Here is a 144,179-nt window from a genome sequence, read left to right as displayed (position 1 = left end):
CTGGCCTTCTCGGGTGACACTCAGTCTTCTCATTAAACATTTATTTTGGTATATTATAGATCAAATAGAATTTTCTTTGCTGGCTTGGGCACATAAATATTACCTAATAGATCATTTCTACAGTAATATGTACTCCCAATTCAAAAAAGAAAATTTAAAAACTTGTTAGAATGCAGCCTTTTACAATTCCTGAAATCTAAGTATAAAGAGATTCTCCCATAGCTTCTTAGGCAAAAGAAAAAAACTTTCTAACAAAGGAATTTGCATTAAACTTTTATGTTTTTCCCCCAACACTGAGAGCTAAATGAGAATAGAGTGGCATGTACCACCTAATGAGAGAAATGGTTAGAAATCTAAAATCCTATAACCGGTCAAGATAATATTTACCTATCATTGTAAAAGTAGCCTATTAGAGTTATGCAAGAACTCAGAATATATTTTATTTTTGCATCTTATCTAAGGAGAATACTTGGGAAAAGATCTTATCCTGATGCAAATTCTTCCTGAAACTGCAGATGAAGGAAAACAAAGTTGTAAATAATAAAACTTTATCTCATATATGCAATATATAATATACACACACACACATATATGTATATGCAAATTCAAATTCTACGTCTCTATGGAATGTACAATATAAGCATTATAAGGAATCTTAAAATAGAAGTGACACACTGGAAAAAATATATATACTATTACTAAAATATTCTGAATAAAGCAGATTTTTCCAGAGATTTCAACCACGATTACACAACCAAATTCCCTTTGGTGTTTTTAAAAATTATAACTGTCCTACTAGATCTACTAAAACCGAATCTTCTAGGGTGGAGCCAGGCATGTATAATTTATCACCTTAATTACTCCACTCTAGCACCAACCTGCTTTTTTCACAGACTTTCTCACCTCTGTAAATGGACACAAAACCACACTTAGAAACCACAGCTCTAGATGGTTTTCTGTGCTCTTACTGGTGCTAACTCGTTAGCTTGTCTTTCCAAGTTGCTTCCTGGTGATGAGCTGTGTTTTAACTCCTCTCCAGCTGTGTGCTGTGTCTGATGGTCCTTGTCTCTCTTGTTCTTCAACCACTTGTATAACTTGAGTCCACTTGCTTACCCACAGCTCAGCATGTCCGTGGTTGAGATTCAGAAGTATTTTTGACATTGTCCAGGGCTATCATTCTCTGATCTTGGATTTAAGTAGATGAAAGCTTTTGCCTTAGATTTCAAAGGTTCTATTTTAAGATTTAAGTTCTAAGATTAAAGTGACTTTTGACCATATTCTAAATTATGTATGCTAAGTAGAACTAGTGTGGCAAGGATAATCCAACTATCTTGGCAAACTAGAAAGCACTCATTCAGCAGCTTTATCTCTACTCTCACACGTTGTCACCTTGAGACTAGAAGTAGTTAACAGTTATTCTGTTCTTTCTCTGTACCAAGCTAGGGTGTAATAGATGCATTTCAGACACATAACAAATATAGATTTTTTAATATAAATATTCCCAAATATTTTATGGAACATAACTAAAATATTATTTGTTGTTTATCTGACAGGCAAACTTAATTGGGTGTTCTATATTTATATTTGCTAAATCTGGTAACCCTGTCAAGCTCTGTTCCAAAGCAATGCAAGAAAGCAGTGAGAAAACAGAACTAAGTTCTATTCTAGAAGATTTTTATGGTCAGTGAAATCAATCTGTATGTCTATTGAGATTGTAATGGCGATAGGATTTTCAGATGTGTCTCTGGGTTAATGGGAGGCAGATGGCTATGGTTAAAATTATTTTAATAATAAGGATTTGGAAGGTTAAAATAAAGAAAGGAATTAAATAAATCATAGAAAATTTTATAATTCCGTTCTGGAGAGTCAAAATTAAACTAAGGCAAAATGCACCTAAGCCTTTAAAATTTTTTCTGTATCTATTAGAATAAGTCTGTGTCACAGTATATGAGGCAAGTGATTGGCTAAACATTTGAAAGTTTAAAACTAAGACTAAAACACTCTATGTTGGGAAAGAGTTTTGTGAAACTATTCCTGAATTCATATAGTTCAAGACATCTAATAAAGTGTTTGCAAAGTTTTTCCATTTTCAATTCTCCAACTTATATCCCTTTTAAAGTAAAATGATGGACATAAAGGCAGAGATGATTGTAGCCAATGATCTCGAAGTCCCATTTCAGGTGCCCCTATACAGGGATCATGCTTTCACCTCCTTATGGTGTTATGTGCTTATCAATACATAAATAGTTAAAGGATTTCTTTTAAAAATGAAATATGTTGGCTCACAAAAGATTAATATTTACAAAGGAGAGTCTGAAGGCTATCAGAGCTCAGAAAATTAGGTTTAAATTTTTAAAAAACATAGTCAAACATCAATTCAGCAGAATTCCTTGTGTATATCCCAATAAAGCATTCAAAGAATGGTGCTGGTTTAAAAATACCTTTTCTTGTCCCAGAATAAAAACATGAGGGAATTTTTTTTTTCCTGATGCTAAAACTCTAAAGCTTCAGGAAATTTCTTTATTACCTAGTACTGTATGTTCTAATCAAGCATAAAGAAGGAAAGTGACTACTATCAAAGGACCCATAAAAAGAGTTTATGATGTTTCAGAATCAGACAACATAAAAAAGGACATATTCAAATTAGAAACACTATTATAAAGTGTGATTCTATAAGGAATCTCCATAACAGTCTTAATAATGTGATTAAAGAGACAAAGTAATAGCAATATACACAAGTACTAATTAGAACATTGAAACTATTACGCCTCATGTGGGAGACAAGTCATAAAATTCAAAGAATATTTGTAAGAAACACTATCAGACTGGCTTTTAAATTTTTTAGTGCCTGAGGCTGATTTTGTGAACTTGTGGTATGAGTTGAAAATGTTTAAGAGAATTCAATTGGCCTAGTAATGCATGCTTGTTTCAGAATCTTATTATAATATAAAAAATAATTTAGAGAGAAATACTTTTTCTCCACTAGGCTCAATGGTACAGTGTATGCAAAATCTAAAAATTGAACAAAATTCCACAATATTCCAGACAATAAAAATGCACTTTAAATAAAGCCACATATACCATTACTGTGCTGTCATGAGTTCTAGGTGTCTAGAGATGATAATAAATAGAAATAGTTCCATAATTAGAACAGGGTTATCCGTTCAACATTTATTGTATTATCAATTATTTTTATTTGAAAAAATGTATTGAAAGTATTTAGTACGTAACAAAAGTAAATTGCAGTTGCAAGTATTATTGGAGAAATTCAGAGCAAAGGAACAATGAAAATAGGAAGCCAGGATTACTGTGTAGTCTTATACATTTCCTAATATGGAGCCATAACTTAGGCTATCTACTTTCTAGCAATTAGGGTAAAGAAAAATATGTCAATGAAATCAGTTTCACTAATATTGGTTGATGCACTGAGAAAAAAAGACAATTACTTAATCAGGTAAACTTTTATTTTCAATACACATTATACTCTTCTCTAGGAGGTTCAAATTTCACATACCAAAGGTTTGAAAAACCTGGAGAAAAAGTAAACTATATTAACTTGACTTCTTGGTTACGCCAACATACTTATTAGGGAACGGAATTTTTTTGTAACCCTAAGACACCTATTAACAATACCCAGAACAGACTTTCCTCAAAAGGCATTTGGAAGGCCTGAATTAAATTATTCACAATTACCAGAGAGAGAAATAACTAGTTACTCAAAAAACGACAAAACATCTACCATGAGAAGCAGAAATTCCTCTTGTATGTTTATGCAAAGATGATAAAATAACATTTAACAACAGTCTCGACAGCATTTGTAATTATAGCAAAGAGCTTTTAATAAGAGCTTTCAAAATAGGTCAATAATATAAATGCTGAGTGTAATTCATCAAAAGCAATATTAAGAGAAACAAAATAATGAACGTTAGGTTGTAGGGCTTCTGCCAGACTTGAACAAGGTGGAGAAAAATGACTATACAGCACACATAGATTTAAAGAGTGGATGCCTATCAGGCTCACCTCTATATACTTTGTTTCTCTAAACCACAGAGATAAATAAAAGTGATATACGCCCTCATCAGCTAGTTTATGTGGCTGGTTAATAACAGAGCTATATGCTTTAAAGTTAGTTCATCTGGAGATTGGGCTAATACTGCATAAAAGTTGTGGAGTCTGATAAAAATATTTTTCTGTAAAGAAAGACCACACATTGGTATTCAGGCTTCATGACTTACTTAATATCTCTCATCTATAGACTGGGAATATTAAAAATACCAACCACTTAGGGTGTTTATATGCATTTCTGGAAGGTAAGGAACGCTATAAAGATTTTTGTAAAGATGATAATGGTGATGATGATGATGATGATGACAATGGTGGTAGTGGTGATGGCAATGGAGATAAAACAACCTGAAACGCACAGAAGATTTCAACCAAAAATAATATTCTAAAGATATTGTCAATTTCATACAAAAAGAGAAAAGATTGTTCATATAGGTGAATGGTCTGCCATGGCATGGTGGTGAGCTTGTGTGTCTCCATATAGGCCAAATAGCCAAAGCTCAATTGCAGCCTCACCCAAGACTTGGTAGATGCCCCCTGACTCTCCCAGAAACATGTTAAGATAGGCAGTCTCGTGAGAAGCTATCACAGGGCCTTTTCTCATCCACCTCTCTATCTTGTGGGATAAGATCTCTCTTTTCCAGGAGACTGCCATGAGGTAGTTTCTCATCCACCTCTCTAGTGCTAGTGAGGTGTGGGAATTTCAGTCTTGCCTCCCTTAGAAAACCACTTTGCTATATCTAGAATTGGCTTCTTGGTGACAGAGCAAACCACTGGCTCATGACACCAACAATCTAGTCCCTTTGGTTCAGAGTTGCCCCCTGGTGACATAGGTGACAGACACCATGCTGATCTTGCTTATACTGTCTGTGTAAGTAATAAACTACCTAAGGCCATGTAGTCAGGTTGTCTCCTTACAGGCTGAATACATGGAAGATTGGTAAACCCAGCTAGCAGCTGCAGTGGTCACTGCTGCTTAGGGAATACTTGATCTTTTGGCAAGCCAAGGATTTCACCCCAACATAGGACAGCCTTCTAATAAGATGAAAAGTCTGTAGTATATTGAACAAAATGAAAATATATTGTCTATATAAATGATAAAACATGTATTTGTAACAACTACCTGAAAAACAGCTACCATCATTACGTTGATGGAATAACGATAGAATAGTTGATAGAATTATGACAGTAACAATAAGGATAATCAAATAATTATTTAATATTTTCAAAATGTGCTCTGTTAAATCTTTAACATGCATTATTTTATTTAATCACCAACATAATCCCAGGAGTTATTATTAAACGGTATTCTAAAATATAACACAGAATCAAACAGCTTGCAAGTCACTGGCACAGTCTATGAAGCCAACCTATCTGACTTTATTGTCCTTGAGATTAAATATATTTCATCATCTCTCAGAATGTATAAAACAGTTTTATTAGAAATTAATTGAAGAGACCAATTACTAAAATAACTTCATAATTATGAAAAGACAAAAAAATAGAATACTATAACACATTGCTAAGTTTGGGATTAATTGAAGCATTTAAACAGTTATTAAACTCTTGGACTTCATTAAAAATGGAGAGATATATACCATATGTCTTTATTTATCATTCACTTCATCATTTACTCTGATCTTCCATCAGAAAAAGCATATGCCATAGAAAACAGAAAAGGATCAGACTAAGATTTTCAGAGACTTTATTTAAATTACAAATTTGGCGTACTGCCAAATAACCATCTGCTTTGTATAGTAATTAGACCTGTACCATTTAAAATATACAACTTAAAGACATTAAGGATTTATAGTTTGAAATTTCAAGATCATATTACATTTTCTAATTTGATGAAATATTCTATTATATTAATAAATTTATTTTAAATCTTCGCTATAGAAAATGTTGGGATAGAAAAGAAATTGATATGTAAAAAGAATATTTGTATTAAATGTAGTTTTATTTTTCAAGTATGAATTTCAGTTCAAACAAACTAAATGGACAGACATATCTGGGGATAGGGATCTGTGTGGAAAACTTTCTACTACAAAGAGTTTCAATTACGGTTATGCACCGCATAATGATGTTTCAGTAAATGGCAGACCACATACAAGACAGTGGTCCCATAAGATTAGTACCATTTAGCCTAGGTGTGTAGCAGGCTATACCACCCAGGTTTGTGTAAATACACTCTAGGATGTTGGCACAACGATGAAATAGCCCAACAATGCATTTCTCAGAACATATCCCCATCATTAAGTGATGCAAGACTATATTTCCAGTCCACTGTGAGTACATAGGGGTCTACCATTAGAAGCAAATATTGTGACAAAATTTGAAGAAGGGAGTATCACCATCTAAATGTAGAGATATTTAGATTATCTATTTCTTCATGAGTAAGTTTTGGTAGTTTATTTCTTGCAAGGCATTTAAACCTGTCCAACATATTGATTTGTCAAATGTATGATGTGATTTTATAATCATAATATTTCCTTATTTTTTTAATATCAGTAGGATGTGTATCCCCCCTCCTTTTCTCTCTCTTTTTGTGTGTTTCCTTCCATATGGCTACAGGTTTATCAGTTTTATTTATTTTTTTTTAAGAACCGGCTCTGATAGCATTAATTTTCTCTATTTATTGTCTATTTTACTGATTTTTATTCAATTTTTGTTATCTACTTCATTCTGCTTATTATATTGGATTTAATATGCTTTTCTTTTTGTTCTAGTTTCTTAAGGTGGATGCTTAGACCATTAAGTTTAATACTTATTTTATAACATAGACACTTAAAATCTATAGATTTTATAGACGTTTGTGTGTCACTTTAAAATTCCAACTTTGTGAAAATAAACTCACTTTAATAAGCAAAATGGCATCATTTCATATTATACCATGCCTTTTTGAAGGTTCACATGAAGTTATATTTGGATTCAGAATCATTGGCTCTATGCCTGTGGCAGCCAGTAGAGGAAATATTCTGTCACCCCTATAGAGTCACCAAGGCACTACATAACTTGCCAAGAGATCAATTTCTCTGATGAAAAATGTGTAAGCTCTTCATAAAAAAACATAATCATGGAATATCCTTTAACTTCTGAGTTTTATACAAAAAAGAAAATCCTTATATAAAATAAATCCATTTTGTCATATAGTGAAATTTGTCTATGTTTTCATATGCATCTAATTTGTTACATTCAATTATCATAATAAACCTCGATAAATTATGAAGTTATCCAGTAACTCAGATGACAATCAAAGGAATAAAGAAAATCCTTAAAAGATTCAAAGCCAACCTAACATTTCTGCAAATTTTCACAAAATTTAACATTATATCTATATTTTCTGACTGTATTCTGTACCATGAAGATACATAGAAATGGGCTCCCTTCTTTAAATTCTCCCAACAATGAATACCATCAAAATAATTTACTAGTGCAACAGAATTTTTAAAAGATTTCTCGAAGAGAAAAAGAACAGGTTTAAATCTCAGGAAAATAAAATAACCATTTGAACATTAAACATTGGTCAATTCCATTGTTAGAATGTATTTTGCCACCCCAATTTTAAGCATTTCCACTAGACATTTTCCCCACTTTCCCTAGGTCTCTTGCTACCTCCTTTATTCCTTCTCTGCATCTTTCTTGTTTAGAGTAGTCATTCATTCATTCATTGAAGAAGTTCTTATGGGGAGCCTAGCACGTTCCAGGACTATAGTAAGACAGGACGACCGTATGAATACAATCTAGTGTTTGACTTCAAGAATTTCATAAAGCCAGCCCAAGGGAGGACACAGCCTTAGTGTAAATAAAATTCCTAATGCATTATGGATGCACTCAGTGATGATCGGCACTTAATAGATCATTTTAGAAATGTTGCTTGATATAATGGAACGTGCCTTAATTTTCAAGTCAGTCAGACATAAGTTCAAATCTTAGGTCTTCTTTTTCCCAGCCATGAAATACGAGACACGTAAAAACATTTCTGCTTCATCAGATAAGCACTGGGCATAATTACCTCCTTTTCATAATTGTTTTTTTTTTTTTGCATGAAATGAAACTATTTAACTGGAACATAGCATGTACCTAATAACTTTGATTGCTAGATTGCTAAATATTAAATATTTCAGTGTTTTAAATTATGTTTTGTGAAATAATAGTCCAGTGATGTACTCTATGACATAGGGGTTCCATGGAAGTATTTATTTTTAGGGCAATAAATTATAAGGTCACCCCCAAATTGTATATGTTTACCTGTTGTTACTAATGAAAATCAGAAAAGTAACTTGTCTAAAGTTACGAAGATTTAAGTAATTTGTCTAAGATTACAAAGGTGTGCCAAGGCAACAGTTTCATGTAACTTGCCACTTCCTAGATGATAACACTTGCTTGGGAATAAAGAAATATTGTATTTTATATTCCCCACTTGAGGATTCATAAAGATTAGACTGTTACGAACTTGGATAAGTCCTCAAGTTCTTAACACCTGTTTTACTTTGCTTAACTTTATGGTAACAAATTTGTTATTTTGTTTAATTTTTATACAAAATTATTTGACAATGAACCTCAGTCTTTTCATGACATCTATCAGATTATTTACTTGTGTAGGAGAAGTTCTTTTGAATATGCTACAGGAAAATCTGGTGTATTATTTATCTGTAATACATGAAACAAATAAAATATTAAGGTTCAAAATATTTATCTTACCAAACTGTAATAATAGCATAAAAGACTAATAGGATTTGCTATTTCTTACACTGATCTTGAGGAATTCAAAAAGAATAAAATATCCTGCAAAGGAGAGATCATTTATTATTTTTTTACCCCCTTCAACACCAGGTAAACTGCTAGGCTCTTAAATGGAGCTCAACAGTATTTTCCATTATGAATTAAAAATATAGCAAAATATGTGGAACTTAACTGCTTCTGTTTTTATTTCTATAATTATTTTAATACTATTAACCTTCTGATTTCTTTAGTGTTCATTACCTACCCCAATTACAGAAAGTTATATTTTCTACCACAAGATAAGATTTTGTCATATTTGGTGGTGTATTTCAATGTTAATCTCCAAGTTCAAGGGCTCTGCAGGCCGCCAGATGTAGATCTATATTTTTATCTGCATGTGCTTTCCACAGTGCAAGAAAATAAAATATAAATTAGTTTAGCCCTCCTGCTCCTCTACTACTTAAACAGCCTCCACTCAAGCAATACAATACTGAATAAAATGCCCTGGACCAGGGATCAGGAAGAGGGGATTCTATGTCTGATTCTGTCCCTATGTAACTATGTTATATAAATTAAGTTAAGCCACGTTCCAGAATCACTGTTTCCTCTTTTGTAGTTGGGGTTAATGATGCTCTGCTTAATTTACACTGTTGTAAGACAGCAAATGAGACAGTGCATTATGAAAAAAAAGTAATGTACTAATATCTTTACAAATGGAAACTGTTATTATTTGTTTGTATTCTCAGGATGCTTATTATTTGTGAATTGTGGGTATTTCTGTAAAAATTATTTTTTAAAATATTTCTAAGATAAAATTTTATCTCTCTTACCAATCAGTACCTATTCCCTTGCTCTGACTGTATATTGAAGCATGTTTTCTTGACTGTCCACTTATAAGACTTACCGTCAGGTTTGTCTTTCCAAAAGGAGGAAAATTTGTGAGATGAAACCAGGATAAGCAAAAAGTAAAACCTATTAATTCTAATTTTTCTATAAAAAGTAAAAAGAAAAGTTTTAAAAAGTAAAAAAAAGGAAGAAATTCTCCTTAAATCCTTTTGTATCCTCCCATTAGTTTTTTATTCATCCTCTGACCCTCCCAAGGTCTCTTTGGATCCTGTGTCCCAAAAAGAACCAATGCTTTTTGACATTTGTTCTTTAATTTTCTTCCCCCACGTCTGCTTTAAAGAATAACATCAACATCCTCAGAAGCTGGGACAGTTTTGAACTCATAAGCAGAACTACCTGTTTGTAAAGGACCCAAGAGCTGTCTTAAAGTCTACTCCATAATGATGTGTCAGTGTGTTATTTACATGACTCACATGGGGTTGGACGGTTGTTATTGAGGATTTCACACTGGCAGCCTAGAGTAGGGAAACTCACTGTAGGTAAGTTACTGCCAACATGTCTAAAATATGAATTTCTTATTCATTTTGGCAGAGAAAAACACACAGGATGTGTAAGCACAAAATAAATTAGGTTGTTAGAAAACTCAGAGAGGAAATTGGCTAATTTTAAATGCCGTTGATACGCATATGGTAATTCTTACTTGGCACAGGTCTTCAGAAATTAATAGGTTACCAGCTTCCTTAAGAGATTAATATATTACAAATCCTATTGCTTTTAAGAACATTTCAATGGTTCTTATTTTCTATTAGAAGGGAAGACTTCAATAAAACAAGATGCAAACTCTCTACTGTTGCTCTGAGCCAAGTAAAATAACATTAGCACTGTCAAGCTTTTTTCTAGACACTTCCTACTTGTTTTGGGGAGAGGGATTAATTTATATAGTTCCATTTATTGCTTTCACTCTGTTTCCCTTGCTTTTCCTATGGCCCATTTTAGGATTTGGTTCACTGTTTGTCTCCAGATATATTATGTGAAGAGCAAGTGTCTGTAACTATAAGTAATCAAATTCCATTCTTTATGTGTAAAGATCATTAAAGACATTTCCCTGTCCCCTTGAGTAATATACAAAGCATTTTTTTCTTCCATCTTGGGAAACATGGTGCAAATACAAGTGTTAGAATCAATAATGAATTTGATGAGAAATGATAAAATGATAACAATGATGAGTTTGTTTTTACCATCTGTTACAGACATGCCTGAGTTCATTTTCTGCTTTGCCAGTCAATTTATAATGTTATTTTTCTTCAATTATTAAAACATTAAGAATTAAGTGAAGAAACTCTATAATGGCAGGATTTACTCATTATTTAGATTGTTTAATCATATTAAAATTGTAAGTAAGAATATCAAATTATTCTATCAGTTTTAAGGTTTATGAATAAAAATTTTCTCATTCGATTTTAGGGGCTTCTATTTAACAAGATGGTAAGTCAGTCAGTTAATAAATATTTATTTACTGTGTGTCAGACCCTTCTCTATATATTGGGAATTGGAAGTTGAGCAACATAGAGCTTATAATTTCATTGTAATGATGAAGAGAGAAAACGGACCAAAGGTATGGACTGTGTATACATTACCTTATAGAATTACAACTTTCTTTTGGGTGCCTCTTCTACCTTCTGTGTAGACTGGGGAAAATTAAACACAGATGTCCTTCTGTGAGATTGAAAGTACTCTATGTGCAGCCTGCCCTATCAAATCCCAATAAAGGCAAGGTGGGGATGTGACCTGAGCTTGGCCAGTTGGGTCCATATCTCTCAAAACTCGAATCTTGGGCCGGCCCCATGGCTTAGCGGTTAAGTGCACGTGCTCCGCTACTGGCGGCCCGGGTTCGGATCCCGGGCGTGCTTCGACGCACCACTTCTCCGGCCATGCTGAGGCCACATCCCACATACAGCAACTAGAAGGATGTGCAGCTGTGACCTACAACTATCTACTGGGGCTTTGGGGAAAAAAGATAAATAAATAAAATTATAAAAAAAAAAAAAAAAAAAAAAACCTCGAATCTTGAGTAAATAACAAAGGGAAAGACAAGGCAGCTGTGATTCATTCAGCCAGCGCCTGCACCTTGATGGTAAGCTGTTTCTCACTTTCTCTCTCCGAGCACTCCGGAGACTCTCTGGACCCTGGTCATCTTCAGGCCTGCTTTAGCCACCCTTTCCATCTATTCCATGTGTTTCTAATTTCTCTCCAATAAATTCCTTTTTGCTTAAGTTAACTCAACTTGTCTTCTTATTTCTTATAATTAAGACAAAAATTTATACAAAATTTTCACTTTTTTTTCCTAACAAAAAACACAAAATACGTAGAGGTAGATGAGAAATTAGAATATTCCAGACTCGCTTATTACCAATGAGTGAAGATATTAAAACTCCTCCCTCTCTATTTCTTACCAACAATTGCGTTAGAAATATCATACTTATCACTATGTTCTTATCATACAATTTTGAGCAAAACATTTCTACTCAGTTTACAATCATATCTGGGTGCTTTGAGCTTCCATGGTATGGAATGGAAACAATTTTATTCAACGTAGTACGTCTCAAATAAGTTTTATCAATTTAGAAGAAAATAAAGAGCTATCCCCGAGGAATGCAAATATCTAAAAAACAAAAACTATTTGAAAGTACCAGAAAGTGTTTAAGCAGACGGCAGAGCATTTCCTCTTAAATGAATGAGACTAAGACACATAAGAATTGTGAGTTTGTGGCTTTTTGTACCTAAAGGTGCTGCCACTTCTTTCAGACCTTGCATTGAAAACACACAATATTTCTAGACCTAGGTGGCAGAGAACAGGGTTCTAATTTAGCAGAACTGCTGGAAATTTAGGAAGAAAACCTGGGAGTGGGATCAAAATCCTGACTACAAACTCTGCCCAATTCCCTGACTGACCTCAAAGCTGCGCGTGTGTGGGAATCTCCAAGAAAACAGCAGTCAGACAGGAAAGAGGAGTCTATATTTGAAAAATCTAACTGCCTCAGGGAGACTTGTGAGTTTGCTGCTATTTTTGCTGTGATTCCCACCTCTTGTGTAGCTCAGCCAGGAGAGATATAGAGTTTAGCAAAGACATCGAGGCGTATATTACAAATATCTTCAAAGAAATATTAGAAATTATGTTTAAACTGTGAAAAGAAATATGTTTTTAACAGCTTTTACAAACCATAAAATTCTCCTATTGTAAGTGGATATTTCAATGATCTCTAGTAAATTTATAGTTACACAACCATCACCGCAATCTAGTTCATTTCCATCACACCAAAAAGTTCACTCTGCCATTTGCAGCCGATCGCCCTGCCCACTCCTTGTTCCAGACAAATAATCTGCTTTCATTTTCTGGAGATTTGCCTTGTGTAGAATTTTCATATAAATGGAATTGTTCATTATGTAGTTTTGATGTCTAACTATTGTCAAACTAAAAAATAATATAGTCAGTTATTTTACTAGCGAAGTGAATTTATTCAGGAATAGACGAGAATTAAAATTTGGGAGAAGTAAGCTATGGCAGCCATAGGCAAGTCTGAAAAACAAAGGAAAGGAGCTTGCCTTTATAGAGGAAAAGAAGGAGTTGGGAGGGGTGATTTTGAACGAAAGTCCATTGGAGGAGAGTGAGAGTTCAGAGTGGTGATGACTTCTCATTGGCTGGGCTGTGACATTTCTTATTGGCTGGGCTGTTGCTAGGCAGGGAGGAAATCTCCCTTCCTCTTTGCTGGTATGTAAAGGTATGTGAAGAAGGTCCTTCTTGTACAGTCTGCAAACCATGGTGAGTGACAGTGCATGAGCGCTCCCCCTTCTGGCCCTCCAGGCTCTGTTTTAAATGAGGTTTCTTTTATTTGCTTTTACATTTTCCACATTTTATCAAGATCTTTCTCTGAAACCATCACTCATCAAGAGTCAGACTTTTCATGTTTAGTGGTTTTGTCCCTCGGTGCCAGGAAGAACCTTTCCTGGTTGTCATGTCCCACATCAGAGGGAAAGTATACAGATTGGAAACCATTGAGGCTACAGTTAAACAACCAGAAAGCGTAAGAGGGAGAATGCTCAGTTCTCCCTAAAACCTAAAGTTTATATCTCATCAAAGTCATAAGCCTTAGAGATCATGTCAAAGTGCTGAGCTAGCATCACCTTATTAGGCACGTTGTTTCTACAAAGATTTGACAGGCAAGAGGTACAAAGTTTAAAAGTAATTATACATATCAGAATTAAAAGTAATTTGACAAATCCAATTTGTATGATGGTTCTAAACAAAGAGCCCAAACTTGGTAACTAGCTAAACAGATCAAAAGACCAGTGGTCATTAGGTGAAATTTGTTGTAACCAGTGCCCTTGTTCCCTGATCTTGTGCAACTGAATTTCCACTTCTCCAGAGGTATTTATCCATGTGCAACAGGGGGTATTTGCTCCCCTGTTGCAAACACCTCCTTGTTCAGCAAATAGATAATCAAGTGGTATACAATTGTCCAAGACTGCTTTAGCCAACCAGTCAAGTGATTGTTGTTAGGCTGCTATTGCTTTGGCTGTGGAACTGGCTAACTCTCCTAAGGTTAGAAAAAGATTTCTAATCACATTTTCAATGGCACTTACTCTAACCCATGGAAGAAAGGCTCTCTCTATGGAGGTGAACTAGGAGTCATGCACACCTTCTGGATGTTCTTGCATAAGATGACCATGGAAGGCCAATGGGGTGGGCCAATGGGAGGTTTCACATTGTTATGGATATTAACAGGGACAGTTAAATCTCCCAATAAGCATTGACCTCCAAATTGCCAACTATCTAAATATTCATATGTTCCTGCAAAATGCTATCCACTACAAACAAAAATAAAACCAGATGGAGTACAGTGGACTCCAGCTAAGTTCTAGTTATTGCTAGCTTTATTAGCTAGAATTTCTCAATCGACCTTTTCAATCCATGGGTGAAAGGAGTTGGGATGACATTCTATGAGAGGCCATCGCTTCCCAAAGGGATCTTTTCTAAAAACCTTGCAAAAAGGTGTAAAGTTGTTTGTATCTCCCTTGAGTGCAGGGACACTGATCACACTTAGATAACAAAAAGAACGTGGGGGAAAAAAATTGTACAATTGGCAAAGATGGAAGTCGTCAACCGAACCAGTATGATTACGACCAGGGAAAGGTTAAAACACAGTGTAGGAACACCTAGTTGTAGTAGCCTAACCCCCCATAGGTAACATTCATAGGCTCACCGGTGTAATCAGCAGTAGCATTTGGGACTAAAGAGAAATTGGTAAAACCAAGGGGTCTCCAATATCGTGAATAGATTGGAGTTTCTGGTGACAGATCCAAAAATCAGACAGGTTTCTCCCTTTTGCAAGGGATTGGGAAATGCAGATAAGAGCATTGTCTTTCCAAGAAGGAGAAGATAAAGAAAGAGTGAAAATGAGCAAGGGAAAGAAGGTATACAGGCCTGGTCCCGTCATCGTGGGAAACGTGTCTCCTTCAGCTGCCGTCTGCTTCAATTTCCGGAAATCTTTATTTTTAGGTCATTGGTTGGTATGCAGGTCCAGTCAGGGTTTGATGCTTTCTTTAGATGTGACACATGAATCCAAGAGTCTACCCCTTTGAGCTTGGCGGCACTAAGGGTTAGTTAACAGTGCCTCATAGGGGCCTTTGCAGCAAGGATGAAGACAGTCCTTCTGGAGATGTCTTTTCTAGTAGAGGAAATCTCTGGGTTATAAAGTGTGATGTTTAAGGTCTTCGTCTCCTGTCCTGGGAGTGTGCTGTAAAAAGATTGCTCTTCCAAGATATAGTTCTTTTCAATAGAAGCAATAAGGCCTTTATAATGCTGAAGTATATCCCCTTTATTAGCTGTGGATCGAAAGAAGCAGGAGCCAGGTGCACTGGGCATCCTCTGATTATCTCGAAGGGTGAGAGTTTATGGGTTCCAAAAGGGGTAGCCCTGAGATTTAAAAGGACTAAGGGCAGTGCTTTTGGCCAGCATATTTCTAGGGTTTCAACAAATTTTGCCAGTCGAGTCTTAATGATACCATTAGTGTACTTGACTCACCTTGAGGATTGAGAGTGGTAAGCACAGTGACAGTGTTGTAAAACCAGCCAATCAGCACAAATCTGTGGAAGCACCCAGCAGGTGAATTGGGTTCCCGGCTCGCTATGTAGTTGGTAGGGATGATCTTCTCTAACAGAATTGCGCCACAGAAGAGGTAGTAGCCTGTTTATAAGTGAAAGCTTCAGTCCAGCGAGAAAACATAAAAACTGTAACTAAAACATATTTATATGCATGAGATGGGGGAAACTGAATAAAATCTGTTTACCAAACCTCAAATGGTCCGTTGGGTAATTTAAAGTGTCCAGGAGCGGTACGGACAGCTTTCCCAGGATTGTATTTTGGGCAGGTGGGGCAAGTAAAGTAGGCACTTTTTATAGCCTTACACCAGTATTGATTGATAAACGTTATCATTTTATCAGCAGACCAAGGATTTAATGCACTACAGTGGTCAATAATGAGAATTTTGGAGTCTCTGGCAGGACTGACTGGTTTTTTGTTTGGTCCAAACCAGAATTCTTTCCTTTTATCAAACCAACATTTATTAGATTTCCAGTCTTGTTTTTCCTTCTCTGGGGCCAGTTGTTGGGTATCTTTAGCCAATTTTCTAGATCATGAGTTGGGGAAATTTCCCTCTGGACCATGACAGAGGTTTGGCCACTGGTTACTTTAAGAGCAGAATTCTTGGTAGAAATATCTGCAACGTGGTTTCCTTTAGCTTCCAGGAATTTGGAATGCTCAGTAACCTTGATAATAACCAAAGTGGCTGGTAAGAGTACAGCATCTAATAAATTTTGGACATAAGAGCCATTTATAATTTTATCCCTGCTGGAAGTAAAGAAGCCACGTTATTTCCATAACATTCCAAAATTGTGAGCCACTCCACAGGCTTGTCTAGTGTCAGTGTGAATGCTGGCAGTTTTGCTCTTGGCTAGGATACAGGCCCATATGAATATGTATGGCTCAGCCTGTTGGGCCGAAGTAGCCAAAGGCAAAGGTGCTGCTTCGATTACTTCAAAAGGAGTTGCAATTCATATCCAGTACAATATTTGCTATTTTCATCTCAAATAAGAACCGTCAATGAACCATGAGAAGTCAACGTTATCCCAAGGAGTTCCCGTGGGATAAATCATCACAAGAGGGTCAAAAGGTATCTGTCAGATTCAGTTAAGAGGAGTCTCTGTAGAGGAGGAAAGAAGTATGGTTAAAATTGTTACAGTGAGAAAGAATTATTTGAGGAGCAGTTAGCAAAAGAATCTCGTAGGAGGTGTGGTGACTGGTCAAAATGTGTTGAGTAGGATGAGAATTCAGGAAGGCTTCTACTACATGGGGTACAAAGATGGTTAGATGGAATTCCATGACTATTTCTTCAGTGGCCTTAACTAAAAGGACTGTCAAGAATGGCTCTGAGGCAAGGGGGTACCTTCATGCCACAGGGTCTAGCTATTGCCTACAACAGCCTATGGATTGATCGATGGTGTTCCCTATGTTTTTGGGTGAGCACCCCAAGAGCAATTCCTTCCTTTTCATATACAATAAGGAAAAAGGGAAGTTGATAATTGGAGTGTCCAAGGGCAGGGAGATTTATTAAACTTTCCTTTAAGGCTTTAAAGGCTGAGTCATCCTGATCTCCCCAAAGAATAGGGTCAAGTTTGTCATTTTGTAGTAAGACATATAAGGGTTGGACCATAAGAGAGAAGTATGGAATCCCCCAAGTTCGACAGTAGCCTACCAGCCTGAGAAAAATCTCATAATTAGTGCTTAGTTTTGGGTTTTGGGAAGTTCATGATGCTTTGAAGCCTATCTGTATCTAGGTGTGGCCCTTGTTACGAGATCAGGTGCCCTAATTAGTAAAACTGAGTTTAAACAAACTGCAATTTCTCCTTGGAGACCTTGTATCCCTTTAAGACTAAAAGCTTCAACTGGTGGATGCTGTCCTCCTGTGAAGAGGTTTGGGAAAGGGAGCAGAGACTCAGGTCATCTACATGTTGCAACAAGGTGGAGCCTCCAAGAAACACCTTGGATATTGTTTTGTCCCAAATGAAGGCAAAAAGATATTGACTGGCCTTATCCATACTATTTTACTTAAAATATCTTTGAGGTTCATCCATGTTTTAGCATTTCTGATTATATACCACATTTTGTTTATCCATTTACCAGTTGATGGACATTTAGATTGTTTACTGGTTTTGACTATTGCGAATAATGTTGCAATAAGCGTTTATGTTCAAGAATTCGTGTGGCCAAATGTTTTCTTTTCTCTTGAAGAGATACCTAAGAGAGAAATTCTTGGATTGTATGTTGCTATACAATATGTTTAATATTTTTTAGAAAAGGCCAAAAGTTTTCCAGAGTGGCTGCATTATTTTACATTCCCATTTATTTCTCCACATCTTAGCCAACACCTGGTACCATCAGTTCTCAATTATAGCCAATTTATTAGGTGTGTAATAGTATCTCACTGTGGTTGTAATTTGCATTTCCCTGATGACTTAATGATACTGAGCATTCTTCATGTGCTTATTAGCTACTCACTTATCTGTAGATGAAATATCTAAATATTAGTGACTAATACTCAACATAAAATTAAGAAAACATTAATTTGACAACAGCATCAAAAAATAAAATACTTGAGAATAAATGTAACAAAAAAAAGTGTAAGATATGTATCTTGAAAACAACAAAACATTGTTGAGAGAAGGTAAAGAAGATATAAAGAAATGGAGAGACATGCCATGTTTATGAGTTGGAAGACTCTATATTGTTAAGATGACAGTCTCCCAAATTGACCTATAAATTTAATGTATATCCATCAAATTTCCAGCAGGACTTATGTAGAACTTTACAAGCTGATCCTAAAATTGGTATGGAAAAAGTGCAAAGGACCAAGGATAGCCAATACTATTTTTTAAAAGATGAATAACGTTAGAGTACTTATAATATTCTGTTTCAAAACTTACTATAAAACTACAGTCATCAAGACATCGATGTGTTAGCATAATGATACAAATATATTCTGGACACAAATCTTCTGTTAGATATATGATTTGCAATTGTTCCTCAAAGTCTGTGGCTTGTTATTTCTTGTCATTTTCATAGGTAGGTAGATAGATAATTGATTTTTGCATATTAATCATATATCCTCACTCTTGAAGAGAACAGATGTCACAGTTTTTTCCTAACCTTAGAGGGAAATCATCATTTCCACGATTAAGCATGATTTAGATGTAAGTTTTTCATAGGTATCATTTGTTAGAGTGAAGAAGTTCCTTTCCATTCCTAGTTTATTGAGAGTTTTTAATCACGAATGGTATTTAATTTTATCAAAACTTTTTCTGTGTGTCTATTGGGAAGGTCAGGTGTTTTTTTCTCCCTATATTGTATCAATGTATTTTATTATATTAATTAATTTTTGGATTTTAAAACAAACATGTTTTTAGGATATATGCTAATTTTTATTAAAATTTGCTAATTTTTTTTAGTGTTTTAGTGTTCATGAGGAATATTGCTCTGTAGTTTCATTGTAGTTTTCATTGTGATGTCTTCGCCTGGCTTTGGTATCAGGATAATATTGGTCTCATAGGATAAGTTGGCAAACAGTCTGTTAACATATATTCTGGAAGATTTTTTTAAGCATTGGTATTATTTCTTATTAAATATTTGATAGAATTCACTAGTGAAGTCATTTGAGTTTGGGGTCTTTATTTAATATCTTTAATGTTTTTAAGTTTATTCACATTTTTCTATTTCTTGAGTCAGTTTTGGTCATTTGTATCTTTCTAAAATTTTGCCATTTATCTAATTTGTTGGCATAAAGTAGTTCTTAATAATCTTTTGATCTTTTTAATTTCCATCAGGTTGGTAGTGATGTATGTTCTCTCACTCCATATATTGATAATTTCTATCTTTTCTCTATTTTTTTTCATCAGTCTAACTGAAGATTTGTCAGTTTTGTTGACCTTTTCAATCAACTAACTTTTGGGTTTATTGATTAACTCTATTGTTTTTGTTTTCTCTTTTATTGGTTTATGACATATAGTAGTAATCTTCTATGTGATAGCTTCATTAAATATTTTCTCCACATTGTAGATACCATCTACAAGATTATCTTCAAACAGAAATCAGAGAACCCAATTAAAATGTAAACTTCATCTTTTCAATTCAATATTTGAATTTCAATGATTCTTTGGATAAAGTTTTTGTTAAGATAAAATTCAAAAACTTACCCTGATCAACATTGACTGACAGCATAACTGCCTTCCTCTCTCTTCAACCAAGCATTTTCAGCATTCTTTGACCCCTAATAACACTAAATTTACTTCTGGTTAAATAATTATACATGAACTTCTTTGCTTAATATTGTTTCTCCTTCTATATTATACACACCAATAAATCATGAAGTATTTATGTATTGCCCCCTGCTTTAGTAAATATGATTTTTAAAGTGCTTTGCACAGAGTAGGCATACAATGATATTTTATTAATCAATAAATGAATGAATTGAAACGGGAAGATAAGAAAATTATGTCAATCACATCAAAGGAAAAATTAATAGAATATTGGAAATTAGAAAAAATTTAAAAATTTAGAGTAATTTTTATAAACAGAAAATAAAGTGTCAAGTTGCCACACCGTCAATTCAGTCATGTCCAAATGTTCTTTATCTGCTGTTCCTGATACCACATATTATTCACGTTGACACCAAAATCCAGCACTGGAGTTATAACGACTCTGGATTCAACCAAAGTCCTTTTGTTAGGATTTGCAAAGTTGGAATAAGACAATGAGACTGCGATCAGTTAAATGGCATCTCTCTATATGCCAAGAGTTGTGGGACTTAGCATGTAAATCTTAATTACAAAAAAAATCATTGCCAGATATTAAAGCTCTACGGGGAAATTGAATGAATCCCAGTCTTAGAGATGTGCTTCACATAAATTTAATTGACTCATATAATACAAATAGTCCAGATACATTAGAAAATCAGTATCTGTAAGAGATTTCTGCCATTTATGTGAAAGAAAAGGACTCTTCTACTAAAAAGGAAATATATTATAGACTGCGGTGGGAGGGGAAGCGATCAATGAATAATAAAATACCTTGACTAAGAAGCTGAATTAAGCAAAACAGTAGTTGTTTAGAACTTCAGTGTTGTGAATGTTTAAGACATATGGCCAACTCTGAATTCCTCCACAAAACAAGATTGTCTCAAATTTACAAGTCACACATATTTTGTAAGAGAAAACAAATAGTAAATGGAAGAATTCGTTAGCTAAAGAAGTTGAAGAAGATATTAGCAAGTGAGACGTTGATGATATTATTCCCTTCAGGAGCTCGTCTGCCTGTCTCTCCATGATAGACATCATGGCTGTGGTGAGCAGGAATGTGAAAGAGAAGCCAATTTACAGGGAAGCATTTCCTAGTTAAATAGACGCCAATTTCAGATTTGGGAGAACAATAAAATAGGTCTGTGACACATGAATTAGAACATAACAAGCAGTGACAGTTTTCCTTTGATACTTGCAACTGTTCCAGCTGTACAGTGCATGACTGATCTGCTGTAGATAATGAATATCAGTAAAAGTGGTCAGAGACAAAAAAGGAAAATAGAAATATTTTGAACCCCCTGCATAAGTGAGTCTGTTGAACTGTGAGTCTGTTGAATGCTCACATGACCAGTGGGAAAAAATCATATATTATCTTAGAATATATGTGTGTGTTTGTGTGTATATATTCACAAACCTTGCCCCACACAATCCCCCAGGAGAAAAATAATCTATTTTATTTCATTTATCCCAAAGGTAACTGATTCCGTGGACACAATGATGAACAACTTGAGTTTTCTTGTTTTGTTTCTTTGTTGACAAAGACTTGCGACTCTAATAAATCCAAGTCAATAATATGTGTCAAGATGTTTTATACAACTTACACATATGTAATCAGAGGGTATGCTACCTGAATATCACAAAGGTTTTTCCTGCTTTGTGCTATCACCCTTCCCTTTACTAGCTAAATTAAATTGCTCATTCTATACATAAGAGGGTCATGTCCCTTTCCCACCAATCCCTCTACTACCCTGGTCGGTGGTCCACCTGTGATATTGGAAACTGGTTGGCTTAATGTTTACTTCTGAGTTACCTCTCTCTGCAGTTGACTTATCCCCAACTGCTGAAGTCATAACTGTGCCCCAGCTCTGCCTCAGGCCTTGGCTCCCTTACCCCAGGCCGCTGCCTGAAACACCAGGATGTTCACCCTTTTTCCTTCATTTATTGAATGACTAGGTACATAAAGTTAATGTATAGTAGACTTTTACTGACTTCTTATGTGTAAAAGAGAGAGTTTATCAGTCAAATAAGAAATAATTTTGAATCTAATCCAACACATCATTGTTCCCAGAAATATATAAGCTGTCCTCTCCATATGGACTTCCTCACCATTTCTACTTGCAGTCCTAAGCCTCCTACACCTTGTCTGCTTCTTATGAAATCCATAAGAAACAAATGCCATAAAACAAAGCAATACCCCTGTTGATGCCATCAAGAGGCTAAATACTTGTCACTTTATTATGTAGCAGTTTAAATCTATGCCTAAAATATCTCCAATTTATGTTATACTCAGAGGCCTTATCTTTTATAACTTTATAATCTATCGCAGTTTTTTCTCCCTCTAACAAAATACTAGTTTTGTTTCAAAAGGAAATTCAGCTTTCCTTCCAGACCCACAAGTTCATACAGCAGCAGTTTTTAATATATCATTTCTCCCCAAATAGATGTAAAATATAGAGGATAATGGAGATTGTTGAAAGGAAATTTTAGACTACATTAAAATTATAATAAAATATAATAATGCTAAAGCTAGAAAAATAAAAAAAGTAATCCAGAAAAAGAATTGTGTTTGACGGCTGTAGTAATTCAGTGTTTATCAAATAACTGTCTTGAGATTCCCAGTGGAAGAATGTCATAAACAAGGTCAAAGGAGAAATTTTGGATCATTCTTGGTTTTTTCTCAACATTAATTTTTTAAGGAATACCTTGAAATGTGTTCCCTTGATCTTCATAGATCAGGCATAGTTCCTCCTTTCTTGAAACAAAGTCACTGCTAGAATAATTTACATTCTTGTGGACAATCATGACCAAGAAACAAATAAGTAATTAAATATCTGTAGATAATAAATTTCAGATTTTTCCAAGGTTTTATTGGAATATATTAAATATATTGACTTATAAATGTTTATATGTACTTATGTATATGTATATGGTTGGAAAATGCATGGTTGGAATGTGTGTTTTTGATATGCTTAGCTACTACATGAATTCATTTTCCATCCATTCTCAAGAGGATATCATTCCCTACGGAGACAGAGAGGAATAAATTTTTTATGTTATCTTTTGTTTTGTAATATTCTGTAAGGTAAGGTCTACATTCTGTTATAAGGTTGAATGATTTTTCTTCTATACCCTATAATTTGTACAAATTACCAGTTTCAATACATTACTACAAATCTATAGATTTATACACAGTAGACTTCCATGACTAGAAGTGTTCTCTGGCAGCTGGATTTCACTCTGTCAACACACATGCATGCTGAAGGGCCAGAGAATTATCACTACCATTCCCCTTCCCAGCTTGACCCAGAATAGCCCTCATGCAATGACTAATGGGCATTGCTCTATAAATACACAGCTACCTTGCCCCTGAGGCAGGATAACTCTCAAATATGTATTCTACACTGACTCCCAGAGTTCACCAGTATGATTTTTCTTTAGCTTACCACAGTAGTAGTTGGCTTGATAATGCACGGTATTCTAAGCTAAGATTCCCCTTACAGACCAAAGGACTTATTCCTCCCGTTGCTGAGAACATTGTCAGCTGAAAATCCTCAGCTGTCAGCCATCTGGAGAAATTGTCCTTGGCTGGAGATAGGTGTGTCTCCCAATGTCCCATCCCTTCTCTGGGGCAACCTGCATTCAATGATAGAAAATACAGACATATGAAGACTCAGCCCCTTTGCCTCCAACTCAGGACAAATCTGAAAGGTGCTAATATTAATTGTCTCTAAAATTTCCTGCATATCAATCTCCATCCAGGATATCCTTTCCAAGAAGTCAGTCTGTAAATGTGGAGCCAAGAGTAGTCTGAGAGACCAGGTGCTGAGATAGGATTCTGCAGCTGATTAGCTGCCAACTAGATGGCAGTGAGGACTTCATTCCTTGTTATAGGAGTGGGGTAGATATGACCTACAACAATTTGGAAATGCACTGTAAAACTTTCACTAGTGGTGAAGTAGAATAGTAAACCGGTAGAAAGAAATGTGCTAATGAGGGCAATGCATCAGGCCTTTGAAAAACAAAGCAAGGATTGTATTTATAAGGACAACGAAATTGGATAGCTATTGCCATTGATGCTTTGGAAGAAGATAACAAAAGGCTGTAAGTGATTAATTAGCAGTTAAAAGTTAAGTGTGATAGGAGTGACGTCAGCATCATGGCGGAGTGAGCTTTCCCGTGAACTCTTCCCCCGACAAGATACAACAAAAGCAACAGTCACAGACCAACAACGGAATCCCAGACAGTGAAAACCTAGAGCGGAGGGATCCACACTGCCGCACATCTGACAGCGGAACGTGCTGGGCCCCCGGAGGAAGTGGGGAGAGGTAAGGAGAACTCCGCTCCCTCCCCATCAGATCAGCGATCCCGGTCCACACGGCTCCCAGAGAGGGGGGAGGGGCTGCCCTCGGTGGGGAAACCGTGGCTCTTCGGACTCTCTCAGCCCGTGGGAAACTCCTGCACAGAGGACTCAGAGGAGCCACAGGGCTACCATCAACATCTGAGCACCCCAGAGAGCGGATAAAGAGGGGCAAACGAGAAGCCTCCCACGTCAGGGACCCAGAAGGCAAAAGAGAGAGCTCCCCCCTCCCCGCAACCCGGACTCTGCAGCTCGACCAGACCAGACCTAGCAATCCGAGGCAGACCTGATCAAATGACTGGACCCGTGGATCGCAGCGGGGAAAAAAAAAAACAAAACTGCAGATCGCAGCAGAAAAACCGGGGCAGAGCGCAGGGGGCTTAGACTACACAGCCCTTTACCACCAGACAGTGGCAGCAGGTGGAAATTGCACCCAGAGACTTCCAGGATGAGGAAAAACAAAACCAACACAGGAACCACAATGCAAAAATATATGAAATCACCAGACCAGAAACAAAATGACAAGCACCTAGAAATCAACCCCGAAGACACAGAAATCCATAAACTAAATGACAGAGATTTCAAAATAGCTATCATAAAAACACTCAACAAAATACGAGACAACACAGACAAACAATTCAATGAGATTAGGAGTTTCTTCACAAAAGAGATTGAAATCATAAAGAAAACCCAATCAGTGCTGATGGAGATGAAGAACACAATGGAGGAGATAAAGGAGAATCTGGAATCTTTAAAGAACAGAGCTGACAATATGGAGGAAAGAATTAGTACTTTAGAGGATAGGAATACAGATATACTCCAGATGGAAGAGGAGAGAGAACTAAGACTAAAAAGAAATGAAGAAAGACTCCGAGAAATATCTGACTCTATTAGAAAATGTAACATAAGAATTATAGGTATTCCTGAGGGAGAGGAGAGGGAAAGAGGAACAGAGAGCCTATTCAAGGAAATAATAGCTGAAAATTTCCCAAATCTGGGGAAGGAGCAGGAAATACCAGTAAGCGAAGCCAACAGGACACCTATATATATTAACAGACAAAGGCCTTCACCACGACACCTAGTGGTAAGGCTAGCCAGGGTCAACGACAAAGAAACAATATTAAGGGCAGCTAGACAAAAACAAAAAATAATGTACAAAGGAACTCCCATCAGGCTCTCAGCGGATTTCTCAACAGAAACTTTTCAGGCTAGAAGAGACTGGAATGATATATTCAAAATACTGAAAGACAAAAACTTTCAGCCAAGAATACTCTATCCAGCAAAAATATCCTTCAAATATGATGGAGAAATAGTAACTCTCCCAGATAAACAAAAGCTAAGGGAGTTCATGGCCACGAGACCCCCACTACAAGAAATACTCAAGAAGGCCCTCAGGCCTGAAAAAAAAGAAGAAAGGGAACACAAAGCTTGGAGGAAGAAGAAAAGTAGGTAGACAAAATCAGAGAAATAGTAGATCTTTACCGGAATAGGTTAGCAACCACTTAAATACTAAACTCAAAGATCAAAGGAAGAAATTCACCAAAAATAAATTTAACCTCATCACTGTAAACACACAGCCACAACACAAGATAGAATAAGGTATAACAAGAAAAACTTAGAAGGGGAAGAGGAAAGTGACTGAATTGACTTAGTATAAGGAAATAGGAGGCCATCAGATAATGGACTATCTCATACACAAGATTTTTTGCCCAAACCTCAAGGTAACCACTAAACAAATAATCAAAACAAAACCACATATGATAAACAAAGAGAAAACTAGAAGAGTCATAAGACAGAACAACCAAACTGAATTGGCAGTCCAAAACAAATGGGACAAGAAACAAAGGAAATGCAAAAGAACCAGAAAATAAGTGACAAAACAGCAACATTAAGCCCACATGTATCAATAATTACCCTAAATGTAAATGGATTGAACTCTCCAATCAAAAGATACAGAGTGGCAGGATGGATTAAAAAGCAAGACCCAACAATACGCTGCCTTCAGGAAACACATCTTAGCACTAAAGACAAGCACAGGCTCAGAGTGAAAGGATGGAAGACAATACTCCAAGCTAATGGCAAACAAAAGAAAGCAGGTGTTGCCATACTCATATCAGACAAAGTAGACTTCAAGATAAAACAGGTTAAGAAAGACAAAGAAGGGAAATATATAATGATAAAAGGGACACTCCATCAAGAAGACATACCACTTATAAATATATATGCACCCAACATAGGAGCACCAATGTACATAAAGCAACTATTAACAAACCTAAAAGGAGAAATCAACAACAACACAATAATAGTAGGGGATCTTAACACCCCACTTACAGCAATGGATAGATCATCCAGACAAAAAGTCAATAAAGAAATAGTAGACTTAAATGAAAAACTGAACGAGATGGACCTAGTAGACATATACAGAGCACTCCACCCAAAAACAGCTGACTACACATTCTTCTCAAGCGCGCATGGAACATTCTCTAGGATAGACCATATGTTGGGAAACAAAGCAAGCCTCAATAAATTTAAGAAGATTGAAATCATAACAAGCATCTTTTCAGACCATAAGGCTATGAAACTGGAAATGAACCAGGAAAAAAAAAACTGGGAAAGTGACAAAAATGTGGAGATTAAACAACATGCTACTGAACAACCAATGGATCATTGATGAAATTAAAGGAGAAATCAAAAACTATCTGGAAACAAACGAAAATGATAACATGCCATATCAAACCATAAGGGATGCAGCAAAAGCGGTCCTGAGAGGGAAATTCATAGCGATACAAGCCCACCTTAACAAACAAGAAAAAGCCCTAATAGGCAATCTTAAATTACACCTAACAGAACTAGAAAAAGAAGAACAAACAAAGCCCAAAGCCAGCAGAAGGAGAGAAATAATAAAAATCAGAGCAGAAATAAATGATATTGAGACCAAAAAAACAGTAGAAAGGATTAATGAAACAAAGAGTTGGTTCTTCGAGAAGATAGACAAAATAGACAAACCTTTAGCCAGGCTTACTAAGAAAAAAAGAGAAAAGGCTCAAGTAAATAAAATTAGAAATGAAAGAGGAGAAATTACAACGGATACCGTGGAAATACAGAGGATTATAAGAGAATACTATGAGAAATTATATGCCAACAAATTGGACAATCTAGAAGAAATGGATAAATTCTTAGACTTATACAACCTCCCAAAATTGAACCAAGAAGAAATGGAGAATCTGAATAGACCAATAACAAGTAAAGAGATTGAAATAGTAATCAAAAACCTCCCAAAAAATAAAAGTCCAGGACCAGATGGCTTCTCCGGTGAATTTTACCAAACATTCAAAGAAGATTTAATACCCATCCTCCTCAAACTATTCCAAAAAATAGAGGAAGATGGAACACTTCCTAAATCATTCTATGAGGCCAACATCACCCTGATACCAAAACCAGACAAAGACAATACAAAGAAAGAAAATTACAGGCCAATATCGCTGATGAACATTGATGCAAAAATCCTCAACAAAATATTGGCAAACCGAATACAACAATACATTAAAAAGATCATACACCATGATCAAGTGGGATTTATACCAGGGACACAGGGATGGTTCAACATCCGCAAATCAATCAACGTGATACATCACATCAACAAAACAAAGAATAAAAACCACATGATCATCTCAATAGACGCAGAGAAGGCATTTGACAAGATACAACATCCATTTATGATAAAAACTCTCAATAAAATGGGACTAGAAGGAAAGTACCTCAACATAATAAAGGCCATATATGACAAACCCACAGCTAACATCATACTCAACGGGGAAAGACTGAAAGCCATTCCTCTGAGAACAGGAACGAGGCAGGGCTACACACTCTCACCACTCCTGTTCAACATAGTACTGGAGGTTTTGGCCAGAGCAATTAGGCAAGAAAAAGGAATAAAAGGAATCCAAATAGGTAATGAAGAAGTGAAACTCTCACTATTTGCAGATGACATGATTGTATATATAGAAAACCCTAAAGAATCTGTTGGAAAACTATTAGAAACAATCAACAACTACAGCAAAGTTGCAGGGTACAAAATCAATCTACAAAAATCAGTTGCATTTCTATATGCTAATAATGAACTAACAGAAAGAGAGCTCAAAAAGATAATACTATTTACAATTGCACCAAAAAGAATAAAATACCTAGGAATAAATCTTACCAAGGAGGTGAAGGACCTATACAATGAAAACTACAACACATTATTGAAAGAAATCAATGATGACATAAAGAAATGGAAAGACATCCCATGCACCTGGATTGGAAGAATAAAAACATAGTTAAAATGTTAATATATTACCTAAAGCAATCTACAGATTCAATGCAATCCCAATCAGAATCCCAATGACATTCTTCACGGAAATAGAAAAAAGAATACTAAAATTCATATGGGGCAACAAAAGCCCCCGAATAGCTAAAGCAATCCTAAGAAAAAAGAACAAAGCAGGAGGCATCACAATCCCTGACTTCAAAACATACTACAAAGCAATATAATAAAAACAGCATGGTACCGGTACAAAAACAGACACACAGATCAATGGAACAGAATTGAAAGCCCAGAAATAAGACCACACATATACGGACAGCTAATTTTCGACAAAGGAGCTAAGAACATACAATGGAGAAAGGAAAGTCTCCTCAATAAATGGTGTTGGGAAAACTGGACAGCCACATGCAAAAGAATGAAAGTGGGCTATCTGCTATCGCCATTCACAAAAATTAACTCAGAATGAATCAAAGACCTGAAAGTGAGACCTGAAACTATAAAACTCATAGAAGAAAATATAGGCAACACATTATTTGACATTGGTCATAAAGGAATCTTTTCGGATGACATGCCTACCCAGACTAGGGAAACTAAAGAAAAAATAAACAAGTGGGACTTTATCAGATTAAAGAGCTTTTATAAGACAAATGAAACCAGAATCAAGATGAACAAACAACCAACCAGCTGGGAGAGAATATTTGCAAGACATACATCTGACAAGGGGTTGATCTCCATAATATATAAAGAACTCACACAATTGAACAACAAAAAAACAAACAACCCGATCAAAAAATGGGCAGAGGAAATGAACAGACACTTCTCCAAGGAAGATATACAGATGGCCAATAGGCACATGAAAAGATGCTCAACATCACTAATCGTCAGGGAAATGCAAATCAAAACAACACTAAGATACCACCTCACGCCTGTCAGAATGGCTATAATCACCAAGACAAAAAACAACAAATGTTGGAGAGGATGTGGAGAAACAGGAACCCTCATACACAGCTGGTGGGAATGCAAATTGGTGCAGCCTCTATGGAAAACGGTATGGAGATTCCTCAAAGAATTAAAAATAGAGATGCCCTATGATCCAGCCATCCCACTACTGGGAATCTATCCAACGCACCTGAAATCAACAATCCAAAGAGGCTTATGCACCCCTATGTTCATTGCAGCATTATTCACCATAGCCAAGAAGTGGAAGCAACCTAAGCGTCCCTCGACTGATGATTGGATTAAGAAAATGTGGTATATATATACAATGGAATACTACTCAGCCATAAAAAAAGACAAAATCGTCCCATTTGCAACAACATGGATGGGCCTGGAGCGTATTATGTTAAGTGAAATGAGCCAGAAAGAGAAAGACAAACACTGTATGATCTCACTCATATGTGGAATATAAACCAACACATGGACAGAGAAAACTGGACTGTGGTTACCAGGGCAGTGGGGGTGGGCAAAAGGGGTGAAGGGAGTCATATATGTGGTGATGGACAAACAAAAATGTACAAGCCAAAATTTCACAATGTTAGAAACCATTAAAACATCAATTAAAAAAAAAAAAAGTTGTGTGATAATCAGAGAGCATCACTGGTAGCAAACAAAGGGATGCTAGTTGTCTGGAGCCAAGGGAAGAGAAAGCTGAGGCCCAAGCCCCGGACTTAATCATTGGTCTAGAAGAGCTCAAAAGAAAGCTAAAATCTCAATCTAGACAGTTCTGCTATGCCAAGGTCAGGTCCTGCTTAGGAAGAATGGGGCTAAGTAATGGGATGAGGACATCTAGGTTGATACATCCCAATATCTTGAATTTCCACATTTTCCTGAATCCTCTGAGCCTGTAGATGTGGCTCACTCCTCCCTAATAGTGAGGCACACCCCCTTTGCTTGAATACAATACAGATGCCTCTCCCCTGTAAAAGAACATATGACTCTGGGGTCTGACCACACCTCCCCTTCTTGTCACAAAGCCAATAAATAGAATTAAACCACACTAGAATCCACCTGGGGTAGTGCTGAGCCTGCTAAGGAAGGAAAGGGACAACAGCCATGTGTCACTTAATGATATGGATACATTGTATGAAATTTGTTGTTAGGCGATTCTACCATCGTGCAATCATCATAGAGTGCACTGAAAGGGAACAAAATTTGCCACTCCAAAATGTGTCTCTTTAACATAAAGATTATTTTAGGCTGATTATTTTTAAGAAACAAAAGACTCAGAAAGTTTTTCTTTTTACCTTCCCCTTCATTGCCTAAAAATATTCAGATCAAAAAAACCTATATCAGGAAGAAAGCTATCACCTTAACATAACACGAACTAGGTGGTAGACAGGGAGGAACCTAGTACAGCCTGTTTGTTGGGGTCCCCTGTGTGTTCTTCTGTTTCTGTGTGGCAAAACAAACACTTGTTTTCCAAATGTTTGCTCCTTTTCACCTACCTGTGAGTTGCCTTCCTTCCCTTTAATTCCCTGACTCTCCCCACACCCAATGTCTTCTTTTGTCTTCAGCTGAGGATGGTGCTTAAGGTGAGGGCTTTGCCCATTTTGGTGAGATACTCAGTTTTCCTGGGTTTCTCCCATGCATACATGTTATTAAACTTTTGTTTGTTTTTTTCCTGTTAATCTATCTCATGACAATCTAATTCTTAGATCATCCAGAAGAACCTAGAAGGGTAGAGGACAAGTTCTTTCTCCCCTACAGTACTGACACAAACCTTGATGGTATAGCTTGCTACCCACTTAGGCTATATGGTACTAATCTCACGGGAGTGCTGTTGTATTTGCGATCTGTCTTTGACTGAAACGTTGTTATGTGGTGAATGACTGTATATCCAGAAGAAGCTGCAGGACAGAGCCAACATGTACCAGAAGCTGGGAGAGGGACTATTCATGGGGTTGATTCCTGAGGATGCCGGATAAAGGGATGTTATATAAAGGAGCATTTATCAGTATAGGAGCATTCTTTTAGAATACAGATGTAAACACCCTGTCAAGGACCCATGAAAAGAGTGCTAATGTGCTGGTAGATGGATCTTAAAAGCATGGAGACAGCAATAGTCCACATTGAGCAAGGTAGAAATTCCACTGTGGTAGACAGTGGGAGAAGGTATTAAAAGGTTGAGAGAAGTGATCATATTAGAGTGGATTTCATGTCAGACTGGAAAACTCACCAGATGACCTTGTTCCATGAGCATGCCTGGAAGATATACTGTTTACTGAAGCGAAAGCAATATACTGGTGAGAAGGACACCACCATCATTAAGGAGCTCAGTAAAGGATTCCCTCTGCAGGCTGTGGTTGACAAGAGGAGATGCTGACACAGACCAAGGTTCATTGATAGCAATAGGGAATAATAGGACCCAAAACAAGAGAAATCAAGTTTTGGCACTTGAAGATCAGAAGTCATGCCATTTCCCCATCCACTCTTGATCCCACTTTATTGTAAATATAGAGCAATGCCCTTTCCAGCTGCCTATATTAACCTAGGCATCTATCTTAACCCTAGGAACTTCATTCACTATTAGCGATCATCACAAATTCTTGCAAGTCAGCCTTCCTCCATTCCATCCACGTCCTTGCCCATTAAAACCATTGTGGTGATTAGCTCCACCTTACTCTGAAGATGGAAGTGCTGCCACCCAGCCTCTGCTATTCCAGAATTCTATGATAACACTAGGAAACACAGTTCTATAGGAGCATCTCTTGCTCTCAGCCTCTTCTTACAGAGCACAACCACTACTGAGCTCATCGATAATGCTAGAGCCCTCTCACTAGTACATTTTTTAACACTTTAGTGAGAGGAGTATCCTCTGGCATCTTCCAGAGGACAGTGACATCTGTCATTTTCTCGAGTCTTATAGATCCATTCTAAAACAAGCACACCTCTCAGAGCCTTTTGTTCCCTTCCTCAACACATCTCCATTTCATTTAATGTGGGCCAAAATATTTTTCCAAACTTTCAGGAGGAAACCCAAGGACATATTAGGACCAGCTCCAGGCGCACTTTCCACGGCATTAAATCCTGAGCCATGGGAGCATGCTCTCATATCCACAAACTCACCTTTTCTCAGCCTTAAATTCCATCCCCCCCAGACGAGCAGTCTTCTATTTGAAAACATACTCTCCGAGGTCCTGCCAGTACACATTATCCAGATTCCTGCAGCTCCTCTGTGAATATTCTTTTTCTTAGTAGGACCATGCTGAGACTTGACCAAATAAATATATAAAACTATGCTCATTATTTCTAGAAATTAGAGAAATATGCATTATGTATCAAATGATATATCTTTTACCTGAGGAATTCACAAAATGAAAGAAAATGGAGACATCCAGTGTTGAGAAGAGTGTGGAAAAACATGCACATGTACATTGCATGCACACATCTTAGTGGCTGCACGGGTTTTTACAGAGCAAATCTGCAGTTTCCATCAAATTTTAAAATGCATGTAATTTATTGATTTATTATCTCTAGGTGTATGTTTCTCAGAAGTTGAACATATGTCCAAAGACATACACACCGATCTTCATTGCTGGGTTGACAGTGAAGTCCAACGGATAAAAACAATCCTAATGTTCATTAATAGGTAAAAAGTTAACCAGAAAGAATGAAAGAGAAAAAAAGGAAGAAAGGAAAGAAGAAAGAGAGGGAGAGAAAAAGGTAAATATCTTTCTCCTCCCTAAATTTTCTTTTCCTTTAGAATATATGTCTCAAGTTTTCTTTTACTGTGCCATGATTTTCAGGATTTGCTATCAAAGCTATTGCTGTTTCATAAAACAATATGGAAGTTTTCCTTCTTTTTCTATACTCTGAAATAGTTAAGTAGCAATGGAATTACCTGATCTGTTACAGATCATTAAAATGCCCTGTGAAACCTCTTGTTTTGTGGCTTTTCGGTTTTTGGTTTTGTTTTTGCCTGATAATATTTTATATCTTTCCAGTTCTTCCCTGGAAGTTGTTCTGTTGAGATATTCTAACATTACTGAAGTAATATGTTGGTAAAATATATTTTCTTGGATGTTTTCAAGTCTTCCAAATGTATATGCATAGAGTTGTCTAATGTTGTCGTTTTTTACATGATTATCTCTTGATGGCTATTTCTCCTTTGTCATAAAATTTTTTGTTTTGCTGTCTTCACTTCCCATCCTCCCTTGAATTTTTCAACTAAGTTGACTAGGGTTTTGACTGCTTATTAAATATTTTTCCAAGAAAAGTTTTATAGTTGTTTTAATTAGCCCTGTTTTTCAAACAATTAGTTTTGATTTTTAAATTAATTTATACTTTCTTTTATTTTCCTTTGTTGGTCTTTTATAATTTTAACTTTTTATTTAATCATTTTTTTCTCATTTTTAATTATAGAAGTATTGATTGCTGTGAATTATTTCTAGGAATTGATTTAGCAATGTCCCATAAAATCTTATATATATATAGCATTTTTATTATTCTTTCTAGATATTTTTCAATTTCATTTTTGTACCAATAGTTCTGACTAGCATTTTTTTTTGGATTTCCAATTCAAAGGAGCTTTCTTTTGTTTTGTTATTGTTAATTGGTAGCTTTAGAAATGAATTTTAATTTTTATTACATTGTGCTTAGATAATGCTGATTGTATCACATAAATTTAGGGGATTAGTTTCTTTTTCACTTAATATATGGCCAACTTTTGTGAATGTTCTGTGTGCAATTGAAAAGACATACACTAGAGCTGGATTCAGAGTTAGATAAATGTCACCATTGATATCTACCATATTGATTGTGCTGTTTGGGTCTTCATATGCTTATTAATTTGTTGCCAACTTAATCCATCTTGGTCTGAGAGGTATGCTAACATATTATGTTTTATGTATGGTGTTGGTGTGTTTCCATTACGAATTGTAGCCCTTAGCACTATAAAGTGTCTTTGTCTCATTTATTTTTTTGAGAGAGTTGTATCTTGTCCCGTGTCAAGATCATTAGCCTTGTTTTATTTTAATTTTCATTTCCTGGTGTATCCTTAAATATTTTTTTATTTTTTTACTCTTATGGATTTTTTGTGGGTTTTTTTCATTTTATGTATGACATTATATAATATAAAGTATAAAATAGAGTTGGATTTTGCTTTGTTAGCAACCCATAAGTATTTTTTCTTTTAATTGGCAAGATAAGGTCATTTACTTTTATTACTAGGACAAATTTGTTGGCTTGGATTAGTTGCTCCTTTTTTGTTGCTGTTGTATCTATTTCTATTTACAATTTTCTCAAAATTATAATTTTACTAATTAGTTCTTATAGATACTGCTTTTAAAATTTTCTGTATCTCTGCTATATGCAATAATTAAACTTGCTAATAACTTCTTCACCATTCACTCCCTCTCTTCACATTTATTTTAAAGTAATATTTTACTTTCAAGCTAATACCTATGAGACGATCAGTAATTTTATTTTTCAGCTTTATTGGGGTATAACTGACAAACTAAAATTTTATTTAAAAGTTTCAACCTATTTTTAAAAGTAGTGTGTTCTACTTATATTGTTAGACCACATAAGATTGTTATTTTTATCCTTGTAGTTTAGTTTACATATAATTTAACAATCCCACCAGATATTTTGCTGAAGTTTGTTCTAGTTTTTTTTTTTGGTTGTCTGAAGTTAATTCCTAGGAGATTGCTCAAGAAGCACTCATGAAAACAATCTTTTAGTTCTGACATGGTAATAACTTAATACCTATTGGTCTCTGGGCTTTATACTTAAAGTCAGTTTGGCTGAAATAAAAATCTTAATTTTTATTTCCATTCCTTGACTTACCTTAAATATGTTCCTTCAGTGAGTTTAGGGATGAAGGATTGCTGTAGGGATTTCTTCCCTTTATAAGTGACTTCAATGTTTGCCTGGGATGAAGTAGCTGAATCTCAGCAGTTTCAGTAGAATATATTCTGTTCTAAGACCGTTTCCATGTGCACAGTATGCTCTGTGAATGTGAACGTTCTATTATTATTATTATACTACTCTTACTTCTTCAGAAAAATATGCTAACATAGACACACACATGCATTTTTTTTGTTTTGCTTTTTTCTTCTTTATGTGCATTCTATACCTTTTCTTTCAAATTGTTTTTCTTAATTTATCCATTTATTTATTTTGTGGATTTTTTTATTCCTGTTCTCTGTGTTCTATTTCCTTTATTTGTCATGATGTCTATTCACTTTTGTATTCCCTCTAGCTTAATCTTTATGAAATAATTTTACTTTCATTTTCTTGTAAATCTGTCCTTTGCACATCCTACCTTTATGCATCCATACCATTTTTGAGGCTTACTCTTTAATTTATCAAAATTCTCCTGTGACTTCAATAATTTTCTTAATTTTGTTCAGCTTATTTTGAATTCATCTGCTTTATATTTGTATTTTTCTCTCATGTATTTGTTGACTTACATAGGACTCAGTCCATTTACGTATTTCTCCTTAAAATATCTTTGCATGAAGTCTAATCATAGTATTTTCAGTTGCTCATCTTAAAATAAGATGGATTTTCCTGTACATTTTTTTTTTTTTCCTTTGGTGAGGGAGATGAGCCCTGAGCTAACATCCATGCTAATCCTCCTCATTTTGCTGAGGAAGACCGGCTCTGAGCTAACATCTATTTCCAATCCTCCTCCTTTTTTTTTTTTTTTTTTCCTTCCTCAAAGCCCCAATAGATAGTTGTATGTCATAGTTGCACGTCCTTCTAGTTGCTGTATGTGGGACGTGGCCTTAGAATGGCCAGAGAAGCGGTGCGTCGGTGCACGCCCAGGATCCGAACCCGGGAAGCCAGTAGCGGAGCGCGTGCACTTAACCGCTAAGCCACGGGGCCAGCCCTTTCCTGTACTTTTAGAAGAAGATTTCTGCCTGGCTTTGGGGTTAGGCAACCGAAATCTTTCCAGTTTAACCTTCAAGCTCCCTCTCCTATGCAATTTACTGCTAATTATTTACACTGTAGAAAATATTGTTCAAAGATCTGCTTCTTATGGACACTTCTCTAGTATTTGAGTATCTTTATACTTAAGGTCCAATGTTGCTGCGTTGCTTCATTTGGATACTATGTCCAGCAGTTTTTACTTAAGTTAGGTCTCTCTCCTCCTGAAAGAAAGTTTTGATTGGGAATTACAGTAACTCTCAAAGTCTTAGTCCTGATCTGTCTATGGCTCCCTAATGGGTACCCATGATCTCTCCTACTCACCCACAATTTGTAAACTCTGATACTTTGGAGTTGATAGAGGTAGGTTTTCATTTCCTATTTTTATAAGAACAAGAATATCAATGTTATCCTGCGGCAGAATAAACAAGATTTTATAAACTTTGTAACTTTTAACATAGCAGCTGCATGTTTTTTCTAACCCTATGAGGATCTATATTTCTATAACTTAGCCTGTAATCCTCATCAGACTAGATTTAGGTATATAGGTCTTCTGTGTCTCCTTCCAGGTGTGTAACAGTAATATGAAGAGTTATTTCTGAGGGATTATTACTAGGATGTTCTCAGAAATCACCCTCAGAGTTAACTATAATGCGTATACGTTAGTATCTGCATCTTTGGCTTCAGTTCATCCAACAGCATGTCCACATAAGGAAATTATAATAATGTCCTCCCTTCTCCATGTTTGTTTAGTAAATTATAAGATAATTATATTCATTGTTATAAACAGCAATTACATAGAAAAGGCAATTATCTAGGCATGATGTTTTAAATATTGACGATAAAAGTTGTCTCAAAAGTATTTTCATTTTAATATATAAAATATTTTAATACAAATTCACACACAAACATATATATTTTTTTAACAAAAAGCCGAACTTTAAAGAGGCATAGTAAACACAACTACAAAAAAATGAAAAGCATGTAATTCCTCAGGGTTAATTTTCAACAAACTATGCACTCATAAAAGTGTGAAACAGAATGGAAGAAAAAAACCTTTTACATTGAAACCAATAGGTCATTTGAAACCAAGAAAGGTTATATTTAGTAAAATTCTCTTACTTTGGAATTAACAAAGCTAGAGTAATGAAAATTCTATTCTCATTATTTTAGACTATAGATTAAGATTATTTTAGATATATTATTTGTTGTTGCTTTTTTTAAATGGGTAACTTAGAACTGTTTTTTCCCTGGGATTCTGGCCAAATTGGCAAGGAAATTCATTAAAAATAAAAGCATTACTGTTCATAATACCATATCAAGAAGATTGATTTGCACAACATTTATTATAGGTTAAACAAATGTTAAAGGTGCATAGTCCACACAACTGCCTCAGGTAAAACACTACCAGAATCATTCATCCAACCGACAATAAATCCAGCCAGCATATTTAAAAAAAAAAATTATATTGTTAATTTGCTGTGATTCTGTAAATAAATCTGAGTTAAAATAATTTTAACTAAAAAATACAATAATGTCTTTTGGGAATTTGATACAATTTAAACATACAATCAGTTTTGTTTTAGAAAATAAAAAATTAAAAGTAAAATAACATATATTCTTAAATTTTTTAATCGTGGTAAAAGGTACATAACATGAAATTTACCATCTTAACCATGTTTAAGTATACAATTCAGAGGCATTAGGTAGATTCGCAGTATTGTGCAACCATCAACATCATCCATCTCTAGAACGTTTTCTACATCCCAAACTGAAACTCTGTTCCCACTGAACACTAACTCCCCATTATCTCCTCCCCTCAGCCCCTGATAACCACTATTGCACTTTCTGTCTCTATGAATTTGCCTATTGTATGTACCCCATATAAGGGGAATTACATAATATTTGTCCTTTTGTGTCTGGTTTATTTCATTTAGCATAATGGTTTCAAAGTTATCTATGATGTAGCATATATCAGAATTTCATTTCTTCTTAAGGCTGAATAATATTCCATTGTATGCATATACTGCATTTTGTTTATTAATCTTTTGATAGACATTTGGTTGTTTCCACCTTTCAACAATTGTGAATACGCTGCTATAAACACTGGTGTACAAGTATCTGTTCAATTCCCTGCTTTCAATTACTTTGGATATATACCTAGAAATGGAATTGCTGGATTATATGGGAAGTCTATGTTTAACTTTCTCAGGAACAACTACACTGTTTTTCATATATATTTTTAAAATATAATTATGACATTATATATATAATTTTTTACTTTAATTGTTAGGATATATCATCAGTAAGCTAATGAAATGAAAATAACATGGAGAATTTTAGAATTATGTTTTTGTATAGAAAAGCAATTAATTGAGTATTTAAATGTTCAATCATATTGTTTTCCCTAATCTTGCATGGCAAACTTGCTTCTAAAGTCTTAGAAAACAGGCACAATTTCATGTACAAATCGTTATAAACAAAAAGGAAGATCTGCTACTTCACCCAAAATATATACAGTTATCAATTTTTGCAGACTGTGTTTCCAGACCATTTTCTAGGTATGCACAAGTTTTTTATCAACACAAAATGGGATATTATTATATATGCTGATCTACATATTTATTTTACAACATATCTCTGTATCTTTTCATATAAACTCATTATTATAAATCATTTTGTGGATAGACCATAATTTATATAACAGAATTTCTAATGGCAACCCAAGTCATTTTTAGGATTTTGTTATTACAAATAATGCTGCATTTAACATTCTTACAGATATGAATTTGTCAAGTTGTGTGATTATATTTGTAGAGAAAAAAGGATTAGAAGAATTCATAGGTAAAGGGTCATATACATAGCAAATTTTGTTAGATTTTATAAAGTTATGTTTTACCACTAGAAAATCTTTTTTTTACATAGCATCATGCTAAGAAAAGCCTTTAATAATCCAAGATTATAAAAATATTCTGTATCATTTCTCATAATATTCTAAAGTTATAGATTTTAATATATCTGAAATTTATTTTTTCATGGTGATAGGTAGGAATCAAAATTAATTTATATTTTCCCAAAAGCTTTGAAATGTGTTTAAGAATAATTTAAACTATAGGGTACTAGAAGTATTTCTTTACTAGCTTTACTTGATCTAAATTGATATGCAGCAAAACAATGAAAATCTATTATGTGAGTTTTGATTTCTTGTTTTGAAGACAGGAGAAGTCTATGATTGTTCCTTATTGCCTGAATACAGTAAAGTAAATTGAGTTTAAATAAGTGTAAGTAAGACAAGCATGATAAAGATTGATTTGTTTGGAATTATTGAAAGTTATGGAATCAGAACATAAGTCTTACTGTGAAAATGCAAAATGAGTGAAATTCATTTACAGAAAAGGTTTTAAATTCAACCTAGCAAGGCCAGGTTGAATTATGTTATTAATTCCTGACCTCAAACAGGCTATAATATATTTGAAATTATATTATCCTACACCCAAGAAAAAAGGGTAAACTATATTTGTAAAATTAATGTACATTAACTTTTGTCGATGTATACCAAAAGCTATAATAAAGAAAATGTTACTTAGTGAAATACATACAGTTGAAAAGTTCCTGATAGAAGTGTAGATATAGACTGACTATTGAAGTTGTGTATTGATCTTGCACACTATATTTTAGTCCATGTATTTTTTCATTCTTTCATTCTTTCTTTCCTTTTTTCATTCATTTCTATATATATATATATATAGGGGTCATATAATGGGATATAAAATGAATATTAACTAATAATATTTTTAAGAAGATTATAATCTTTTTAAAATAGCTTATCACATTTCCATACTTTAATACTAATCAAAGAACATCTACTAAATTTACGTAGAAGACGAGGTCATGCTCCTCAAAGTGTTTTATACTTACTTACAATATGAAGAATTGGGGGAATATAAGTAATTGTTTTCAAATTTTCTCTTTCAGAAAGATTTCCTAAAATCATATAATAGTTTCTGCATTTTAGAGACCATAATGTAGGAAACTTTACAATTTTTGTCTCCTATCTATGAAACTTTATTTCTTGGATGATTAACCACATTTAAAATGAAGCTATGTTTGCAAGGCTGTATGCCTTCATATGCAGAAACAAAACCAAGCCTTGGATATCCATTACTTAACTAAGTTTTATCTTCTCTTTGTCTTGTCCCTTTCTTAATGTTGAAAAAATGATGATATAAGGGAGTTCATCATCAGACTAAATCAACTTATGGATGGAAGTTAACGACAGAAAAATAATGTATCACAGAGTTCTTTGTGTGGTATTACTTTAATGCAAAAAATAAACTGCATTGTACTTTTCAGTTTCAATGATGTTGGTTATGATTTCTCCGAGTAAGCATTACTTTATTTAGTAACCTCAGTTCATAGCAGAAGCCAGACAATTGCTGTAAACTTAACGCAGCCATTGAATCTTTCTATTTGCTACTAATATCCCAACCATCCTTAAGTTGATTCTTATATCTCAGCTTTCAGAAAATGAGTGATTACATCCTCATACCCTTTCTCTTTGGCTTCATAGAATGGACTGAATTAATTAATAGGTCTCGTTCTGCCCTTTGAATTCCAGGTCTGAATTCTCTGCTGAACTATCTAAGAGTCTTAAAAATAAATTTTCAATGAAGTCATAGCCCACATTTCTCTTTGAACTTTTGTACAAATGTCACAATGCTCTATTATATAAAATGAATTCAAAACATAATGTAACATATACTCTTACCCTTTCGTTAGCTTTCAACTTCAGTGATTCCTCATTGCCATTGTTATGAATTTCAGAGACATTGGCAAATGGACATAAGGGATTTACTAATAGAAAAAACAATATTCAATTTCATATAGTTCTTTCTGAATCATGAGCAATATATCATTTTTGAAAAAAAAGAATAGGTTTTGATTACGGTTTTATCCTTCCAATAGTACTATTTCAAAAATAATTAGTCTAGCTTTGTGATAGAAAGCACATAATCAAGTAATAAAGTAAAATCTGACACCAGGTAATGGAGTTCTGGAAATAAAACTGTGGTAAGATGAAATCCATAATATTTAACTGCATTACCAAATTATATGTTTAAGCCATATTTGTATTTCTTAAGTGCAAGTTATATATCTTTGATATAATGTAGACAAAATATTATCCCAATGACCTGAAAGAAATAATGATAAAAACAGATTGTGTTATAAAGTAAAAAGCATAAAAAAATAGAGGGATCATAGACCCTTAGTTGTGGATGTAATCTTAGAATTAATCTTAGCCAATTGCATTGTTTTAAAATGGGGAAAATATACCCCAGCAAAAGAAATTAAATTGTGTTGTCATACTGCCATAAGAACTAGATCTAAGAACTCATGTTCCTTAGTCAGGAACTAAGTCAGGAACTACTGATTGATTTTCAGTAATCACAAAATTACTAAGCCAATTTCATTCATGAGAAAAGATCATTTAGTTTTGGTTTCTCAAAGCCCTTATTTAATAAAAATATATACATTCACTAACAATTTCTTCAATTCCTTTTAATTGTTCTCCTTTGCTATAATTAAATAATGCATAAAGCATGACTATAATATGAAAACAAATTTTCACCTGTAAGTTTTGAAGCTAATTTCCTGTGGTTTATATCCTATGAATAGTATTGAGATTAAGTTCAGATTTAATTAGGGCACTTATATGAAAGTTGCCAATGCACAAGTAAAATTTAAAGGAAAGAGAAGGAAAATTAGAATTGAGAATAAAAGTTAGTAGTGACAAAAAGACAGAAAATTAATATGAAAGGGTAGAAGGATAAAACAGGATATATTCAGTGTATACAAAAGAGAGATGAATGATTGTACTTACAAATGAAAATACGATTTTTAAATACAATATGTACACAACTAAATGCTTTCAAATCTCAAAGTGCTTTCAGGCGAAAACATCTTTGTGAATGAGATATTTGGCACACATACCCACTCTTAAAGCCAATAGTATGGAATTCTGTTATTAACGTCCAGCTGGTTGGAATACCAGTGCAAAGCTCATTTTCATGAGTGGTCTCTCCCACTGTGAAGCTGTATTATTCTCGTTTAATCTGCAACTTCTCTAAACAGATTGAAGAAAAGATGTGTTCTATTCTAGAGGAAGATAGTAAAAGCAACCTCTCATTTTCTAACTTTCTCTACAACGGCAAACTCTTGGCCTTATACATTTTTTACATGAAGAAAGATCTGGAAAAGCATCTTATTAAAAAAAATGAGCAGGGCCTTATTTCAACAGGAGAGATAACTGCACTACAACACTGAGAAAAAAAAAAAAAAAACAGTAAATTCTATTCTTTGTGGCCAACCCATTACGAGAAGAATCTGGAAAGTAATTCAGATGGCTAAACTGAAATAACAAATATTTATTATAAAGAAAAAAGAAATAGGAGGGATTAAGAGGACAGAGAGACTTGAGAGGATGTTAAAATAATAAAGAGTTTTTGTTATACTTTCTTGTCAGAGTGTGCATTATGTATCATTGAGTATTGTTAAATTAAATAATTGTTCAATATGTGTGCAGCTCTAAGCTGGATACCATGTCAAAGTCTAGGTTTTCAGGTCCTGTCCCCAATCCACTTGCATTTATGATCAAAAAACAAATTGCCCTAAAGTTGTTGACCTTGTTGATGCCTGAGCTACTACAAATAATGAATCCTATTTTAAAAGTATATTTTAAGGGCTCAAAATAAGTCAGCTTTATTAGCTTTCAAGAAAGAACAACATATGAAAAGTTAAATGTCTTTTATGGTTCTTTTAGCAAGTAATGCTTGTGTTGGATCTATTCACTATTGACAAGCAAGAAAAAATGATTAATCAATTTGAAGGAAGAAAAAAACACAGTCTACCTACTCTGGAGTTCTTCCTTTGCTACCTTAAAAACTGTTCGGGTAGAAGTTCACTAGCTTGAAGTTGGTCTTTGACACGCCTTCATGTTTGTCTGAAAGCTTTCATGCATAAGATCTTTGAAGATAATATAATTATATGAATATACAAATAGAAGATGTAGAATCTACATACTTTAGGGTTTTCAGATTTTCAGTGATCTGATTAAAGAGATGAAATAAAACAACTTTCATTTTTCCTAATGAATCCTCTAAGAAAGAAAATACTTTCATATGATTTTTCAATTATTATTAAAAAAAAAAAAGACACACAAGGCAAACTTTTGCTGGATCCAAATCTTGGGCTTCTATGGTTTTAGATGAGAATCATGTGCTTACCTTTGCTTTTACTTTTTGTTATCTTTCCATTTTCATATTTATTGATACAAAAAATTGGCTAAGTTTAAATCAAGTCTAGACTTATTGATTGCAACTTGCCATTTAGTTGTATATTCTGTTATATAGTAATAACAGGAAAGCATTCTGAGATGCTTGCGTGAAGGGTGTCATGCATAGCAAATATAAGTGATGGATGGATGATATACTAGGTTTTTAAAAGTATTAGCTAACCTCTTACTAAACCACTTAAAAATATTTTTTTTAAATCTTGGATCTGGGAAGACAAGGAAGATTGGAGGAGAACAAATGCTGTATTGATTATTTTTAAAAGTTAAAAAGAGTGATCTCAAATAACTTGAAAGAATGACATCAATACTTAATAAAATAATGGACCAGATATTCAGAGAGGAAATGTTAAGTCCAGAGGCAATAAAATCAGGAACAATAAAAAAGATGATTTTTCAGGTGAAAATTATGACAGGTTATCAATATTAATTCCCAATAGAATTGAGAAAAAACCTAGCAACTAGAAGAAAGAAAAACAGTGTGTATGTGCATGCAATCCTCAGTTAATAAATGAAGTCTGAAAAGCCCTAGGATTTTATTAAGTATTCTCAGAGTCATGTTCAAGTACACCTATTATTATGCTAACCGGCACTTTTTGTTTATACTCTTAGCTTTAATTCTTATGTACCCCATTGAACTTTAGAGATTCCAAGCAACCTAGAGAGCTTTTGAGAGAAAATATATAAAAAGGATATGTATAGTACAATATTAAATTTCACCATGGGTTTCTGAAAGCAATCTCCTGTCTATACTGAGGGGCACTAGGATACAATAGTATGAGTGTAGATATTGGAGCTAAGAGACCCTGGTTAAATTTTGGCCCTTCTGATATTCTAGATACATAACCGCAAGCAATCTGCTTAATTTTTATGAACTTCAGTGTCTCATCCATATAAAATGGGTTCTAATATATTCTCCGCAGTTTTTGTATCGTATGTAAAATGTCTATAAACACCATATCATTGCTAGGTTTTTAAAAATGAATGATTTAAGTTAATTGTAGATGTTTCCATCACCTTAAGTACTGTTGTTCAGTAGCAAGTTTTAGTGAAGAACCTGCTTAATTCCAGGGATTCTGCTGGGTAGTGGGAATGCGTGGTTAGGTAAAGAGATCAAGTCCTGAGCTAATAGGGATTTGGCCTAGTGGAAGCATCACACGTAAAATCACAACAACAAGGATAACAAGTCAGAACAATATAAATAAATATAATAAATTATGTATATGTAATTTCAAATTGCAATAAAGGCTATGAAAAGAAAGGACAGATGCTAATCTGAGTTTCTGTTGACACTGAAAATCTTTGTATGAGTTCTATTTTTAAACCCCTGCTCTTTTTTCCCTATCAGCTGCTTTCCTATGGGTTCTGGCTCTTTGACCTTCACAGGATGATCCGGTTTTATGCTAACTCACCCTCAATCTCCCACACAATCTTGTTTCCAACAAGGCTAGGACACTGGTGCATTGATGGGTAGATGAGCCATGTTCCCACTCCAAAGTATAACATGACATTGAGGTTTTCCCTAATCCCCTTATTTAAAATAGAAACCCAGTACTCACCAACTCACCATTCTCCCTTTTTGCCTTATTTATCATCTAACCTAAGTTACTATTTAATTTAATACGGCCCCCCTTCTAAAAAGAAAGTTCGACAAGGGTTTTCTCTCTCATTAATTTATTTTGCCGTTCTGTCCTGAGGACCAAAGCATACTAACAGCGTACTAGAACATACTAAGAGTTTAATAAATATTTTTTAATCAATGAATGAAGATTAGAGACATGGTTGTAAAACAAAACCAAAAATGACAACGAGCCTAAGAACAATAAAAGAAAAAGAAAATTTTATAACCTGCAAATGTTTTCCTCCTCCCTTTTTATCAGTTTTCTTCCCTCTTTATTTCCTATCCACTTTCTTTCTCTAATTTTTATCCCTTTTCTACTAAACATTCAGGTGAAAGTAGAAGATGGCCATCGGTATGAAGAGAACACGAAAGAAAGACATGAATAAACCCTGAGGAAAGTGGAAAAAGTGCAGTGGTTCCAGGGCACCTATGGAGTGACTGGAAGCTAGAAAGGGAAGGAGGGCTCAGCTTATTCAGGCCTTATAAACCCTGTCAGGGAGTTCGATTTTTTCCTAAGGATAATAGGAGCCAGAGCAGGGTTCTCCTGGGCAAACAACATGATCAGATTTGTGTCTGTATTGCTCTAAACTCTAAACTTCTGATATTCCTCCCTCTTTTGAACTCCCTATTTTTTCACTGTACTCAAAACAATTCCATTTTAATCTAAACAAACTGAACACAGCCAACCTTCACACAAGTTTGAGATTAGACATCAGTTCGTTCCTTAGACAAGGCTTCCTCGTGCGCCTTCTCTGGTGCAGGCTTTTCTGTCCCTTGCTACCTCTGTAGGGAGCAGGGATGATATTCTCCAACCTCCTCACTGCTGTTTCCAGATAAATACTCCTCTTCTTTCTGCTAAAAACCCTCTTCTCTTTTCCTTTGGGCCTCCTGCAAACTACCACCGTGCTTTTTATCTTCAAGCTGCTGTCTATTAACTTCAGGGCAACTTCTTTGATATCCTCCTTATTAATTGAGGATATGGCACCTGTTTCATAGTAAATCATCAAATCTAATTATCAATCTGAAGGAGTCCAATGTTTATGTGAACAGCTTCTCCAACTTCATTGTCAAAGTGATCTTTATAAAATGTAAATCAGAACATGTCACACTACTCCTTAGAATCTTCCACAGCCTCAATTTTCCCTCCTAGATTAAAAAATGCATATTCTTTAGCCGGTAACATAAGTTCTCAATCAAGGGTAATTTTGCTGCCAGAGAATATTTAGCAATACCTGGAGACATTTTTGATTGTTACAACTGGAAGAGTGCTACAGACATCCAGTGGGTAGAGGCCAGGGATTCTGCTAAACATCCTAAAATACACATGGCAGCACCTCACATCAAATAATTATCTAGTCCAACATGTCAATAGTGCTAAGGTTGAGAACCTCTGGCCTATAAAGTCTTCAGTGATTTGAAGCCTTCCAAAGCAATCCAATGGAATCTTTACTATTCTTCTCACTCCCTCACTCCACCTGAGCCCTGTCAGCCCCCTTTCTGGTTCTTTATGTTCCCAAGCTTTTTCCTACCTGAAGGTCCTTGGCCACTATTGCTGCCTAAAATGGTTTCTCCTGTCCCATCTCAGATGGAGAGAAGTGCACTGTGGTGCATACACAAATGGCGTGAAAGGGCCAGGGCTCAGATGTGAAACTAGAGAGCTAAGACGGCCTAGCAGAATTCAGGGCATTATTAGGTGTGTTAAAGAGTTGAGATTTTACCTAAGAATAATGGAAGCCAGGGATCAAATAAAGCAGGGGGACAGCATGAAGAAATTTCTGTTTTAATATAATAATAATATTTCTAAGACATAGTGCTTATTGATTATATTTCAAGATTCAGGATTTGGGTGTTTTCATAAAGCATTTATCTCATATAACCTCCCACTAGCTCCATGATAAAGTGAATATCACTGTTCACGTTTACAGATGAGAAAACAAAACAAAGTAGTTAAGCCTATCTCTGAGGGTCCGGTTCATAAGTAGGAGAGGTAGAATTCAATCCCAAGACTAGTCTGATTCCAGATTCAGTGCTCCTACCACTAAAGAGCAGAACTCAAGAAAGAATGAGACAGGCAAGACAACATAGTGATTCTGTGTCTTAGGGCTGGAGTAGATAGAGATGCATTGGAAATATGAATTTAAGGAATGGCTCTGGAGAGAGAGAAAATTAGATGGACTTAAGAGAAAATTAGAACAAGCAGTTGATAGGACTTGAAAACTGAGTGTGAGGATGAGAGAAAGGAAAAATTCATAACTGAATTGGTTTCAGACTCGGGTAACAGGGTATATGTTGTTATTGTTCTTTATTTTTTATTATTGTTGAACGTGAGAGTGAAAGAAGTGGTGAATGGTTAATTCAGATAATAATTTTAGTTTTCTTATTATGGAGAAGTTCAATAGCTATCTAGATGTGGTTCAGGAGAGAGGTAAGTCCCCTGAGTTAGAGGTCAGTCATCAGCATATAGAGAGTAATGGATACCAGGCCTTGGATGATGCCATCTGGAGGAATTTATAGAGTGAGAAGAAAAGTGCTCCTAGGTTATAATCCAGAGGAACCTCAACAATTGTGCAAGTGGAAGAGGCAGAGAACTCTGCAAAAAGGTGACTAAGAAGGAGAAAAAGGCAAATCTAATGTCTTAGACGTAAAAGAAAGAGAGATTTTCAAAAAGAGAAACAGGTGAACAATGTTTAGTGTTGTTAAAGCTCGAGCATGATCAGGACTGAAATGTTAAAATTCGATTAATGACATGTGGTCAGTGAGAATCTAGGTGAAAACGGTTTTTGTGGAGTAATGGGAACAAAAGAGAAAATGTAGAAGGTTGACATAAAAAAAATGAAGGTAAGTATATGCAGAATGAGGATAGGAAAGGAAGGGGTCGGGTCGATTTGTAATGAAAAATGTGTCTTAAGTGGTAAGGGTGAAAAAGCTTTATCAAAAGAGAAGGAGAGGTTGAAGATACGGCAGGATGGGAATAGAGTAATTTTCTCACTTGAAAGGTAGATGGAGACAGCATCTGGAGTCTAGCTAACAATATCAGGCTAAGAGGGTAGTACATACTTTTCTACTTCATCTGGAAAAAGAGAGGGAAGGGAGAATGCAAATGCAGGTGACTTTGAATTTATAAAATTGTTACAGGATCTTTAGGGTGTGCTTCTCTGAATGTCATTATTTTTGCAGTGCTGTGAGTGTTGAAATCATCCACTAAAAGCAAGAGTAAAGTGGTGAGCTAAGGCAGAGAGATTTAAAAAATAGAAAAAAATGTCTGAAATAGCTGTAGCATATAGGAGAGAGAGCGAACTGAAGACTAAAATAGTTGGACCTGTGGGATTGTTGAGCATGCCTTGCAGAAGATGCTGATGTGTGGAGTTGTTAAATTTTCTCTAGCAATGCTTGACCCCTTGAGCATAGGCCAAAACAGGGCAGAAATTTGAATTCCTTCAAAGTTGAGGAGCTGTGAGAAAGTTAGACTGAAAAAGCAATGGAACAAATTGTTGACTACATTTATAGGAGAGTCGAGTATAAGCTGGAGATGGAATAGAGATCTTGTTGTGGTCAAAGAGTAGTTAAATGAAAAATCTAGAAGGATCAGAGGAAATGATTAGATATTGAAATACCTGAAGGTAGTATTTTTGAGATAAGCTAATATGGCTGATGACTAGGACTCTGTATGGTAATGAGAAGGAAAGGGCTCTGGAGATAACAAGGTCAAATAAATGAAAGGCCAAGTGTAGAATGGCCGCCCATCCACAGGCCCTTGACTTCACTCTGGATGACAGGAGAACTTGTGCAGAAGAATATCAGCCAGATGCCTGTGCTGTTTAGATAATAGCTCTGCCTATGACTTCTACTTCTCTCCTTGCTATAGCAATCATTTCCTTTCTTTTGTATGTTAATCTTCTTTGTATACATAGTTTATTTTATTTAAATACATATATTCAACAAGAAATGCTCCCTCTTTTTTCACTGTATTGACTGAAAACACATTCATATCACAAACATTCTTCAAAATGGTGTCAATTTTTAGAGAAATATGACATAACTAAGGAAACATCATTAGTTTACTGCAACAGCATATATATATATACTTTAGATATACACTTTATATAAGCAATAGTTTATATATAAGTATATGAACAATATACATATAAGGTATATAGACAACAATTCACTTGGCACTATTGAAGATTACTGATGATAGGTTATGTGTACAGAAGGCTGTGTGACAGAAGACTGGTGTTTCAGGATCCTTTATAGTTTATCATGAATCCTGGTTTTACTGTAACTACAATAAAAAAATCACTTAGTATCTGCTTTCCTTCATCTATAAAATGAGCATTTAGTGTTTACACATTGGAGATAATATTTATTAAGTGAAAATCTGCATTAAAAAGTCTGTCCTCCTGAATAGAAAAGATGATATACATTAAATATTCATTATCAACAATTAATATTTTTTTGCAGATAAAAATGAACCAAAGAGAGATAAAGCGATCTTTAATAAACAGGTGAGCACAAAAAGATTCAAAAATCAATGAGGTAATATTGCCTTCCTCTTAAAATGAATTAAGTTAAAATCAATTTATTGCCAAACCATGGACTATAATTTATTTAACCGTTACTTTCAGGATTCAGAGGACCCAGGCATTAGCCCTGACAGATTACAGAACCCAGAGACTTTGGCAGATGTCACCAAGGACTTTGGTATACTTTATTGATGGGGAAGACATAAAATGAGGATGATCCTAGGCGTCGTTGTCAATGCAAATGTACTTTAGAAGGATTTCAGATGACAAACTCAATCCTAAATTGAAGGATAGGTTTTATCTTTTCTCTTTTTTTAAATAGTGTTATTGAGATATAAGCATGTACAATAAACTGCATGTATGAAAGTGTATAATTTTATGTTTTGACAAATGTATACATCTGTGAAACCATTTACACAATAAAGATAATGAACATATCCATTGCTCCCAAAAGTTTCTTTGTGTCCCTTCATAACCCTTCTCTTCTCCTCTTCCCTCGCCCCCACTTTAGCCCTTCATAACCACTGAACTACTTTCTGATACTGTAAATTAACTTGCATTTTCTAGAGTTTAATAAAAATGGAGTCATAAGGTATATACTCATTTTTTATGGCTTTTTTGTTTAAATCGGAATAAAAATCCATCAATGTAATTCACCATGTTAACAAACTAAGTAAAGCCAAAAACTGAAAACAACTCAAAAGTCCATCAACAGGTTAAAAATGAACAAAAATCCATACAATGGAATATGACTTGGCAAGAAAACAGAATGAACTATGATACTTGCTACAAAAAGAATGAATCTCAAAATGATTGTGCTGATTGAAAAAAAAAGACAAAATGATAATATACTGCATGATTTCTTTTTTATGAAACTCTAGAAATATTTGCAAATAATAAATCTGATAATCTACTATTCAGAATATACGTTTTGTGCTTTTGCATAGTACATATTAATGACATTTATTTTATATTATGTCAATAAAAATCACAATTATTCCTATTTCCCTCAGTGTTTTTAAGTTAGGCGTGTATTTTGAAATTTGTCAAATTTAATTTTATTATTATTATTTACCAATGAACTTTGCATCATTCATACATTTCTGGAATCTACTATGGTAAAGCTGTGTCATATTATTTTTTAAGGTACTGCTAAATTTTATTTCCTATTATTTTACTTAAGAACTTCGCATTTAGTTTTCCGGGCTTTTCTATTTCTGTTGAATCTTTGTCAATTATCTTTGTGATATTGTGATTTATAATAGGAAATATATATTTGGTCTTTATTCCATGTCTGGCACAGAGCTCCTAAAACCCATGTAATTTCCTAAATGGTAAGAGCTATGGGAGCATATTTTGTTATAATATTTGATCTTTTGTCCTCAGTTCCTGAAATAGGTACTTGTCAGTTTGAAAGTCACAGTTTATCTTTGTATAATTAGATTAGGAGAAAATGAAGAACCCACTGGTGGCAGGAAGAAGCAAGAGTTTGGCAGGGTCTGGCATTTGATGAGATAGATATTCAGTTACTGTGCATTTTCCGTTGTTTTTCCATGGCAGAACATTAGGCAGAGACTTGGGAATGCCCGTGCCTGAGGCAGGTTACTTTTATGTTCCATACTATGCTGCTTGCAGGGCTGTTGTTGATATAGTATTTGGCAGTGCTCCAGACAAATGCCCCATATATATATAATGGCTGCTATGACTCCAGTAACTAGTTGTAGTGGTTAATTACTTTGATTGTGTAGGACCCTCATCCGTCTACCCAACTGGCACTAGCATTCTTTGCCCAGATTCCATTCACTTGGTTACTGTTGAAATTGACATATTAAGAGCATAGTGGTGGGCAAATGACCCATGCTTAGCTACTGGGAAACATACAGATGAAATCATGAGCTGTCACAGTCTCTCTAGTTGACTTAAATTATATAAATTTTGAAGCTACGAGAGACCACATTTATTTAATGTAGTGCAGAAAAACAGAGGAAGTGGGCCTGTTGAGAGACAAACAAAAATTGAAAGAGACAAAAGAGAATGTCAGAACCAAAGATGGTCCTAAGAATATTTGAGACAATGAATCTAGTTTTATGAGTTCCTATAAAATACCTGACCCTGAATTACATAAAATCCCTCAATATCTTGGCTGAAATTATGTTTCTTTACTTGGAACCATCAGAACTTGGAACTGATCTACTACTAATTATCTGATTTTTTTTTTTAATTTTTTGTTTATTGCAGTAACATTGGTTTATAACATTGTAAAAATTTCAGGTGTACATCATTATACTTCTATTTCTGCATAGATTACATCATGTTCACCACCAAAATACTAATTATCTGATTTTTTTAAGCCAATATTCTTGTGGAAGGATGGTGATGTAGAAATAAAATCACAAAACAACACTCTATTTTAAAAAAATGGATACAGTAACAAGATATATGTAGAAAAAATATTTCAGCAACTCTAAAACTAAAGGAAACAGCTGTATATGCCAAAAATATAAGATTATAGGAAACAATTACTTCCTATACCACTCCTCAGAGATGGTAGTGGGAAGAAGGAGAGAGGGAGTGAAAAGAAAGTAAGTATGAAAAAAAATCCTTAACTTTCTCTTGGAGTGAAAACGAAATAATGTACTCAAAGGTACCGTTATTTCAACCTGGTTATTTTATCCAGTTTCTTGTGGTGTTAAGTGACCTTATTACATATGATACGAAACTTTTATGGAATGAAAATATGCTGCACAAAGTCACATTTAATGTATTTGATGGAAATAAAACAATTATCTTTTTTGGCAAGGCAAAGTGGTATATTCAAGACAATGCCTGGAGATGCCTGCTGGTCTGGAGATCATTATTATGCTGAATTGTTGATTTGTTGTAACAGAATAATGCTTTAAATAAGAGGACACCTTGAAATAAATACATACCATTCAATATCTTAAAGTAAAATGAGTTTTCTTCTTGAAATAAAGATAGATTATTTAATACATTAATAGACAAATAGTTTAATCAAGTAAAACAGGAGAAAAAGAAACATGACACATAGATTCAGGAGTGAATGTGTCAATATTTATATTTTCTCCCTTGCTGTACATTGTTTAATAAGTTTGCATCACATACAGTGTTATTTAGATGTAAGCAAAGGACCAATATGTCCGTTTGGCTGTTGACAATTTAGACAAATTTGGAGAATTTGTGAACTCTTTCAAACTACAAGAGAACTATGTATTAATGTACATAATTTGTATCTGATCATATATCTTTAAAAAGATAATTTTTTTCTAAGAAAATACTTATATCTAAGAAGTACCTCATTTAATTTGTAGCATCTGGTCAAATTAACTGTTTTAAATTTTAAGCATTATCCAATTAATAACCAGGGACATTGGCCTTTCAATCTTGTTTGGATGTCTTGTGGAATAATTCTGTCCAGTCAATTATGCAACATTTGGTCATGCAAGAAATAAGAGCCCTATAAAATAACAAGCCATGCAAGGGAAATACTGATGAGCTGCTTCTATATTGCTTTCCTCCGTTGATATTATTCTAGTAATTTTGTCCCTGTGTTTAAGATGGTTAACCTGGCACTTATTATGATAACAGCATATGCGAATAAAAGAATAAATTACGAAGTGCATGATTCCTATTGATGTAAGCATTTGTTCTCTATCAGGAATGTGCCTGGTAACAACAGTCAAACAATGCTCTTTACCTTCCAAATTGAACACTGCACACTGCCTGACTTTAGATATAATTACTTCACATAATTGTTTCTGTCAAGAATAAATGAAGCCTTAAAAGAACAATGCAATCATTACAAGCGGAGCATCTTAAGACATATATTATACTAGGCCTTTTAACCTTAGTCTTTCCTGGGTTGATATTAATGACTAAAGATTGTTAAAGTATGCATCTTCAGGCACCAAAAACAGATATCTGAGTGCCAGAGCTATTCATGGGTAATTTTAAATACACTCTTGTTGTTCAATGAAAACCTAGTAAAAGCAGTATTTGTTTGCAGTTAATTTGTTCAGCCCGAGTGAAAACATGTGGAAGAATAGGATGTGGAGTCAACATCCACTTTTAACATCAAATAATGCATATTTTGCATTGAAAAAGAAGTGGTTTCTTCAAGTCATTGAGCTTTATCTTAGAATTCCTGGTTTGCAAAGTGTATCTACATATCTTTCAGATTTAGATGCACTGAATGAAAAAATCATAAGGTAGCTTACATGCATATATAAACCTGAGAGAATAATAACCGTGTAATCTAGTAATGTATGGTACCTTCCCTACCATAGTGAAATTCAGACATCATCAAAATTCGTCGTGCTTGATGGCATTTTACAACTTTTTACTCTAAAACAAGAAAGAGACCAAACTTTAAAATTTTGAGGTCTCTAGGACAAGGCATTTCTATGCAACGAATTAAATATATTTTATTATATTTTTTCAAAAGAATCTTTGAATCACCTTTCATTAATTCATTAGCATATTCAATAGAGTACTGCTGGGAACCCTGGCCTCATGAAGTTGCCAATCTATGATATAAAATAAATATAGAAAAATATAAGTGTAAATTTAATTAAATTTCATGGAATAAAATAGAAGGTATTCTGAATGTTACATAACAAGGGGGACCTGAACTATTTTGGAGAAGGAGCTGCCAAGATTTCCCTAGGAAATTGTGTTGGAATTGAGATGGAAGGACAAGAAGGAGTTAACTTGGGCAGAGTGGTAAGGGTCATTTTTAGGGAGCAGCAAGAATTCATTCATTGACCAGGAAACAGGAGGTAATATGAAGATAAAGAAAGAGAGAGTCTGTGTGGCTGCAGCAAGGAAACAGATAGGTAGTGTGGCATTAGAGAATGTTGTACAGGTAGGTGGGGGTCAGATATATAGGGCTTAGTAGCTACCTTGAGATATCCTCCCCCCCCCTTTTTTAGGCAAAATAGAAAGAGCCTGAAGTACTTTAAATACAGAATTAACATATTTCTGTTAGAGCTTTAAAAAGATCCAATTGATTTCAATGTAGAGAAGCAATTGGAGAAGGGCGTGTATGTGCAAAAGTGATTATAAGAAAATAGCTAAGAGCTGTTGCAGTAATTCAGGTCAGAGATGACAGAGCTTAGACTAGGGGACAGAGAAAGAGAAAGAAAATATATATTTCCTTCAATATATATTTAGAAGAAAAGAAGTAAGACCTGGTGATGGATTAGACATGGGGAGGGTGAAATAGAAAGATGCACCCAAGACAGCTTCCAGGATTCTGGCTTGTGCAACTGAGTATATAATAGTTCAGCTCACTCAGAGAATACAGAGATTGATCAAGATTTGATAGAAGGACCATGCTGGTCTTTGGATGCATCGAAGGCAAGATCCCTTTGAGGCATTCACACAGAAGAGTTGAAAAAGCGGTTGGATAGATACGCTGTGGTGCTTAAAGGAGATTTCTGAGCAGGAATATAGTTTGAAGTCTTTGGAGAATAGAGGATAATTAAAGGCATGCACATGGATGTGCCTTTCTAAGCAGAGAGAATAGAGAAAGAAAAGAACCTACAGCAGTGCTTTGAGGACTTCCAGATAGACCTCATCCATGTGGCATGCTGAAAATACGTGACTTCTTAGGAAGCAGGAAGGTGAGAAAGTAGAAATAGCATCTTAAAAAGTTTAAAGGCTGGCCCTGAGTAAATTTTTGTTTGAAAATTTAATAATTGATGATTGTAATCTATATCAAGCCAAAGATTTAGACTGATAACACTGGAAAATCTATATGTCCCACAGCCAACTATTCTAATAGTCTCACTACCTTCTGTAAAAAATCCCCATCTAGGGCCTGGTCCCGTGGCTTAGCGGTTCGCTACTGGCAGCGTGGGGTTCGGATCCCGGGCGTGCACGGACGCGCCGCTTGTCCGGCCATGCTGAGGCGGCGTCCCACATACAGCAACTAAGAAGGATGTGCAACTATGACATACAACTATCTACTGTGGCTTTGGGGAGAAAAAGGGAAAAAAAAGGAGGAGGATTAGCAATAGATGTTAGCTCAGGGCCAGTCTTCCTCAGCAAAAAGAGGAGGATTGGCATGGATGTTAGCTCAGCGCTGATCTTCCTCACAAAAAAAAAAATCCCCATCTAACTTCCAAAAAATCTCACGCTAGAGTCAAAATTTCATCATCATCCCTCTCCTCACACCGCCCCCCCACAAAATAAATCTGAGCTGAAGACCTTGATCTCACCTGTTAGGCACATCTTTTCTCACACCCGCACAAATGCAACTGCCTAGAAATGTCTGCACTACCTATAGTTTATATTTTCTCAGAATTTATAGTCACAAATGATGCCTAAAGGGTGGATTTTTAATGCCTAGGAAGTACCAGTCTAAGGTAGCAGATAAATGCTTTCTGACTGAAAAAGGCATATTTTTCCAACCCCTTTTCATTATTTGATGCTGTTGATCGTTCCCTCTTTGAAAAATTCTATTCTACCTTTGCTTTTGTAACACTCTTTTCTCTTTTCTCTGTTTCTTACACTCTCCTTCACTGGATTCTGGATTCTCTGACTTGCTAAAAGTTATAAATTTTCAGTGATTTGACTGTAGCCCTCTTTTCCCTTAACACTCTCCTTTGGTAATCTCATTCATTCTAGTAGCTTCAACAGTTACCTATATATGAATGACAACATGTCGATGAGGAAACAGTGTTATAATGAAAGGCACGTGGAGTTGGCATACCTTATGGTTTAAATTCAGCACTACTACTGCCTGACTGAAGAAAAGCTTTTTAATGTTTCTGAGTATCAATTTTCTAATTAATAAAAAATACGTCGTATTATATTATGTGAATATAATGCAATCTTTTCATGGATTTTATGAACCTAAAATGGCACCTAGTAGACAGTCTACAAAGGATTCATCTTATAACTAAATCTAGCTCTTCAACCCAGAACTTATGGATTCCATATGTGTATATCCAGTTGCATTTTTGACATCTTCATCTGGGTGGACAGACAAATCATGATTCACAAGCTTTCCTCAAACTGACTCCCCTTTCTGAATCTGTGTCTCACCTAAGTGCACCTTTATCTCCCAATTCTCTTCAAGTTGCCCAAACTAGAAACCTGAAAGATATCTTAAATTTATTTAATTGATTACACTCAAGTCTAACCAGTCATCTTGTCTTATGAAGCCAATGCTCATATGTATTTCCAATCCAATTCCACTGTCTTTTTGCTTATAGCACCTTCAAAACTCTCATCAGCCTGGCTAATCCTAATCAGTCTTCTGGCTGGTTTGCTTCTTTCAGCAATATTTTTCTATGATCTATCTTATTTGATGCTGCCAGAATCATATTTTTAAAACATTAGATTTACTACACATTACTTTGTTGAAAAGTAGTGCTACTTCTTAAAATTCTAAGCCAAGTCCTTTGAAGTTTTAGTTTTTGCCTAACTTTAAAAGTTCATCTCTCTAAACCTTAATGTTATCTCTAGCCATACTGAAATATGTGCAGTTTCCAGATCACAGTGTAAACTTTTAAACCTCTGTTTTTCTGCCTAGAATATTCATCCCCTCACAGTCAGTCTACTCCCACCCATTTATGACCCAAATCAAATGTCACCTTCCCTGACTCATCCCCATCCTGGTTAAGATCCAAAACATTGAGTCTGCTTAACAAATTATGTTATTCTGCACTGCCAATATTTGCTTACAATATTTTTTTTTTTTTGTCACTTGCCTACGTCATCCTTAATATTTTGATGTTGAGGTATTTTTATTGTTCCTGGAACATACTAGATATCAAAAATGTGCTTTTAATGAGGTAATGAATGAACAATGAATGTGTTAATTTTTTTAAAAAAACTATAATATCCTTTGTATGATTTTATTTTCTCATGACGTTAGAGCATTTCTTCCTTTCATTACTCTATTTTCACTGGTTAAGAGTATTGGCCCTAGAGCCAGAATAACTGGAAGCAAACCACAGCTCAGCCATTGACAGTATGTGTGAGTCTTGCCAAGTTATGCAGCATTTCTGTGCCTCAGTCTTCCTATGCATAAGCTGTGAATAATAAGCTCATAGATGTGTTGTGCAAATTTTTTGTAAAATTTTTTTTGGAAACGGGCATAGAACAGTAAATATTCATTATTATTATTACTATCTTAGATACTGTTGCTAACAAAGAGGATGCTAAAAGTGATGCTGTCCTCCAAATCTGTCTTTCACCCCAATTCAAAATAAAGAGACACAGTTATGTGATGAATTTTTATCCACAAAACAGAGGGATTATATATTTACCTAGAGGTATTGCTCGTGTTTGTGTATCATTCAGAACTCTATAATAAATGAGTATTTTGAAAATATATCAAGTGCTATATAATTCCAGTCTAAGATTTTCTCTCATGAAATAGAGTTAGTGTTTCATGATGTCTCTCAATTTCTTCAATGACAACATGCCAGAAAAATAATCCAATGAATGTGTATTTTGAATAAATTTAATTAAAACTTATTCTGGGAATCTCTGGTACTTTTGTGGGCAGATTGTTATGCCTACATCTGAGGTGCAGTGAGCTTACAGAAAAATAATATGGAGTCATATTCATGGTTCTTGAATTTTTGAGCCTATAAGTGAGCAAATAATTTAATTGTACATTGTTCTATCAATGTAGATGGTCATGAGTCATGATCATAGTATTCTCCCTATTAATCTTTAGAAATAAATAGCATAATTGCTCAGGGATTCCTTTTGGAAATAAGCAGATGAGTTACATACTCAGTTGCTTTGAAAGGTAAATACAACTTCAGGAAGTAAGATGAGACAGGACACTTAACTATACTTTATACTTGACCTCTGAAATACCCGAGATATTTTACAGATATACAGAACAAAGAAGCTTGAAAATGCAGTTGACATATTATTTTTTACAAATAAGTTCTACCATGAAAAAAGTACTATTTTCTTCAATCCAAGATTAGATATGTAGGCATTCTGTTTTGTTTTACTCTTGGAAGAAAGCCAAATGACCAGGATACGGGTGGGACTATAGTGCCATAAACAGGCCATATTGATGATCTTTGTATACAACTACTGGCTTGCATACTAATGTTTGTTTCCCAATTTAATTAGAATGACTGGCATGTAGTATATAGTCTTAAAGGTAGCAACTCCTGAATATTGTTTCTGTCTAACCTCTTAGTAAGTGGCTGCCCTCCATGTTTTGAGTTGTCATTGTGTAAATACAGTCAGGATACAATTTTATCTAAGTATAAAATATAAATGACCCTGACTTTTAACAAATGACAATCATAATATAAAATTTGCAGGCTTAACAAAATTACCTATTAGATAAAAGTTGAAGTGGTCTTTTTACAGAGTCGAGCTGTTAACTGTGTGTTAATAAGATAATATTAATGCTAATTTTGGAGCATTTCAAGAGGAAAGAGTTAGCAATCACCTTTTCATTTTAAAAACAACAGTAGTGCTACTTGGTCTTGGAATATGATTATTTTTTGAATGCCAGAGGATGAGTTCTTCCTAATTTAACATTTTAATCATTTCAAGGTGATTTACTTTTACTACGAGAAACCTTGTGTTGGCACTTTTCTCACATGTTTCCTAGGCATAATCGCATATTAGTTGCAATTTTCTCTGCAACATGAGACTTAATTATGCTAAAGAAAAATGCTTCTTTTTTAATAAAAAGTGTAAAATACCACAGGTATCCAGTTTGAACTAATACTAAGATTGGAAACTCATTACCCCTAAAAATGTCAGTTCTGATGAGGCATTTAAAAAAATTCCAAGAATCAAATTCAAAATGTCTTTACTAAGCTGTTTTATGGTAGCATGTACCATTGGAAAGGTGATGAGTCTTCATGTAAAAACGCTGATTTGAATTAGATTTAGAATGTATGTCATCCTCAATTAGCCTTTCCTTCATCAAAATGATCTCACAAACACGGAGAATGAATCTTTATTTCCTCCTTTGCACATGGGAGGTCATTTGTCAGATTTAATATACTTCTACCTATGTCTTCCTACATGCTTGGAGTTCAAGATGGATGACCATGGACTTCCAGAAAAAGTTTCTAGCTTAAAACTTAAATTTAATTTTAATATAATGCCAAAACCATTCCTATTGAGGCTGAAAATAAGAATAACATTTACTAAAATAACATGATTTGTTTCCATTTGAGGGAAAAAAGCATATTTTTTTGTCCTCTTCCCCTTCCCTTAAGGGCAAGTTCATATATTAGCAATTATCTAGGTAATCCAGGGCAAGAAACATTGTGTAGTAAATTTTTTTTCTTGAATCATTCAGATACTTTTACGACCTAGACTTGAATTAATACTACTGTCTGTGATATTATATAAATGTAATCACTTGTTTTATGGTTGTTTGTTTAAAACCAAGTAGACTAAGGAATTTTATAAGTTAATGTCCCAACAGTTGAACAGTTACAGTGACCTTATATTACGGGTATCAAATTAGAGATTACGAAGCCCATGAAAAATGCAATCTGGTTAGACTGTTTGTATAAGATTCATATACTGAATGGTTTCCCAGGAAACCCCCAATGTATGGTTATGGCTACCTTCTAAAGAAACTTATATCCATTGATTAAGATGCTATTTGCAAAATCTAGTGTTCACAAGGCCAGTCCTTGAGGAGTTTGCCTGTTTATGAGAACATGTGAGTTCTTGCAATTATAACTAAGAGTGTTACTTCTGCTGTGGAACATTTATACCTTGACAAACAGTTGAAAATAGCTATGCCGGTTTGCTTGAAAGGAAAAGAATTACATCCTTTTGCAAGGCCTCAGCGAAGACTTGGAGTATTCAGCCTAACAGCATCTTCAAGGTGAGAATGCAGAACAGAATAATAGGCAAATCTTGGTTCCCAATTTGGCAATAAAATGGTGGCTGCAGAATTTTGTTTTGAACAATAGCTGCTATTCACCATTTATAAAGTAGTTAGAAAATAATGCTTCATATTGCATGTTTATGAAACATTCAGCTCTATAACACCAATAAAAATTTATAACAAATTTCAGCATGTTACAACACAATACTTTGAAGGGTTCAACGGAGGATTCAAAGGAAATGAAAATAAAAGACTTTGTTTTCTCTATGGGGATAGCAAAAGGGTAAATGGGACAGTATGTGTATAAAGTTTTATGATTCTTAAAGAAATATGGTTTATAAACACAAGGGTAAGAACAACTATTTCTCAGCAGACATTTTGATTGGATTAGAATTATAACATTGATGGTAATTGCTTTTTCAAATTTCAGGTGAAATAGAAAAAAACCCTAAAGCAGCTGCTCTAACAAGCAAACAATCTATTAAAATGATTGTAAACTCCAGTTGCAGTTTAAGTTTCTACTTGAAGTTAATGAAAAAATAAACATTGTGCTATAATTTATATTTCAACAAAGTCGTAATATTAACCCTGTATTACCATTTCCAGAGAGTACAATTGTAGTAATACTATGATTTAAATAGTAAACTGGTTTATAGCTCTATATGTTTATCATTTACTAATTTTATTCTGTAATCAATTTAAATAGTCATATGCACCAGCTTAATAGATAAAAAATGTATTTAGGCAAAATTTTTAGTGGACTATGTACTTCACATTTTGGAAAACCAATAATATAATGCCCTGTGGTAGATGTTGCAGCAGAGAATTAAAGGTGAAATTTGAAGATAAATTATCTTGATGTTACTTATTTCTTACATTTGAAAAAATGTATATGAGTACAACATACAATACAAAATGGTATTGTGTTTATTTAATATTAAACAAAATAATTTCTTCTGAATCATATCATATAATATAAAAAGGAAGACTTCCTGTACAACAGATAATTTTTTTCTTAGGAATGAAATATGCCACTAGATTTTTTAATCAAAAATTTCTGAGTTGTAAATTTTGAAATAAATTCAAGTTCTTTCCTTTCAATATAAATATGACAGCATCCCAATTATCTCATAATCCACAACCTCACCATCAAGAGAAATCAATATTGTCTCTTAATATTGGAAACAGTTTTTAGACAAATTCAAAGAGAAACCATGAAGATACTTGGTAGATAGAAATCTCTGACAGAGCAAGTGAGAGAAAACAATAAGTAAAACTTGTTAATTATAACGTTTTTAATTCATCATGATTATTATGAGAGCAGAGACTGTCTCAGTCTTGTTCAATACTGTACCTTTTCTGTAAAGTCTCTACTCTTATGGAACTTACATTGTAATCAGGGGAGAGAGGCAACTAACACATAAAATAATAAATAAGATAACTTCAGTAACGAGAAGTGCAACTGTGAAAATAAAACATTATAACAACATAGAGGATGGATGGCAAGAGGAGACAGAGAAGGCCTATGTGGAGGTTACCTTTAAGCCAAGACAGAAAGCTGTCAAGCGCGAAGACATGTAAAAATTGCTGAATGGCATCCCAGGTACAGGGAACTGAGATATTAAGGTTCTGAGAGCAAGGAACTCGGCATATAAGAGGGACAGAGGGAAGGCCAGTGGGCCAGAAGAGATCATGAGAAGATGAGGTAAGGCACATGGATCAAATAGCAGTGATGATAACAATGACAACTCCTCTAGCTTGCACTGAACATTTAATATGTGCCCGCCATGGTTTTAGTGTTTAACTAAACACTAGTTTCTGTTGGGCCTTATCTCTAAGGTAAGACTTTAGTTTTTATCAAAATTTATATGGGAAAAAAAAGTCTTTAAGGGATGTCCCTTAAAGTTATCTCTTATGAGATAAATTTTGCTATAAAGCAGAGGAAATAGTGGGAAACATGGTTTGAGAATTTTTCTTTTTTTAAAGATGATTTATTTTAAGGTGTATTTTCACGAAGAAGGATAAAAAAACCTAGTGAAGGAAAGTTATGACTCAGTTTCTTCATCATTAAAGTGGGGAAAATAAAATCATAATTTATTGTGAGCCTTAAATAAATAATTTTATTTAATAAAATTATTAAATAAATTCTAAAATTCTTTCAGAATTATTTTTCTCAAAGTGTTTGCTTTATACTGGTATCTCATTTTCTGTTGCACATCTACAGTATCAAACTACAAGCATCTATTTTATAGCCTCAATAAAATGTGTTTTGTTAGATAGAACAAAAATATCTCCATTGATTGTATGTCTCTTAGGTCTCAGAAATCAAAATCTAGACAGAATGTATCTCTGACTACTTCAATAAAATGGAAAAGAACAAAAATAGAAAAAGTCAAGCATTACTCCGTCATCATATCTCCAAACTAAACTGCAAATACACAATGTTTGGTGTTGCTGTAAGTTTCCAAGATTCTTGACTTAAAAATATAATCACATACAGTGAAATGAATATCATCAGAGCTGTAAGCAAAAGAGAGACTGGGTTTAAACTATAAGATGTCCTATGAAGAAGTTGTTCCTACTAAAAGAGATGCATTAAAAAAAAAAATCCCATAAGACAGAAAGAGATTATTTCTGATTGACCTAGGAAAAGAAACAGATTAATGAATGACAAGTACAACTTTTTTGAAATAGCCATGGTTTGCTCAAATTTGTGGTTTGGCAATATATGACAATATATAAATTATTGTAAATACTACACAAAGGTATGAGTCATTGAAAATTCGGCTCTCAATAACTGTTAGAAAATTTGAATGAGATGCATTTATCAAATAACTTGTTAAAGATTCCCACTGTAGTGGACATACAACCATACAGTAGGAGTCTGAGGAAGTGACAATCGGAAATAAGAAGTGAAAGACCACTGCCAATAGCTTTCTTTTAATATTAGATTGGACAAAACCATAAAAGTCAATTTAAAAATAATAGTTTCCTCCTGTCTACCACCTATCTTTTTGGTCACTGCTACTTCACTAACGTGTCTTCTTTTTCTTGTCTTCTACTGTGTTTAGGTTTCTCCAAACAAGAGTACTAGATCCAGATAGAAGTAGAGCTGAGGCCATCTTCCTGCAGCTTTTTCTTCTAGAAAACAAGACCATGGAGGGGTAGGTGAGGAGCGCCCAGACTCTGTGATCCAGTGATGAGTAATAGACTGACAGTGTCAAGAAGCTCATGTGGCAAGGACAGGATTAGTGGCAGCTGCAACATCAGTGCTGGTGGTAACCGAAACAACTGCTTGGCCCCTTGACCCCAGAGATAGCAGGCTAGGCTTGAATGCATTTCTTCTCTAGCTCTTCCAAAAAATTTGTAAGCATCTAAATACCCTGTATTAAATTCTTTTCCATCCAAGGGATGAGTTGTCTCAACGTTGTTTCAATTACTGCAATGAACTCTGACTGATACAACTGCTTTCCATTTTTAATAGGCTTTTTTTAAATCAATCATCTTCTTTTATCCTACAGTAATGCTGTGAAGTATACGACATCGATGAAGAAAAGGAGGTTCAATTTAAAAAAACAGCCAGTTTGTTTCAACAGAATTTGTTAAATACAAACCATGTAGAGAAAACTCTGCTAAGTGATTTATATTTATTATCCTTAATACACATGATGATCCTTTTTGGTACTTATTACTGCTGTCATCTTGCTGATGTGGACACTCTTCTATTTAGGCAATAAATATATTTTGCAATCAGATGTCTTATTCGAGTTTGGAACATTATTTTGTTCATCTTAGGTATTGAGGTGATTGTGAAAAGAATAAAAAAACACACCAAATATAAGTTTAATAAAAACAGATATGTTTAACAATGTGTACATTGATTTGCCAACAATATATGTATACTATATTGCTAAAAATGACATAGCAGTTTGCTAATGTGTGATCTTGAGCCGTGGGGAGATGGAAAAGGAATCAACGTGTTCCTTCGCTGATCTAGGAACTATATGTCTGCTATTTTGCTTAACCCTTGCAAGAGTCCTGTAAAAATAATTATTCACTTTTTTCAGATGTGGAGACTGAATTAATATTTAACTTACCTAAATGTCAAAGGTAAGAAGTATTGGAACTAGAATTTGAGCAGGGTCATTCTGAGACATTCAGGCTTTTTCACTGTATGACATCAATTCTACCCTTGCTCCCCACCTCCTATCCTCCTCACTCCATAACTGGCCATCCCCTAAAGTCTGTATACCATATTGGTCAAAGTGTAGCCTTTAGAATCAGACACACCTGGGGTTGAATTTCACATATGCCACTTACTAGCTATGTGACTTTGGGAGAAATTACTTGACCAATCTTAGTCTCAGTTTCCAGGAGGGGATATAATAAAAGGAATTTTTAATTTATTCAACCAAAAGTAGTTATAAAAAAAGAAAAAACTAAATACTAATCATATTAATTTCATTGCAGGTGAATTAGTATGACTGATTGATAGTATTAAATGTATTATAAATTGACACCAATGGTATTTAACTTTAATAATGAATAGTCATAAACGCTGAAATTAATAAAAGAGAAAACAAATATATTGTCTTCATTCTAATTTCTAATGAAAACTTATAGATTATAACTTAAAATGTTTTATCTACAGGGGAGTAGAGTGAGGCATTTGCACAACAGATCAATATGAGTAGTTTTTTCAAGTTATGGGTTTTCCTTGTCTTGTTTCCCACTAGAATATAAATATGGTTCTGAAAATTAGCTTTACCTTTCTGTACCTATATCTGCCTAATAAATATTAACCAAAGCCACTTCAGTTTTAGGCTACAGAGGATTCTTCAGTAGAAAATGGCTAAGAATTCTCGCTTTGGAATCAGATAAACTTGGATCTTATTTCTAGCTCCAACACAGACTACTTTCCTTACATTGGGAAAGTTATTTAAACTCTGATTCTCAGCTTGTTCTCTTTAAATGAAGATGATAACTTCTGCCTCAAACTATGCTGTGGATTAAATGAGGATGGATATCTATATACACACACATAACACACATCACTTATCACTGTCTAATTTATAAAGCTTAATAATATTAGGAAGATTCAAATTTTTGCAGTACTCTAAAAAAAATGTTTTTTTTACTATTTCGTACTCTACTGATTCTCTAGAGCAGGATTTATTAGAATTTATAAAGGAAGTAGATACTTTTACTTTTTTGGACTTCCACAGTTGGAGGATAATGGAATAGCCATGGGTAAGTTCAGTGACGATTTTTTCTTACTCTCCTTAACATACTTAAGAGAGTGATGTTTGGTTAGGTGAAATCCTGGTGGCTTTTGCCGAGATAGTAAAATTGAATAAAAGTTTCTAATCTTGTGCTTGGGCATCTTTGCTCTGGTGAACTGTTTTTATAGATGGAAAATTAAAAAAAAAAATCGTAAGACCAAATACAGAATATTCATTTTTTCTAGGGACTTACTAATTGTTCAAAATCTAACCTATTACAATAATACAAAATTTAATATAATTTAATTTCTCCCAATCATATTGTTAAGCATATACTTTCCCTTGCCAACTCCTTATTTCCACATGTTTATTGCATGGCAATGATACACTGTATTCAATTAACATTTATTTGATACTCGCATTTCCTTTAATATTTTTCTGGCCCACTTAAATGCTATACACAATTTAAAAATTATTCTTATTTTTCACATGACAAAATTATGTAAAGCATTTAAAGACACTCAACAAGGTTTCTTTTTGCCTTCTGGTATTGTCAACTTCTCCTTTATGTTTGTTAATAATACAGTTTAAATCTTGATTCTCCAATGCTATGGCATCCAAAATACCAATTAGCTAGATGACTGATAAATACTGATTAGCTAGATTGCTAACGCATCACAAATTCAGGCCCCAGTAAATGTCAATCACAGTTGAAATTAACATTAAGAAATCTATGATTGCTTATTTAATTTTCAAGTCTTCATAAGAACAAGTCTCCTGTCATCACCGAAATGGAGAGAAAAGAAAGGCAAGAGAGAGGGACTAGGAGTAATAGAAAGAGGAGAAACAAATGAAGAATGAAACAAAGAGAGAAGGATAGATATGGACAGCCAACTTCCTGTTCTCCAGAGGAGAAAGAACACAGCTTCCAGCCATATTCTCATGAGCTACCTGATCTGTGAATGTGGAGGCAAGGGCAGACAAACTCAGTTCAACTCGTGCCTTTCCCATCCTTTTAGATCTACCTGCCGGAGGACAGGCAGCATCCTCCTTTGTACTCTGTCCTTGAGTGGAGAGGCCTAAGGTAGGGCTCCTGTCTCGGGCCTGAAACACAGGTTCCTCAAAAAATAAAGCTGCTTCCCTTCATAGACTGTTTTTCAACTGATGCTTTATTCACATGTGGGACTGACCCATGCACTGGAGGACATTTATCCTTCCTGGATCTCAGGCGTTAAATAACAATAGCATCCCTGAGTAACTGTGACCACATCAAATGCCTTTTCCTCACATTTCCAAAGGCTCTTCAGCTGAAAATCTTCTTACCACACTTTGGTTCTTTATAAGATTAAAATTATGATATTAAAATGCAAACACGAGTGCCACTTTTTGGTAAGAAAATATTATTTAGGCCCAGTAGAAATTATTAAGAAGTCTTTTTAATCCATATATAAAACATGCCATCTTAATGATAATGCTAATAATTTTATCTCCATCAATCAATTTCCTGTGTCCATCTGTCAGGTGGTTCTGGATTTGGGCAGGAAAGGTAAACAGTATATTTCCAGAGCAGGGTTATTTTCTACAGGATTAATATATTTCCATTAAATATAGGTCTGATGACATCAAACGAGTATCAGCTTGAGATGCAGAACTATTTTCTAGTCCCTTCTCTTCTAAGGTAACTGTATGATCCTAAATAACTCACCTAATCACTCTAGATCTCACTTTATTTATCTATACATTGAATTTACTAGACTGTATCTTATATAATTTAATAGACCTAGCAAACAATACACTTAATTTTAAATGCTAAATACCTACCCATTTGATACATTTCAAAATAGGTAAATAAGTAACATAGAAACTCACTATATAATAAAGTATTCCAGCATACAAGAATGCAAGAATACATAAATACTGCAATGACCAAATTTTTCTATGATTGAGATTGCATATAGATGATGAATCCTACATAATATTTTAATAGAATACATTTAACTAGTTCCTTTAACATACTTTCTGCTTTTCAAAATCCAGATACTATAAATAAGCTGGTAAGCTTTGTAAATAAGAGAAAAACAGCATTTCTCTCTGACCTGAAAAGAACTGGCAGATGCCTTGAACTCATGCATTACTGTCCACAGTGTACCCTACTCTGTGACAGCGACATGTAAGTCGTAATTAAGAAATGATCTTTAAGAGGAAAATGTATTGAATCCAGAATGCATTTTCTTTAGTCAATCTAAATGAAGGGGCAGTTGATTATCATGTCAAAAGCAGGTAAGTAGGTATACCACGTCTGATTACCAACAAGTGGAACCTGTGTAATGAATGACCTCAGGGGAAAAAAAAAATCTTTGTCTCTTTGAATAGAGTGAACACGGTAAATATTTAATTTTTATGTTAACCGTTTTTCCACATAATTTCTATGGAAGGTAAATGATATAAAATTAAGACGTATGCTGCTGACTTAAGAGTTAATAAAGACATAGGGCCCACTAGCAGAATTAATATTCAAATGGTTACATTGTCTCCAAAGCACTTGAATATCAAAAAGGAAGAGGAGATTTTATTGATCTGGGAAATGACAGCAGGTTATGCTTATTGTATATAATAAAGACTATTGATTTTGTTAAGCAGAAAAATGGCACTTTAAAAAGCCCATTTCATAACAGCTGCAACTGAATGGTACTTTCCACCAGTCTACAAGTTTTCAGAATCATTCTTAATGGAGCAAAAAGTATAATTTGTCAGGAACATTCTTTATATCAACAGAATGAGAGTTCATTGCTATAATGAAGGTTTTCCTCTAATATCTAAATTGAAATTGCAATCTATTCAACTAAGTTAAAATTATAGGCAATGTTCTCTCTGCAATAAAAGGACTTCATACTAAAGAATTATTTCTTCAGCTTACACCACCTAAGAAGTTTGAGAGGGAAGAGATTTCTTCCTAAGAAAATATGGATATATTCAAAAGTTGATGATGAAACTTGAACAGAAAGCCAATACACATCATTTCAGTAAGTTGTAATTATTTCAGTGAGGAATAAAACCTAAAGTTCCATAGGCTTAGAAGTTACTGCAATTTACCACTGAATCATTGTTTATTGATGTTTTATAATAGGCTGATGGAGGTGGCAGGGCTTGTTACCACTTTTACACAATAACTTTGAAATAAGAGTAATAATTTTTGTGTAGTTCTATAAACTACTGAGTATAATAGTACTCAATATGATCACCACAAGGTACATATTTTGCTTTTATTTATTTGTTTTATAGTTCATAGATTTATTATGAAATGAGTTGTTGGTAGACAGGTTATAACCTGATTTCACTTAATTCACCAGATATGTGGGTATTTTTGAGACTGATCTCAAATTCTGCCAGGGAATACAGCTAGACTGCATTTTCCAGACTCACTGTTGGTAAAGTATGACCATGTGGCTAAGATCTAGCCAATACAATGTGAGAAGTGATATATGCCAATTCCAGGACTGGGCCACCAAAGATTTCCCTATGTACTTATCCATGTCCTGTTTCCTTTTCAGCTGGCTGCAGCGGAGAAGGCCAAGGTAAAAGTGAAACAAAATGTTGAAGATGGCATGACTTTTACCTTTCTGCATCCCTGATTGATGACGTGAAGGAGAACTTCCCTGCCCTGCTATCTTTTTTGCTCATTCAGAATTATTATATCAGCAAGAAATAATCTATGTTTGAGCTATTTATAGTTGACCTATTATTTGTAAGAATAGCTAGCATTATCTTGACTAATACAGAATTTTGCACCTTAAATAGGATATTGCTGTAAAAACAATCCTAAATTATGGATGTTGACTTGTGTTACGCTTTGCAAGGCAGGCAGCAGACAAGGAACCAGTTATAGCAGACTGGAAAGCTTGAGGGGTTTGCTATACTCTTGCATAACGTTTGGTAACACTGTTGCTAGCAACAATTTGAAAGGAAGACCTAGTGCTCACCAGGCCTGTGGCTCTAGAGGAAAGCATTGGACAGAGCCAGAACGGTACTATGTGTTGTTTTTACTTGTTGCTTTTAGCGATATATTGCAAGAAAGATGACTCAAAAAAGGAATTGGGCAGATTGCAAACAAAAATGAAAGGGAATAGAGAGCATTCACAAAATTGGGAACTCCCAGGGTTAGAAAAGCCAGCAGCTTCTGGATCCTAAACAGTAGGATATAAGTCTAAAAAAGTTTTAGAGCCACAAACCCATAAAGCCATATCAGCCTAAAACAAAAAAGTATCCAGCCTTGAGCGAAGATCAGGTGCTTAGTGGAAGGTTGATACCTTCCCACTAAAGCCTATTGCTACCCATGCTTCAAGAGGATGAGACGGGACAAAGATGCAAAGAAATAAACAGACTAAAAGCTAGGCCATGTAAAAAGCTTTGGGTCTATTTACTGGTACTAGAACTGCTTTGAAGCAAATAGATCAAAAGCATTCCAAATATTAGAGAAATTTTATTTCCTTGACTTTGCCCTGAGAAAGCCTGTGTGAGTAAAATGAATCTTGAATCCCCAAATTCTCCTCAGAAGACCATGTAAACTGCAGCCCTCAGGGAGAACATACACACTGAAATGCCTACTTCAGATGTGGCCATCAGAGGTAATGGATGAGATAGAACCTCCATGTGGGTGGAACTAGGGGGCAACAGAGGAAAAACTGGTAAGAGAATTTATTCTAGAGGCAGAATCTATGCATAATACAGGAATTTTATCCAGGTAAGGAAAGAGAGTCCTCAGTGTGCCTCTCCAATAGGATTCTATTACGGCTATGGACCAGCAATGGTTTTACGTCTCTTATTCTTCCTTTTTCCTAAATTAAACATGTAGAGTTTATTGTGTGTGTTCACTTCTGTACCTGCTCCTCTATTGTAGATTAGGAGGGAAGTGGAGGCAGATAACTTGTCTTCTAGTTTATAGATATTCAAACCAAATTCATGATCTCCATGAATTATGGAGATCCTAGACTTTGAGCTGTGTGCAGTTACTGGGTAAGTCACTTTGAATTGATTTCCTCAGAGAATAGGTGACTGCCTTTCTTTGTCTGGGAAACTGGGCACACATTGTTAGTTAGTGACCATAAGAATGGCCCGTGACAGAGAATACTTGTCACCAAAATCTGCATTCTCCTCTTCAACTTGGGCACCCAGCTAGACATATTTCTCAGCCACACTTGCAGTTAAGTATGGACATGGTACTGACTTCTACCTTAAAGAATATGAACAGAAGTGATGTGTATCACTTCAGGGCCTGGCCCATAAAACCTCTCTATATAGTCTTTCTTCTGCCTGGTAGCTTGACCATTGGTAGATGACCATTGTGATTTGGAAGTCATAGTTAGAGATGGCAGAGCATCTTTTATCCTAGATTTCCACATATGTTTGTGGAAAAGAGCCTCTCTTTTGACCTCTACAGCTGCCCAGGATATTACATGAGTAAGAGAAACTTCTAATGTTGTTAAGCATTAAAGATTTATGGACTAGAATTGTTAGTCACTAAACATCAATCTAATCCTCATGTTCCTTGGTTTTCCCTCTATTAAGAAATTCTGTAAAATATAAGAATAGGAATAAGTTTTTTAAAGAAGGATAATAGGACTCCAAGTATAAAGGCTCTATTTGATGATTAACTTCTACTTCAGTTAAAAAAGAAATTATAGGGCCAGCCTCGGTGGCCTAGTGGTTAAGTTCAGCATGTTCCGCTTCAGTGGCCTGGTTTTGGTTCCTGGGCAGAGACCTACACCACTCTCCTGTCAGTGGTCATGCTGTGGTAATGGCTCACATACAAAAAACAAAAGAGGAAGATTGGCAACAAGATGTTAGCTCAGGGCAAATCTTCCTCAGAAAAAAAAAAAAAAACTATAGATAAAACATAAAAATACTGACATAGTCTAAGAATGTCAAACATTTCTGTATTTAGATGTATCTGTGATTCAGAATTCATGTGAAATGTTGAAATATATAGGAAACATGGTGTATGAAAATATTTACGTTTTGGCTTCCTTTAGATTCTAATCTCTGTGTTTACCTCTATAATATATTGAGTAGATTTTCTTCCCCAAATTTTAAATTATAAAATTTTTTCTATTAGTTTGTTATTCCTAATTTAAGCTTTAGTATAATACCTTTGCAATTTTATGGAAACTTCACCTAAGAATCAATTTTATTGTAGTCATAGAAAGTTACAAATATTATCTGCTAAAATGCATTTCTTCCTACCAGCCCAGTTTAAATAGATGAGTTCCATGAGCACACTAGCTAAGTGATTTATGATCTCCTGAATGTCCACGGCAATTTGTAATTTTATATCACTTTATACCTTCTGCCATATATTATAGTTACTTTTATAGATCTCTTCATTAATTAATATTACAGAAAGCTCTTTGAATGTTTTTGCTCTTTGTTCATCCTTTGTCTTATATCTTCAAGCCTCTACAGGATATTAAATTTAGAAATTTTGTTTTGCTCAATAAAATATTATACACAATGAACACATTTATTCCTTTACCAAGCCTCTTTCAGGTCCGGCTCTGTACCAGAATGTGACTGGAGCTACACGTTTCAGAATACCATGACAGTACAAATCACAAAAGATAACTTCTGTGTGATGATGGCTGCACCGCAGCTATCAGCATGACTTACTCCATAGTTTGCTATCCAACAGAAAGTTTGCATTTCTGTTACTACTCATGGTTCCCATTTCCTAGGTTTGGCAGCCACTGGCTCCCTGTGGGTCTGTCCAGTCCAGCCTGAATTCCCACTTTGTCCAACGTAATATGTAGAGTAGATGTATACTTCAATTTCCTAAGGGTCAGGATCATTTATAATCAACGCAAAACTATTTAAAATAATATTTGTGAACGTAAATGAGCAACCAAAGTTTAGTACATTTATTTTTTCCTACTTCTAACAAATCTGATATTAGTTTGATTTTAGATGTAATAAGTTTAGTTCTTAAGGAGTAACACAGCTTATAAAAGACAAAAAACAAACAAAAAACCCATGAGTCTTTCCAGAAAAGAAGCACTGAAAATAAAAGAAACAGAAATAGCTCTTGTTCTTTCTTAGAGGATGCACTTAGAGTCAAGTAGGGCGGACGCAAAAAGAAAATTAACTTCTTTGAGGAAAAGGGAGTGTATGACAATCTGTCTCTGAAGATCTGATTATATGTATGAGGTACCACAAACATAATTTATGTCTGTAATATATATAAAACACACATATATATAAATTTTTATATTATGTATTATACAGTTTATGAGTTAAATGTATATCTATATATTAGTATTTTTCAGACACGTCAGTAGAAACTGTAAACATGTATTCATTATGATGCTCACAGAAATAAAACAAACGTCTGCTTTTTTATACCCCACCATTTGACAAGTATAAGTTTAAAAGGCAATGGCTACATTTTTTTTCTAAAATTCTTTCCAAAATTTAAAAAATTAGTTATTACCAAAACTCTTTTTAAAAGAAAACTGGTAAGGGAAGTGGATAAAGGAAGAAAGGTAGAAAAGAAAACTGGGGGTTATGGAGCGGTATTCATCACTCTGGCATCAATGCTGGTAGATGAAAGCAGTTGATCCCTTTCTAGGTTGCAGGAGAAAGAGCATATTGTGTAATTATGTCCTGTGCTGAATATATTTTTGGCATTCAACCAATTAATAATAACAAGAATGAAAACAACTCTGTCTGCGATAAGAATAAGACTTCCAATATTAGTCACAGTCTGCTTAGCTTTAGGTTGGCTTAGATAAATGTAGCAAAGACAAGGAAAACATCCCACTCCACAGTTTTTGGCTAATTTAATATATTTGCTAAGTGCTTAGGTAGTACAGTGACAGACACAAAGGAAAATGCATGGATTGATTGCACTGATAGATAAATAGAGTCCATTTTAGTACAAAGAAAAACCCTTATAATTAGATGTGAATGCCTGGTTTCTTGCCATCCATCACATATGCAAGTTTAGGAAAGTATTTTTGTAATGAATTAGAAATGAGTAATATTTCATAATATTCATGATGCATTATACACATCCTGCCATAAATGGCTCAGTCTGTACTGACAATCACAAGATTCAAAAATGGTTCAACTCTTTTCAAAGACCTTTCCCCACACTTCTCTGCCAAAAATTTTTGAACTTAGCATTTTTAAAACACTTGAGTCATCCAAATTTCACAAGTGTTTTGTAAACTTTCCTGAAGCAACTACTGAAATCCTACATAAGTTCTTAGCAAGGAGAAATCCAATGATAAGTATTTAGTCCACAAATTGAGGAGCTACATACCACATATAAATGTTTTGTGGCTCTATGTTAACCAAGTAATACCACTAAGAAAATGAGCTAGTATGGCAAAGTGTGTATTTTAAATAAAATTTTATTCAGGGAATAAAGCAACAATAAATATTTTAGTTTATACTCAGACACTAACAATGAAGAGAGAGCAGAATCCAAATAATTATACAGTGTAGTCTCTAACTTGACAAGAAAGAGAAAATAAACACAAGGAGACAGAAGAGAGAAAGAGAAAGAGGGAAGGGAGAAAAGGCAGAGAGGATGGAGAGGGAGGCTAAGAATCTACCGAGATGTTTGATTAATTCTACCCAGATTTGATCAGCATGCGAAACATTGATCAGATACACCAAGCACACCAGAGAGTGGAATGTTGACTGAAATAAATAAGGAACAAATCTGTAGTCTAAAGCAAGCTTGAGATTTTGTTATTATTCTGGAATAAGGAGTGAATAACTTTAAAATTGTGAAATAAAAATAATCATCTCTGAACATACATAAAGGTAGAAAACAGGATTGGCTGTGTTCTCTAGGTCAGGTAGTAACCTTTCAAGTTTCCCCTTACAAAATAAGGGAAAGCAGTGTAATTCTACCAAAAAGGTTTGTGTTTATTCCTTAAACTTTCTCACCTTAAAATTCCAAAGTAAATGAAGCTAAATGGCAACAACTATGATGATAAAGAGTAAGAAACAAATACAGATTATCTCTGAGAAAATACACTTAATATAAATAAAACAATTTGCTTGCAATCTTTTCCCTTAAGCTTCTAGCTACAATCAGGGCAATGAGGCAGGGTTCTTGAAGTCCTATTTTTAAAGTGTTTATTTCTTATGAGGAATAGATAATGGGAATTTGCTTATTTTTATTCAATTTCACAAGGATTGGGAGAAACATTTAAAAGGTTAGTTTAAAAAGATTTTTATTTATAAATTTCTCTTCATTTTTAGAAAATAACTACTAAAATGACAATAAAATAATTAATGAAGCCAGTGCATAAAATTATTAATGAATCTGAATTACCTCATATCCTTAACTCCTTGCCTCAGGTAAACCTTTGACAATAAAAATGAATAAAATACATTTGGACAATTAGAAAATAATGAAAAGCATTCAAGAATGACATTTGACAAAGGCAGATAAGGGAATATTGTACTTGAAAAAATGAGCATTTATGGATCAGCTGCCCCTGATGTGATATATCATAGATTATTAAGAAAATTGTACACCAGTATACTGAATCACTTGCAATTAGTTTGGAGGCAAAAGGAAAATGGACTATACCTAATTAATGATGACAATGAAAGATGTTCATTCAACAAAAGATGTTTATAAATTATAAATGAGATAAAAACATATAAAACTAAAAAAAATACTCTACATTAATGATACACATATAAACCGAGCAAGGAAGAAATTATAGAAAGACTACTACTGTACGAAAAATATACATTGAACAACAAAGAGAAAAAAAGAAAAACTCATATAACGTAGAATGAGCTACAAAGAAAAACTGATAGCAGTGTGTCGTGGAGTTGTAAAAGGATAGTATTGATGACTAGGTGTACTGTAGCCATGACCTTTGCAATAACATAGAGCTGAGTTTAGAATCCCAACTTGTTATTTACTAGCTGCAGGACTTTGGACAAGTTGCTTAACTTTTGTGAGTTTTAGTTTCCTCCTCTGATAGGAACACCAGGATCTGCATCAAGAGTTGATGTAAAGCAAAGTATTAAAAAGGCCTAGCTCATTAACGTATTATCAAGGAAAAACTGATGTATGGATTCAATCGGAACCTAAAGAGAGTTAGACTAACTCTTCCTGTACTCATCCATTCTTGGAATCCTTTATCCTTGTTACAATGATTTCTTTTTCTGAGTTCCTCTAAATTAGTGCCTTTGAAAATACATCAGCTTAGATTAAATAATGCATTAAATAAATACATTAAATACACATTAAAAAGGAGTATAGGAGATAGCTCAATAACTGTCTTAATTATTATAGTTAAATAATTATAACTATTATAACCATTTTAAATATTATTTAAAATTGTAAAATTTAATAAGAAAGGCTAGAGAAAGTACTTTATATAAAATGTAATTAAAAATGACCTCTTCAAATATTTTTTTAAAAATTTGTCTTATTTATGCCCATATCTTAAAGGTTATTTCTTACAATGAAAATAAGATTTATTTTTAATTGTTTTTCTTGATATTTAAAAAAAACTTTCCAATTCAATGGATAACAGTCTTCTTTCAAATTTCATAGTCTTCCTTCAATTCTTTCTACGCACTAAAATTGGCCTTTATCAAATGATTATTTTTCTTCCTTTGCAATATATACCTTCTGATTTCAAAATTTTATTTATTTGTTTTAGGTTATAAGTTGTAGGAATAATATAAAAAAATTCCTTCGTGAAAAATTTATGAAAGAATAAAAAAAGCAAAAATACATTATGCCTAAGTTGTTTTGTTTGCAATAACATATTGCATTAATCAAGGCTTCATTCATATAAATTGAAACTGGTTCAATTTCCTCTTGTCAAGGAGAAGAATATAAATGTTGTACAATTGTATAATTGATTTTTTGATTCCAAAGGGGCTCTTGGTAGAGATAATTTATCAAGGTTGATGAAAGTGGTAAGTGAGTATTTCCTAGGAATTTGGAGAATTTTCTTATTGAAATGCTGCATTTACAAATGCTCAATGTTATAATGATCAAAGAGTTTTCTCACAAAATATGTTCCTTAAAGCTTTCCTCATATTTACAATTTTTAATTCAATTTAATTCTTCAACTTTATCTCAGTGTTTGGTTTTCTTTCATTTTTAAAAAAACTATGAAGGAAGGACATTGGTATGGATATATTAAATAGAGAGAACATTAGTAATAAATTAGTTAAGCTTTACTATTAATTTTCCAAATCCTATACACATTGTCCATTTTGGTTGTAGTTTAACCATTCTTTAGAAAAAGAATACTCAATGTAAGGAAATTGAAATAACAATATATTGAATTCTATTTATGGGTCATATGCCTGAATATAATAATATATTAATCAAGAGCTTTCATATATATTAAATTTATTCTGGCTTATCACTCTCATTTTGTAACTACATACAGTTTCACTATGTCTATAATAATAATACTGGGAAAATAATAACCTTCAAGGCATCAGATGAAGTCTCTGGTGATGCCACATTCACTCTGACATTTATACTGACTTCATTTATGACAGACTGAAGGTGATGAACAGGTCCAAGCAAGAGGTCACCTTGTGTCAAGACTGGTATACAATCTGTCAAATGCAGTGACTGTGAGTCTGCTAATGAGGAATTAACTAGACAGAATGTTGCTATTTGACTGTTTTCATGCACTCCAAACCTGTTCAACAATGCTAATCAGGTGTTTATTAAGTGAAACAATTATGCCAAACTTGCTGCAAACCTCACCGTATGTCAGAGAGGTTGTAACATATTATTCATCCATTTTAAAGCTAGATTAATAAGAGTCATTCACTGAACTTTTCTTTTCTTAGCCTTTGGCGATGCCTTGGAATCAAGGTTATACTTTTATTTCAATTTGTCTTTAAATGGACACACTTAATTCCACAAAACTGTTTCAAGTTAGACAGCGCCTCTTGGTGAAAAGCTCTTTTCATTTACTTTGACATTGAAAATCAACTGTTTTAATAAGGAGAGTAAAAGAGAGAATAAATTTCAACTCAAGCAAAATTGATTGAACCACTGTTTTTGATAATGGAATAAAATAACAATATCTTTTTTATATAGAATTACACATTCTAGGCTAGAGGCAGGAACAATTAGTTTTTAGGGGTCTTTACAAATTAGTTAGGAACAAGCAGGCAGTTGGACATAACTCCTGACATGGGTACAATTGTACTTGAAGATGTCTAAGGACCTCTTCTAATCTAATATTTTATGAGCTAACAGCTCCTTTACTAAGAAGGGCATTAATTAGGAACTCCTTTGCAAATGGATACAAAACAGATACAAACATTTCCCACTCTAACTTGATATGATCCTCCTCTTTTCTAAGACCAGTGTCAATATGAACTTATTCCATATAAAACTTCCTAGATCTTACAATGGTTATTATGTACTCTCTGTATTTTAACATTACACTTTCATTTATGAGAAAGAAAATAGCTTTTAAGTTAGAAGACCTGAGCTTATACATAGAAGCATCAACCTACCAGACATACAATCTTGAACAAGCTACGTAATGTATCAATTATAAGATTTGAAACAAAATATTTTCCCTGTATGATTTTTGAGAGAACCAAATTGAATTGATACATAGTGCAAATTTGAATTTAAAAATATTTTAAAATTAAAGCTAAAATAAAAGTTCATATTAAAATCTAATGTAAATATTTTAATTATATGCAAAAGCATTTTATAATCTTTTGTGTGTCAACAATATCATTTTTACAACCGATGTCATCATCATCATACTCCTCCTCTTTTTATCATCATCCTCATCTACTCACACATTCTGCGTGTTTAGATATTTCTATCCAACTACATCTTAAACTGCTAAAAGCAGAAGCAACATCTTTAATATTTTTAAAAGTTGTCTTTCCATCAAAAAACATCTAAAATAATGTATTATTTACAGAAAGCAGTAAATAACTTTTTATTGGTTTTCTAAACATATAAGAGATTTAGTGTCCAGTTTGACAACCTCAGCTTCATTTTTTCAGGCTGCTGAAATTTCCTGAAGAAAATTCACAATTTCTTGGAAATTTGCAAAGATTCTTTCATTTTCAAAATAGGAATTAGATGTTCTTTCTGTGGATCTCCATACCACTGTATTTCTTTTATCAGAGTAGTTTCACTATTTCACTAAATATACGTTCTGTGAGAATAGGGACTGTGGCTTAAATGTATTATATGTAAAGTGTATAATATATATAAAATATATACATATCTCATAGTCTCATGTATACACATATGTGTATGTATATATACCCACATTTTTGTATATACAGATACACATGTATGTGCCTGGAACAAGAGCTGGTGCATAGTATACATTCAATATAAATACTCTAATTTGCTGACTAGAATAGCGGATGAATGCTGAGTTTTTATACCTGTTGGAAGAAAAATTCATTAAACAGTATTTAGACCAAAAAAAAACAAGATAAGAGTATGGACAATGATTTCCTTTTGGTTTAGCTCTTATGTGTCCTTTTGCCTGATAATGATAGCCAGAGGCACTCCCTTCTCGTGTTTCCACTCTCTTCAATAATTTGGACATTGGAGCAAATCATAGCTTATGTAAATAATTGTCACCAACTAGGTGCCTGGAGAAACTCAAAGGTGGGTTTGGAAGCAATTAACTGTTTTTCCAGATTGTTTCTTTTCCTTTTGTGTGTTAAGGAGATGTAACCACCAGCCATCCTGAAACTGACCAACCGAGGCACTCAAGGGAGATGTAACCAGCAGCCATGCTGAAACTGACCGAGACTCACCACAAGAGCTATGCCCATGACCTTGGTCTTATCTTTAATGCAAAGATCTCTCCAGGAGGAGCTTAGGCCTTATTATGTGGAAACATGTTCTCCAGGTGAGCCTGTGCAAGCGCATACCCGCCTCTCCCTTGTGAATATTTATTTCCCAGCCAAATAAAGTTTCTGCTTTCCTTTGTTCCAGGACGCCATGGCTTTGGAAATGATTCCTTGTGGCCTCCTATTTGCTGCAAATACACTTTACTTTGTGAGACAACTTCCACTGGTGTAGAGTCTTATTTAACTCACCAGGAGGCAAGCCCACTTGGTTCAGTATCATAATCACAGACAGGAAAGAACAATCTCAAAATAATTTAAATTTCGGAATGGATATTTTAAAGGGACATGGAATTTTAAAGGCAAGTGAAATATTAAAATTTATCTAGTCTAGCCTCCAAACAGTATTACAGCTATTCATTCCATAAAAAATGCTACAAATGGATGCCCATTTTCCCTTTGAATATTTCTAGTCCAAGACACTCATTCTCTGGAAAACCGTGTATTTCTAATTTTTAATATTTAGAAAATAATTTTATTTTGAACTTAATTATATTCCAAATAATTGTATCTATAAGTACCTTTTCTGCTATCTGAAGCAACCTAAGACCATGAATTGCCCTTCACGATAGCACTTCCCATAGTTGATCACAGCTGGCACTGCCAACCTGTTTTCTCAAACCCTTAGCTTTTTTCAATCACTGGGCACATTACATGTTTTTAGATCCTTTCAGCATCATTACATATAGAATGCAAGCAAGGGTCCTATTTCTTTCCTATTCTTAATCTTGAAATGTTTAAGAATATAATTACTGTTACCATTAGAAGCATAATATTTATGCTACTACTAGCCTGAGATTATTTTATGAAGTTTATGGTATTCTTTTGAGTTCATATAAATTCTATGCTTGCCCTTCCATCTTTAAAATATATCCTTTCAAAAGTCTAATTTTATTAAATGAGAGAGCACTCCAATATTTAATAAGCCTTCGTTATACACTAGCGCCTTGCTTTAAAAATCTCATTTCTTGGTATCAGACTTCAAGGAAGATAATGTTTCCTTGGTTGAGCGCTATTCAAGGTAGTTGATTTACATCAGGAGCCGTGTTATATCCAAACAAATCAACAAACAAACCAACCAAAAAACAAAATTTAAAAATACAAATCCAACACTAGTGGTCTTCAGCATGACTTCCTTCAGCAAGGAAGCCACTTAGAATCTGAGGCTCTCTGAGAAGGAAGAAAGGACTTTTCCTATCTTATCATTATTATAAGACATTTGCTCATAAAAATTGTTTTTTTTCTTAGGTGTTCTGCTTTGCTTGGTTTATGTGACTTTTGCTGAACAGATTTAGTTGAAATACTTGGGTCAAATGCACTTATAAGGGAAAGCTATCGCGTCATCCACCCCTCCATTTTATAAACAAGTTGAAATACAGAAAAGTAAAAAAAATCTAAGTCATATGGCTAGATTTGCATTAGTCAAGCAACTGCAACTAGTGTGTGGATCTCTGTAGAGTGAAGACTGACTCGTGAGCCTTTGTGAATGAACACAAACCTACTCAAAAACAAGTTTAATGAGTGAAGAAATAAATTAAGCCAGGAAAGCTGAATAAATTAGGGACATGAAGAGCATAGGTTAGAAAACTAAGTGAACATCTGAGGAGAATAATACTTTCCATTTATGATTGGCCTTTAACTTACTGGGCTCTTTTCATACACATCCTTTAAATCATTTATAAAAAAATAAAACTAAGCAGGTTACATATTAATATCTTTACTTTTCAGATGAGGAAACTTTAGGGAATTCAAACAGCCATGAAGTGGTTGAGCCAGATTTGAAACCAATATTCTGTGACTCTAAAATCTCAGCTCCTTCTCCATATTCCAGTATCTTGCTCCTCTGAAAAATTGGTAAACAGTACATTTTGGAGTCAGTTTCACAGTAGGAACAGTGATTGGATGTTTTAGAGGAATCTGACTGACTGGGGATATTTCAAAATTTACACATTGTGTGTTTTAGTAAATAATAATTTCTTATAGATGATATCTTATGGTTGGAGCCTTTCATTATTGTTACACATGACCATGGAGATAGCAGCTATGTCATCATTTCCACGTATTTCCATGGCTTTACCTTCATGAATATGCTCTAGTCATATATGGTGATATAAACTGTAATAAATATTAAACATATCTTGAGCAAGATATATTCTTTCATTGCCATATATTAGTGCTCATCACTATTCTGTCAATTTCCAGCCATAGGAATAGCTTAATGAAAAAACAACTAATTTACTTGGGTTTATATTCATGTTTTTGCCAAGGCAAGAACATGGATAAACTATAAGCATTTTCATGCATCTCTTTCCTTTCTCATTTCTTATTATGTAATTTAATAATAATACCTGTTGCCTCCCATTATATTTCGTTTGTTTTACCTGGTGTTTGTTTCTCCATTTGATCCTAATCTCATTGTAAAGACTTCACGGCCTTATCAGTAAGACTTGTGCTCTCTTTGTTCTGCCTCTGTGTGTATGTATGTACATACACGTGTGTATATATATTTACGTGTGTATCTAAAACAAAAAAATAAATGTTTTAATACTTTATAGGTTTTCCTATATAATATTTCTTCTTTAACGTGAATAAGTTGTAAAAACATGACATCTGAATTGAAAATTTTTAATTACTGCCCAAAATTTTATAATCATTGGCGAAAAATCCTAAGCATCTTATGGTGTATGAAGAAATCAAGCAACTTCATACACGTGCTGTCCTTTGTAGCTTTGTTATATTTTTGTCCTATAAATACAGGACTTGGGATACATTCTATTTGGGGTGATTCCCATCCAAAAAAGTGAAATGAAAACTAATTGCATCAACATGTTTTAATTTCACAACTTTGAAAAACTATACCACTATTTGAACACAGGACCCATAGCATTGTTCAGGGCCCAGGCAATTGAATATTACTGATGGTTAAGCTTCATAACTTTATAGCAAATCAACCTTGTGAGGTGTTAAACCTTTCTCCTTTTATTAGCATTGTAGCATTTTGATGTAGTGCAAAATATATGGGATTTGGAGTCGGGCACCCTTGAGTACAAATTGCAGTTCTTATGCTTGCAAACTCTATGAAGTTATAACTCGCAAATCCTGTTCCCTTTCATTATAAAATGGGTACAGTAATACCCATTTAATAGGACGTTTTTAAAAGTTAATTAAAATAATATATCTAAATCTCATAACTCATAGTAGTTATCAAATTCATATTATTCTCTTTCACCTTCAACTCATCAATTCCACAGAATTTTTCATTATAAATAAAAGAATAAACTATCTCTAACGAAATATCTATAGAAATGTGGAAACTTTTACACCATGGAAGACTATAGTTTAATATTAGAGTCATTCTATTACTTCCTACTCCCCTGAGCTCTTAACTCAAGCAAAGTTAAATCACTGATGACTAATTAACATAATTGTTTTTCACATATTTTGAGGTTCTTACTTTGTTTTTCTGAATATTTCACAAAGGTAAATATATTGCTTACACTGTAGGCCTCTTTGTTACTTATCCTGCACCTGTTTCAAAGTGAATATGAATAAGACATTCTTTGAAGTTAGTAGAAACTCAGTGACCTTACAGATCCTCTGAGTATAGAACAAGAAGTAAAAGAGGCTTTTGGTTGTTAGAAGGGAAAAGCTGATAGAAATTTAGACAATCCAAACTGAAAAGATATCAGAGTTTTATACCCCAAAGAAAAATATTGAAAAATATCTCCCTTTACACATATTAATAACCTCAGGGATATGGTAAAGGAGCTAAACTAACTATATATAGACTTTGTTCTGATTTATAGCTTCTATTTCCTTCATTGCTATTTTAATTTGATGTAGAGGGTTTCTTTTATTTTCAAAGGTATAAACACATGTTGAGGGCTTTTGTGAGAGTAAAAATGTAGCCACTTTCTTGTCATTTGGCTTATAACCTTTTAGAGGAATTAAAATTGAAATTAACACATTATAATCCTAATGTTTCCAAATATTTTTGTAACATGGTGGGAAATAAAATGTTTTTTAGACTTCGATACAGTATTGTTGGCTATTAAACAGTTTCGACACTCAAGTTGCAAACTAAGTATCAAGTTTTCTAGCTGAATTTGGAAAGTCTATCATTGACACTTAAACCTGTCAACACTTAAATTGAAAAATATGCATAGCAGTTTATTTTAGCAAATTACTATTTAAATTATTAATTGTATATTCATCATGCAGAGCAGAGGTCTAGAGAAAAATATGAACATTAGCTATAATCTAGATAGTATAATCAAGAATAATTTTAAAACATTTTAATGGTTTAGATTCGTTAAATTTTATATTTACACCAACACAAGAAATTAGTGAGGGCTTATTAATGTGGAGGGGGACAAAAGCACCAATTTAAAATCTTGCATTTTCTGCTGAAAACATATCTGCTTGAATACTTTCCATTTGCAATTTTCTGAACAAGCTTCTAGTAATGTAGTTATCAATGCAAAAAATAAAAGTTAAAAAAATTGGATGAAAGCCAAATACATCAAATCCTTTGTCCAAAAGATAACTTCCCAGAGTCCATCCCCATGACAGTGCCTTGAACATCTTTAACTTTTCCATCAGAATCGTTTAGCATTACTATGCTTCTGCACAGCTGGAGCATCACTACCATTGTCAGAACCAGGCAAACAAATTTACGATGATGTTCCTGGGAATATGGAACTAATGCAAAGGGGATTTCTCTGTAGTTCTTCATTAACATTTTATTCATTACAACAAGGGAGTTTTAAGAGTTTCCTTTTAAGCAAATTAGGTCACTGGATAAAAAACACACAGCATGGAAACACTGTGTATTACTACATAGAACAAAAGATCTGGTTAATAAATTATGATAATGGGATTAGACATTTGCTAATGTTGAAAGGCAAATTTAAATATTTTGGAATTAACTTATAGAGAGAATAATTTTTTCATGTATTTATATTTTCCTTGTCTATTTTTTCCTGATTTCTTTTGCCAATTTTTCTCTGCATGTATGTTGAGCTCTTTAGATACTCTGAATCATTTGAGATGAGAAAAATCATTTAAGTAGGCAGAAGTTACATGTTTCAATCCTTAACTAAGAATAACCAAAAAGGTGGGGAAAGCAATACATACAGATCGAGAAACAGAATCTAGGAGGTTGTCTTCTTCAGGAGAAGAATTTTTCTTTTTCACATAAATCTTAAAGATCTGTTAAAGATGATTTTTCCACCAAACAAACATGCCGGTACTCTGTATATCTTCCCTGAGCCAGATGCAGTTTTACTTTTCCATTATTTTTGAAAGTACTTTGAAATGTTGAACATCCTAGGTGAGAGCACTGACATTTTTTTTCCAAATTGCTTTTTATGTGTTCCAAAATCTTCTGCTCTCTTCAAAGTTGTTTCAATATTTATTTAACAAGTAGTTAAGAGGCTTAGAGAAAATAGAGGAGGATGAGGGGTGCTAATGCACATAAAGCACTGTCCTAGGTTGAGTTCCCCAGAAGTGGACCCCGAGAGAAGGGTTAAGGAGCATGTGATATATTCAGGGCCTGCTCGTAGGAGAAATGGACTGAAGGAAGCAGGACAGGGCAGGTGAAGGAGCTGAGAAGGGGAGGACGTCCACATGTGAATTGCATCTCACAGTCTCACCTTGAGGCAACGAGACCCTGCATTTTAGACCCCTTTGTCCATCAGTTATTGCATGCAAGCTGGGGGTGGGGGGGGGTGGGATGGTGTCTAAGCTCCCATGAGCAGCTGTTTTTGTTTAGCCAGAGGGTAAATTTGCAGAGACAAGGCCAGGTCAAGGCTGCCATTAACAGCCAACACTCACAGCAGCTGGGACAGGGTACACTGACCATCTGATACCCCAGGGATCTGAAGAAGACACCAACAATGCCGCTACAACTGCCGCTGAAATATTAAATCAAAATATCTGGGAATATTCTATTTCTGTAATGCTTAATAATTTACAAAATATTTTTATGTTCGTTATATCATTAGAGACTGGTAAGAATACTAAGTGTATGGTATATACTGTTACCATATTTGCTATATGAATGTGCTATAATTAAGAGAGATGAGTTCACCAGCCTGAGTTTATATCACATTAAATTTGAACTAGGACTCAATTCTATGTCACTATAATTAATGTCTATTACATTTTGCGTAGTGATATCTTTTATTGATTTTTAGGGATGAAAAAACTGAGGTACTTCGTTTCTTATGGCTGAGTAGTATTCCATTGTGTATATATACCACATCTTCTTTATCCATTCGTCCCTTGATGGGCACTTAGGTTGCTTCCAAGTCTTGGCTATTGTGAATAATGCTGGAATGAACACAGGGGTGCATGTACCTTTACAAATTGGTGTTCCAGCCATTTGTGACAACATGGATGGACATTGAGGGTACAATGCAAAGTGAAATAAGTCAGAGGGAGAAGGTCAAATACTGTATGACTTCCTTCATTAAGTAGTAGATAATAACAACAATAAACAAATACATAGGGACAGAGATTGGATTGGTGGTTACCAGAGGGGAAGGGGGGAGGGAGGAGGGTGAAAGGGATAATTCGGTACATGTGTGTCGTGATGGGTTGTAATTAGTATTTTGGTGGTGAACATGATGTAATCTATGCAGAAATAGAAGTATAATGATGTACACCTGAAATTTTTACAATGTTATAAACCAATGTTACTGCAATAAACAAAAAATTATAAAATAAATAAATAAATAAATATTTATGAAAAAACTGAGGTACTATGAATTCAAAGAACTTATGCAATGGGGTATGGAGTAATAAGTAAAACTAAGGTTTGCATCCAATTATTATTGAAACATTATGTTGTTTCAAAAATAAGTGACATTTGTAAATTAAGTATTTTATACCTATACGTAATATTAGAAATCACATATTTCAGAAAGAATTTTAAGCATACTCTGTATATCAATATATGTTCTGTTAATAACATATTCAATATTATATAATAAAATGCCAGTTACACAAAGAAAAAGATGCTTATGGTACAAAGGGAGCACAGGGAATGGTTATATTACCCAGTCTGGCAGAGGGAAGACAAACAATTAGGAGAGCATCCCAGAGTGACGTGATGCTAGGAAAATAAGAATTTGCTAAGCAAAATGTTGGAAAGAGAAAGAAGAATGAGCATTCCTAGTGCTTAATATTGTGCCCGACACACAGAAGGTCTTTAATATGTGTTTTTAAATGAATGAATCACTAATTTTACCCAAGTAGGCAACACAACCAAAACTCAGATGATAAGCATGAAGTACATAGGGGAAAAAACGAGAGTGAGGCGGGAGATTGAGATGAGAATGAAGAGTTAGGCAAGTGTCAGACCATGTTGGTTTTCATAAGGATGTTAAGGAATTTCTCTATATTTTGAGCCAATGGAGAGACAGTGAAGTTCTCTCAGGGAGGGAGTATCATTTTAGGGTTTTGCTTTATATAGGTCAAACTGGTAGCTTTCAGGAGACTAAGATAGAGGGACAAAGGGAATGCAGTTCAAGGATTATCAGTGAGGAAGTAGCTACCACACTACTGGTAGAGACAGCCTGAATGAGGACAGTAGGAGTTGAGTTAGAAATGAGTGGACATAGTTGATAAGTATTTGGAATCCACATGACAAACAAATTTTAATCCAAACACAAACTGTCATTGATGGGGTCACAATGTTGATTGATTAGTGACCCGAGTCTTTCATAAGGCGGCATCTATACGTCTGTGCCTCTAGATTTAGAGGTTACATTGATGTGCCTTAATAATTAATATGATGAGAGAGACATGGAGTGGGAGGAGTCAAGCATGATGACCTATGTTAATGAATTGCATACCAAGATGCAAAGTGTCCCACCATTTGAACGAAAACACGTATAGAATGAAAGGGTAGAAGGACAGTGATTCCTTCTATCATCATAGATATTAAATACTTGTGAAAATACTGTGAAAGCATAAATATTCTGGGAATAATTGGATGTGCATGTAAATTTAGGCTAAGAGCTAAGTAAAATTAAAATAATTTTTAAAATATCAAGAAATAATTCCTTAATGCCTGTTTCTCTAGACAGAGAATGGAAAGCATATAGTCATTGCTACACTTCTCTCAGATATTGAGCATTAATCACAGTTCTATCCCAGTTTACCAGAACAAGGCCTCATAGTCTCTCATTCAAGGTTTTAGGAAACTACTAACAATCATTTAGAGTGGAAATATGATTTGAAACTGGTTTGGCATTCCTAGTCTTTGTGACATCAATATTTATGACAACAAAGGAAAACAACCATATAATACTATTTTTCTTGAGGAAATGTAATAATGCCTACAGTTTTGAGTTTCATAGGCAGGGATATATATATGTATGTGTGTATGTGTACACACATATAGAAAAGGAAAAGTTGTTTTCGTGTGTGTATAATATGTATATATACATATATGTATATGCATATATATATATCACAAGATATCCTCTAAAAATAAGTAATATACATGTTTAGATTACCCCAGTGCAGAATCACTTCATAATGAAAGCACAGACTTGTACAACAAATAAGATAGACGGAAATTAGTTTGGCAACAATCCAGGCGTAATAATGCCATTGGGATTATGTATTTTTTCAATAATTTTCTCCTTCTCTCTCACGTCCCCTGCTGTTTTGTCTGACCCCAACCATATCAAATACACGAAAAAACAGCCACTCATATGAGAGAAACCCTACAAAATCAGGCAAGCATACAAAATAGATAGCAGGGCCACAGGTTCCAGCAATTATGTTCCTCCTATCTCTTAAATAAATCAACCTCACTTTCAGGTGAACTGACATTTGTGAAAAAAAAATCCCTTGAACTCAGTCTATTCTTGACAACTAGAGCAAGTAAAATTTAGAATATTACTAAGATAACAAAAGCTAACACTGCTTTCTGTAATCTCAATTTTCTACTTTCATGTAAATGTGCTTTTCCTCTTAATTGTCTGGATAGACACAGCCAAAGACAAAGAACCAACCTCACAGGCCAGGATTCTATCAGCTTTATTAGAAAATGGACTTTATTGTCCAGCACAAAAAAGATTTGTTGAAGGCAAAGGATGGAACAAAAGTTCCCAACACAGTAAGATAAAGTTATAGCCAAAAAGAATTTACACAGCCTTATCATAAACAGAATGAGCCACATAAGAAATAGAAATACAGAAACATTATTTCGAGAAGCTGATCATCAGAGACTGAACACATTCCGTTTTCATATAGTGTCTCCTTCCCTGTCTTATACTTATGCTAAATTTAATTTTTAGACTGGTTATTTCTACAATCTTTATAGTTTTTTGTTTAAAAAAGAAGTGGCCTATACTACGTTTAAATAACTAAATCCTCAGATAAATTATTATCACATAAATTATTTAGAATATATTCTTAAGAAAACACTTTTCATTGATAATACAAACAAAAATTTCAAACGTATAATAAAATGAGATATTGTGTAAATATTTATTTTATACAAATAACTATATATGGTATGAGGAAGAAAAACAATTCTCAAATTCTTTGTTTAATCTGAATTTTTAACCTTGTAAAAATTTATACAAATTTCTTTCAATTCAAAAATTGAGAACCTATATTATTAGGAATTTTAATATTGACTATATTCAGTGATAAACTTTAAACAAAAATGAAATAAAGAGGGAAATTCAACAAATTTCAACCAATTCATACCATCTCAAGTAAAGAGGAGGGTTTATTTTCTTTAATAAATTAACATCTATGAAATCACTGGATCCAAGGACTTACCAGAAGTTATGTCTTCCTCCCCAATCTTCTCTCCCCCCGACCCCTGCTTCTGCCTCTTTTCCTCACTCTCCATAGCTTTGTTCTCCTTTCTCCATGGCTCACTTAACTCTGAGAGAACCTTATCCATGTGTTGGTCCATAGCAGATCTACCAGAAAATCAAGAGCTTCTTCTCTCTTTCCTTCAGAAAATATACAGGCTCAGCTCTGATTGGGACAGGAGTCCATACCTGAACCAATGACTTTGCCAAAATGAATGTGACTGATGGATTAGCCATGCCTAGGGTTTGTACTAACTCCTGGAACCAGGTATAGAATGAGCTCCGTTCAACTTTTGTGGCCAGGAACTGGGGAATTATAGGTTTCCATGGCATATCTGAATGCTCTAATGGAATCAGGTTATTGGGTAAGCAGGCAAATAGCATAGGTCTCCTATAAGACTCAGAAAAGTTGGAATGTAGTGGAAAGGCATTCTGTACACCATGAAAAGCATCAAGAAAGGCATGATAATGAGAAAGTGTGAACAATTTAGGGAAATAAAAAGTGGTAAGTAGACCATGATGGATGAAGAATTGAGTATGCATAGAGACCCTGAGAAAGTGATTTAACTACTCAGAAAGACTGAAAAAAGGTAGATTAGTCCAAGTCATAGAGGGCCATGAATGCCAGGCTAAACATCTGAGAGAGTATAAAGCCATTCAAGCTTTGTAAGGAGGGACAGCCTTGATCTAAGTTTTCTGTTAGGGAAGTTAATTTTCAGTAGTAGCCTGGATGGGTTGTAGTTGGAATTACTAGAGACAAGGATATCAATTAAGTGACATTACGCTAAATAAGTAGGGACCTGGGGTAGTGATTGTAATGGATTGTGAGAAATGCAGGAAAGGTAAACATTTTTAGTAACAGAATAATTATGGAGAAGGGAGAACAATTGAAATAGGGGGCTCAAAATGATCAAAGATTTAAAACCTGGTAACTAGGAGGACAGTAGAAACATTAGTCTAACATGGAAAAATAAAGGAGAATTGATTTGAAGATATCAAATGCTTATCTTGAATTTATATAACCAAATGAAAATTCCTAACAGGTAAAAATTTTAGGACTAGATTTTAACATCTCGTTCACAACTTGACTTTTAATTTCTCTAATCATAAAACTTGAAGATTACAAAACTCATAAAATCATTGTGTCATTTGATAAAGCTATCTGTAATAATAAAATTGAACCAATGTAGAAGACGACAGCCACAACAGTGAGGGAATATATTCAGAAATAAATAACAATAATAATAATATAATTACTAAGAATGGTATACATTGTACTAGTCAAAATATATAAAAGAATACATTTAATAATAAAAACATGACAACAAAGCAATTACTATTTTACTGTTATTTTAAAAATTAGGAAACTAGCACAGAGTAGTAATGCCAATTGCCTAGGTTCACATGGTTGAGAAGTGTTGGGATCCAGACTGAAATGCAGAGCAGGGCTCTAGAGCCTAAACTCTGAAACAATACCAAGAAAAGCACTGAGAAATGATTATATTTATGGGCTGGAACATCAAGGCAGTCATGATAGGAAAGAGATAAGGAGTGGTCAGAGAGAGAGGGAGATATAGAAAAGTGCCCCTTCATAGAAGTTAGGACTTTCAAGATGCAATGTTGATCAAATAAACAGAGAGATGACACGGAGACATGAACAGTCATCCACAGAATCAATGATATCAGTTAGCACCCTACTATGTGCATGATAGGATGTAGATTATTTTTCTTTCAAAATTACTTCAGACAGATCAGAGATCTAAGAGTTAACACTGCTACCTAGCCCAAAACTATTGACGGTTAACACTAGTCCTAAAGAAATATTCAGGGTACTAAGCCCATGAAAGTTATCTATGTTGTTGATACATATGCACACAAGTTATACTTTTCTAGTAATCAACATGTAAAATGAACAAAAAAACTCATCCTATGCTCGGCAGTGTCTGAGTGCATCTGTATTTACTCACTCAATGGGACTTCCAATTGTTTTATACATAATTATCAATAATAATGGATTTAAACAGCAGGGGAAATAAAAATCTTATTCAAGATCAATAGAATAAGTAATGATGTATGTAAGAGAATGCAGAGCATGTTAGCCCTCAAAGCCAAGGAACTTATTCTTCTTAGTAAACTCAGTAAAACGTAACGTAGAAAATATATAGACACTGGTAACCCTAATGTTAACATTTCTAATATACGAACTTAATTCCGTCAAGGCAGTCTGCTGAAGCTGTAAAGCACCTTCAACACTGAATTACAGTCTCTGCAGCTTACTAGAGCAGTATGAATTTTAATTTACTGTATATGCATGCAGTTATGTGGCTCAATAAAAGTTTGATGATTTTAAAATTCACATTTAGATGAAAATGAAAGAATCAAATAGCAGAATAAAGACATTTGCTTTCCCCACTTCCCTTGAAATCTACTAAAAACAGCAAAAAGAATTACATAACACACAAATAGCCAATTGTACAACATATTTCATATATGTCAATCAGATCAATAATTTATCTAAGAATAAACCAAATAAGACATGTCTAAGACTTCTATGGCAAAAATTATGCATCTTTAATGACAGACAAGCAAAGAAGACTGAATCAACAGTAAGATAAGCCCTGATTACGGATGAGAAAATTCAAAATTATATTAACAGGAATTCTTGACTAATTAACCTATTGAGTCAATATCATCTCAATCTAAATCTAGGAGTTTTAATATAAATTGACAGCATGTCTCTTAAAATTTGAAAGGAAATTTGAAAAAAATTAACAAGTAAAATAAAAACATAAATTTCTATCACATTTCAAGAAAGTTATAAACATATGTACTTAAAATATGATAATTATGTAAGAATAGACATTGATAAAATGAGAAACATAGAGCATAGACACTAATGTATGGGTAAAAGAGAATCTGGTACATGATAAAGATGTTATTTCAAATCAGATGCGAAAGATTGGACAATGAATAAGGTTGAATTAATAGGATATTTATTTAAGAAAATAAATAATGATCTCAAACTTTACCTCATGTTTCTCTCAGTAATGAACTCTAAATGTTTAAAAAATGAAATATTGAAAAAAACCAAAACTATAAATATTTTAGAAAATATAGAGTAGAATATATGTGTAACCTTGGGTTGAGGGATGCCTTTAAGTATTCTCAATCTTCCCCAAACAGCACAGCACATAACAGAAAATATTGATGACTTTGAGGACATCAACATAGAAACTCTGATTGACAAACAAACAAACAAGAACAAATGAACCAATAAGAGGGGGAAAAAAGTAGAAGTAACACTTTACTCTTGGCCTTGTTGCTGTTCCTCCCACTAAGCATGCTCTAGCCAGGACACCTGTGCTTCCTGGACTCCGATTCTAGAACTCTGTTCCCTCAGATATTTGCATGGCCACCTTTCTTATTTCAACATTTTCTCTGTTCTAAGTTCGCCTCCATAAGGAGGTCTTCTCTGATTACCCTATCTAAAATATCATCCCTGTCTTCTTTTTCTTTCTATCCCTGACCCAACTTTCGGACTAGAACTGAACTCTACTTGTATTATTATATAATCATTCATTTCTTGATACTTTCCATACTAGAATGCAGGATTCACCAAAGCATGGATATTATGGTGTTCTCTACTGTATCCTAGGATGCTAGAATTCTTGCACATAGTAGGCACTTTAAATATGTATTGAATAAAAGAGATGACTAAAAATGACGTATGAGAATACCTGACAAAATGATATGTATAATTTGGTGCTTAATAATTATTTCCTAATCTTTTATTTTCGTTCTTTGTTGCCCAGAAAGTTTCAATCTAGTAGGTAAATAAGACAAATACACAAATAACTAAAAAGTATATTTCTTCATTATATCAAGTATATTTACTTCATTTTTATAATTTCTACTTAATATAATTTGCAATAACCAATATTATAAACAGGTGTTCAATGAACCTTCTTTGTATTCCTTGGGCATAAGAAAAAGAAATAAAATCAGTTTGAGAACAAAGGCCAGAAAATCTGAACTCTTTCTAACTTTTTAATTTATATAAAAAGTTTTTTTGGAGGTGGGGCTGGCCCAGTGGCGTAGTGGTTAACTTTGCATGCTCTGCTTTGGCGGCGGGGGTTCACGGGTTCAGACTCTGGGCCCAGACCTGCACACCTCTCATCAAGCCATGCTGTGGCAGCATCCCACATGCAAAATAAAGGAAGATTGGTACAGATGTTAGCTCAGGGACAATCTTCCTCACAAAAAAAAAACATAATAAGGGTTTTTTTTTGCTAACTTTGGGTTTATGATGCATCTCAATAGGCAAAATACGGAAACCTTAAGAATGAGAAATGAACTCTTTTCTTAAATTCTATGTGCCACTAGCGGGTACCATACTACCACACATGTTCTAGACAAGAAACTTAAAAGGATAACTATTCACAAATGAAGCTATATTTCTTCACTAATTAATAAACACCATGCTGTGAGTAACTAGTGATAATATAATAAGAAAAATCAATAAATTTACACTGAGGGTCAAAGCAATTGATGTTGTAGAATAGAAAATGATGTATTGTACACTGATCCTTTAGCAATCTTCTAACTAAAAAGAAAAGAGAAAGATAATTGCTTTAGCAGGTATCCAAAAATGATAAGATTAAAACAAGCTAATTATACGTTCTTGAATAATTACTTACTTTGATGAAAGTAAGTTGAGGAAAGGCATACTGTGATTCAGGCAAAGAAATATTAGATTTTACTAATTACAACATAATCCTGATCCATTTAACTGCCCTTAACCTATTTTAAAGAAGCTTAAATAGAAACAGCAAACATTATTAAATGGAAATATATAGCACATTTCCCCATAGTATGCAAGATAAACTGAAATTCTGAAGACATTAGTATATGTCATATAAATCAAAAATTTACCAGGTAAAATGGCAAAAAAAGTTTAATTCCCTTGTTTTCTAGTAGCAATAGTTTAAAAGTAGTTTTCCTATATAAATGTTTACTTACTTCAGACAATGTTAGAGAAATAAAACCTCACAAGCTGATCAAGTGTTAAAGATTCATTTATGTAAATACTACTTCAGATTAAGTTTGACAGACATATCACCAAATCTGGATATATTTAGTTATTATAACACATTTTAATTTGCATTTTCTCTCATATGAATATTTTGGAGTGAATACTGAAAGCCATGTAGCTACAGGATTTGATCCCCTATTTGTTTGAAAGCCTTTGTTTTTTCCATTATTACTTGACTATTTCAATTTTTTCTTCCATCAAAATTCAATATGTGGAAAGGTCAACTTAAGTCTGTCCCTATTTCTCTCATCTATAACACTCAGTAATAATAATAATGATAATTACACCTAAGTTTCAGGTTCATTAAATGGATTAGAGTCAATACAAGTATTGCATCTGGCATACAGAAGGTGCTTATAAATTGTACTGTTTGGTGTAATGAGTAGAGTTATTACTCTCTAAAGTTACATACCTCCTCTGGAAGAGTCAATATCCTTCTCACAGTCAGAGAATGTGCAGTGAAGTTGAAAGACGTCCTGCGTCATTCATCAGGGGTCTCCTTTGAGGTTTTTCACAGGCTCCCAACTTTTTTAAATCTGAGAGAATACCTGTGTGGATCACGAGAACAAGGAATGGGCTAAGGGCAATACAAATCCTCTCCTCCGGTATGGTTGGGTACAAAATGCATTACCAAGTCAGGTAAAAGGAGAGGAAGGACATAGAGGCCTAAGGGAAATTTCCATGGCATAACAAAGGAGTGTGGCTGAAAAGAATCAGAGTAAATATATTCCTTGAAAAAGTATTCACTGATCACAATAGATCAGAACTCATAACCTCCCTCAAAGAAAAGGAAGAATAAAATTAGAGGAAATAATGAGATGAAAAAAACCAAACCAGACCAAAACAAAACAAAACAACAAAAGCCTCAGAGTGAAATAATCTGTTCAGATAAAGAAATACTGAAAAAGAAAAAAGGATTCAAACCTGTATAAAAGACACATATTGGTAATGCAAACTACATAGTGTAGAAAACCATGGATGTGTAGCTCACACTTGAGAACACAATTCAAATAACCCAAGGTAAAAGACAAAGATATAAAAATTGTGAGAAAAATATAGATCTGATTGACAGAAAGTTAAGAGCCTATCCAAGTAAAATAATATTTCTGATGAAAAAAATAGGAATAAACAGAAAAAAAGCAATTCTATAACAGAAGAAAATATTCCTGAGCTAAAAAGTATCACAAGTATTAAGAAAAATGGGCCCCTAACGACTTTGGCAAAATCAATAAAAGTGATTCACGTCTAGAAACTATTAAGACAATATGGGATTCTAAGAACAGAGGAAAAAGAACTCTACAAACGACCAAATAAAAATATCTAAAAAGGAACAAATACAAGCCAACTTCATATTTATATGAAAACTCAATTCTAAAAAAACCTAGCAGACACAAAAGTTTTATGATCCAAGAGTTTTACATCTCAATGTCCTCAGATATTCAAAGTTTCATGGAATATGGTGACATGAACCTTACTGCCACTTGATTTTTTTCTGTTCTCTTTGCAACCATGCTTTACCAGCATTAATTTTCTGGCAAATGTCTAAATTTTTACTAGTTCATATCGTATCATATTTAGATCTTTAGTACTACTATAAAATTTGTGTAATCAAAATAAAATGTTCTTGGCCAAAATAGATCATATATATATAATGAGTTTAGTTTAAATTCATCTAAGCTATGAAATTTTTAAAAAGCTTGTGCAATGCTTTAAATTTGCAACTCAGCAAAATAAGTTGAGCTTCCTTTTCTCCACACTATAATTTATTTTGGGAGAGTTAAAGGATCTAACTTCCCATATAGATTATATTAATGTGAATATAAGGAAGGTCTCTGGGGGAAGATGATCTACATACCTAAATTGTGAGTTCTTAACAAGGTAATCTGCCAGAAGTTCAACTCGCATAAGAATAAAATGAATCTCTTAGCAAAAAAGGAGGAGTTAGTCACTAATAAGTGAGATCTGGGGCACTGGAATTATTTTTTCCAAACAAGAGGTGAAATGAAAGCAGCCCCCAGTTTTTTATAGGAAAGCTTCTCTGTTTATAACGTTCAACAAACACTTATTGAGTACCCTGATAAAATGGTGCTGGAGATATCAAGATAAGAAGCATTATTTCTTGTTCTCTGGGAGTTTACACTCCAGGAGTGATCACAGACAACTGACAGAAAATTAAAATGTTGGGTGGAGAGTGTGTGTTACAACAGTTATTCACAGGTTATTATGGGAGCCAGTAGATATAGTATCAACCTACGACTGAGAGTCCCTGAGGATGATAGACATCACGGCAGCTGGCTTACCCATCCTCCGCCTACGCACTCCATGCTGTTAATTTTTTTATATTAAGGTATATGAACTGGGTCATATGATCCAACTTTGGAGCAGAGATTAGAAAAAAAAAGTACGTATATATGTATACTTTTTTGTTACCTCACATTTTTTTCCTGGTATGTAATCCATTTTTGTTCATGAATTGCCTTTTTCTAAAATACTACTTTATTAAGGTATGACCAACATAACAAAAAACTGTACATATTTAATATATACAAATTGATGAGTTTGGAGAAAAGTATATACCCATGAGACTATCACCATAATCTATGCCATAAATATATCCCTCACCTCCATATGTTGCCTCTCATTCTCTTTATTTATTATTTGCTTTGGGTGGAAGGTGAATTTGGAGTCTATACAGTAACATACAGAATGCATTTCTGTGTAGTACATTTTATTTTTCTCTTTATTTACCCTTTGTACTAATTTTAAAACTATATTTTCACCTGGAAAGTATATGTAATATTTTAAGTACATTTTGAAATGAGACAATGAATAGTACTTTAATACTTACTATTATTGAGAGACTTATGTCCTAAAGGTCTAACTGTATTATTTTATAGCAAGATCTGAAATTTTGCAGCTGTACTGAATAGAAACAGTTCTGAGACTTTAGAACCAAAGTTTAAAAGAAGATTAGCAATCCTAGACAAAGATAAAATATGTATATGGATAGAGATGACAAATAATGAGTATTCCTTAAAGACAACTTAAAATACTTTGAAATTCCATTTTCTTTCACAATAGTTTTGAAATTTTGAAAAACTTTTTTGCTGAAGTGTTATGGAAAATATGTTTATTACTCATTATATTATTTTATGAAGGTTTTTTATTTGGCGTAGAAAGAGATCTTTTAATATCTTTTGTATTTTCAGTGTTCAAATACTTGAGAGAGTATGTCAGAATATAATACATTTATAATGAAGTCCCAACTAAATCTTCCCTAGTATAGCCAGGAGGTCTCATGAATCAGCAGCAGAGTTTGTTAAAAATGTAGATTTCCCCTCTCCCACTGTCCCTTTCTGATTCTCATTCAGTACTTATCAGATGGACGCTGTCTTGGTCTGCCAGCACGCACTTAAGTGATTCTAAGACCGGTAGCCCACAGTGCAAACCCTGAGAAGTGATGCTGTGAAAAACCTCAATAACCTTCTGAGAGAGTGTGTATTTTTCACATTTTTATACATCAGGCAGTGGGTTCAGAGAGGTAAGATTTATACCAATGAAGTGTTAGAGTCTAGAGTTCTAAATAGGATGATCATAGTCCACATGAGCAAAATGTTACTCAGCATGGCTTCAATTTGATATTCGGATCTTATATTTTATATAGATTCTTCTGGGAACAAACACTTGTTCATATCTTTCAAAGTGATTTACAAACTTTTTTTTAGTATAGAATAAGACTCAAGATTATAGGTTTTTGTATCACTTGCTTTTAGCTTTGCTTTATTTTCACCCTTTATGATCAATGCTGTCTCACTTTTGTCAGCATGGGCCAGCAAATCTACATATAATGAAAAAATGTATTTGATCATAACCAAGCTATTGATATCACGAGATTGGGTTTTAAAATTTATTGCCACAACACAACACAGGTGACTTTCTTCATCTGCTTTCATTCCTCGGTTTCTGTAATACCAATCAGGTTTTCGGCAGGTGGAAATGCCTTTTAGTTTGCATAATTCTGCACTGCAGTATTGCACCCTATTGAAATATATGAAACTTTTGTTTAAGATAAATAGGTGATAAAATGTCTTACAAGGTTTATTTTTTTCATTGCTGCCATAATGCTTTGTTACAAAACAAACAATGAAAAACATCATCATTAACACTAAACAAAAGTATCATAAGGTTGTTTGCTTTTACTGGGGTATACTGTATATAATGTGGCATTACAACAGTAAAAAGCAAATGAAAACTAACATAATAAGAGTTTTCTCCACTCGCATTGAGAACCCATACAAAGCAAGACATAAACTTGCATCGCATTTTTGCTAAAATTGCTTACCTTGTTCTCAAATTAATTTTCCAGAGTAGCTTTGAAAATGACTGAGAAAGATAAGGGTGAATATATACACTTTCATTATGCTCCCTATGAATATTCCTCTAATGCTTTTTTTCATAAAAAACATTTGGAAGTATTTGAAAGTATTTATTCACACTTTCAGATCTACATTGTAGAGTTCTATTTTTTCATAGCATAATTATTAATTTTCAGAAATCTGAGCTTTTGTTCGCGAGATGAAATAAAACAGTCAAATCAGAATCTGGTAATAAATATTTCTGATATAATAGAGATAATTCAGATGAACTTCTAAAAACGAATGTGTTACTGGGGCCGGCCCTGTGGCATAGCGGTTAAGTGTGCGTGTTCCGCTGCTGGCGGTCCAGGTTTGGATCCCAGGCGCGCACCGAGGCACCGCTCATCAAGCTATGCTGTGGCAGCGTCCCATATAAAGTGGAGGAAGATGGGCATGGAAGTTAGCCCAGGGCCAGTCTTCCTCAGCAAAAAAAAGAGAAGGATTGGCAGATGTTAGCTCAGGGCTGATCTTCCGCACACACACAAAAAAAATATGTGTTACTGACTAGACAATGGCTGCTGGGAGTTAGTGAATTAATACCTTAGTGTCAGTACTCCTCTTGTGGAATAGCTTCGAGGCTCATGTCTCACACGTTGCCAGAGTTCCCACAGGATTAACCTGCAGTTACCCTCAGGATTAATTCGCTTGACAACACACACTTTATTTGTACTCCTATCTTCCCTGAACAACTTCCCCACTTCCCTATCAGTTTTTCCTAAACCTCATCTCGGATCTGCTTCTAGGAAACTGAAACTAAGACAAAGGATGAGAAGCATAAAAGTTGAAAAGATGAAAGAGGTGTGAAAGCCATATGCCTGTGCAAAAGGTGTAGATTTGAAAAAAGAAAATGATTCAATGAAATTCAAATAATTCAGTATAACTGGAAATGAAGAGGTGGCTTGTGGTGAGATATGAAGTTAGAGAACTTGAGTGGAGATTAAATAATGATATGCTTCATATTTTATACTAAGAAATTCAAATTTTATGAGAAAGGCAATGATTAATTTTAATGAGATATATTTATATTTTACAAATTATGAAAAATATATTGACATATTTTGGGGTATCAAAACTCAGAAAATGCTTTCAAATTCCCTTTTCTTGTCATGCTACATTTGCTTATTTTCTACCATTCATGACTATGATATAATTGCTTTTTTCCTCTTTTCTACTTGCCTTCTCTGCTACAATATGACCATAGTTGGTGTCAATGGTTACTTGTCCTATATACCTATGGTCAAGCAGTGTCAATAGAGAAAGAAGATATGGAGCATTTATATTTTGAAGAGTATTTCTTTTCATTTTAAATAACATGCCATGTCACTATATCCAGACATTTGGGAACTTCCCACATATTCTTCTTTACTTATATCATTATTTAAGAACATACTAAGTCTAAAAACATGAGGAAATGGAGAGAAAACACATTTCTAAAATAGACTTTATTATGATTCATTGTTCTTAGGAGGAAAAAAAAACTTTGAAAGGAATTGTATTTTCAATTCAATACAATGCAGGAAACATATGGAAAGGTATCGAAGTTGAAAAAAATGAATAAACTTGATCATAGCTTTCTAAGACTTCACAATTCTGTGTGTGTCAGGGAGGTAATATAAATTCTAAAATGGAAGAAGAAAGATTTCAGTATGAGAAGAGTGAAATGAAATTGTAGTTATTTATCATACAGAAATGATGAGCTGAAATTTTCTGAGCTGCTGGAGACGGTATAAATTGTATAAGAAGCAAAAAGCAAGGAGCACTTGTTGTTTCTGTTTGTCTAAAAGATGAATAGAGAGTCCTTCCAAAAGGCCACCTGCCTACTCTTCATTCAACTCGGGACTGTGAACTGACTCAAGCATATAAAATTGGGAAAAGGGCTATGCAATTCTAATATGGTGTCTGAAGCCTTCTATTTGTCAAAACTAGGGGGTGACTTTTTTTCTCTTTTGGTTGTTATATAAACAACATGAAACCTTAGTATTTTGCCTGTCAGATTTATTCCTGGGAACTCCATAATTCATTGGCTATAACCAGGGATCTCGGTGTCAATATATTTCCAGAGATGTGATGGTTAAATCTGCTCTGCTGCCTCTATGCCACTTAGTCTCTGACAACCAGGTTCTGCCATTAAAGTTAAGGAAACCATATCAGTTCCAGCTTATCAGGGGGGTTTCCTCTGGCATGCAAGAACAGCAAGCAACTATTCTAGAAGTTCTCTCTCCGATCTATGTCTCATTGGGAATTTATTTCTACCCAATAACCTAATAATGAAAAAAAAAAATCAAGCCTCTGAACAATAAGCCAGCATTACAGCCTAGATTCTGGAGCCTGTCCAGACTAGTGGAGGAAGGAATCTTCTAAATGAGCAAAACTGCAAGTAGTGTGTATAGTTCTTAAAGTATTTAAAAAGACAGGGTGGGGCAGAGCTATACATAGATTCTTGGGCAGTGACTAAGGTCGTACAATGATCAGTGATAAGAAAGATGGGGAAGGGATCCACAGATGGACACTTTGGAACGGTCCAGAGTCTGAAAATATTCATTTTCTGCTGTAAATTCTCACCGAAAGACAGGCAGCAGGAGATAAATATTTTTTAAATAATGAAATGGTCAGGATAACCCATACTGAGGATGTTTGTTATTTGCCCTTTCTCCCAGCCTAGTGGTACCAAAAAATGGGTTCTAAAACAAAGCATTCATGGACACAAGGATAAATATATCAATTCAACAAATATTTGCTGAGTTCCTACCATGTGCCGGACTCTGCTCCAGGCTCTGATGATGTACCAATGAAAGCACTAAAAAAGACAGAACAACAAAGAAGCTTCTTCTCATGGAAATTGTGTTCTAGTGGTTAAGGATATTCATTGTCTTAAAAAACACAAACACCCCTGACCAAGGGTGCACTCACTGGACTCTCTGCTGAGTCCCCAAACATTGAGCCCTCCAGAGTTCCTGATATAGTCCCACACTGCCAGTCGCCAGGAGACTGATTATACTGGACCCTTCCATCAGGGGGAGGCCATAGTTAGCAACGTTTCCTCACTACAGTTGACATTCATTTTTGATTTGGATTTCTTTTCCTGTCTTGCTCTTGCCAGAAACACTCACTGAATGATATCTTGCAAACCATAGTATACAAATTTAATTCCCAATGTGAAGTAATGGGACAATTCCTTTGGAATTCACTGGTCTTAGCATGTACTTGGTTATCTAAGGCAGGACCAAATGGCCTTGCAGAATAGTGGAAAGACCTATTAAAAACAGCTATTGTTAAAGCAAGAAGAAAATATCTTGTGAGGCTGTGGTGCTTTCTTGTGATGATATACGCTTTGTGACAGAGTAAAATGCATGATCTCTGTCCCAGATACAGATAACAAGAGGTGAAAGTATGAATGATGTCTCTCATGATTATATCTAGTGACAAGCTTTGAGACTCATTTTACTGCCGAGGGAGGAAGAATTTGGTAGGTCCAATAGTGATTTTACTCAACTAGGGGTTTCTGGAAACTGGCCTAAGGTCAATTTGTACTCCTTATGCCACTAGTAAAATTTTTTAAAAATGGGGTTATTATGATGACTGGGAAGACTCTGTCTATCAAAGGAGAATAATGTTAATGCTACACAGTGAGTTTCTGAAAGACTATAGATGTCAATTAAGGTGTTCTTTGGAATATTTCACTTCATAATCATGAAAGAAAAGGCAGCCTACCACAATTCAGTTACCTTCAATTGATCAAACATTATAATTTGCACGTGTCGCCTCTCACTAATTCATATATTGGCTGTGACTATTTTATTAAAAATAGCTTATCCACCACAATGTTTCGAGTACAAATTTACTTTTGTATTCATTCATTCTTTCAGTCACCCATTCCACAAACATCTCGGTACTGATTACCAAGATGAGGAAAGTGCTGGTATCTACAAAGGTAACAAAGATAAATTCCTGTACTCAATAAGCTTACAAAGTTTAGTGGTAAGAAGAATGAATTAGAAAATAGTTACAATAAAATTGGGTAAGCAATGGGGCTAGTGGATAATCTGATGGGTAGCAGGCAAGAATGAAAGATGCCATCATGAAGAAGTGATCTTAAGTTCTATTGAAACATTTGTTGAAGATTAAGCACAAAACTTAATGCAGAGAATCTCTGTTTAGGGGAAGTGTCGTATGTCCAAAGACTCAGAGGTAAGAGAGCACAGCATACTCTGGATATTGCAGAAGAATACATTGGCTAAGTGGAGGATGTAAAAAGATAATACTAAACTCATTGATACACTCCTGTACATATGACACAGTGCTCAAAAAATGAATATGTGGACTAAAGAATAAGGCAAATATTAAGTCCCTGAAGACAGCCTTTCTTCTGTTATTCTTGTGGATTAATGTTATGTCTTCAGGGAAACTGTATGATAGACAGATACTACCCATAAAAACATAGAAGACACTGTAATATATGAAGAGTCACTCAAAATCAGCATTGCCCATTTATCAAATTAACTCTCACCAAGGAAATCCTGAGTTCTGAAGGTATGAGAAACACAGCAGATAGTTTGATTGGGGGAAGGGAAAGGAAGACATTAGGAATGTTCTATTGAATGAACTATATTCCAAAGAAGGCCATTGAGAATGGGGTGTTGCCTAAGTAGGTAACAGTGGGCTCTGAATGTCTAGAAATTGGGGATAAAGGACAGAATTAGACACAAAGAAATGACTGTCTTTCTTATTATGGATATGGGCCTGATTATAACTGGTCCCCAAAGTATATATGTTTGTTTGGGTTGTTTATTTTCCTAGAGCTGTTGTGACAAAAGTCATCTATAGTGCCATGTCCAAGTAAAGAGAATTTGCACTAATTCAGGAAAACTATTTTGCAATATGTTATTTTCTAACGATCTACAATTTTGCAATTTCGTTTTATACAAATATTTAATATTTCCTCAAATGCTTTTACAAACATTTTTAATGTTCTATTAATTCAAGAAATGCATGAATCCATAAATTTGAACTTCAACTTGAGAATATTATGAGTTTCAGGGCTGTATTCATCATTTTCACCCCAATGGACTAGTGATTAATCATTGCATGCTCATCACTTTTATTAACTCACTCCAGATTCTCTTTAATGGAGAGAAAGCTTTTAGTTGCAAGTAGTAAGTATTTTTCTCTTTAAAAACTACACAACAATCCTTAAATGAATTAAATTACAATCTTTATCAATTCCCATATTATCTGTTGTAAACTGGCCAACAGAATTATACCCAGTATTAATGTTCCTGTTTCTTCCTGATATGCTGCAATGCCCCCCTGTAGGAAATGCTTCCTTCATCCTACAGCATGGCTTTAGTCACAAACTGATATTGCTTTTGCAATGCATATGATTACCTTGAGAAATGCTAGCTCCTATAAGAAATAGACCGCAAAAATGTACATCTCAAATACAGTAGTTTATTATTTTTTTTCTCATATAACAATTCAAAGGAGTGTTTAGGACAAGGAAGCAGGTTTCCTACATGCGTGATTCACGGACCTGTGGCTTCAACATCCTCAAGAAATTATTATAGGCATGGGGAGGTAGCCAAGGAAATTCCCCCTGGCGGGGAAGATGCCTTACGATGCCTGCCCAGATGCATTTTATTAGTGCTAACAGTGACTTCCTTGGGTCTCACAATTTCCCCTTTTCTGAATAAATTTTAATTGTATTTTTTTCCCCTGGTTGACCACTATACATTGAGTATTTGAGAGTGTAGTGAAGGCTGGGAGTATAAGGGTGGGGGTAGATAACAAGTCTTTTAGACCAACTTAAAAGGACCCATATTGGAACCTGATAGAAAAAACGATCATACTTGGCACTGAACTGGATTCATAGAATCAATGCAATTTTAGATTGTGTACTTTGGAGAGATGACGAGTATTTTCTGTCTATGGAAAGTATAGTTTGCACAGATTTTTGTGAGAAACTGTGGCAGGGATTGCTAAATCATTACCAAGATCAGAGTTTCTCTCTTCTTCCTGGGTACACAGCTAGATGACATTTCCCAGCCCCCTGTATTAAGTGTGGCCATGATGTTGCCAGTGAAATATGAATGCAAAAAATGTGTGCCTATTTTGGCCAAAGCTTTGGTCAGGGGAGAGTCACAAAATGGAAGGATTCTAGTTTCCTAAAAAGTATGTGGAGGGGCCAGCTCCATGGCCTAGTGGTTAAGTTTGGTGTGCTCTGCTTTGGCCACCTGGATTTGGTTCCTGGGCATAGACCTACACCACTTGTCAGAAGCCACGCTGCAGTGGCGACCCACATACAAAATAGAGGAAGATTGGCACAGATGTTAGCTCAGGGAAAATCTTCCTCAGCAAAAAAAATAGAAAAAAAATATGTGGAGGAGAGCTTCCTATCCATCAGCTACACCAATTTCAACTAATTGACTGAAAAAGGAAGTTCAATTGTATTAAGCCACTCAGATTTTGTGATTTATAAATGTTAGCTTACCTAAAGTAACATATACCAATAACACGCATGGAAATGAGACTCTAAGTAAATTGCAAAGGGTATTACCAGTAAAATCCGTTAGGAATTAGGCTAAGAAGTAGGGTCCAAGTTGAACAGAAGGAAAAAAAAAAGTCTCCTTATCTCCTTTTTACATTCCTTCATTCAATGAGTTCCATTAACCGAGTTGTACAGCAATATCTTTTACATGGCCATGAAGACTTTCCTGATTTGACTCCTGCTTAACTCTATAGTCTCTTCCTGCCTCACACTCTTGTTAGTTATAATCTGATCATACTGGATATTTTTTCAATTCCTTGAATGTGACGTGCTCGCTCCTCTCCCCATATATCCTTAATAGATATGTTCTCTTCCTCAAATGCAATACACTACTCAAACTTCAGGCCCTAACTTACAGTTACTTCCTTCAGGAATGTAGTAATAAGCCCCAGGTTGTTAGACTAGAGCAGATCCCTATAAGATACCAAAGCACCTGCTCTGACTTCTTTCATTTAAAAAGTACTTACTAACTTCTACATATCAGGCATAAAGTTTGCAGTTGGGGATACTTGGGGATATGATGTAACAGATACGGTGCCCACTTTCCTGGAACTTATGTCAATGAGGACGGTAAGGTAATGGTAAAAGAGTCATCATACTAAGGAATGTTAACTTTAGACATTTTGATCTGAAGGAAAGTTCAGGGAGAACTTGTAAACTAAATTGGTATTTAAAGAAGTTTTCACAGAGGAAATATTATTGGAGATGAGAATAGGATGAGAAGGAATATTTAAATAACGTGGTACAGTGCAAGTAGGAGTGTATCTCCTTGTGGCACATCTATTTCGCTTGTCTAACACCTGTGTTCTTGAGTTGGGATTGATAATAAAATACATGAGGTACAATATATTTCACCCCACACCAATTTATCTTGCTTTAAGAGAAGTAACAGGATAGGGAGAGAGACAGAGTTCATGACAAAGGCATAGTAGAGGCCTCATAAGTCTCAGAACTCTACACTGGGGGTGTCTGCAGTGCCAAAGCGTAAGAATATGTGGGTGCAAACAACCTTATGACAGGGAATCAATAAGCTGTGAATCCCTTTGGATTTTAATTTTACTGGTCCTTTACCCATCAGGGATATGTGAATAGAAGCCATTCTCCAGTACAGCTGCATCTCATTAATACCAGTTACTCCTTACTCAACAAATTACCTCGACAATGAGGTACAGGTGCTTGCTTCTGCACATAGTATTCTCAGTCAGATTCTCATTCATCTTGGATCCCATATCTTGTCTATAAATTCCTTGATTTTACATATGCAATGAGGGTTAGCTCAAGGGTCATATCCTCAGGGTTCTGTGAAGCTAAAGGAATGGCCTCAAAACCAGTTGTTAGCACTTGACTTCTACCCTGACAAAGTAAGCGTTCAACAGGGGAAGGCCTTGGTGTTGGTGGAAGATGTGGGAAGCAGACAAGTTACATAATTCTAGAGAGCAGAATGAATTCCTAGATCCCAGAGGGCAAAGAGTAACAAAGTGGCACAAGAGGAGACTGAAGAGATAAACATGGTTATGATCACAAAAGTCATTTTCACCTATGTTAAGGAATTTATCCTATGAGGAATGGAAAGCCATTGAAAGGCTTTAATGTGTGTGGAGTTCAGTTGTAAGATTTGGTTTTGAAAATGTAAGTCCAGCTACAACATTGGTGAGATTAGACACTGTAATGGCAGAGGTATGCGGTACAAGTTAGTTCCAAGTGGATATTCTGTGTTATCACTTACTGTTTTAGAGAGCACCAAAAACCAGTGTTGGGGTGAAGATCATGGTTTTTGGGTTGGACTTGTTAGGTTTGAGATGTCTTTGAGAAATCCAAGTAGAAATATCCATTAACATGAAGATACACATTTCTGGAGCTCAGAGGAGATCTGTGGGATGAGACTATGGCTTTGGAAGCCAGGAACCGATAGACAGTAATTGAAGCTACAGGCATGGATGAAATTGCCTAGAAAGAGTCTCAAAGAAAGGAAAATATGGAATAGAATCAGGTCTTGCAGATCTCCACTATATACTGGTCCAGGTAACAAAGAATGAATTTGCAAAGAGATGTGTAATGTAGTGGCTATGAAAAAGTAGAAAAATTCTAATGTGGTGTCAAAGTAACCAAGAGAAGAGTGTTTTATTAAAAAAAAAAAAAATGTTGAAGCCTGAGTAATGTATATTGGATTTAGAGTTCTGGAAGCAATTGGTGGCCTTAGTGAGCACGGATTCAATGAAGTGATATAGTAGAAGCCAGTTCTGTTCAGATGCTGAGCGAGTGAAAGTGACAGTGAGTATAACCAACTCTTCAGAGTAGTTTGGCTATGAAGGAACGGAACAGGAAGCTGGGAGAACATAAGAGGACAAGACATAAATTTTTTTAATTATAAAAATAATTAATGATGTGAAGTTCCTGAACAGGTAGGAGAAGCTAAAAAATATTTTTAAAGTTCGTTAAAAGACTGAGATGAAGTTTCTGTTTGCTTAGAGACGATTCTGGATGGCCTTATTTCCTTCCTCCCTTTGGTTTCTTAGCAGGGACCTGGTTCAGTTGAACTAAGCCGGTCTGCAGAGATATGAGGCCTTGGGCTGATTTCATCATTCCTGGCAGGCAAGACAAGGGCCTGAGTAGGCACAATCCTTAGTGTTGTTTCTGGGTATGGAGATTCCTTGATGATACATGTCTTTTACTCAAGTGTCCCCTAACCTCTTAGGCTAACCTATAAATATGTAAAGCAATGGGGTGGGGTTGGAGGGAAGCTGGTTCCCTCTTGGAGTGCCTCTCCCTTCATGGCACGTCCCATGTCCAGCCTGCTGGCTGAGACAGGCCCCCTCTGCTGGGACCTTGACCATGACACACGTAGATCATCTACTCCCAGCCAATGCTGTGGAACCATGGAAGTTCATAGGACTGCATGTGTGCTGTTACTTCTCCCCTTGTAAGTTTTTTTTCCCTTAATAAATCCTATGTTATATTTGTGGCACTAAAGTTGTATATCTGTGAACTTCTGGCATGACACTATTTCAGAATTTAACCATAGCAGATAAAATGGTCAAATCATCTGCCTTACGGATCAGTTGCAGTTGCTATATTCTATTATATTCTAATAGATAGACACCAATAAAACACTCAAGAATACACACATTACAATCATACACACATGACTAAATCTCATAAAGTCTTTCTGAGGGATGAGAAAATGAAAAATTCTTACATTTTTAACCAAGAAACAACAACAAAGTCAATTAAGCAAAGTCTGTTTCATCTCCCTCTTGCTGCGTACAAATTCCCCATGGAAAAAAAATTCCAAGATATCCCAGAGCTGTTTAACCATAACACAATTTACATATCTTCACAAAGTTTGTTTGTAATAAGGCTCCATCTACTTTAAATTTTCGTTTCTTCTGGGTTAGTAAGATTTTCTCAGTTCTTTTTAGTTCTAGAAGTCTACCCTTCTGGTTGTTAATAACAAATACAGATAAGAAATCATGCAGAATTCATTAAAACAGAGAAAATACCTGACCTTTTTTTGTACTTTTCCCCTCTTTCATCAGAAGCTCTAGAAAGAGGGATATAACACATGCTTGGAGCAATGTATAATATCATTTCATGTCAGAGCAACACTCGTAGCCATTGCGTGTTTCCACAGTGATAGCCATTGAGCGGATAACATGAATTTCCTAAATATGTCCCAAATGTTCAAATATCAGCAACGAAATACATTCTTTTTGTTCAAATACCAACTACATATTTGGGGATTTGTTATGAAAGTTGTTAATTGGTATATGATCAGACAGAAATTACTTTTAAAATAATCTCTGACATTCCTGTCATAAATCATCATGTCACATTCAGCTCATGACGGGAGTTTATAAGAGAACATAAGCATGACACAATTAGTCAATAACATCCAATACAGTAGAGTACCATATGATATGTCAAAATATTGAAGAAAGAAATCAACAACAGGCTGGTGACCAATTGCCATAAGAACCCAACCAGACTTTTCTGTGACAATAAAATATTATTGATGCTGAATTAAATGTAAACATACTTTTCTAAATATTTTAATTCCTTCAGTGGAATAATAGAATGCTTTTCCCCTCTCTCTAAACTAAGGAAAGTCAATCACGTATATCTCATTAATAAAAATATCGTTATCAAATAGACATGGAGAATAAAATGTCTACAGAAACAATTAGGATGTTTTATGCCAGATACCTGATGAAAAAATATGTTTCTCAGAGAAGTTTTGATTTTATCTTCCCTTATAGGCATGCTCATAGGGATATAGGGAGGTTAAATTATCATAGAATTATGGAAAGAATTATTTCAATCCTTTCATAGCAGAGTGCAAAATGCTGTAGGTTTTATCCATTCATTTGGCTTTAATGGATATATTATTCTTTCTTTCTCTTTCTGGCTTAAATGAAGAGCTCACCCCAAATGATATAAAGAATACTAGATCATGAATGCACCAGATGTTTGATGCAATATGTAAAACCTGTCACATGAAGTAAGAGAAAAGTTATTTTTAAAAGAATATTTGAGTATATAACTCCTATTCATCTGCTTTTCTTCAGACTATACCCAGACTTCTATATAAATTATTGAAGGTGGTTCCATAGATGAAAAGCTGTATGTAATTTGTAGACACCATTTTCTTGTCACCTTGGTAGTCTTTCTCATAGCCGTTTCCTTATTAGGCAAACCAATTTAGTGTGCCCAGAGTGAGCTACATATGCTAAGTACACAATTTGTATAAAATTCTAATCTGTTCATTACTTTTATACCAGTGACTTTTCTTTACCTGACTTGGAGTACTGGGTTCATTTTTTTAATAAGAATTTTGTGTTAAAAATGGCATGTTGAAATGCCTGACATGAGAATTCTCAAACCGTCTTAACTAGATTTTGGCATTTAATAAGCTGTAAACTGCTGAAGCTATTTGCAGATGAAGTCTCATTTTTGTCCATCAGCAGGGGGCTGGAAGCATAATTAATTGAGTGAAAGTTAAAAGACGGACAGTACGGTTACATTTATGCAAATATTGCAGCAAAACATCTAACAGAAGAGGAAAATAGCTTGCAACCAATTGGTTTGGTTTTGGACCAAAATCCACAGGGTCCATTTAAACATTGCAGATGGTGCATCTGACAATTAAGACTTATAGTGTTTTCTAATACTAGCTGTGATGGTAGGGATAGCAGGCAAAAAGTCAAAGTCCGGAGAGACAATTCTATTTCTGCTCTCATCTTTTTTACCTCTCATGAATGTTAAAATATCCTTGCAAAAACTCAAAAATCAAATGATGCATGTGTGTGCAACCATATGCCAGGCTCTGCTGTTTGTTTCTTTTATTCACATCCCAGGCATATGCACCCTTGCACACCAAAGGTTCCATTTAATTAAAGTTAGTTAAAAGCTAAGACCACAGAGATCAGGACAGCTGCTTGAGATATTAACCTGGGTGCTGTTCAGGGATGGCAGAAAGCCTTTGCTGGTGTTCTGGCTCCTATTACATATTTTGGTGGGGTTTTTCCCCATAGCTGTTTGCCTCAGAAGACCGCTGACTTTTCCTTAAATTGTTGGCAAACATTAGCTTCTTCAAAGATCACAGGAAATTTCAAATTGAAATTTTCATATTCCTCATTCGTATGTTTTTCCTCATGACTGTAAGGATCTGCATGACTACCTTAGTGATTGATTTTTGACTAGTCCCTTTGTGTGTGTGTTGAATTCGTTGGCTATTCAGCAAGACACCGCTTCCCATAGAGAAATTTCTTACGGACTCTTTTGTTTTTTCTTCTCATACTTCTCAGAGCAGGTCTAGTTGAGGTTTTAATTCTAACCTATCTTTTTTTTAAAAAAAATGCTACAATAGGAGTTAGATTTATTAACAAAATAAGAATGGATTCTACGTGTGTGTCATAAAATTCTGTGTGAGTCTTTGGAGAACTGGAAAAACACAACTTTTAGAAACTTTTGGAAATATCCTGAACTTCAGTTAGAAACATCACTGATACTTCTATTTGAAGTTTTGTGAAACAAACTTTAATCCCAAATGTAAATAAAATACAATATTTTTGACGTCTGCCAGGAGAGGGTGCAGATTTTAAAAGCAAACCAAAAAGGAAAATGTCCATGGCATGACAAGGACATTTTATAATAAGTAAATGATTATAAGATGTTTTAAAATAACCTAAACTCAAAGGTGTGTAAACATTAAAATATGAGAGAATAGAAAACTAACTTAATATAAATGAATTCACATGGTGGCCTTTCAGATTTAATTGAACTTCCTATATTATTTATATTTCATGAAATTCTACTCCTTATTATAAATGTATTGCTGTATAATTCCGTTTCCTTCATTCAAGTCAAGACATTAAGTCCGTAGTGAAAATATTTTATATATAGTTACAATTTTTTCATAAACATAATTTTTTTTTGTGTGTGAGGAGGATCGGCCCTGAGCTAACATCTGCCAATCTTCCTCTTTTTGCTGAGGAAGACTGGCCCTGGGCTAACACCCATGCCCATCTTCCTCCACTTTATGTGGGACGCCACCACAGCATGGCCTGACAAGCGGTGCGTCAGTGTGCAGTTGGGATCCGAACCTGCGAACCCTGGGCCGCGGCAGCGGAGTGCCCGCACTTAACCGCTTGCGCCACCGGGCCGGCCCCTCATAAACATAATTTTTAATTAATTCTCAGAAGTTTAATTTCAAATGTGGAATCTGACTACATAATTTCAGTGTTATCAACCACTTTATATTTCTAAAAATGTCCCTTTATACGTATATGGCTATTGTACATATTGTTTTTTTGCAGTCCAAAGACTGAAAATATTTTAGGATTTATATTCTAAAGAGTGATACTGAACAACTTTTGATCAATAATTCTTTTGAGGAGTTAATATAATCTGTTGTAAAGTTTTAATGTGAACACACAAGTGCCTTATACATATACATATAAAATAGGTCATGTATATATAAATATATAAATTACATAAAATATATATTATATATACACACACAACTGTACATAAAATAGATCCAATCCTGAAAAGTTTTTGTTTGCTTTATTTGTTAAGTAAGTGGAGAATCAGGGAAAAGTTTCTCAAGTAACCCCATTTTAATGCAAATATTTGTCCAAACAAAAAGAATCTTCCACTTATCCTAGTTATTGTCATGCTTTTATATACATTATGCAAGTATATAAGAGAATTCCCTTAAAGAGAAGCACAAGTTTTTTTGTTTGCTGTTGTATTTTTAGGCTTTTACTTAATAAATTTATTTTTATTGTGGTAAATTAGAGTAACATTAGATATATCGAGACACTCCATTGTTCCAAACATCATTCCAAAATGTTTACACTGTCTAATAATTTAGAATATCCCTTTTCATGTAATACAGAGCTTAATGTTCTATAATGTGACTATTTCATTCTACAAAGGATAGTACATCTGCCTACGTTGGCATAGAAATATTCTTTGGTCGAGAAATGAAAAACATTATGTTTGTTGTCAAGGAATGAATACTTTGGCTCATCTGAAAACATTAAAAATTTCTACATTTTTGTTATTACATTACCATTTTTATTTTTATATCTATATATTTAGAAGTAAATTACACAAAAATTCTTTCTCTTGGATATAAAAGAGAAATTAAACCAGCAGTTGAGAATTTTAAGCTAAATAAATTCAGAGGACATTTATCTTAAAAATACAAAAGTAACCATTTGAAGAGAAAAAAATTATTTTGTCTGCTAGCTAGTTCAAATGACATAAACTATTTTATGTTAAACTAGAGTAATAAGAGCCATGCCTCTTGTTTTTTGTTTTCAAATATAAAGAGTTCAAAAAGATAAAGTTAAAAATATGTATAGTTTTAGAATCTCTGAGTAGTAATTACTCAGCATATATGTTACTCTTGATTAATAAATAGAAAAGTTTCTAGCCTAAGGAAAGGAAAAGAAAAGAAAAGAGAATCAACCAACATCTGTCTTTTGGTATATATCCCTCTGGGATAAGTACCAGTTAAGACCACTAAAAAAGAATGGCAATAAAATTTCTCCTGGTTGTGAGTTAGTCAAGCTTATAACCCCTCTTTTCATGGAAACCTCATGAAAAAGGAACATGATAAACACAAAACCACTTCTGACAAAATTGTTTGCCAAATTTAGTCTATCAAAGTAGAGTATGAAATGTTATAGACAGTATATTGTGACGGGATTAAATACTACACTTATGGGAACAATTAGATTTCTGCTAGTATTTACTTTATTGAAGCTAGAGTGTTTCCAGAAGTAAATCTGAATAAAAAGAGCAAGTGCTAAGTGAAATTTCTCTTTGCTTCTCTACTTACATTATTCAACCACTTCTAATTAATTGTGTCAACCTAATTGACATTAATAGGGGATGGACTATAACACCTAACCATAAAAATATGTATATGTGGGTCATATAAGTCTTCAAATTTGCTCTTACAGAAGATAGAGAAAGGGTATAGACATAGTAATTCATTTTATTGTACTCAATAATCAATGTCTTAGATATAGAAAAAATTGTCTACACTTCAGAAAAATTAAGTCCTTTTTATTGGAATATGTGAGTCAATGACTATAAAAATTTAGCATTCTTTCCTTCTGGTAGAAACATGTGTAATGGAATGAGAGAAGAGCAAACACAGTTGTATATTTGTCAGTTTCTTTTTTATATATACAAGAGAAATCTAAGTCTCAAATAAAATAAGTTCTTACATATTTAACATGTCAAACATCATGTGAGTATTTTACATCCATTTTCTCGTTTAATATTAATTTTATCAAGGAGAGAACTGTGGCATAAAGAGGTTAAATAATAAGGTTTAAGGTAATATATCTAAGAAGAGACAGAGGCAGGATTTAAACTCAGATCTGTTGGACTTCAAAGTTCAGGCTCTTAAATATTAAGAGCTATCAATAGCCTATTTCTAATGGAAAATTAAATACTCGTTTTGCTGATGTGGGCAGTTTTCTATGTTTTAGATATCTGTAAACATTTCTTATTTCTTCTTCCTGACTGAATGAAGGTATGTAGTGAGAATATTAGTCATTGGCGTTTTGTTTGAATTCTGGCCAATGCACTTATTCATTGAATGATATTGAGTAAATGATTAATATTTGCTTTTCATAGAGATTATGAAATGTTAGGAAAACTAAAATGCCTATATTTATTTATTGGATTCTCTCAATATCTAAGCATGCTTTATTCTTCTAGGTGCTTGGTTAGTGTGAGGCAGGCAGGCAGAAATAGATGTATGCCTTCAGTGAGTTTGCAGTCTAGTGACAAAAGGCAGAAAGTGTTATTTAAATCCTTGCATCCAAAGAGATAGGTACCTAAATCCAGAGTTGTAGACTCTCCAACTACAAGAAAACATACTAAGAGGTAGATCCTAGAAATAGCAGGCCCCAGCATTGATGGAAATACATTAATTATTGGTTACTTTTTGTACCAATATGCTACCCATGCTTTCAAAGAACTGGAGGAAAATAGGAAAAATTCATAATCTATAAATACAGGAATTTCAGACTAGAAAATAAACCAGAAATCATGTAGTCATGTTACAGGAGAACACAAAACCAAAGTCAGGACAAGGACTAAAAGTAAAAAATTCCGGACAGACAGGGCGGAAACAGAAAAAGCAAGAGCTCACGCTAGCCATTTTAGTGAAAGACACTGATGGTTTTCTAGTTGATGATTTAAAGTTAAATATCATCTCCAAGCAACTTGCTGCTTTTTTTCTTTAACTAGAAGGCAATGTCAGCTATGAACATCTAGAGATAAGTGATACAAAGCGAATGGAGACAAGTAGTCAAAAAGATAAAGGAAAATATTTTGACAAGTAGTACATCTTGATCCATGCTATAGTTACTGTATTTTTTTCCTCCCATGAAAAAATGTTATCTGGATTTATTATTTGTAAAACTTAATTAAAAAAGATACCATGAGCAATAGTAAAATATGATTATCATAATCCTGTATCAAAATCCTATTGGATTTTGAATTCTAACTCTGAATTATTATTGCATCCGTACTGTGTGATATTAGCAAATTTTCTACTGAGAGAATGAAGTGAGTTAAAATCATTCAGGATAGATATGAACTATACTAACTTAATTTCAATATTGTCATATCTTATCAAAAAATTAAATCCAGAGAGAAAGCAAATGTTTTCTCGTAAGTAAATACAATGACTTTTCAAATTACTGACAAATGCAAAGAGGCTAATCAGCCCTGGGTTTGAAATTCTTATACATGTGTATTGGTTACTCTTGGTACATATTATTGGAAAACAAAAATGCAAGCCAGGATTTCACTGATGCATTGGAACTCAGCCTACATTTTTCTACTTTGAGGAAAGAAAATGGTTTCTGTTGCTCAGTTTTCATTCATTTTCACTTCTAGACCTATTCCCTAAGAAAATCAGTTTCCAGAAGTCCCATTTCCAAAATACCTCCCAGTGAAGAACCTGTTCAATTGTGATATACTAACAGGAGACTGCCATCAGGATAGCAAGCAAGTTGAAATGATTATTTCGTGTTCATATATTGGCATTTCTGGAATAATCTTGTATGAGGAAACTGAGAGCCATGAATAGCCAAGAGAGTGAGGTATGGGACTCAAGTCCATCTCTCCTTACTTTCAGGCCAAGGCTCTATCATGGGATCCTGAATGCAGCAAAAGAAAGCAGCATCTTCAGCATAATTCTGAGGAAGTCAAAAGTTATTCTGACATAATATCCAGCAAATGAAAGGAAAAGTATATGATAGAAATAGACAATAAACATGTATTTTAATTGGATCAAGAGAATTTAGAGATATAAAGTGAGAGTATGTGTGTCTGTTGTGTATATAATATGTGTGTATGTATAAATATGTATGTATACACATAGTGTCATATCATAGAAGATTAAGCATGAGTTTTGGAAAATGTCTTTTAGTTTTAACAACTGCTCGCTAAATTGGATTGCTTTCACTAACTGCATTGTGAAGCATGCATAGTAGAGAGCCTCCTAAACCAGATCTTCACATATGACATACTGTAATTTCAAATCTGCCTCCATTAGGTAGTAAGTTAAATGTGGTCTAAATGATTCCAACTCCAGCGTTTAATACTTACTCTAACCGAATAAGATTAGCTTTCTAGACTTACCCTTTCTATACAGACTAAATATGTCCTAAATTGCTAAATATGTAATTCAGTAGAATTTAACAGCTTTAATGAAGTAAAAGTAAATGCTTCATTCTAGTTTCTATGATTAGAGTGGTTTGCTTTTGAACAAAATAGAAAATTACACTCAGTCCATTTATAGACGACCAATTCTACTGTTGCTTTTGGAAAAGCGGTGAAAGATTCAACATGAGAAGAGCAACACATCTGGTGCCTAGCTCTAATGCCTAAGTGAGTATGCAAGAAATTATACAAGGGAAATATACTGTACATTCACAGTAAGGGCAGTATATCAAAGGCCACTGGTGTAAAAGGCTGAGCAGGTATATGATTAGGATGACTTCACATTCACTCTGAGGTTGTTTGTTTAGAAATCCCTTACCTACTTTCTACAACTTCTGTTGAATAATCTGGAGACCAACTAATAATTTCATGATACTATAATACTAGCTTCAATTTTCTGACTGGCTTATTCTAGCTTAAATACCCTCCATGGGTTTACATATGAATGATATTGTTCAGATTCCAAAAGGGGCTAAAACAGAAAGATTCTTTCCCTCACAGCACTTGTTGATGTGCCCCAAAGAAGTAAAAAGATAGAATAAAGCAGAAGAGGGGATATGATAATATTATAATGAATTTTTATATACCATTTAAGATTCTATCATCTGACAGAACTTATTAATACAATAGTTATTTTAATAACTAACATTGACTGAACGCTACTAGGTGCCTGATCTTGTTACACACTTTATATAGACTGTATTATGTAATCTTAATAACATCCAAGGAGGATGTATTATTTTTATCAATCTCATTTTGTACACATGGAAATTGAAAATGAGTTATGTATAGCAAATTACCCACTATGGACGTATTATAAAAAGCATACCAAACTCTTATCTACTGCAGTAGTCCATGTTAAATCATATTGATACCCTATACAATTTTATATTTATTTCTTTTCAACATAAGGCATAAAATGATGGGCTTAGAAATTGTTGTGAAGTACATACCTCGAAGAGATGGTTGTAAAGAGTCTAGAGCATTGCTGTCCTATCAAACTTTCTGTGAATGATGGAAAACTTTGGCACTATTGATATGGTAGCCGCTAGCCACAAATGGCTATTGAATACTTGAAATGTTTGAAGTAAGACAAAGCAACTTACTTTTAGATTTTGTTTTAATTAATATAAATGTAAATAACCACATGTATCATATTGTACAGCACTGATGTAAAGCAGAAAAATTGGGGTTATATACCTATTTTAAAAAATACAATAATCATTGGAGTAGTGAGAATATTCTATTGCCTCTGCAACCTTAAAAATAGAAAACTGAGTAAAAGAACTACATATGATTTATTGTAGTAAAATACTCCATTGACATTTCAAGATGATAGGGCATTATTGAATAAAGAAATATTAATTTTCCGTTGACAAAGTAAATATTGTCATTTTTAACCTTGTCATTTTTCTCCTGCTAAATATGCCCAAATTTTATAAAACCTGAAGCACTCCCCACACAAATGACATAGTGCATTTTAAAGTACTTTTAAAAATGGGCTCCAATTTAAAATTTTAAATCTGTATTTCATAATGAAGATTTAGGAAGAAGTAAAGGCAATATTTCTAACAATCATATTACTTATATGGTATAGTTAGTACATACATTCATATAGGTCATTTATGATGACACATTTGGGCTCAAAGAATAGTAATAACTTTTAAAAGGGATAAAAGAAACTTGACAAGTTGTACAGCTAATATCCCTATTGTTTGGCTGTGCAACCTTTAGTCTGTTCAAAAAAATTTTTTAAAAGCAAAAAGTTTTCTCCTCTATATACTTTACTTAATATGTTATTATTAGCTAAAATAAATCATTTCATGTGTAGTGTCATGTAATTCCATTCTTTCCATATTCTATGTGGAAATGGCTCACAGATGTGTCATACGATATCCTATAATATAATAGAAAATAACAATAAAGTTACCGTCTGCCATCTTTTTTTCCACGACAAAACACCACAAGTGAGTTTGCTCTATTTAGAAGCCTACTTGGTGCCTTACTTTTTGGTAGTTTAATTTGGTAGTCATATTTTATTAAGTTTCTAGGATTCAAATTTGATATGACACGTATCTGAAAAGAAATCGTTAATACAGTTTCTCTGCACAGTTCTATTATCATTGTTAGTTCAGATTTGAATATTACAATTTTAGGTAACAATAGTAAATAAGGAAGAGGTAGGACCTGATGACACCATTTAATCTATCCCTAAGTGAACATGATTCATGGTGACTAGAAGAAAACCATATATATTTTTCCAAATTGTTACGTTTCCTTAGGAGTTAGATAACTTGAACCTAGGTGGCTGGGCAGAAAATATTACTCATTCAGAAGCATAACAATTGTGATAGTGAACAACCAGATTTAAATCAATAGAAAAATCTTTATTCTTGGCTTTCCTGTGAACAAAACAGGTGTCCTGAAATCATAGCAGCAGAGAGCAAACAAGATTAAAATGATGGAACAAATCTAAAAGCAAAGCAAATCACCAAAAGCAAAGTATTTAAAAAGTATTAAAAATATACTAGCTCAAATTAGAGTATCCTGACAATTTCTTCCTTCATTTTCATGAAAAATTGAGAAAGTCAAGAAAAACTATAGATACCTAGAAGCTTGACTCTCAATATAATTATAAGGGAATACAAAGTCTATGTAAACATTTTATGAACAATTTAAAACCCATAAGAGAAGACAGTAGTTATACTTTGTTGATACATATGTCTTTCAGGTTCAAATTGAGGAAATTGCCAACAAGACACAGGTGCATAACAGATAAACAGGTGAAAGAAGTACAATGTTATTGTGGAGAAAATATTATCTTTGTCCATTATGCATTTACCCTAGGACACGTTAACAGATGTCATGTATTTACTAGAGATACAGGTTTATATGAGCAAATTTTATTAAGTTTTAACTCCAAATCTACCTTTTTTCCTCCCTAGACCTATGTATATTACACTGAAATTATAATATCTGAGTTATGGCAATAAACACATTCCAATGAACTTCACTGAAAATTTTACTAGAAATCTCATTCAACTATGACATCATTCTAAGATTCCTAAGTTGAACCTTTAGAATAGAAAATAGTATAATGTGGTTTTGAAATAATATTGTTGTATTTTGGGTTTGAATCTACCCACTGGTCACATTGACAGCTCTTCTAATTTATTTCTACAATCTCTAATGAAGGATATTATGTGGACAAACTGGACTCATGGCCATTGAGTGCACAGCAAACCTTGAAAGGAATTAGCAATGAAATCTAAATTTAAAAAGATAAAACATTATTTTACGTAGTTTATTTAAAAAATTATTTCAGTTCTTACCCTCAAGTACCCAACAACTTTATTTTGTAGGAAATAATATATACAATGGCAAAATTAATGAAAATGTACACTATTTATGTGGTAGAATTGGAAAGGGGCTAGACTTTGAATCTAAAGGTAGACTTTCATTGTTGGATCTGTCACCTTTGGGCTGCTTGACCTTGAGAAAGTCATTTAATTTCTCCATTTAGAAGTTTGAATTAGTTGATTTCTAAGAACCATTTCAACTGTGACTAGATGTATATGTATACGTATACACATACACCTACATATATGCACTCATATACATACATATAATTTTATATATGATTTACATTTTAATTTTTAAAGTTATCTTTCTTCTTACTATAAAAAAGTGTTTATTGCAGACAATTTGGTTAATATAGACATAAGCAAAAATATGTGCATAATAACACCTTTTGAAATAACGGTTTCACATATATATTAGTCAGTTTTCTGTATAATAAACATACATACATCATTAAAAATATTATATTATTATATCACTAGTAAAGAGATTGAATCAGTAATCAGAAACCTCCCAATACACAAAAGCCCAGGGCCAGAGAGCTTCATTGGTGAATTCCATCAAATATTCAAAGAAGAATTAACACCAATCCTTTTCAAACTCCTCCAAAAAATGGAAGAGAAGGGAACACTTCCAAACTCATTTTATGAAGCCAGCATTATCTTGATACCAAAACTAGACAAGGACACCACAAGAAAAAAAATATTATAGGCAAATATCCCTGATGAATGTAGATGAAAAATCCTCAAAATATTAGCAAATCAAATTCAACAATACACTAAAAGGATCATACACTATGAGCAAGTGAAATTTATCTCAGGGATGCAAGGATGGTTCAACATCCACAAATCAATCAATGTGATACACCACATTAACAAAATGAAGGATAAAAATCATAATCATCTGAGTAGATGGAGAAAAAGCATTTGACAAAATTCAACATCCATTTATGATTAAAAACTCTAAACAAAGTGGGTAAAGAGGGAACATACCTCAACATAGTAGAGATCATGTATGATAAGCCCACAGCTAACATCATACTCAATGGTGAAAAGCTCAAAGCTTTTTTTTTTTTTTAATTTTTTGTCTATGCAGAAATAGAAGAAATACTTCTATTTCTGCATAGATTACATCATGTTCCCCACCAAAATACTAATTACAACCCATCACCACACACATGTACCGAATTATCCCTTTCACCCTGCTCCCTCCCCGCTTCCCCTCTGGTAACCACCAATCCAATCTCTGGCCCTATGTGTTTGTTTATTGTTGTTATTATCTACCTAAGATCACAAACAAGACAGGGATCCCCACATCTTTGTCTTGCCACTTTTATTCAATATAGTGTTTTGGAAGTCCTAACCACAATAATTAGTCAATAAAAAGAAAAAAAAGGCATCCAAATTGTAAGGAAGAAGTAAAACTATCACTATTTGTGGATAACACGATATTATTTAGGAAAGAACAATATTTAGAATAAGATATTTAGGAAAGAACCCTGAAAACTCCACAAAAGAGTATTAGAATTAATGAATGAATTCAGTAAAGTTGCAGGATGCAAAAATCAATATAAAAAAATCTATTACATTTCTATGCACTATTAATGAACTATCAGAAAAAGAAATTAATAAAACAATCCCATTTACAATTTCATCAAAAATAATAAAATACTTAGGAATAAAGTTAACCTAGGAGGTAAAAGACCTCTACACTGAAAATAAGACATTGATGAAAGAAACTGAAGATGACACAAATAAACGGAAAAATATTTCATGCTCATGGGTTGGAATAATTAATATCGTTAAAATGTCCATACTACCCAAAGCAATCTACAGATTCAATGCAATCCGTATCAAAGTTTCGATGGCATTTTTCACAGAAATAGAACAAACAATCCTAAAATTTGTACGGAACAACAAAAGACCTTGAATAGCCAAAGCAATCTTGAGAAAGAACACAGCTGGAGGCATCATGCTTTCTGATTTCAAATTATATTACAAAGTTTTAATCAAAGCAATATGATATTGGCCTAAAGATAGGCACACAGATGAGTGGAACTGAACAGAGAGCCCAGAAATAAATTCATACATAGATGGTCAATTAATTTATGACAAAAGAGCCAAGAATATTCAATGGGGAAAGGATAGTCTCTTCATTAAATTGTATTGGGAAAACTGGACAGCCACGTGCAAAAGAATAAACTAGACTACTATCTTACACCATACACAAAAATTAACTCAAAATGGATTAAAGACTTGAATGTAAGACCTGAAACCATAAAACTCCTAGAAGAAAACATAGACAGGAAGCTCTAAGACATCAGTCTTGGTGATGATTTTTTGAATCTGCCTCCAAATGCAAAGGCAACAAAAGCAAAAATAAACAGTTGAAACTAAATCATAATAAAAAGCTTTTACACAGCAAAGGAAACCATCAACAAAATTAAAAGGCAACCTACTAAATGGGAGAAAATATTTGAAATCGTACTGATAAGGAGTTAATAACCAAAACATATAAAGAATGTGTACAACTCAATAGCAAAAAAGCAATCTGATTTAAAAAAAGGGCAGAGAATCTGAATAGATATTTTTCAAAGATGACATACAGATGACCAACAGATGCACGAAAAAGTGCTCTAACATCACTAATCAGAGAAATGCAAATCAAAACCACGATGACACCTCACCTCGCCTCACCTCACCCCTGTTAGAATGGCTATTATCAAAAAGACTGGACGTAAGTGTTGGCGAGGATGTGGAGAAAAGGGAACTCTTGTGCACTGTTGGTGAGAATGTAAATTGGCACAGTTACTACGGAAAGTAGTGTAGAGGTTCCTCAAAAAAATAAAAATAGAACTACCATATGATCCAGCAATTCCACTTCTGGGTATTTATCTGAAGAAAATGAAAACACTAATTTGAAAAGACATATGCATCCCCCCCACTGTGTTCACCACAGCATTATTTACAATAGCCAAGATATGGAAACAACATAAGTGTCCATAGATAGAAGAATGGATGAAGAAAATGTGTTGTGTATATATATACACATAATGTGTATATATATGTACATGTAATGTACATATATATACGTGGTGAATATACACACACACACACAGACACACACACACAGATGCAAAATGGAATACTATTCAGCCATACAAAAGAATAAAAGAATAAAGAATAAAAGAATAAAATCTTTCCATTTGTGACAACATGGATGGACCTTGAGGGCATTAAATTAAGTGAAATAAGTCAGACAGAGAAAGACAAATACCATATGATCTCACTTATGTGTGGAATTTAAAATAAAGCAACAACAACAACAAAACCAAGCTCATGGATACAGAGAACAGATCAGCAGTTGCTGGAGGCAGGGGCAAGGGGTGCGTGAAATGGCTGAAGGGGGGTCAAAAGGTACAAACTTCCAGTTATAAAATAAATAAGTCATGGGGATATAACCTACAGCATGGTGACTATAGTTAATAACATGGTATTGCATATTTGAAAGTGAGTAAGAATAAATCTTAAAAAATCCTCATCACAAGAAAAAAAAATTTTGTGACTATTTATGGTGATGGATGTTAACTAGACTTACTGTGGTGATCATTTTGACATATATACAAATATAAAATAATTACATTGTATGCCTGAAACTAATATAATGTTACATGCCAATTATACCTCAATTAAAAAATATTATATTCTACCATTTGACTTTTGTTTTAATTTCTAAGTCATTTAAACTTTCTATATTTTATGCATTCTTCCAGAATATAATTTTTTATAATGTAAGTTTATTTCATCATATGAATTTAACCAACACTGATACAGCACTGATTTAACCAATTCCCTATTGATTATACTCCAGTAGATAGATATGAACTGCTTTCCCATCACCCCACTTAGTTTGATTGTACTCCTTCTCTCCAACCACAGGTTACCAGATGTTCCTGAACTCAGATACATTCTAAACCCCCTTGTCTTCTCAATATATATCTTTTAGTGCTTTTTAAAAGCACTAAAATAAGGATTTCTGCTTATGGCAGACCGAGTAATTTTCTGCCACATAATACCAAAATAGTAGTTATATAATTACAACAGCTTCCTGACCCTGACACTAGCTACAGTTATTTGGTCCATGCTTGAGTATCTGACCCAGTGTGGGACAATAAGTGTCCCCCTTGGGTAGATTGGCTTCTGGACCAAGAAAGGACTGTGTGAGTATCACAGAAAAGAATCTCTGTAGTTGAGACATACAAATCTCCCATGCTGTGACAGCCATGTTTTCTTTTGTGTGTACAGAACCGGTTTGGATGGAGAGAGAAAGAGACGGCGAGAATGGAAAGAGACATTTGGTGACACCCAAGAACACGGTTTCAGATTTTATTGACCCTCAGCCCTGTTTCTGTTCTTGGTTGTGAAATGTCCTTGTGCTTTTATATCAGCTGGAATGGAGACGTGGTGGGGAGTGGATGGTAGCTGGGGAAGGAATGGGGCAGTGGGTAGGTGAGGAACTGGGTGTTAGGCAAGGAGGAATGAGGGGATGAGGATTTGTGAATGATACAACATTTGTGTGCATCTATAGATGCTGTGTATATATAAAAAATGAGTAAAACTACATCGTCCAATTTTGGTCAAGATAGAAATAAGTGATCTTTAGGAGAAGATGAATTTAGAGCCAGACTTTACACAATGAATTGCACATGATGTTTTAAATGGACTTGATAAGTGTGTTAATAGCAGGAGGTAGAACTCAAATGAATTCAAAATTATTCTTAAAAGTACCAAAAGATTATCTTCTATATCATAATTTCAGAACGTGTTCCTCTAAGAAATTGAAGGAAAATTCTCCAATTGGTAGGAAATTTCCTGGTAGGAGATAATTTCTGAACTATAACCACTTAAAATAACTTGTAGCCAAAGACAAAAATGTAGAATTCTACATATGGAAGAAACTGTCTACAGAAAAAGGCTGAAATATTTCCTTTTACATACGAATTTTCAAAATTTGATTTTAGAAAAAATATGTAATAAAATAGGGATACTTACTATATAATAAATAGTTGTAGTAGCTACCATAAAATTACCAATTTCAAAATATACACTTACAATTTTGAAGTACTAGGGAGAAACATATCATGCAAAACTATAGTAAGTTATTTTCCACATACAGATTGATAGAAGAGGAAACACTGAGGTTCTGATATTACATTAAAGTAGACAGCTTGTGGGGGATATTTTTGTAGCCTGTTCCAAACAGTAAGACATTTCAAGAAAACAGAACAGAGGCTATCCATTTATGTTTTTGATTGCATTTCACTTAATACAAGAAGGGAGTGATTTCTGCAATTTTAGAATAAGTCACTCTAACCATTGCCATATACCCATGGTTCTATTTTTCCAACTATTAAATGCACACTTGAACAGAGCACATTTTGTTTCATAGATTTAGTATTCCAATGAGATTGCAAATTTTAATAAAAACCATCACTATATTTCAAAAAGAAGTCCATGTATTTAATGAATACAGTAATTTAGATCTCATAGAAAAATCTGCCTTTCCAGGGTGGGTACCCAGAAGACACACTCATGTTTGTATTATTGGACTTTGCACCTGTGCTCATAGTTGAATGAACACACTTTGGTAGACATATGGTCCAGGGTAAATTAATCAGATGTTTTTCCATGCAACTTGGTATTTAGAATACAGTGAAATTAAGTCAAATACAGTACTTTATTGTTTTTTTTTTTATTGAGGTCATAATATTTTATAGCATTGTGAAATTTCAGTTGTACATTATCATCAGTCATGATATATATGTGCCTCTTTACCCCTTATACCCAACCCCTGACCCACTTCTCCTCTGGTAACCACTAATCTGCTTTCTTTGTCCATGCATATGTTTATCTTCCACATACTAGTGAAATCATACGTTGTTTATCTTTCTCTATCTAGCTTATTTCGCTTAACATAATACCCTCAAGGTCCACCCATGTTGTTGCAAGTTGGACTATTTTGTCTTTTTTATGGCTCAGTAGTATTCCATCATATATATACACCACATCTTCTTTATCCATTCATCAGTTGTCGGGCACTTCGGTTGCTTCCACGTCTTGGCTATTGTGAATAATGCTGCAATGAACATAGGGGTGCATAAGTCTCTCTGAATAGTTGATTTCAAGTTCTTTGGATAAATACCCAGTGGTGGGACAGGTGGGTCATATGGTATTTCTATTTTTAATTATTTGAGAAATCTCTATACTCTATACTATAGTGGCTGTACCAGTTTACACTCCCACCAGCAGTGTATGAGGGTTCCCTTTTCTCCACATCCTCTCCAGGATTTGTTGTTTCTTGTCTTCATAATTATAGCCATTCTAAAAGGTATAAGATGATATCTCCTTGTAGTTTTGATTTGCGTTTCCCTGATTAGCGATGCTGAACATCTTTTCATGTGCCTGTTGGCCATCTGTATATCTTCTTTGGAAAAATGCCTGTTCATATCCTCTGCCCATTTTTTTATTGGGTTGTTTGTTTTTTTGTTTTGAGATGTATGAGTTCTTTATACATTTTGGAGATTAACTTTGTCAGATATATGATTTGTAAATATTTACTCCCAGTTGGTGGGTTGTCTTTTCATTTTGTTCATAGTTTCCTTTGCCTTGCAGAAGCTCTTTAGTCTGACATAGTCCCATTTGTTTATTTTTTCTTTTGTTTCCCTTGCCCGAGTAGACATGGTATTCAAAAAGATCCTTCTAAGACCAATGTCAAAGAGTGTACTGTATATATTTTCTACTAGGAGTTTTATGGTTTCACATCTTACCTTCAAGTCTTTCATCCATTTTGAGTTAGTTTTTGTGTATGGCAAAAGATAATGGTCTACTTTCATTCTTTTGCATGTGGCTGTCCAGTTTTCCCAACACCATTTATTGAAGAGACTTTCCTTTCTCCACTGTATGTTCTTACCTCCTTTGTCGAAGATTAGCTGTCCATAGATGTGTGGTTTTATTTCTGGGCATTCAATTCTGTTCCCTTGATCTGTGTGTCAGTTTTTGTACCAGTACCATGCTGTTTTAATTACAGTGGCTTTGTAGTACATTTTGAAATCAGGGATTGTGATGCCTCCAGCTTTGTTCTTTTTTCTCAGGATTGCTTTAGCTATTTGGGGTCTTTTATTGCCCCATAAGCATTTTAGGATTCTTTGTTCTATTTCTGTGAAGAATGTCATTGGGATTCTGATTGGGATTGCATTGAATCTGTAGATGGCTTTAGGTAGTATGGACATTTTAACTCTCTTTATTCTTCCAATCCATGTGCATGGAATATCTTTCCATTTCTTTATGTCATCATTGATTTCTTTCAATAGTGTCTTAGAGTTGTCATTGTATAGGATTTTCACCTCCTTGGTTAAATTTATTCCTAGATATTTTATTTATTTTTTTGCAATTGTAAATGGGATTGTATTCTTGAGTTCTCTTTCTGTTAGTTCGTTATTAGAGTATGGAAATGCAACTGACTTTTATAAGCTGATTTTGTACCCTGCAATTCAAAAACCTCCCAAAAAATAAAAGTCCAGGACCAGATGGCTTCTCTGGAGAATTCTACCAAATATTCAAAGAAGATTTAACACCTATCCTTCTCAAACTATTCCAAAAAATTGAAGAAGACGGAATACTACCTAACACACTTTACAAGGCCAACATCACCCTGAGCCCAAAGCCAGACAAGGACAACACAAAGAAGGAAAATTATAGGCCAATATCGCTCATGAACATAGACACTAAAATCCTCAACAAAATATTGACAAACTGAATACAGAAATACCTTAAAAAGATCATACACCATGATCAAGTGGGATTTATACCAGGGATGCAGGGATGGTTCCACATCCACAAATCAATGTGATACACCACATTAACAAAATGAGGAATAAAAACCACATGATCATCTCAATAGACACAGAGAAAGCATTTAACAAGATCCAACATCCATTTATAATAAAAATTCTCAATAAAATGAGTATAGAAGGAAAATACCTCAACATAATAAAAGCCATATATGACAAACCCACAGCCAACATCATATTCAATGGGGAAAAACTGCAAGCCATCCCTCTGAGAACAGGAACAAGACAGGGGTGCCCACTCTTGCCACTCTTATTCAACATAGTACTGGAGGTTTTGGCCAGAGCAATTAGGCAATAAAAATAAATAAAAGGTATCCAAATCGGCAAGGAAGAAGTGAACTCTCACTGTCTATACATGACATGATTTTATACATATAGAAAACGCTAAAGAATCTGTAGGAAAACTATTAGAAATAATCAACTACAGCAAAGTTGCAGGGTTCAAATACAGTGCTTTGGATCAACAGTCTTTTAAAGTTTTTGACTGGGACCACAGTAAGAAATATATAACAACACACAAATACATACTAAGAAAAAAATTTCACAAAACAATAATTATCCTGGGTATTATGAGGTATTTCCCTATTTTCTATTGTATTCTGTTATTTTAAGTACTGATTATGGCCCACTAAGCAGAATTCAGGAGCCACTAATGGAACATGACCAATAACACTACTTCGGGAAAAGATCCATGCATTTTTGCTGCTGAAACCCTGCTCACCCCTGGCTCCTTCACTTCTCAAATTTTGGTTGCTCAACTCTTCCTGTATCTTTAAAATATTTCCAAGAAGTTTTACTTTTAATTTTTGACAACCAGAGTCTGCTTTTCCTGCCTTCACATCAGATCATCTTACCTAATCTTAATCTTTCTCAGGACTCTTATTTGTTTTCCTCAATTTCCTCTTTGGTACATTTGATTCTACCAAATGTATTTATAAGCCAAGAAATTCAGATAAAGTAAATGAGGGTGATAATAATTCCTCATTTTTAGGGCTGACATTTGCTGTACCATGCTAAGAGTTATGAGAGGCACAGGAATTCTTGTATCACTGGCTTTCTACTCAGTTGTAGAGTTGTAATAAGATGTTAAACAACCATATCTCAGAGCACAAAAGCAGCTTAAGTGTTAAAAAGAGTTCATGGGGAACCAAAATCTTTTTGGACCCATGTACACCTGTTGACATAAACATTATTTCACATTTGTGTGTGTGTGTGTGTGTGTGTGTGAGGAAGATCAGCCCTGAGCTAACATCCAATGCTAATCCTCCTCTTTTTTGCTGAGGAAGATTGGCCCCGGGCTAACATCCATGCCCATCTTCCTCTACTTTATATGGGATGCTGCCACAGCATGGCTTGACAAGCGGTGAGTCAGTGCACGCCCGGCATCCGAACCTGCGAACCCGGGGCCGCTGAAGCGGAGCACGTGCACTTAACTGCTGCCACCAGGCCAGCCACTATTTTACATTTTAATTCACTTTACAAATCTGTATTACATGCTTACTATTAGAACTTTGAAAAACTTATAAACCTATGACATCTAATAAATTATCTAGGTCCATATTAAAGATTACTTCTATCATTTGTTTAAAAGTATAGATAGTCTGACATCAAGGATGCACCTAAAGAAAGAATGTGCTACGAACTCTAAATCTTAGGGCTTGAGAGAAGCTCGGGAGGAGTGGACTTATATTTTTTTACTTCCATACAATTATAATTTCTTAAAACTGGAAAGAAAAATAATTTTAAACAAGGATTCTTTAAGTTTTCTAATTGATTATTCTCTTTTAACAGTTCAGTCTGTTCTCCTAAAATTTGGTCTTCAATTTAAGACGCATCTATGAGTGTTATTGCCAAGTTCTGAGATCATTTACCTCAACCAATTTTTCTTTATCAACTTTAAGAATCTTTATCAAAAGTCAATAGACATTAGAATGCGTCTACATGAAGTTAGACCAAATGAAACCCAAAATCCTTATTCAGTCTTGTCAATATACAATCTTGTGCTCAATATGCAAAGGTTGTTCTCAGAGAAATTAATACTTCTCTTGTCTTCTCAAGGGTCAGAACCATAATTCCTGGTTCTGAAAAATAATTAAAATAAGAATATTGAGTTTTTTTGCAGAACAGTTATGTTAAATGATCTTCCAATTTTATCTTATCCTACTACCAATACACATATACGTGGCCTGAATGAGGGTATTGTCTAATTAAACTCATTCTTTGGGTAATCTTAAATAGAATTTGTTATTTCTTGAGATTTCATCTCCTGGTTCATGAAAAGCAAAACTGACTAGAGTAGTTTGCTACAAATGTCAATTTGAAAAATTCAAAGAAAAGTGAAAAGCAAGTTTTGAGCTCTGTATTTAGTAACGTGTTTATCTTTCACAACCATCATGTGTCAACAATTACTGACGTTTTAATTAATGTTGTCTCTAACATTTTGGGAAGCCTAAGCTGTGGTAACAAATAGACGCAATAGGTATAATGACTTCAACACAATTGATGATCATTCTTGCTTTTGTAATAGTACAAGCATATGCTCCTAATTTGTAGTGATCCCTAACAGAGATTCTGGTGCTTTGTTTCTTCTGTGTTGTAGCTCTTACTATTCCCACTGTCATCTGCATCATTCAGAGGGAGGGAAAAAAGGCATGAGGTGGCACAGCCACTTCTTAAACATCCTGACCTAGAAATGGTACATATTACTCTGACATTCCTTTTTCTAGGGCCACAGCAAGCCACAAAGGCAGACGGAACATGTAGTCTAGCAGTATGCCCGTGACGAAGAGAACACATCTTTGGATGAGCAATGTGCAGTCTTTACCACATTAGACACACGTTAAAAGTATTTTTCTCAAGTAAAGATTTTTTTTTGAGATTAGCTTTGAAAATAAAGATATTATAATATTCTAAATTTATCACTGTGAGGTAATTTAAAAATATGACAGAAGTTTAAAAAGTTCTGGTGAGGCTTAATAACAAAAGAATTAAACACATGTTTGTGACCACTTTATACCAGGCTTCCAATTTCACCCTTTTAGGAATTGGTAAGTCTTTTCTGCTCTTGTTTGTTCAGAGGACAAACAATTATATTATCAATGTTCACTCTAATATGCATCTCTTATTGACTAAGATAAAATACTTTCAAGTTATTTTTGCTACTAAGAAGACTAGAATGTACTGATTTCTAACAGCTTAATTAAATGGCAAAACATTACCACAATAAAGGGAACAAAAAACCGTATGTCTATCACCCAAAAAGTTGTACATCCAGATAAATGTAAATATCTAAAAATGAACAGAACCTTGAATTTCAGTTTTTAATATTTGAAATATCTTCCTACTTCTTTTTTTGATGTGCTTCATACACCAAAATATATTTTTAAAACTTGTGAACAGAACTGCCCTCATGTAGATATCATTTCAGGAATATTCCCTTTGTGAGCAAACCACTTTTTAAAAAATTACTTGGTTGATAAAAGATAACTGCAATGGATATTTCAAATAAAATGTTTAATTAAAAAAAACCGCAACAGATATTATGGGCGTTTAAAGCTTGGGGCTTCATATGCTGTCTTCCATTTGGTTCAGAGTACAGTTTTCATGATTTATCGACAGCTGCTGTAGACGGTTCTTTATTTTCAACTCATCCCAACCCTGGTCAAACAATACAACCCTCCTGCTTTTTTCAATATTTTCCTAATATCTCAGCTCATTTAATTCTATTGATCCACTGAAGAGTATAATGGCACTGAAACTGGAATTAATAGCACCTCCCTTTCCCAGTGCTCAGAGCTTTCCTATTGAGTCTGTGGACCATCACACGAAATCATAAAAGTAGACAAAAAAGTAGAGTGACCTTTATCAGCTACTATTGTACTGAAAAATTCAGCAAACCTCAGAACATCATTTCCAGTTTTATGTATGACACTGTTTTCTTAAATAATAAGAGAAGGGGGAAAAAAGGAACAACTGACCCCTGCTCAGCATTTACTTAAGCAGAATTGGCATTAATAGAGTATTCTGTCAAAAATTCAAGCTCAAGAAAATGTATGGCTTTGTCCACAGCAGCAGCTATCTTAGCAGATTGCACTGTCACTGCTCACACAAAGCGCATTGCAACACCATTAGTGGACATAAATAATGCACAAGCTCTTATGCAGTACTCAGCTAAGTGCATGGAAACCTTGGGCTCCTGTTGTCAGAAATTCAATGGATTAGTACCTAGATTTATTTTAAGTCTGTAAAGCACTTTGTTCTTGACAGCGTTCAAAGTAGAAAGAGTGCTATCCTGAATGTGCATCTTAATACTGTCATTTCTGTCTTGTAAGAGTAGATGATGTATGGGCTGCAATATTTCGTTTTAATATTTAAAGTTTTTGCTGTGCAGATGCAAAGAAATATATTAATAGTTATCTACTGTTACTTTATTGATCTGGAAAAGAACAAAGATAACCTGTAAAGTTTCACAGTGAGGCTAGTAAAATGGAGGCATTGCAATTACATTTAGTAAAACAGATACACAAATTATAAATGCCATATTGTCTTTAGAATATAAGGACATTTGGACATTGGATTTCTTCTTTCTAAATTAATATTGCATATTTGAAATCATATTTAAGAGAAAACTTTAGCACGTTTTAATCTAACTATCCATATTTAGTTATACAATTCCTTCAACTGCATAACAGTATTGTTTCTTTTTTGAAGACTAAGTGATTTTACATGGTTAACATTTTGCTGAGCAAGAACTATTCTAAAATGTTACTCAAAATTGCTTCCCTATAACTTCAGAGATTGAGGGTGGTTTCTGCCTGTGGATATGTTCAGGATGTAAGCCTGATAATCTCCCATGCATTGAAAGGATAAAAGACACTCTTGTATAGATTAAAAACAGTTTTCTATTGATATCAGGGATGTAATAGAAGAATGGAGATATCTCATGTGAAGGTCAATCTTTCTCAATTCTATGAAGACATAAAATCTTATTTTAAAACAATAACAGTTACCTTTTCACTCAGTCTACACGGTCCATGAATTTTAATACAATTTGTTGAAATGTCACTCAACGAATTAAATATTCATTATCAAGCCCTAAGATTTTAAAGTTAAATATGTAACTAATGATTATTTATAATTATATACATTAAGCACACTTAAGCTACATGCATGATGTCATGTCAGACAATTCATATTTGACCGTATCTGACTCTTTAATTAAAATCTGATTTTTAACTCCAGTTTCCCAGGATTATGAAGACTCATTTTATTCTACTTACAAAGTTTATTGTTGAATAAAAAGGAGATATGTTTATGTTCCCTTATTTTAGAAGACAACCCATCAAACATACTGTTGAAAGGGTTGTGATTTGCTGCTCATAAAGACAATATGGTGAAAAGTCCAGTTAAGACTAGGTTTCAAGATGTACTGAATATAACCTTAACAGAAAGATCATATTATTCAGAATGAAAGTGACTTAAAGAATGTTATATTGAGGAACTAAAATCTTCAACTTAGTAAATGTTTTTACTCCAATGCAGTTTACAGAGCTAAAAGTTCAAAGACCAACAGATAATTTACATATTCTGATCAATAGGTGGCGCTTTTCCCCTTTCTGATAGTCTTGATCATAGAATTCTGGCAGAGTATAACTTTTTATTAAGTGTTGTGAATTTTCAATATTACCTATAAAATACCAAATACTTTGAAAGTTAATTTTTAATCTTTTCAAGTTTATAAGAATTTACATTATTGTGAGCTTTTAAAAATTATCTTTTGATGCATCATCAAATTTTGCTGCCAATAATCATCTTTAAAGAGAGAGCTCTCGGTTATTTTTACTGTGTAGACATTCATAAAATATCACTCAGTTTCTTTAATCTTTGAATTATTCCCTACCTGTCCAAGTAGAAAACTTCTGGAGGGTAGCATTACAGAATATCTGACACATAAGGCCTCTTAAAATATCACTATCATGACAAATATGCTTTATGACTTATAAGAATTGTCAAAAAGTAAACATGCATTTATATTATTATAAAATTCATCTTGAATATGTAGCAAAAAATAGTAAACATAAGTGGAAAATTTCAGCAACAGATAAACTTTAAAAGACATATTTATATATAGATAGCTTATATAAAAATATATTTGATTTATTTACACTGAGTCTTATTTAACTAAACCTGGGGATTACAGACCATCTAAAATCTTTGTCAGTGGTAGTTGATAGCTTTTGTCATTTGAAATACAGAGGGATTTATTAAAATATTTCTTTCAGAAAACATTTCTCTAAATTTACACTAAAAATACGTCTATGAAACGTTTTCCTCTCAATAAAGCATATAGACATGTATAAATATATAATAATTAGCTTATAATAACTAGATAATGTACTGTAGAAATGTAGTCTCTTTTATTATTTAAAAGATGATCACATAGTGACAAGTAGTTTAAGATATCCTATGAGCAACCTGACCACTTTCTGATTAAAATGAAAACATTCATGTTTTTTAAAATATTATATCTTGATTAAAAAATATTTGAGTGAAAAAAGGCACTAAATATTCTTAATGCATAATAAAATTATGATGCCTACATCTTTTTCACATTTTATTCCTATTTTTATGTGTCTCTGTTCTTATTTCATTTGTCTTCACTACCTTTTCTTCTTCAGTTCAGTGGTATACTTGTTTTGATGTATTTAGGTCAGAAATTCTTACCTTACAAAATTCTTTGAACAAGTGTATAGCCAGTCAGAAAATTAAGAAAAAGTTTACACAGATCCTTTATTCTAAATAGTCTGACCTTTTTTATATCATTAGGACTATCTTAGATATATTTACACGAATTGTATAGCACAATTTAAATTTTTATTTTCCTCAGAATATAGTGAGACCCTACTCCTCTACCTATAGCAAAAAGAAACACATTTTACAGTTAAATTAGGTTTATACCAGATTAGTTTGTTTTCTCCTCAGAAGAAATGTTATCATGTAAGTGACTGGACAGTTTTTCCTTTTGACGTGTTCTCGGTGATATTCCTTTCCCGAGCATGGCTGCCCCTAGAATCCTTTGAGCAATTGTGAATGAGGACCCAACCACTTTCCTCACTCAAAATAACAGTGCTTGGCTACTCCAGAATTCTTTTACATCTCTTACGTTTCGTCTCCTCTCTCTTCCTCAAGGTAGAATTAGGTAATATCAAAATCAAAAGAAGTTTATTTTTGCTTTCTTCTAAAACTTAGACTTTTCTAGAAGAAGTTACCTTCAGGAATTAATGTTATTTTATGGCAAAGATGTAGGAAGTTATATTGATATGAGGTACCTCCGTTTAGGTATCTTAATAAAGTTTCCTGTACTTTGAAGCTCTTTTGGGAGAACACATTATGTTGCAGAGCAGAGCTTTGGGAGGTTTATCATACAAAGGCTTTAATCAGCATCGCTTTTTGTGTAACTCTGGGTTGTGCTTATATAGAGCCTGACATTATTAGATAATAGTATAAGATAGAGCAAGTAAAAATTCTATACTTTTCAAATTGAAAAGGATCACTGTAACTCTGATAAATGTCAAGTATCAATAGTACTATGCTTAAACAGTCTTGAGGAGACAAAAGCTGATATGATAGGCACAGCCCCACGTTATCAAGACAGCGATGATGAAGTACAACACTTAAGGGGTTTTACTAACAGTTTAAGAGTCTTGGCACAGTATAGCTTGCGTATAATGAGGCTTCTAAATGTTCGGCTCACAGAACTTGCATTTGAAGAGATAAAATACTTTACAAACTCTATTTCATTAATCTTTGCAATATCTCTGTGAAGAATTATGAACACCAATCAACAGATTACAGAGTGACAGCACTGAAATATTGAATGAATTGTCAATCCTCTCAAAGAGAGCCTTGAAGATTCTCTTTACGAGGAAGGTTTTTTTTTTTTTTCTTTTTTTTTTAATACCAGTCCTCTAAGACCAAGTTAATGTGTTAAACTAAACCTTATAAAAAAATAAACATATTGTGCTTTGTTGGACAGAAGGAAAAGTAGAAAAGCTCTGAGATCTCAGCATTTTGAATTTAATAATAGGTTAAACCAATGTTTCAATACTGAATTACATGAATATACAAAAGCATATTTTCAAAAAACGGCACTGTGTGTTAATTGTGACTCTTTGAGGCCTACACTATAGTCTACATTAATGTCAGATAAGAATTTCAATCTTGAAGCAAATTAGTGTAATCATATTATTAAATATCCCATTTAAGTGATTTCAACAGCGCATGGTTTGCATTGTATTATTAACAGCTCTTCAAAGGGCAGACAATATCATCACCATCAATAAATAGCTATTGACCACTTACTGTATATAACTTGAGCTTTTGAAAGATCATATTGTTTCCAATTTGTTAAGCTAATGTTTTATAGAATTTTTTCATGTTGACAAACCAAACTTACATCACATCTGTGTGGCAAATATTAGTCCAGGGGATTCAAAATATTTAAAAGCCATTTTAACAAATGAATTAAAAAATTATTCAACTGTTTATGATAATAATGAACGTTAAAAGGAAAGCATAGAAGCAGTAAAGAATTACTTAACAGCACCAATATCTGTCAAGTCCTAAAAGAAATATGAATTCTCCCATTTCTCTCCACCAATCTCCATACAATTAAAAAGCATAATTTATTCTACTCTAAGCTATGTATTGATTCTGTGAATTCTCTCCATCTCCACTATCACTATCCCACTCCAAGCAGGATCGTTGTGTACAGTTGTGCAGTTTCTCATTGTACAGCTCTATAGTGGACTTTCAGCCCGCTTTTGAATTCACTTTGCAGTCAATGGGATGGCAGCACGTAAAGGGGTGCAGTGCACGAACTGCACAATCGCACACAGCAGCCCTGCGTCCAAGTCACCATCCTCTCTCATCGGGACTATTGCAATAGCTTTCTATCTCCTCTGCTTCCCTTATTATTTTCTCCAATCATTGTCCACACTGCGACTAAAGAGATCTTTTAAAAGTGTACAATACACTATGATATTTTCCTATTTAAAACTCTTCAAATAGCTTTCCATTGCATTTCAAATACAATTAAAGTTTCTTACCTTTTCATTTGCTGCCTTAAGTTCACTTTCCATGGTTAACTTTTTCATCCCAAAGAACTCAGCTCAAATGCCCATTCATCAAATCAGCATTATCTGACCACTCCTTTTAAATTACTCGTTCTATTCCCTTCTCCATTTATTCCGTGTCTCAACAACAGACTGGTTTTCTTTGCAGCATTTCTTATAACAATTAGTCTTATATCTGTTCATTTGCTTTGTCTTTTATTTTTTATACACTGTCATTTATTTGCACACACTAAATTGTCATATGAATATAATGGGTTACCAATGTTTGTCTCTAGATAAGTGCAAATTGAGCCCATAGTGGAAGTCATTCCAATAATGTAAGTGAAACTCTAATTCATGTAGTCCATCAAAGTTTACAGCGTACTTTTATATTTACCATTTCTTCTATAGATTCCTAAATCCTATGCATGAGACACAGCAAGTCTTATCCCCATTTCACAGATCATGAAACTGAAGTTCAGCAATACTAGTTTCCTGCCCAAAGTCACATAAATAGTAAGACTCTGAGTGGTAACTTGAACTCAGGACTCTTTTGAGCCCATATCTAGAAAACTTCCTATTAATGTTCTAAACAGCAAAACAGTTTATTCCTTTGGAATGGCCCCACTAAGATACATAAGAAGCATGACATTATATGCTCAGCCTACAGAGAGTGTGTTAGTCCTATATCATAAAGAATGCAATGCTACTATGATCTCATAAAATACAGATTACATTGTAATAAGCCTTGAATATAGTACTGAATTTGGACCACAAGTAGATAGATGAGTTCTTAAGGTCACTTATTTTTCTAAAACTGTCAATTGCTGAAGTTGTCTTCATATCAATAAAAGTAAACTATTATACTTAACATAAAAAGTGCACATAGCATACTCTGCCAATTACTTAATCTCATTTTAAAAAATAGTTCTGTGTATTTGACACCTGTCAAAAACTTAGTTGACAGACTTCTTTTTTCAATCTATTACACCTTCTAAGAATCTAATCAATGTGTCCAATTTACTATTCATAATTTGCATAGCATACTTACGGCTTTATTCCATATTTATCTTCTATTTTCTCATCACCAACTTTCAGTGTTCGTCAGAAATATTAATGAAAATCCTGTTACTTCAACCATACATTTGTGTATATAATGCATTTATTAAATTACCCAAAATTAAAAATACACTAAGGAAGCTTTCTTAACTTTGAAAAAGTCACAATGAGAAAAATATGTATACTGTAATTATTGTAATAATAAAAACAGTCTGAATTTGCCACATAATGCAAATTAACACATATTAAATACAGAAAGAGTTTTTGTAATAATATAAGCATAACATTTTTGGGTTCTTATCAGAGCCAGCTACAGAAATTGTGGGCCCTTGTGCAAAATGGATATGCCTGGCCCCTTCTTCGAAAAGCAGGAAAAAAACTACCATTAAAGGGATATTTAAAACTTGTTTCCTTTGTTCCTTGATGTCCCCCTCCTTCCCTCTCGCCCTCCCTATCCCTTTCTTTCTTCTCTCAACTTGTCATGATGTTTTTTATTTGCTATTTAATATTGTTCTAAGAAAAAAACAGTTAAAAGTTTAAATTATTAACATGGATTTTACCATTCATCTTTCTATTATATTATATTCAATGACAGTTTTAAATGGAAATATCAGTGCATTTCACTCATTACGGAATTACTGAAATGACCCAATTCTTATTTTCTGGCCCATTGCTGGAGGATGCCCCAAGCTGAGCAGAAGAGACAAATACAAGCCAGATTCGGAAGTGTGTAAGGAGAAAGAGACATTGTCCCCAGCCCTGGGAGGCAGAGAGAGGACTGCACTTGAGCCAAGGCTCCAACCCCCACCCTCTCCCGTGCTCCATTGCTCCATTTCACTAACAAGGCACAGATTCAAAAATAAAATTATTAGGTATCTCAAGACATAACCACAGATCATGAAACCCTAAGTGTGAAGCCCTTTTGACCAACTCTACTGGTTGCATACCCATGAAGTGGCGTTGGCTATTATTATTATGTTCAGACACTATTTTAGGTAGATACTGTTATCCCCATAGAACTAAGGAAAATATTATGACAAGAGAGGTTTAGTAACTGACCCAAGGCCTCACAACTAGTCTCAGAGGCCTGTTTTCACCTTAAGCATGAACAATGATTAGGTACTTAAATTATTACATTCAGTTAGATCAGATTTTACATTACATTAGATTTAGCCTAAGTGAATTTAACTAATTTTTTATCTGTAGTATATTATGTGTGTAGTATATTACATGTATTACAATACATGTAAATATATTACATATTTACATACATAAATATATATGTATGTATATATACACACTGTCTTCTCCTTAACTAAATTTATATACAAATATAGATATATATAGTCTGTAAATATACAAATATACAAAAATACACACACAGGAAGTTACTCTGTAATGATAATGTGTAGGGTAGTTTCACAGTCGATTGTAAATTTTATTCTTGTAAATAAGTTGGGAATATTCTTTAGAAGTTTCAGGAGAGTATATTTTCCTTCAAAGCAGCCATTTTATTTTAAAGTTATATCAATACTCATACTTTTCTATTGTAAATAATACAAGGATTAAATTTAAAGTTGTAAATATTTCAAAATTTTAGCTTGTGTCATCTTCTTGACTATTCAACATTACATAGCCTTCACACTATTATATTTCAGGGTATGATAAAATTTGGATATGCATATATTCATAAGTTTTTAATATATGTCTAATCTTACCAAAGTTATAGAATGTATATATTCATTTTATAAATTTAAATTCTCAACATATCTGTATGGTAAGGAAATCAAGAAATATTTTTCTTTTGGTTATGAATCATATTTGGAACAGATAAATTCAATGATACATACTTTAATAACTTTTGTGCTGGGACAAGAATCTAGCCTTCAGAGAAAAAGGTTCAATGATTTAAGATCTAAGAACTGTAATTTACATTATATTTAAAAGGTATACTTGGAAACGTGTGAAACTGTAGAAAATTCATACTTTTAATATGGAATGAATTAAAATAGCATCTCTAGTGTGCCAATTGATTTTCATAATAGCTGAAGGCAAAAAGACATATTTCATGGTTTTTGTAAAAATAATAATAATAAACAACAAAAAACTAACACGTAGCCTTTGTTTTTCTGCAACATCATCATCCACCAAAAGTTTCCTGCTGTGGACTTGCTTTGTTTGAAGTTTGCAGTAAAGGGGATGTTTTCCTCTTATAAATGAGTAAATTTAGGGGAGATTCCTAATGGAATTCAGTGTTGTACTGCATAACACGTCCAAGGATCTGTGTTATTCCTACGTTACAATACACACTGTCATATCTAATTGCTTAATTATATTCTGACAGAATAGAATGTGGAGAGGCAAGACCTGTTCAGTACAATCCTGCTAATGTCAGGAATCTTGTTTAGAAGTTAACGCATCCTTTTATTCTGCAAGAGTGAAATGTGTTCTGCAGATAAAAACTTAAAAAATTTTAATGCAATTTGCACGTGGATGTGTGGTGCTGATTTAGGACATTTTGTCAATAGAAAAAATGAATAAAAATAAGTTCTATTTTTCAAAAAGAAAGGAGAAAACACATGAGTTTCAGCCTAACTAAAATAATTTGATCAATATACTATGTATATAAGTTTTCATTTAAAAAATGCAGATAAATTCCATCACGTTTAAAAACTGGACTCACCTTTCTTGAGGAAATCATTCACATAGAATTGAAAAGTTAAAAAAAGATATGATACTAAAACTAAAACATAGCTAATTTGGGAGGGGCAAGTCAATAAGTCACTTGGAAAGCATTACATTTCAAAATACTTTGAGGGTCTGTTCATTTATTCTTCAATATTAAAATGATGCATATATTGGAAATATCTTTATTTTTTCCCCCTTAAACTTCTGAAAAATCTCTATCAGCCATGAAATTCATCTTGCCAGTTGTCATATCCACCTCTTTTGATTGATAATACCGTATGTCATTTGTTATCTGGCCTTTGAAACTTTAGTCTCTTTCTAGATCTCCCAATTATCTTAACTATTGGTGTCAAGAATATCTTCAACGAAGCAATGCATTTACAATCTTCTGCAAGTACTATAGAATCATCTGACTAGATTTTCTGTGAGACAAAGTAGTATAGAGGATAAATGCTGAGTCTCCATAGTGAGACAATCTCAGCACTAGTTTACTAGTTGTGTATGTGCACATATGTGGCCATCCTCCTTTATTTTTCTGAGGCTATCCTCATCTACAAAAAAGGAAAAGCTGCATTATAGGATTACTCCGAGCTAAACTAACACTTTTCTAAAGTTATTTAATTCTCTCTGCATCACTATGATGCAGGTATTATTATTATCCCTCTTGTACATATTTAGACACGGTCTTAGATTAAGTCAATTATCTAAGGGCGCATACTAGTAAATGAAAAAAGCAAGAGCTAAAAATCAACATGGGTCTGATTTCAAAATACGTGATTTCAAAACTCATTTTCAAACTCTTTCTTGCTTTATCATTTCTCTTTATTTTCTAACATTCTGCTTCCCTTCTAGAGAGATTGGTAACCATTTTAGGTACATAGCAGGCTCATTCTCTCTCAGATAGCTTTTCTTCCTTATATTGTACTTTCTACCTGGATTTCTCTCCCCTGCAATTCCAAATGATAAATATTTTTTAATGTCATATAAGTTTTTTCACAGATAAAGTTATTACGTTTGTCTTGCTCTCTTCTCTGCCAGATATTGTCACACGTGAAGAACACATATATAAGAACAACTATGTAAGAACACATACACAGAGGAACACACATATAATACATATATAAAATATATATATATTTATATTTTATTCACTTACATTTATTTTTTATTATACATATTTATATATGGGTATATGTATTCATGTTTATACACACACCCGCACACTAGAGAATCCTGAGGATGAAACAGTTTGTAAATGTTTGTTTTATTTTTTGAATCATTGCTAATCAGAGTGATCTGTATCCCTAAAAATAGTTGGGCTTTAATCCAGGTATTTTGTGTTTCTGAATTAGTAGTAAAAACTATTTGTTTTATTACTATTACTAAAGCTGCAAATAATTAAATAAAATTTTAGTGGCCTTCAGGAGTAAACGGAGATGGCCAAAATTCAACTGTTTGACCAAAACTTGCAAAATTCACAATAATCCTATTTATATAATTTTGAACTCCAAAGCACATACTTCTCTTTCTTTTTTTTTTTTTTTTTGTGAGGAAGACCAGCCCTGAGTTAACATCCAATGCCAATTCTCCCCTCTTTTGCTGAGGAAGACTGGCATTGGGCTAACATCCATGCCCATCTTCTTCTACTTTACATGGGATGTTGCCACAGCATGGCTTGACAAGCGGTGCATCGGGGCGCGCCCGGGATCCGAACCAGCGAACCCCTGGCCGCTGCAGCGGATCGCGAGCACTTAAACCACTTGTGCCACCGGGCCGGTCCCCCATACTTCTCTTTCTATAACTCTAATTTTATTAAATCAATGACATATATTCAACTTGATAAAAATGTATATAACATACGTAAAGATATCCTTAATCTAGGAAAACCCATTTTATGAGATCCTGTATATGTGATAGACTTGTGATGCTTGGATGGTAAATATACATATATGTACTATGTGTTTGCTTATTTCTCTATAAAAGGAATTATTTAGAAACTTAAAAAAAAATCATCTTAAGATTGTATAAAGCTGTGGTCCCTTTTTCTTCCCTGCTGAAAGAAATTTATAAAATGCACATCAAATGGATTTTTCCCCAAAGTGAAATGGTATATATTTTGAGTTATTAATGGGTTTCTTAGAAAATATGGTCAATATCATCTCAGTTGGTCAAACAGGGACAAAGTTATGCCTACTAATCTTCATGTTTCAATAACAGAATTAGCAGCTATTTGCACAACCAAGTTTTCTAATTCACTAGTGGGGAACAAGTGAAAGAAAACACTTTCTCAGCTTCCCAAAAAGATTTATAGCATTGATAGATTTATGGGTTCCTGCTTATTAAACATTAATTTTGGAGCTACCTGAAGGTTTGTTTACTGACTTTAAATCTTCACTGATATCTTTAAATATTTTCAATTTAAATAAAAGGAAAAATTAAAGATTTATCTTTATATAACATTGCATTTTACATTGATCAAAGTATCCTTTATAATCTATTCCAGAGCATTTAGAAGACTCATTAATAACTACATTCTCACACGTTACTTGTTAAAAACTGAAGAAACAATGCATTATTTAGTATTATTCACTAATGAAATAGTAAGAAGTTTAAAGTCAGGTTATATCTACATATTGATTTTAAGTTAGAAATGTAACATATAAAAATATCCTTGAATATTTAAGTTCAATTAATAATTCAAAAACTGACATATGGAAAAGTAATGATAATCTCTGTATGGAGTGTCTAATGCAATTAAGTGCATTGATAAAAGAAGGAATACTGATATATTGGAGACGCTATTGAAGTGAGTGATTTTACAATACACAATATCA

The sequence above is a fragment of the Ceratotherium simum genome, chromosome 10, assembly GCF_057802395.1.
Source record: "Ceratotherium simum simum isolate JZ-2026a chromosome 10, ASM5780239v1, whole genome shotgun sequence".
In the NCBI taxonomy this organism is placed as follows: Eukaryota; Metazoa; Chordata; class Mammalia; order Perissodactyla; family Rhinocerotidae; genus Ceratotherium; species Ceratotherium simum.
The sequence above is the reverse complement of the archived record's forward strand: the minus strand, read 5'-3'. Positions refer to the sequence as shown.